At 38.3% G+C, this 136,824-nt stretch overlaps 5 protein-coding genes across 8 annotated transcripts; 3 read left to right on the top strand and 2 right to left on the bottom strand.

The window, feature by feature from the left end:
• Nucleotides 1–25,433: 25,433 nt before the first annotated feature.
• On the top strand, nucleotides 25,434–27,748 carry LOC307155634 (histone H2A.Z). The gene is made up of 5 exons (XM_079866417.1): nucleotides 25,434–25,576; nucleotides 25,872–25,949; nucleotides 26,119–26,232; nucleotides 26,314–26,443; nucleotides 26,539–27,748. Exons 1-5 carry the CDS (start codon nucleotides 25,574–25,576, stop codon nucleotides 26,598–26,600), a joined length of 387 nt encoding a protein of 128 aa, XP_079722543.1. The 5' UTR covers nucleotides 25,434–25,573; the 3' UTR covers nucleotides 26,601–27,748.
• A 373-nt stretch (nucleotides 27,749–28,121) lies between these two features.
• On the top strand, nucleotides 28,122–32,515 carry LOC307155631 (G protein pathway suppressor 2-like). 2 transcript variants are annotated; one of them, XM_079866412.1, is made up of 11 exons: nucleotides 28,122–28,283; nucleotides 28,396–28,513; nucleotides 28,701–28,810; nucleotides 28,957–29,069; nucleotides 29,430–29,509; nucleotides 29,660–29,739; nucleotides 30,024–30,198; nucleotides 31,147–31,227; nucleotides 31,492–31,568; nucleotides 31,697–31,792; nucleotides 32,326–32,515. In XM_079866412.1, the coding sequence occupies exons 2-11, from the start codon at nucleotides 28,420–28,422 to the stop codon at nucleotides 32,422–32,424; spliced, it is 1,005 nt and encodes a 334-aa protein (XP_079722538.1). In that variant the 5' UTR covers nucleotides 28,122–28,283; nucleotides 28,396–28,419; the 3' UTR covers nucleotides 32,425–32,515. The 2 variants fall into 2 exon arrangements, with proteins under 2 accessions (XP_079722538.1, XP_079722537.1); XM_079866411.1 differs by having other exon boundaries at nucleotides 28,124–28,283; nucleotides 29,430–29,524.
• Nucleotides 32,516–33,675: 1,160 nt separating this feature from the next.
• Nucleotides 33,676–45,227, bottom strand: LOC307155633 (eukaryotic translation initiation factor 5A-1). 3 transcript variants are annotated; one of them, XM_079866416.1, is made up of 7 exons: nucleotides 44,942–45,223; nucleotides 41,832–42,047; nucleotides 40,376–40,550; nucleotides 39,897–40,001; nucleotides 37,054–37,185; nucleotides 36,880–36,952; nucleotides 33,676–33,821 (listed from the first exon to the last, which is right to left on the bottom strand). In XM_079866416.1, exons 3-6 carry the CDS (start codon nucleotides 40,541–40,543, stop codon nucleotides 36,890–36,892), a joined length of 468 nt encoding a protein of 155 aa, XP_079722542.1. In that variant the 5' UTR covers nucleotides 40,544–40,550; nucleotides 41,832–42,047; nucleotides 44,942–45,223; the 3' UTR covers nucleotides 33,676–33,821; nucleotides 36,880–36,889. The 3 variants fall into 3 exon arrangements, with proteins under 3 accessions (XP_079722542.1, XP_079722540.1, XP_079722541.1); XM_079866414.1 differs by lacking the exon at nucleotides 44,942–45,223 and adding an exon at nucleotides 43,955–44,341; XM_079866415.1 differs by lacking the exon at nucleotides 41,832–42,047 and having other exon boundaries at nucleotides 43,955–45,227.
• A 2,211-nt stretch (nucleotides 45,228–47,438) lies between these two features.
• On the top strand, nucleotides 47,439–62,626 carry LOC307155632 (Y-box-binding protein 2-A-like). Its single transcript, XM_079866413.1, has 10 exons — nucleotides 47,439–47,594; nucleotides 48,501–48,564; nucleotides 48,889–48,922; nucleotides 49,255–49,344; nucleotides 49,437–49,688; nucleotides 49,933–50,015; nucleotides 53,840–54,020; nucleotides 54,296–54,388; nucleotides 54,506–54,581; nucleotides 62,383–62,626. Exons 1-9 carry the CDS (start codon nucleotides 47,543–47,545, stop codon nucleotides 54,539–54,541), a joined length of 885 nt encoding a protein of 294 aa, XP_079722539.1. The 5' UTR covers nucleotides 47,439–47,542; the 3' UTR covers nucleotides 54,542–54,581; nucleotides 62,383–62,626.
• A 226-nt stretch (nucleotides 62,627–62,852) lies between these two features.
• LOC307155630 (solute carrier family 2, facilitated glucose transporter member 4-like) lies at nucleotides 62,853–109,319 on the bottom strand. Its single transcript, XM_079866410.1, has 11 exons — nucleotides 109,044–109,319; nucleotides 100,239–100,334; nucleotides 96,839–96,999; nucleotides 94,798–94,922; nucleotides 67,095–67,210; nucleotides 66,770–66,932; nucleotides 65,939–66,126; nucleotides 65,432–65,536; nucleotides 65,154–65,255; nucleotides 64,554–64,757; nucleotides 62,853–64,455 (listed from the first exon to the last, which is right to left on the bottom strand). The coding sequence occupies exons 1-11, from the start codon at nucleotides 109,074–109,076 to the stop codon at nucleotides 64,219–64,221; spliced, it is 1,530 nt and encodes a 509-aa protein (XP_079722536.1). The 5' UTR covers nucleotides 109,077–109,319; the 3' UTR covers nucleotides 62,853–64,218.
• Between the last annotated feature and the right edge of the window lie 27,505 nt (nucleotides 109,320–136,824).

The raw sequence follows: 136,824 nt of genomic DNA on the forward strand, positions 1-136,824 counted from the left end.
CATTTCCTAAAAATGCATTCAGATACATTTGTACATGTCTACAGTTCTCTGGGGTTGCATGTATAAGGGTTGCATGTATAATTGTTATTTTGACTTTTAGCTACTTGTAGTTCAATATGTAGTGTATCGGATGAGAGGACGTCACCTGGCGACGTCTTTTACACGTGCATATAGTCCATCATGACCCTCTATGAAATCCTTGTGAAATATGCAAAAGCTGTGCTTAATCCTTGCATGGTTAATACTGCAATAATTAATTTAATTGCCCAAGTAGTTTTTAAGAGGTTGTGAAGACGTCCACTGATGTCCTTTACACGTCTAGTCAAGGCTGTGAATAGGCTACACGTCCAATGACGTCTTTTACACGTCTAGTCAAGCAAGACAGAAAAAAAAAAAACCAGGAATTATCTTTATGAAATACACGATTTGTATACAAAGTAAATATATTTACTTTATCTTGTTTAAAAAAATTATAATCACAGAGTGCCCAGTGTGGTTAAGTGATTGCAAAGCCACTGCATTTTAGTCATTATTTCAACCTGTTGAACCTGATGTATTCGTTGTTATTTTTTTTATGGAATGTATGCATATACATGTAAAACAGAAATATATTCGGTCACCATATATGTCTGAGTTGGATGTAATCATGGATGTAATTGCCAAAACTGTGCTGCCAAGATGTAACAAAAGATCTCGCGACATTACAAAATCCCGCGATAGGTTAGATTATCTTGCGAGATGTTAACGCGTTCTCCCCATAGACTCGGGAACATTGAAGTTTGAACAACCACGAGGAGAGGAGGAATTGAGGCGCGTGTTGTACTTGTATCCATCCATATTATTAGAAATCTACTGTTGGGTACGTACATTTTGTATTATTAGATTAACGTGCTAGAGTTTTACTTGTTTGACATTAATGAACCGAAAGAAATGATGCCCACATTGTCAACTGAAATTGGCTAACTGAGTTTGGCTAAAATTAGCTAGTAGGCTAAAAGTTACTTTGAACGTATACAACGGTATACCATAGTATAAAGAATGTTTAATGATACAGTCAAAGTTATTACTGTAACTTATTAATGTAGCCTTGTGAGAGTTTCTTTCAGAAAGTAAATTATCTGAAATAGAATGAAATGTTTAGCTGGATTTGAACATGTATGTTTTCAGTAACTGCTTTAAAAATATTTTGTAATTTTAGAATTGCTAAACATGTCTATTCAGGGGACATCACAGCCCACCTGTCTTTATCAGAAATGTCCTGTTCACTTTCTCACAGTTACACACCTATTTAAGGCTCTTTCTCAAGGGCACCACAGTGGTATTTAAGAGGCAGGGGACAAATGCTGTTCCCCTCAACTGATCTAACACCAATTTAAAGCAGAACATCTTTTATACAATAAAATCAAATTTAATGCATGTTGATTACCTTTTTCTAATGTTTCATTCATTATTCATTCATCTTGTTCCATGGTTTTTTAAATTTAGCTGTAGACCATAAAAATATTTTGAAAATAAGTGCATGTCATTTACCTCAAATTTTTAATTTTATTTATTTTAAAAATAAATATATTCTCTTCCCTTAGATGCTGTGAAGAGGTGGAGCCCAAATGCTACAGACTCTGAAATTGATGCAGCAATGGCAGAACACCTGAAACATGCTCCAGGAAGAGGGGGTGGTGGATACAAAAAATGAGCCAAACAATGTGTTTAAGGGATAGTTCACCCAAAAATGAAAATTGTCATCATTTACTCAACCTCATGTTTCAAACCTGTATACCTTTCTATGTTATGCTAAACACAAAGATGTTTGGAAGAATGTTTGTAACCAAGCAGATGTCGCTTCCCATTAACTACCATAATCATTTTTTCTCCAATAATGGTAGTCAATGGATGCTCTATTTGCTTGGTTACAAACATTCTTCAAAATATCTTCTTTTGTGTTCAGCAGAAGAAAGAAACTCATACAGTTTTGGAATTTGGTGAGTAAATTACATAATTTTCATTTTTGGGTGAACTATCCCTTTATATAATAATTCAGTATTTTGCAATTGGTATTTTAGTTTGGTTAACAAATCGAGAGCTTAGAATTATAAGGTTCTATCTCCGTTTATTGTAGTTTATTGAGCATCAAAGTTTTTAAACTCGGTTTATGTTTTGTGAGATGGAACCTTTTTATTTTATTAATAACTACTAACAAAATATTTTTTTACAAAAATAACACCACACAGGCATTAATAAACACCTAATGAATCAGATTGTCAAAAACTCAATTTCAACCAAAAGTGGAGATAGAACCTTATAATTCTAAGCTCACGAAATGTTAAACATTGAAAAAAATAAAGAGAAATTTTGGCTGTTCAAGATCAATAAAATGTTAATCAGAACATGCTTCTTTTTTGCTTATGTCCACAAATAATGTGTTATTGTTTTTGATGTACACTTGATTAAAACGTTTTATTGACGTCCAGGTCTGACTGGACCTATTTTGGACCTTTTTAGAACCTTTGTCAAGATGTGTAAACCTCAAGACTTGATTGCCTTTCACTATGTTACACAATAGGTGTGTGATTATTTTATATGCAGGCTTATATATACACTTAAATTATGCAGCAACACATTTAAACACATATGACGACGCATTTAGACGTCCAGGGACGCGCAGAAGAGACGTGGAATTCACGGCCAGAAAAGACGTGGAATTCACGGCCAGACGACGTCAAAGATGTCGGTTCAACTTCCATTTTGGAACTATTTTTCAACCATGACGGGACGTCTCTGTCGGACGTCTTTTCAACGGTCATTAAACGTCCAAATGTTTGCTGGGATATTTATACCGACTTCATCAGGCTCAGAAAATTCTTCACAACCCAGCAAACATTTGGACGTTTAATGACCGTTGAAAAGACGTCCGTCCGAGACGTCCCGTCATGGTTGAAAAATAGTTCCAAAATGGAAGTTGAACCGACGTCTTTTCTGGCCGTGAATTCCACGTCTTTTCTGGCCGTGAATTCCACGTCTCTTCTGCGCGTCCCTGGACGTCTAAATGCGTCGTCATATGTGTTTAAATGTGTTGCTGCATAATTTAAGTGTATAAGCCTGCATATAAAATAATCACACACCTATTGTGTAACATCGTGAAAGACAATCAAGTCTTGAGGTTTAGCCTTCACATCTTGACAAAGGTTCTAAAAAGGTCCAAAATTGGTCCAGTCAGACCTGAACGTCAATAAAACGTTTTAATCACGTGTACATCAAAAACAATAACACATTATTTGTGGACATAAGCAAAAAAGAAGCATGTTCTGATTAAGCACAACATTTTATTGATCTTGAACAGCCAAAATTTCTCTTTATTTTTTTCAATGTTTAACATTTCGTGAGCTTAGAATTATAAGGTTCTATCTCCACTTTTGGTCGAAATTGAGTTTTTGACAATCTGATTCATTAGGTGTTTATTAATGCCTGTGTGGTGTTATTTTTGTAAAAAAAATATTTTGTTAGTAGTTATTAATAAAATAAAAGGTTCCATCTCACAAAACATAAACCGAGTTTAAAAACTTTGATCCTCAATAAACTACAATAAACAGAGATAGAACCTTATAATTCTAAGCTCTCGATTTGTTAACCAAACTAAATACCAATAGCAAAATACTGAATTATTATATAAAGATAGTTCACCCAAAAATGAAAATTATGTAATTTACTCACCAAATTCCAAACCTGTATGAGTTTCTTTCTTCTGCTGAACACAAAAAAAGATATTTTGAAGAATGTTTGTAACCAAGCAAATAGAGCATCCACTGACTACCATTATTGGAGAAAAAATGATTATTAATGGGAAGCGACATCTGCTTGGTTACAAACATTCTTCTAAATATCTTTGTGTTTAGCATAGAAAGGTATACAGGTTTGAAACATGAGGTTGAGTAAATGATGACAATTTTCATTTTTGGGTGAACTATCCCTTAAACACATTGTTTGGCTCTTTTTTTGTATCCACCACCCCCAGCTCTTCCTGGAGCGTGTTTCAGGTGTTCTGCCATTGCTGCATCAATTTCAGTGTCTGTAGCATGTGGGCTCCACCTCTTCACAGCATCTAAGGGAAGAGAATATATTTCTTTTTAAATTAAATGAACATAAAAAATTTGAGGTAAATGACATGCACTTATTTTCAAAATATTTGTATGGTCTTCAGCTAAATTCAAAACAGCATTTGTCCCCTGCCTCTTCAATACCACTGTGGTGTCCTTGAGAAAGACCCTTAACTAGGTGTGTAACAGTGAGAAAGTGAACAGGACATTTCTGATAAAGACAGGTGGGCTGTGATGTCCCCTGAATAGACATGTTTAGCAATTCTAAAATTACAAAATATTTTTAAAGCAGTTACTGAAAACATACATGTTCAAATCCAGCTAATTTCATTCTACTTCAGATAATTTACTTTCTGAAAGAAACTCTCAAAAGGCTACATTAATAATTTACAGTAATTGTGGGATAATCTATGTAGTGGAAGTGTACTACATAACATAATGTTACATGGTTTAGATCCTGAGTACTGTTTATGCCCAGGAGGGGGCATTGTGGGGGAGTTGAATAAATGTGGATCTAGGAAGTAGTCATGAAAAGTGTGTGTGCTTTTTACTCACGCAATAAACTAGAGAATACGACATGGTGTCAGAAGTGGGATACTCTATTAAGTTTGCGGAAGAAGTTTCGTTTCGGAGGAGAGTGAAGTTTTATAAGTTGGAAGTCGCAAAGTCATGGAACAAGCGGCAGGAGGACAACGCGCTCTAGGTGATGCAGCTGCCGGGGGGAGAGAGCCGCCCGCGCCGAGCCCGTGTGCTACGTTCAGCATCCAGCCACCTGAGCCATTTAACTTCTCCAAACCTACCGAATGGGAAAAATGGATCCGACGGTTTGAATGTTTCCGTCAAGCCAGTAATCTCCATACTTCCACGCAAGCCAATCAAATAAATACACTCATGTACTGTATGGGTGATGAAGCGGACGACATCTTGAAGGGGCTGAATTTGACGAATGAAAACAGTGAGCGTTATGACGCAGTGAAAGAGGGCTTTCACGCGTTTTTTGTTGTGAAGAAAAACGTAATTTATGAAAGAGCACGTTTCAACATGAGAAAACAAGGAGAAAACGAACCAGTCGACTCCTTTGTGACTGCACTGTATTCCTTGGCTGAGCACTGCAAATATGGGACACTGCACGACGAATTAATCAGAGACAGGTTAGTCGTTGGTTTAAATGATATACGTCTGTCAGAGCGAATGCAGTTAGATAAAGATCTAACGCTGGAAAAGGCCATTGATATGGCGAGACAGACTGAGGCAGTGAAGCAGCAGCAGAGTAACTTGCGTGGTGAATGCATTAATGCCAAAACTGACTCTGTTGATAGAGTCATAAGTAAAAGCAAGCCATTTCAAAGCAGGCAGAGAGTCAAAAATGCTCATGGAGCAAAAGACAAATTTAAACAGTCACAGTCAAGATGTCACAAGTGTGGAAAAAGCCCATTTCATCCGAAAGCGCACTGCCCTGCAAATACGGTACTCTGTCATGCCTGTGGGAAGAGGGGACATTACCAAAAGGTGTGTGCTTCATCCAGAAAGGTGAATGAGATTCAAGAACAAGACCCTGACATATTTTTAGGCACTGTGGTTGCCGAGGGTGACCCCTGGTTGATCGATATTAAAATAAAAGACTGTGAAGTACAGTTCAAAATCGACACAGGCGCTGATGTCACTGTTATGCCAGACCATGTGTTCCACAAAATATTTAAAGAAGGCAACAAACCAGCACTCCAGAGAGTGACCAAGCCTTTACTTGGACCTGGATGTTCACCACTTAGCGTGATTGGAGTTTCAAGCATGCTGCTTCTGAAAGGAGACAAGCACATATTGGAGGATGTGTATGTTGTTAAGAGTCTTCATTCACCACTGCTGGGGAGACCCGCCATCACCAAACTGGGTCTTGTCACACGTGTCGATGGCGTAAGCATTCACACACTACAGGAACGATATCCAAAGCTGTGCAGTGGGCTAGGACTGTTGCAGAGGCCTTACACCATTGAACTGAGCCCAGGAGCAGTGCCATTTTCCCTCAAAACTCCACGACGCATCGCTCTTCCACTCATGCCAAAAGTAAAAAATGAACTACAACGCATGGAGCGGATGGGGGTCATAAGCAGGGTGGAAGAACCCACAGAGTGGTGTGCAGGCATTGTCGTGGTGCCTAAAAAGTCAGGTGATCCACGCATTTGTGTTGACTTAACAAAGCTCAACGAATCAGTGTGAAGGGAGAAATTCATACTTCCTTCAGTTGAACAGACTCTTGGGTTGTTAGCGGGAGCTTGTGTTTTTAGCAAGTTAGATGCAAACATGGGATTTTGGCAAATACCTCTAGCAAAGCAGTCTGCCAAACTGACGACCTTCATCACACCGTTTGGGCGGTATTTCTTCAATCGTTTGCCCTTCGGTATCGCATCGGCACCTGAGCACTTCCAAAATCGTATGGTAACTGAAGTCACTGAGGGCCTGGACGGTGTGGTCTGTCACATGGACGATGTGCTGGTGTGGGGGCGTTCTCAAGAGGAGCATGATGTGCGCCTTCACGCAGTGCTCCAAAAGATGGAAAATGCTGGCGTCACCCTTAACTTAGACAAATGTGCCTTGTCGCAGCGTGTAGTCAAGTTTCTTGGCCACATTATCTCAGACAGAGGAGTGCAACCAGACCCAGCCAAGACCGCAGCGGTCCAGGAGATGCCGGAGCCAACAAATGTCAGTGAGCTAAGGAGTTTTCTTGGAATGGTCAACCAGCTGGGAAAATTCATTCCCCATCTGGCGGACAAAGATAAATCACTCAGAGATCTCCTGTCCAAGAAAAATTGTTGGTTCTGGGGGGAAGAACAGGTTAAAGCTTTTAAGAACTTGAAAGAAGACTTGTCATCTGCTCCAGTGCTGGCCTTGTACGATGCAAACAAGCAACTCAAAGTATCTGCAGACGCCTCATCGTATGGACTGGGAGCAGTCCTGCTGCAAAAAGAAGGTGTCGATTGGAGACCTGTTGCCTACGCGTCACGGTCTCTTACTCCTATCGAGCAAAGATACGCGCAAGTAGAAAAGGAGGCCCTTGGGCTGACCTGGGCATGTGAGAGATTTCGTGACTTTTTGATTGGTCAACATTTTGATATGGAAACCGATCATAAACCACTGTTGAGTCTCCTTGGTGGCCAGGATTTGGATGCCCTACCTCCCCGCATCCAGCGCTTCCGTATGAGACTGATGCGCTATTCATACAAGATTTCTCATGTTCCTGGAAAGAGCTTATGGACTGCTGACACTCTGTCACGTGCTCCGCTACCTGCTCATAAAGAAATCGTGGATGACGAGTTTATGGAGAGCACTAACATTTACGTGGACAGCATTGTGGAGCATCTCCCAGCAAGTCAATCTTTCCTGGACAACCTGAGAGAGCACCTCAAATCAGACAGTGTTTGCTCAAATGTCAGGACGGATGGCCTGAGTCAGGTTGTTGTACAGGGACTGAGAAGCTTTACTGGTCGGAGCGAGCTTACCTATCTGTTCATGACGGTCTTCTTCTGAAAGGTACAAGACTCGTCATTCCCTCTGCATTGCGGAATGATGTCCTCGACAGGCTCCACGAAGGGCATCAAGGCGTAGTTAAATGCAGAGCACGTGCACGGCAAAGTGTGTGGTGGCTGGGACTTAGCCAGCAGTTGAATGAGCTGGTTCTGAAATGCCATGCTTGCATTAAAGAGCGCACTAATCACACTGAACCGTTGATCCCATCGGATCTTCCTGAGAGGCCCTGGCAAAAGCTAGGGACAGATCTGTTTGTCCTGAAAGGGAAAACTTATCTTTTAGTTGTGGATTACTATTCACGTTATGTTGAGTTGGCAAATCTTTCACTCACCAGTTCTGCAGATGTCGCTACGCACTTAAAGTCTATCTTTGCACGCCACGGCATCCCGGAGACATTAGTGAGTGATAACGGGCCACAGTTCTCATCCAGCACTTTCTCAGAGTTCGCAGGTGCTTATGGATTCAGACATGTCACCAGTAGCCCGAAGCATCCACGCAGCAACGGAGAAGCTGAGCGGGCTGTACAGACCGTAAAAAACCTCCTCAAAAAAAGAGCAAGACCCCTACCTTGCCTTACTGTCATATAGGTCAACTCCACTTCACAATGGGTACAGCCCAGCCCAGTTGCTCATGGGACGCCGTCTTCATACTACGGTGCCAACCCTCCCAAGATTGCTGGACCCTTTGTTACCTGATGGCACCGCCATAAGTGTTCGAGAGAGAGAGAAAAGAAGTACAGATATGAGATATTTCAATAAACGGCATAGAGTGCAAGACCTAAATAAGCTCTCACCTGGCGATAAGGTGTGGGTCACAGATCAAAAGGTGATTGGAACTGTGGTGGAGAAACATCCAACACCCCGTTCTTACCAAGTGGATGTGCCTCATGGAACTGTTCGTAGGAACCGTCATTTCCTCTCTCCTATGGATGTAAAGGAGGGTGGGCGTGACACCCATGCTGGTTCCCAGTTGTCCGAGAACAGTACAGAGACACAAAATGCACTGGCACCCCAAACATATTCTGTCAGTCCAACAGGAGCAGTAACCAGAACCAGATCTGGGAGGCCAGTCGTAAAACCTAAAAGACTGGATTTATAGTCACTCCATTGTAGCCTCAGGGGACTGTTCTTACAGTAGTCAAGCAGTTTACTACTCCCCCTCAATGGGTAAAAAAAACAAAAAACAAAAAAAACAAAAGGAGAGATGTTGCTGATGTATGTTGAGAAAAAAATATACATGTGTATCTGTTGATAATGTGTTTTCATAACTTTTCGTAGCCTGGAATGAACAGTTTTCAGGTAATGTTTATCTGTACAAAAGATATTGTTATTGCTCTTCGTTGAGTTGTTCCCTAAGCGATGTCTACTAAGGAAAATATGTCATTGTTTTTTTCTTTATTATTGCTTCTGTTAAAAGGGGAGATGTGGGATAATCTATGTAGTGGAAGTGTACTACATAACATAATGTTACATGGTTTAGATCCTGAGTACTGTTTATGCCCAAGAGGGGGCATTGTGGGGGAGTTGAATAAATGTGGATCTAGGAAGTAGTCATGAAAAGTGTGTGTGCTTTTTACTCACGCAATAAACTAGAGAATACGACAGTAATAACTTTGACTGTATCATTAAACATACTTTATACTATGGTATATACCGTTGTATAAGTTCAAATTAACTTTTAGCCTACTAGCTAATTTTAGCCAAACTCAGTTAGCCAATTTCAGTTGACAATGTGGGCATCATTTCTTTCGGTTCATTCATGTCAAACAAGTAAAACTCTAGCACGTGACTCTAATAATACAAAATGTACGTAGTACGTACCCAACAGTAGATTTCTAATAATATGGGCCTCAATTCCTCCTCTCTCCGTGGTTGTTCAAACTTCAGTGTTCCGGAGTGAGTCTATGGGGAAAACGCGTTAACATCTCGTGAGATAATCTAACCTATCGCGGGATTTGGTAATGTCGGGAGATCTTTTGTTACATCTTGGCAGCACAGTTTTGGCAATTACATCCAACTCAGACATAAATGGTGACCAGATATATTTCTGTTTTACATGTATATGCATACATTCCATAAAAAAAAAACATAAAAAAAAAAACACAACGTATCAGGTAGGCTACAGGTTGAAATAATGACTAGAATGCAGAGGCTTTGCATTCACTTAACCACACTAGGAACTGTGTGATTATAATTTATTTAAACAAGATAAAGTAAATATATTTACTTTGTATACAATTCGTGTATTTCATAAAGATAATTCCTGTTTTTTTTTCTGTCTTGCTTGACTAGACGTGTAAAAGACATCAGTGGACGTCTATTCACAGCCTTGACGTGTAGCCTAAAGGACGTCAGTGGACGTCTTCACAACCTCTTAAAAACTACTTGGGCAATTAAATTAATTTTTGCAGTATTAACCATGCAAGGATTAAGCACAGCTTTTGCATATTTCACAAGGATTCCATGATGGAGGGTCATGATGGACTATAAATGCACGTGTAAAAGACGTCGCCAGGTGACGTCCTCTCACCCGATACACTATATTGAACTACACGTAGCTAAAAGTCAAAATAACAATTATACATGCAACCCCAGAGAACTGTAGACATGTACAAATGTATCTGAATGCATTTTTAGGAAATGTTCTGTGTTACATATTTTTACCGATTTATGCCGTCATACCGCGACTATTTTTGGCCAGGGACACGACGTTGCCGTCGGACCAATGTTTGCTGGGAAAGAACACAAAGAATGGCCTTCTCAGCTGCCATAGTTGCAACTCTTGCGTCATCAGAACAGTGTGTTCAACGCATCACCGTTTCTGTTTTAAAAACGTTGTGCAACGTTTGTCGGGGCTGAACGCAGCCCGTCTGGTCTGACTCAGTTCATCATTGATAGGGAGAGAACAGTTCAAACTTACTGCACTCTAAAATTGGCTGGGTTAAAAACAACCCAATTGGCAACCCAGTGCTGGGTAAATATTGGACAGAACACATGCTGGGTTAAATTAACCCAGTGACATTTTAACCCTGCAGGCTGGGTTGTCTAGAAACCCAAGATGTAGTAATTTTTTTACCATTAATGGATTTGCTATTCTGGGTTATTTTTGCTGGGTTATTTTTATTTTTCTTATAATTTCACCTGTGCTTTACTGTAAAACTTTGAATTAAGAAACAATGAAGAACATGTTTAGACTTAAAATAATTTTTAATGCTTGTCAACTGACATTCACAAATGTGTTAAAATTGGCAACAATGACAACAAACTGCACATTAAATTTAAATGCAAAAATCATTTAGTGCTGACATCAAAGTAGTTCAATATTGTCAGTTTTAATAAATAAATAAAGATTAGTTCTAAAACTATTACATGTTTAACGGTTTAAATACAGTGACATTGACAATTATATTTTAAATTCAGCAAATGCAAAATCATTTAAAAATACATCAAGTATTAAATAGTCAAATACAATTAAAGAAAGAAAGAAGATTAGTTCTGAACAATGACATTTATACGTTTAACTATTACATGTGTAACGGTCTAAATACGCAGTGAAATCAACAGACAATTCATTTTAAAGTCAGCAAATGCAAAATCATTTTTAAAATATGCAAAAATGTACACAAGTATAGTTAAATAAAGTCAAATACAGTTAAGAAAGAAAGAAAATTAGTTTTGAACAATGTCATTTATACCATTTAATTCTTAGGAAATTAAAGTGAAATTCACAGATGTGCAAAATTGTAGGCCTATTTTACAGTATGTACACAGTGAAATTTACTTTTTTTTTTACTCCGAAGAAGAAGACGGCTCTTAGACGCGGGTTATGTAGACTCTGCCCGGTTTAGAAACTCCACCATGTTCGTTCCGACCTATAAAAGAAAATAAACACAAAAATACAGATTGTTTAAATGGCAACGGTTTCATTATTCAGTTGAAGTCAGTTCAGTGTTGATTCAATTCAGTTCAATAACTGTGTGAAGTTTATCATGAAATGGAGTTTATCCTGATTTCAACAATCAATATTTTTATTTGGCGAAAAGCCATATAATAAGTGGTATGCTTTACATTATGTCTTGTTTGATCTTGTTTTTTTGTCTAGGATCAAAGTTGCTTAACAGGAATTGTTTTGAGGTAATGTACATCCAGTCAGTTTTCATCACAAAATAAACTCCTTCAGAGTTTATACGAGATCCCTCCACTTTGTGTTGATTACCCTGTTGAAGTTTATTCTGCAATATCAACTGGCTGGATGTACAAGTATCCCTTGCGTAATGAACAGGCAGTTCCAGTCAGGTTACAATGCAATTTAAATAGCAGTTATGCGGTTTTATACTCACTAGTTGAAGATCAATGAAAGCCTTTCTAGCTTCGTCAATAGATGGCCGATTTACCTTCTGACCAATACACTGTGGCAGGAAGAAGAAGGGGAAGGACCAAAAGAGAAACATCACCTCTATTCTCTGCAGAAAAGAGACATAACATCTCAGAAACAGGACCAGCTACAACAAATATACTAAAGTTTGTGCAATAAGCTACAGACATAAAAAATAAATATGCAATAATGATACTAATTACCTTGCCTTTTATGTTGTATTGAAGATTTAAAACAACAAACATCACCTTGTGGAATATTTTCCAAAGACTGATTCAATTTTTCTAAATTAATTGCAATCCTTAAAATTCTGTTACATAAAATAGGCTATCTCCCTTTGGAGTGACTGATTTTTGTAACCTTACAGATCTTTTTTATGCAAACAGCAACACAACACACTAACTAAAGTTGAGAAAATTAAAAAGAATAGCAGGGTGTATGTAGGTTTGAATAGTAGGTTCATTAAAAAACGAACATGTAGCTACTGATATTTATCCAAATGAATCGACATTGAATCAAGATCGGAATCGAACCACAAGCTTAGGTATAAATTGCTAAATTCAGAAGTTGGCAGCCTTGTGAGCTACCTATATTTAAGCACGGATCAAATTTATATGCGTTAAGTTCCGCGAGGTTGAGTTGATTATCATAGGCAGTCAATTATGTAAAAGCAGCAAAAGTGTATAATAAACATGAACTTAACCGTTAAACTTGTCGATAAGACTGGGTAACTGCCACTCGAAGAGAAGAGTTCATATCCATATGGTTTTCTAACTAGGAAAAAAAAAACAAAATTTTAAATTACATCACTTACCAAAAACGAATTTATGTAGCCTATGTAAAAAATACTTTTTGTACCACACCAAATCACCTCACTGGTCCAACCCACGCACTGATGCACGCACGCACTTTGAAAGTGTTCGCGGTGCTGATAAGTCGATTCATTTCCGGGAATCATTTTGTTTCAAACTTGCAAGTGTGAACCGGTTTATTTGAACCGGATGGTAGTTTCTTTTATACCTGCGGTCCCACGACATTTACGTAGGCTACTTTTTATGTCTTTTACATGTCGGTAAGGACAATTGCAGGCGTTTTACCTAAGGGCAGCGAGTCATATTTAGGGCCCGAGCACCGATGGTGAGAGGACCCTATTGTTTTTGCTCTGTTTATGCTCCGTTTATTATTATTATTCTTCTCCAAAGTGAATCGCTTTTTAGAGGGCCTAAACATGCTCGAAAACTCATTAAACTTTGCACACGCTTCAGAAGTGGTGAAAATTTACGTGTGATATGGTTTTCAGAATTGGGTGGGGCAAATTCGGTAAATTATTGCCCCCACATTTTGCCCCGGCTCTACGTTTCACGCACAGGTATGAAGTTTGGTACATACATGTAATGACCCAATACCTACAAAAAAGTCTCTTGGAGCATAGCCCTAAACACAACAGGAAGTCAGCTATTTTGAACTTCCTCCTGGATTTTGGGCATTTTTCAAAATTTCCTGATGTTGTACTTTAACGAACTCCTCCTACAGATTTGATCTGATCCTCTTCAAATTTGGTGAGTGTAATCTGAAGGCCTTTGCGACGTTAAATTGCGAAGATCTAGAGTTTTCGTCGAAGGATGTGCCCTCGGGGGCCTGACAAATGTTCACCCAATTTCGGCCTTTTGGTGATATATGCATGATCAGATAAGTTCAATATTAATGTTGCTTGCAGTTCTGATGTTGCTAGGCAACCACAGACAGCCTGCAGTAACTCAGGCATACAATATCCAATCTTCCCCAAACTTCACATGTTTGATAAGAGTCCTGTCCTGAACACATGACCATGCTCATATTTGGTTATAGGAATAGCGCCACCTGCTGGTAGCAGGAAGTGTGGCAAATACAAAACGTGCTCGAAAAATCATGAAACTTTGCACACGCTTCAGAAGTGGTGAAAATTTACGTGTGATGTGGTTTTCAAAATTGGGTGGGGCAAAATGGCTTAATTATTGCCCCTACATTTTTCCCCGGCTCGACGTTTCACGTACAGGTATGAAATTTGGTACATACATGTAATGACCCAATACCTACAAAAAAGTCTCTTGGAGCGCAGCCCTAAACACAACAGGAAGTCAGCTATTTTGAACTTCCTCTCAGATTTTGTGCAGTTTTTGCCATTTGCTGATGTTGTACTTTAACGAACTCTTCCTACAGTTTTGATCTGATCCTCTTCAAATTTGGTGAGTGTAATCTTAAGGCCTTTACTAAAGGCGCCGGGTGGCAGTGGCAGGGGTGCGAGGGCCCTTTTCATCGCTGCTTGCAGCTTTAATTAGGGCCCGAGCACCGATGGTGAGAGGACCCTATTGTTTTTGCTCCGTTTATTAGGGCCCGAGCACCGATGGTGAGAGGACCCTATTGTTTTTGCTCCGTTTATTATTATTCTTCTTCTTCTTCTCCAAAGTGAATAGCTTTTTAGAGGGCCTAAACATGCTCGAAAACTCATGAAACTTTGCACACGCTTCAGAAGTGGTGAAAATTTACGTGTGATATGGTTTTCAGAATTGGGGGGGGCAAATTCGGTAAATTATTGCCCCCACATTTTGCCCCGGCTCCTGGTTTCACGTACAGGTATGAAATTTGGTACATACATGTAATGACCCAATACCTACAGAAAAGTCTCTTGGAGCATAGCCCTAAACACAACAGGAAGTGAGCTATTTTGAACTTCCTCCTAGATTTTGGGCATTTTTCGTAATTTCCTGATGTTGTACTTTAACGAACTCCTCCTACAGATTTGATCTGATCCTCTTCAAATTTGGTGAGTGTAATCTTAAGGCCTTTGTGACGTTAAATTGCGAAGATCTAGAGTTTTCGTCGAAGGGTGTGCCCTCGGCGGCCTGACAAACGTTCACCCAATTTCGGCCTTCTGGTGATATATGCATGATCAGATAAGTTCAATATTAATGTTGAATGCAGTTCCGATGTTGCTAGGCAACCACAGACAGCCTGCAGTAACTCAGCCATACAATTTCCAATCTGTCCCAAACTTCACATGTTTGATAAGAGTCCTGTCCTGAACACATGACCATGCTCATATTTGGTTATAGCAATAGCGCCACCTGCTGGTAGCAGGAAGTGTGGCAAATACAAAACTTGCTCGAAAAATCATGAAACTTTGCACACGCCTCAGAAGTGGTGAAAATTTACGTGTGATATGGTTTTCAGAATTGGGGGGGGGGGCAAATTCGGTAAATTATTGCCCCCACATTTTGCCCCGGCTCCTGGTTTCACGTACAGGTATGAAATTTGGTACATGCATGTATTGACCCAATACCTACAGAAAAGTCTCTTGGAGCATAGCCCTAAACACAACAGGAAGTGATCTATTTTGAACTTCCTCCTAGATTTTGGACATTTTTCGTAATTTCCTGATGTTGTACTTTAACGTACTCCTCCTACAGTTTTGATCTGATCCTCTTCAAATTTGGTGAGTGTAATCTTAAGGCATTTCCTAAAGGCGCCGGGTGGCGGTGGCAGGGGTGCGAGGGCCCTTTTCATCGCTGCTTGCAGCTTTAATTAGGGCCCGAGCACCGATGGTGAGAGGACCCTATTGTTTTTGCTCCGTTTATTATTATTATTATTATTCTTCTCCAAAGTGAATCGCTTTTTAGAGGGCCTAAACATGCTCGAAAACTCATGAAACTTTGCACACGCTTCAGAAGTGGTGAAAATTTACGTGTGATATGGTTTTCAAAATTGGGTGGGGCAAATTCGGAAAATTATTGCCCCCACATTTTGCCCCGGCTCCTGGTTTCACTTACAGGTATGAAATTTGGTACATACATGTAATGACCCAATACCTACAAAAAAGTCTCTTGGAGCATAGCCCTAAACACAACAGGAAGTGAGCTATTTTGAACTTCCTCCTAGATTTTGGGCATTTTTCGTAATTTCCTGATGTTGTACTTTAACGAACTCCTCCTACAGTTTTGATCTGATCCTCTTCAAATTTGGTGAGTGTAATCTGAAGGCCTTTGCGACGTTAAATTGCGAAGATCTTGAGTTTTCGTCGAAGAGTGTGCCCTCGGCGGCCTGACAAACGTTCACCCAATTTCGGCCTTTTGGTGATATATGCATGATCAGATAAGTTCAATAATAATATTGCTTGCAGTTCCGATGTTGCTAGGCAACCACAGACAGCCTGCAGTAACTCAGCCATACATGTTTCAATCTGCCCCAAACTTCACATGTTTGATAAGAGTCCTGTCCTGAACACATGACCATGCTCATTATGGTTATAGCAATAGCGCCACCTGCTGGTAGCAGGAAGTGTGGCAAATACAAAACGTGCTCGAAAAATCATGAAACTTTGCACATGCTTCAGATGTGGTGAAAATTTACGTGTGATGTGGTTTTCAAAATTGGGTGGGGCAAAATGGCTTACTTATTGCCCCTATATTTTGCCCCGTCTCCTGGTTTCACGTACAGGTATGAAATTTGGTACATACATGTAAAGACCCAATACCTACAAAAAAGTCTCTTGGCGCGTAGCCCTAAACACAACAGGAAGTCAGCTATTTTGAACTTCCTCTCAGATTTTGGGCAGTTTTTGCCATTTCCTGATGTTGTACTTTAACAAACTCCTCCTACAGTTTTGATCTGATCCTCTTCAAATTTGGTGAGTGTAATCTTAAGGCATTTCCTAAAGGCGCTGGGTGGCGGTGGCAGGGGTGCGAGGGCCCTTTCATCGCTGCTTGCAGCTTTAATTATTCTTCTTCTTCTTCTTCTCCAAAGTGAATCGCTTTTTAGAGGGCCTAAACATGCTCGAAAACTCATGAAACTTTGCACACGCTTCAGAAGTGGTGAAAATTTACGTGTGATATGGTTTTCAGAATTGGGGGGGGCAAATTCGGTAAATTATTGCCCCCACATTTTGCCCCGGCTCCTGGTTTCATGTACAGGTATGAAATTTGGTACATACATGTAATGACCCAATACCTACAGAAAAGTCTCTTGGAGCATAGCCCTAAACACAACAGGAAGTGAGCTATTTTGAACTTCCTCCTAGATTTTGGGCATTTTTCGGAATTTCCTGATGTTGTACTTTAACGAACTCCTCCTACAGATTTGATTTGATCCTCTTCAAATTTGGTGAGTGTAATCTTAAGGCCTTTGTGACGTTAAATTGCGAAGATCTAGAGTTTTCGTCGAAGGGTGTGCCCTCGGCGGCCTGACAAACGTTCACCCAATTTCGGCCTTCTGGTGATATACATGATCAGATAAGTTCAATATTAATGTTGAATGCAGTTCCGATGTTGCTAGGCAACCACAGACAGCCTGCAGTAGCTCAGCCATACAATTTCCAATCTGTCCCAAACTTCACATGTTTGATAAGAGTCCTGTCCTGAACACATGACCATGCTCATATTTGGTTATAGCAATAGCGCCATCTGCTGGTAGCAGGAAGTGTGGCAAATACAAAACATGCTCGAAAAATCATGAAACTTTGCACACGCCTCAGAAGTGGTGAAAATTTACGTGTGATATGGTTTTCAGAATTGGGGGGGGCAAATTCGGTAAATTATTGCCCCCACATTTTGCCCCGGCTCCTGGTTTCACGTACAGGTATGAAATTTGGTACATGCATGTATTGACCCAATACCTACAGAAAAGTCTCTTGGAGCATAGCCCTAAACACAACAGGAAGTGATCTATTTTGAACTTCCTCCAAGATTTTGGACATTTTTCGTAATTTCCTGATGTTGTACTTTAACGTACTCCTCCTACAGTTTTGATCTGATCCTCTTCAAATTTGGTGAGTGTAATCTTAAGGCATTTCCTAAAGGCGCCGGGTGGCGGTGGCAGGGGTGCGAGGGCCCTTTTCATCGCTGCTTGCAGCTTTAATTCTTCTTCTTCTTCTTCTTCTTCTTCTTCTCCAAAGTGAATCGCTTTTTAGAGGGCCTAAACATGCTCGAAAACTCATGAAACTTTGCACACGCTTCAGAAGTGGTGAAAATTTACGTGTGATATGGTTTTCAAAATTGGGTGGGGCAAATTCGGTAAATTATTGCCCCCACATTTTGCCCCGGCTCTACGTTTCACGCACAGGTATGAAATTTGGTACATACATGTAATGACCCAATACCTACAAAAAAGTCTCTTGGAGCATAGCCCTAAACACAACAGGAAGTGAGCTATTTTGAACTTCCTCCTAGATTTTGGGCATTTTTCGTAATTTCCTGATGTTGTACTTTAACGAACTCCTCCTACAGATTTGATCTGATCCTCTTCAAATTTGGTGAGTGTAATCTGAAGGCCTTTGCGACGTTAAATTGCGAAGATCTTGAGTTTTCGTCGAAGGGTGTGCCCTCGGCGGCCTGACAAACATTCACCCAATTTCGGCCTTTTGGTGATATATGCATGATCAGATAAGTTCAATATTAATGTTGCTTGCAGTTCCGATGTTGCTAGGCAACCACAGACAGCCTGCAGTAACTCAGGCATACAATTTCCAATCTGCCCCAAACTTCACATGTTTGATAAGAGTCCTGTCCTGAACACATGACCATGCTCATATTTGGTTATAGCAATAGCGCCACCTGCTGGTAGCAGGAGGTGTGGCAAATACAAAACGTGCTCGAAAAATCATGAAACTTTGCACACGCTTCAGAAGTGGTGAAAAATTACGTGTGATGTGGTTTTCAAAATTGGGTGGGGCAAAATGGCTTAATTATTGCCCCTACATTTTGCCCCGGCTCCTGGTTTCACGTACAGGTATGAAATTTGGTACATACATGTAATGACCCAATACCTACAAAAAAGTCTCTTGGAGCATAGCCCTAAACACAACAGGAAGTCAGCTATTTTGAACTTCCTCTCAGATTTTGGGCAGTTTTTGCCATTTCCTGATGTTGTACTTTAACGAACTCCTCCTACAGTTTTGATCTGATCCTCTTCAAATTTGGTGAGTGTAATCTTAAGGCCTTTACTAAAGACGCCGGGTGGCGGTGGCAGGGGTGCGAGGGCCCTTTTCATCGCTGCTTGCAGCTTTAATACTCAATTGTTTTGTTTTGAGTGACTCGACTCACTTTGTTCAATTCGCTTGTCAGTGACAGAAACGACTCTTTTCCTCTGTTTTCACAGATATTCACATATTTCATAGTTCCGTGTGATACAGAATCATTAACTGTATTAATCTGTCGTCTCACATTAAAATGACTATGCGAGTCAATATCTGATTCTGAGGTAATAACTGTTTGTCGTACAAGTTGCATCACCAATTTTAGTCTGACTATATAAGTTTAAGAATTATTGGTGCGAAAAAAGTTATAATTGTGCTAATTCAAACTAATTATTAATAAAAAATAAAATAAAACATTATATAAACTTACCTTAAAACAGTTGCACCCAGCTGCTTTGTCCCTTTGTCCTCTCAAAATGACAGCTTGGGAGCGAATTTAAACATCTCCAAGGCGGGAAGCTCGTGAAACAACCCAGCGTTGCGACCCAGCAGGTTTAACCCAAAAACTGGAAAATTAAAACTACCCAAAGGTGTTTAAAATGTGATAAAATAACCCAACAAAATTACCCAACAGACTTGACCAAGCATTCTGGGTTAAAAAACAACCCAGCATTTTTTAGAGTGTGGCTGTGGAAATCAGTGGGCGTGTCTCATTATACTATAAGCAAAACGCCGTAAAATAGCTCGTGCTCTGTGCAACCAAAACGGCGTTTTTTACGGTGTCATATGACGAGATGAACGGCGTAAAACGCGGCGCTTTCCATGCACACTAAAACGCCGTCAAATACGGCGTCATTGACGTATTTCGCGCGTCTTTTACGCCGTTTGTAATTACAACGGCGTATTTTACGGCGTCCAATATACGGTTTAAAACGCCGTATTTGACGGCTTTAAACGCGATTAATCTATTATGGCGGGTAGATAATGCCTTTTCTAAGTCTACCCTGAAGAAGGCGAAGGAGCAGTCTACCCTTCCGTCGCCGTCAGTCCGTGTCTATTTTTGAATGGGATTGATAGAGACGTCAGACGACAGACCGGCGGCGACGTCACGGCGGCGTCACAGTAGTAACGTATACCTTACGGCGACGTGGCGACGGCGTAAGTGAGAAATTTATAAAAAATCATAACGTCTGAACATGGCACGTCGCCTAATAAGACGCCTGATACACACGTCGTCCCTCAGTACGTCGCCTAATAAGACGCCTGATACACACGTCGTCCCTCGTACGTCACCTAATAAGACACCTGATACACACGTCGTCCTAATATTATAATGTTATTTTTCCCATGTTGATAACGAAAAGTGAATAGCATGAGTATTGGATTTGCAATAGGCTATATCGGAAGACATGATTTTTGTTTTGTTTTGCTGGAAGCTTTTCTTTAAAGTGAATTTTGTTTAATTGTATCTTAATTTTGGATTTAATAAAAAAGAAGCGAATATTCCATAAACAGGCTCTAACTTGTTGGTCTTTCTACAGCAGTGTTTCAATAGCCTAAATGGTATATCTTTTCTAGACAGAAAAGTTAACAACAAAGTAATAAAAAATATTTTATGTGCAAAATCTATCCCTGCCTCCAGATAGCCTACAAATGGTCCCCCTTGTATGAAAATATTAATTGGAATATGGAGTAACCCACATACATTTTTAATTACAAATAAAAGTAAAAGAAATATCATTTAAATTTATTTACCTTTATTAGCCTACCCCTGTAACAAGATTATCTCTAAATTCATACCGTAGATGAAAAATGCAGCTTTTGCTTTATGGAAACGGAAACGTTAGACCATTTATTCTATAATTGCTCACATAGCTCTTCTCTGTGGAATAATATAGCCTACGATGTTTCATTAATGGACAACTTGGCTCAAAAATAGCCTACATTTATCTAATTTTGATATCTTCTTTTACTTTTCTGACTCAAACTTCTCTGTACAATATAGTCAACTGAATAATTTTGCTTGGAAAATTCTTTATTCATAAATCGAAGTTAATGAAAAACTACGGTGACGCATTGCTGCCACATAGGCTACATATTATTTTTTCCACTCAATTATGTCGAGATCTTATGTCGTTTTAACGACATCTTTTTCTCGTAATAACGAGATCTTATGTCATTAAAACGACATATTTTCTTGGCCTTATAAGGACATGTGTAGTCATGTACAAAATATGCCTTTATCCACATAAAATTGATAGCCAATCATGTCTTTATCATACGTTCAAAAAGCTGAAGAAATAGCAGCCCCCAACGGACATTCATGTTAAAAGATCAAATTCTGTACACACCTTATTAATAGCAGATGAGCCCAGAATACGAACATTGTGTTTAATTGCATATGCTTATTTGCATATAAGCATTTTCCTCCCATAGAAAACCCTTATAATAAAGAAAAAGCTTAATGTGGCTTAATAGGCTACTTCAGTGATAAAGATCAAATGCTGTACACACCTTATTAATAAACCATACTATCCTACAGAAAAGCAGATGAGCCCAGAATATGAACGCAATGCATTTAATTATACGTTAAGCGTTTTCCGAGAAACCCTTTATTATAAAGAAAATAAAGGTGGCTCTTAACGTGCCTTTCTATGGGAGGATGGCATTGTGGTGCACAGCAAATCCTTTAAATGGTATTCAATGCAAAACAAAAATGAAAAATAAAAGTAGCCAATAAAATAAAAAAATTATTGTGGTATTAATTAGCCCACAAACAATATTTATTTTAAAGACTAAACGAATTTGTTTAAAGAAAAACACCAGCGTTGGGCGTTTATCTGTATAGGCGTTTCAGCCGTCCTTTTCAAACTGGCGCAATAAAATGCAACAGAATTTGATTTGTTAAACATGAAGAGGACTTATCAGTCTGGCATGGCCGCTCGCTCTAACGTTAAACTAGATAAATGTTCGCTATTATTAAGCGCATATCCGAGTGTTTGAGCGGAGTGTGGAGCGCGCACTGCATGACATGGACGCGCCGGTGCCATCACTCGCATTTTCCCATCAACAGTGGAAACAACTTAAAATACTCCATCATTTCTGGTCATACAGAAAAGAATAATACATCAGTCGCAACTACTTTTATTTGTGTAAACTCTCAACAACAAGAAAACGTTGTGCTTTTGTAAAATAAAAGAAAACGAACAGGGCGCGCTTTCATGATTCCTGTGAATTGGAGCGCGTCTCAAAAATGAACTGAAAAACAGTGTATAGACAAGCCTCACAGACATGAGAAATATAACTATATAAAGTTTATAAACAAAAAAATGTCCACCAACGAAAAAAAATCCAATCGAAGGCAAATACGGTATACCATCCCAGATAGCACACGACTATTTGATATGAAACTTACATCTGGAAGACGTATTTTAAAGAGTGTTTGCTCATCTGCAATACGTCTATAGGACGTTTCCTGTCAGATGTCAAATAGACGTTTAGAAGATGTCTTTAAGATGTAATGATTTAGAATGATTTAGAATGTATGTTAAACTGACATCTTCTAAACGTCTATTTGACATCTGACAGGAAACGTCCTATAGACGTATTCCAGATGAGCAAACACTCTTTAAAATACGTCTTCCAGATGTAAGTTTCACATCAAATAGTCGTGTGCTATCTGGGATCTGATTATGTGATCCTGTCCGTATGAAAGGCGCATCTCTAGAGGCTAAATTACAGCGGAGATGTAGATATGTTTGCAGGCAGCCTACACTGATTTAGAAAAGACTAGTTCATTAATAAACAATTAAAATGCTTCATTATTTTTTTCAGACACATTTATTATATCATTAGCCTACTTTTGCCGTGCTTTGCGGCAAGTTTTAAACATGCGCTTGAGCGCGGAATATATAGGCTATAGCCATATATACACACCCAGGATGGAATATAAACGTGCGATTAGTCCTAATTGCTTAAATGACTACTAGTCTAGAAAAATCCTTTAGTCTATGGCAACTGATATTTGACATTATTTAATTAATAATAATATCCAGCTCTTTACATTAAATTAGTTGAGTTAGCATAATTAGTTAATGAACAAATAAAATAATTAAATAAAGTTTAAATTAAGATACTACCGGTAACCATATATTTCTAGCATTGCTTATTCCACCACACAAAGGACTGTTTATAAGGTGACAATCATGTGAAGATTGTATATGGCTGTATCTTGAAGATTTTTGTATTGTATCTTATGTTATAAAGATGAAGATTGACATTTCGTTATTAAACAATATAAGAACACAATGTTGTAAAAAATAAACAACTTAGCTATGTTCTGTTAGATGTGTTTTGACTACTTTTTGTTTAATTATATCAGGTAATGAAGATAGCCTATTAACAAAAATAAATCTTAGGCCATATAGCCTATAATATATTATATATATATAAAAAAACTTATAGGCCTATATAAAATATAGGCTATTTTAAAAAAGGGCCTCATTGATTCATTTTGCCTGATTGGGGGCTGCTACTATTTGTTTAAGCTTTTTGAACGTAGAAGTGTGATAAAGGCGCGATAGGCTGTCAATTTTACGTGGATAAAGGCGCGATAGGCTGTCAATTTTATGTGGATAAAGGCATATTTTGTACACGACTACACATGTCCTTATAAAGGCAAAAGATAAGATCACGTTATTACGAGAAAAGATGACGTTAAAATGACACGAGATCTCGTTATTACGACGTAATTGAGGGGAAAAAATAATATGTATGTGGCAGCAGCTATGCGTCACCGTAGTACTGCTCTTGATGTAAAGTGTAACAAATATCGTCAGCCCTCTTGCGCCCTCTGTTGGCATTTGTACATAATATACATATGTTCATTGTTTATATATTTCTTCATGTAGGCTATTTTAATAGTGTTGTTAAATAAAATAAAATAATTAATTACTTTTAATAGCCTACTTTATTTGAACCAATTATATTGCCTCATTTGTAATATGTATTTCAGTCATACTAAAGGCTATTGTTCACTTCAGATCTATCTTTATGACCAAAAAATATATAAATAAAATAGTCAACACTGACAGCCCTAGTTTTGAACATTTGAACATGAACCTACATTGTTTTGAATTTTGTGACTAAAAGACTATTTCCCTGTCTTATATTTTTTCATTGTTGATTTCTTGAAAATAATAGGCTATTAAAATACTTTCTTGTCACCTTCTCCTGTAAACAATATCGTGAATAGTTTCATATTGTGTATTCGCCCATTATGGTCAACTGTGTAAATTAAAATTATTACCACCTTCAAAAGTAAAAACTCAGAATGACACATTCCAGAATATTATGTTTATAGATTACAATTAATGAATTTATCTGTTCAACTGTAAAGTTGTTGTTAATAATTGTGCAAAAAGTTGTGACTTTGATGGTGTATAATTTGCACAGTCCTCATATCCAGTAGAAAGTGAGTGAATTATTTTTTTTTTTTAAAAATACTATGTTCGTAAACCATTCAGAGATAACATTAATGACATACACAACTTTGCATACAATACAAAATTTGTATCAATGATATTTTCAATGTCATCAGAATACAAGAAAAGAATGATTGATTAGAAAGATAACAAAGGAAAGATAAGAAAAGCTAGGGGGAAAAATAGATATTATTTTATTGTGATGCGACGTTGGAGTCACACGTTGAAGTCACACGTTGGAGTCACGCGTCTGTGGTGCGACGTGCTGTGGTGCGACGTTGGAGTCACGCGTTGGTGTCACGCGTCTGTGGTGCGGCGTGCCCCTTCTGTCACGTAAAAGTACACGACTGTCGACTTCGGTAAGTTATCCGTGGCACTATCCACTCGTCATATTATCATATCGCGGTACTTTGATGGCATACGTCACAGTCACATGGCGTCGGCACTGTATCAAGTCGGACAAAATTTCTAACCGGCATGCACTGCTTTAAGTCAGTCGCCGATCGGTCTGCGCAGAGCTGCATGAAGTCGAACAAGCCTATTGGCTAATATACTGCCGTAAGTGACACGAATTGTCACGTGAACAAGCAAATCCACAAAGATAGAATTAAAAAAATAATACGTAGGCCTACGCTAATTAGATAGTTTTAAATTCGAAAGCATTTAGATAAGTCTAAAGTCAAAGTGTCATCTAAAATTTAGACAAAATTTTGTAAAAATAAGACATTTTAAAATATATATATATTTTTAAGACTTTTTATGGCCTTAAATTTAAAAAATCTAATTTAAGACCTTGTAAGACTTTTTAAGGATCCGCGGGGACCCTGTAACTAAGTGGCATCATCAGACAATTAACAGAAAAATAAAATAAAATGCCCCGCGTTGTTATGAGAACTACAGTGCCCGACAAAACAAAGGCTTAAATAACATTCCCCTTTTTGTATAAGAGAGTTGCAAAATCAGCAATGTAACTGGTCTATGCATGTGCCAAACAACAGAACACAAGAGCTGATTGGCTAGTTCACAAGCCTAATGTCCCGGATGTAGAAACGAGTTATATTTCACAGAGAAGAAGGCGCGTAACTTAGTTTGAATTGGGTGAGCAACTGTGTGTTTTCGCGGCTCAGCTGTAGTAACTGTCATTTACAAATTATAAAATGGTAAGTATTTTTTGTTTGTTTGTATTTATTTTGTGACAGTCTTCTTTTTGGAAAGATGCATAACAGGTTAAAAGTACATTTAGAGTTATCTTCCCAGTCATTTGAACAATTTTATGCGGCCAGTTAACGTTAGCTAGCTTAGCTCCTGTGCTAACTGGCGTGTAAACAAGAGCGCGTAACCGTGAACTATCGACTTGTTTAAATATGGCCGTGTACGTAATGCAAAAGGTGTAAACGCTTCAGTTGACTCCTATAACAAGACGAGTGAGTAACGTTATGGTGCTGTTGGTTTCAGGCTGGGGGTAAAGCAGGAAAGGACTCCGGGAAGGCGAAAGCGAAGGCTGTTTCGCGCTCACAAAGAGCTGGACTGCAGGTCAGACCCTTCGTAATGAACAAAGGCCTAAAGGAAAGTTGATAGCAAACCATATTGTTTATACGAATTAATTGCAAAGAACTATTGTTAGGGTGACGTATACTGTTTTCTTTTACGTAATTTCACATATGCTGAGCCATTTTTTTTTGTCACTTTTCGCCGTCTTCAGTTTCCAGTGGGTCGTATTCACAGACACCTGAAGTCCAGGACCACCAGTCACGGGCGCGTCGGAGCTACTGCTGCAGTGTACAGTGCTGCTATTCTAGAGTATTTGACTGCTGAGGTGACTACCATTTAAGGGAGACCACATTTGGTCTTAGACTTTCCAAACCTGTGATTTTAACATGCCTGTTTTCATATTAAGGTACTCGAGCTAGCAGGAAATGCTTCTAAAGATCTGAAAGTGAAGAGAATTACCCCACGCCACTTGCAGCTGGCTATCAGAGGCGATGAGGAGTTAGACTCCCTCATTAAGGCGACTATTGCTGGTGGTGGTAAGTACAAATTCAACCTTCGAGTTTTTAAATTTGTTTTTAAATTTGTGATCTAACCTTTTCCCCTCTTTTTAAATCCCTGCCTTGTAACTTAGGTGTTATACCCCACATTCATAAGTCTCTTATTGGGAAGAAGGGACAACAGAAGACCGTGTAAACAATGTTGTCTCAGGACATGAGTGTTCACAAAAATGTATTGGTTGCCCTGTAGATTAGAATTTTAAAACTTTATATTGTCCATCTTTGCATTTACTCTTTTCTTTTTTTATTTTTTTTAATTTTTTTTTTAAACATGGCTTCAGAGAAGCTTTTTATTTTTTGTCCCTTTTGATGTCTAGCTAGTCTTGTGTACTTTTTTTATTTTATTTTTTTAAACTTGTGAAGTTTCAGGTTTTTATTTCAATAAAGCTCAAAGTGCCAATATAAATTTCCAGCTGTTTGATTTAAAAAATCTGTGAAGTTCATTCACTATGTAAAATTTGTGTACCAATTCTTTTTCTTTTTTTTTTTTTTTTTATTGTTGGAGAAACCTTTCTAGAAATTCTTTCTATTGAGGGAGTCTCAGTGGACATTTGTAAAAAATTTAAAGCCATTTAAATCCATATATGCATCCCAGAAGTCACTGCAATCTTTATCCAGTTATGAAGTCACAATTTATATAGCGCTTTTTTTTTAAATTCTGATCTTTCAAAGCAGCTTTACAGAGATAACAGTGAATAATGCAAAAAAGTTTCCAGAAGAAAATAGCGTCACAGTCCAGCTTAAGTAGTGTTTAATTTTCGTTTTAACGTTATTTAGTTCATTTACTGTACTCGCCATGGTCATGTAGCAAACAACAAACTGTAGAGGGCAGCGTTATATACACACTCCTTTATTTTGATCTTGACCGCTATAAAGACCCCATCAATTTAACGTATACATTTTAAAATGATATCTGTTTTACGTTTGTATTAAATTGCAATAATTTTGAAGCAGTAATGTTAATTAACATAAAATATGTAATGCAAGAAAGGGGTTACTAAAACTCGTCCATGTTATTGGTAGGCTATGATTTATTTTAAAACAAATCACTTTGGTATAAATTTATTTAGGTCAAAACCATATATCAGGACCTGTCAATAGATAATCAGTAAAAACTTGACACGTGCTTGTGCTTTTCATTATCATATAGCTTATGCAAGAATGACATTTTCTTTTCTTTTTGTAATATATTTTTTTCCGTTCTTTGTTTACTCAGCATGTTTAGACTGAATTAATGTTTGCTTGTTTACAAAAATAAGTAAAAGAAAGAAAATAAATACGTCTAAAATAATGTTTTGTGATTTGTCACTGTTTATAATATTAACGGTATTTTGATGATCCATACAAAGTAAGATTTGCAGCAGCATTAATTTTAATTTGAAAGGCTTTTCCACGCGATGAGTGCAGCGTTCAAACACTGAACCGGAAAAGGAGCGCGTCATGTGGCATTTTAAACCGGAGCTGAATAGTAAAAAATATCTGCGAAAATACTCAAAAGATATGTGTTATAAGTTATTGTTTCAATATCTTAGAGAAACTAATTTAAGTGAGAGGATTTTTTTAAAAACAATGTATACAGTAGTAGATATTCTGGTCCACACGCCATACCATTTGGTGGCGGTAATGCACCAGTTCGTTTGCCAATCGCCAATAAACCCTAGAAGAAGAAGAAGAAAAAAATAAGATAGCTTTTTAACTCTGGGCTTAACACGAATCACAGCGCTCATAAATACTTTTTAGCGTATTTTTTTCTCTAGTGCTGAGAGATTTCGGAAGAACACAAAGGAAAACATTGCTGAAAACGTGTGGCAATACGAAGGTAAGTTTATAATTCAACGGAGAGACACGTTTGCTGTTTGTCATAGTTTTCAATGAAGCATGTTACATAATACAAAAATTAAACGTTTATATAGTAAGAAGTGTGTCTTCAGCTGGCTCCTCCACTGCCTGTCACGATGCCTGCTTTACTGGAGAGACCAAAGCTGTCCAATGCGATGGCCAGAGCCCTGCATAAGCATATCATGAAAGAGAGAGAGAGAAAAAGACAAGGTACGTTACATGTGTGTTTCCAGTTTAGAGCAAAAGAGTAAGTAAATAAAAGAAAACACCATGTGTAAATTGTTTTGAATAGCACAACAGAATATTGGTCCTTATTACACATACATGGTAACAGATTCAGTTCATTATTAATTATGTCTAAAAAGATGGTTTGTATATACATTTTTTCATACTGTAGAGGAGGAAGAAGTCGATAAGATGATGGAACAGAAAATGAAAGAAGAGGAGGAAAGGAAACGAACTAAAGAAATGGAGGAGCGAATGTCTTTGGAAGAGACTAAAGAACAGGTGTGTACAGCAACTCTAGCAAATTCGTTTCAAGCCCTTCTAACGAAAAAACCTGGAGGAGCACTGAAGTGTGATGTGATGTTCCCCATGCATTTTCTCATTCTCATTATTAAAACCTTAATAAACGTTTTTTTATCGTTTGTTAGGTTAAAAAAATGGGTGAGAAATTGCAGGTTTTGCAAGAGGAGAAACATCAGCTCTTCTTACAGCTTAAAAAAGTCCTTCATGAGGAAGAAAGGCGTCGCAGAAAGGAGCAAAGGTGAGTGAATTTTTTTTTTTAATATTGAAAAATGATTGACAGTTATTCAGCTGTTGTGTTCCTTGTTATCTCAATCATGCACTTGTAGCCTACTTTTTGATTTGACCCGACCCTCCCCTTTGTTCGGGGACTCATTATTCCGTTTCTTTGCATTACATTAAATGTCGGTGAAACCTGTTCAGTTTGTCTCAATTGTTGAATCTTTTTATGTTCCTAAAAATATTTTACTTGTTAAGACATTTGCTAGAAATAAAAGCAGTTGAAAGTGAATGTTTCTTTTTTTGCTGAGTTTATATTTTCTAGATATATTACAATGTAATTAATTATCAAGTGTATATGGATTTGTTAATTTATTTTCAGCGATATTACATCACTGCCTTCATCCAGTTATCAGTCCAGCTTACCTCTGCACTCAGGACAGCATCTACTCAGCATACAAGGTGGCGTATTGAAAGGTTGCAAAACCTTATTGACCTTGTATTATTTTGAAGAAAATATTAGTTGACATTAGAACAACAAAACACAGTTTTGTTCTCTTAAGTAGACCATACTGCTATCCTGTGCTTAAAATGCTATTTTGTGTGCTTAAGGAAATCCAGTGGGTCACAATAGAGTCGGTGGTTTGTTAGGGGAGCGCAGTAAACAGTTGTTTCAGACACCTCTGATGCCAGTAAGTAAATAAATCTGAAGAACATGTAACACTGTGTGGATTTTTTAAAAACCGTAATGTCAAAAAAGAGTGAAGTTATGTTTTATGCTTCACTTTCTGTCACAAAAAATATTGAGAATTGTGTTGTCATAGTCATTGAGGTGTTCAAGCTACTATTGCATTTTTCAGTAACAATAGCATCTTTTAAAATACTGAAACCTTTTTTTTTTTTTTTTTTTGCTGGAATTACCATTTTATAGGTCATATCTGGCACACATTTATCCATAAATTGTTGTCTTGTCTAGGGCCATCAATTCTCCAGTCAGCCAGGATTCCTCACTGGTTCCTCTGAGCATGGGCAGTTCTCAGGTAGCGCTGTGGTCCATGAGCCATTTGCAGTCTCCCAGGCCCAGCACCACACCTCTTATGGACATGCTGCTTCTGTGCCCATCAGCTTTGCAGGCACCACCCAGATCAGAGGTAACAATAAATCCTGATTGTTGAGTTTTTTTTTTACATTAGTCAATCACAGTCTTCAGATGATGCAGCGTTATTCTAACATTAGATTTCTTAATTGTCTTGGTTTTTCTTTATAGGAAATTTATTTTCATCTTCTCAGGTCAACCAGTTTAATCAGTTCAACTTGCAGAACTTTTTATAACATTTCTGAGAAATTGCACTGCCCTGAGACATTGAGACACACTTACCCCTTTTCCACCAAAAAAGAACTGGTTCGGAACTGGTGCTGGTTTAAAGTTGGTTCAACTTGCGAACCTTCTCAGAACCTGTTTGTTTTTCCACCGACTAGAGAGCCCAGCGAACGACGTCATTACGTCACTGTGTACGTTGCCATTTGTCTTAGCTTTCCCAACTTCAAGCATAACAATTACAATGTTGGACTACATTGTCTTTCTGCAAATGTTTCTCCTGGCTTTGCGATCCTATATTGGGGTCAGAAGAAGACGTTTAGAACACATTTGTGCTGCTCATCTGGATAACTATAGATGGAGGTTATGTTCGAGAAGAAGTTCGACAATAACCCCGTCCCCAGCCCCCGACATAAGCATGACGTGGTAAAAGAACGGTTCTAGTCCAGCAAAGAGTTGGTGCCGCTTTGGAACCAATTTTCCTGGCTGAGAACCGGTTCTTTGGCTGTCAAAACACAAAGAACTGGTTCGCGAGTAGGCACCGGCTCCGAACCGGCACCAGCACTGCCTTGGTAGAAAAGGGGTAACTGAAAAAAGCTCATCATAGAAACGTGTAGAACATGCTCGCCATTCAGGCGTGATTTATCAAAAGGTGAAATGCGTCGCTGAATTCCCCGGAGTATTCTTAGTTTTTGATATAGTTCATTTAGATATTATCTGTGCACTTACAGAGAATTGGATTTGGTGAGATGCCCTCCCTTCACATTTTCTGTGTATGTAGGCACACCTTTCCAGAGCATGCCATTCCTGTCCCACCAGCCTCAGGGTTATGCTGTCCACAGCCATTTCACTGCCCAGCCAGGTAAAGAAGCCACCTCACGTGGCTCTCTTTTTACATAACATTCATTGCTCTGATCTTAATGCGGCTCTTCCTTAAAAACATTTGTGCTTCACTTTACATTAGCCATTCTTCTCTCTTTCGGCTAGAGATACGCATGCAGATTAGATTGTGCTGTATTATCTCAACAAGATAAAGTTTCTTCATTAATGTGTCAACGGAAACATTACACCAAGGATAAACAAACCTTTTTGTTTTGGTCCATCATTCATCCATCGATCTTCACAGGATTCATCCCTAGTGCTAGTATCCCCCTTCAGAAACAGCTTGAACATGCTAATCAGCAGTCTGGCTTTACTGACTCTGTAAGTACTTCCTGAGACTCATTTGGAAAATATTTGGAAGTTATGAGCTTTATCTTTCATGAGAAAATATATTGTTTATACACATGTGCTTGTAATAAATTATTTTGTGTGTGTGTTGTCATTGTTAGGCTGCTCTTAGACCCATGCATTCACAGGCTTTACATGTGAGTGCAGCTGGTCTGATGTCCACTCCATCCATGGCTGTCCAGATCTCTACTGCAAAGGTGAGCTCACTAACCTGCATTGAACCCCTCTAAATGCCTGTCATTAGATAAAAAGGTCATCAACACGGATTCTTTATCGCAGGTGTTTAAGAATATTATTTTAAAATAACTGTCAGTTGTTTTGATTATCAATAATTTTTCAATCATTCACCACGTTTTTGAGCAACAGTGTACTAGATTTATACATATATGAGACAAAATAACAAACATGACTGTAAAAAACAAGGGGGGAAACAGCACAGTTGTAATTGAAATTGATGCAATGCAGTCAAAGATGTGAGTGCCTGTACATTGTTAGTTTGCTATTTTTAAACCATTGATTAACCATTTATTTGTTTTACCATTTAATCACTACCCTGTTACTTGAACCTTAAATCCACACCTCTTCTTTCCTCAATATTAAAAGATGTTCTTGGTTAATTTAAAATATTGGTATATTTGGTGAGGATAAACATTTTTCTTTTTATTAATGACTCTTTGCAGCTGTTTTATGCAAAATAGATTGACTTTTTATTTAATTTATGATGTTTCAGGCTCCATTCCAGAGTTCATCTCAGCCAGCATCACGTCTCGCCTTCGTCCCTCACGCTCAGGCTGGACAGAGATTCTTCCACCATGGAAAACCACATTAACTACTAAAAGTATGACCATGACAAGGTGCCAGGATACAGAAAACTCTTTTGAAACCCAGTCAATTTGAATTTTCTTTTTTAACATTGTAATAAATGTCCCATGCAGCAAATATAGTTAGATTATAAACAGTATTGATATTAAACAATAAGCAATGGTTTTACACACTATGAATCTATGAAAAGATTCGTCATGGTTTGTTGATTTTGGCTATTATGATGTTAAAAGAGCAAGGTGGTACTTTACGTCAGAGGATTGACGTCCAGAAAAAGATTGAAAATAAAGAGCCAAAGGTTGAATAAGCTGCGCTTTCCCTGCAAGACCCTTGTGAACTTTTTTTTCCTGAAATTTAGCAAGAATTGTCTATGTATTTTAACTTTATAGTAAGTTTGAAGTGTTAGTATGCAGTTTAATGGCTGTTGGATCAGTAAGAAATGTCCTGCATTACATGAATACTTTCTCAAATACAGAACAGTAACTGGGAGTTGTTTTGTTATTTAATGTCTTTTTCTTGGAGTTTGCCAGCAGCAGCCATGCCATTGTGATCAATATATTACAAAGGAGCCAAAACACATCACAAATGGAAATAGACATGATTTATATGTGCTCTTTTTAATATTGGCTGGGTTGTCTTGCTAGAATATACATTTGTTTATTTCTAGTTTATTTTTGAAACAGTTTTGCAAAACAAAAACTTTACTCATACCATAGTCAAGTGTAATGTACATGAGTCAAATCGGGGAAGTCTTCCTGCATCCATCCATTCACCAGCCTGTGCGATATTGTCACTCCCTGCTTAAGGGTCTTTTGCTTTAAACTACCAGAAGATAAAAGGGAAGTTAAGCAGAACACTTGGTCCTGTGATACAAAACTGCATCCTATTACACATATCATTGCCTTTGTATCTGTCCTTAACAGGAGATTATGCACTTGAATGTTTTTCACTTCCCCTCTGCCCTCTTAATTGCTCATAAATAAAATGAACCACATAACAGACCTCTTGTAGCTATTTGCTACTTAAATTTAAGATAACAAAAGAACATATTAGGGCCAGTTATCTTTTTTATAAAAAGTGTCAAAATCAACAAGGACACACTCATTCTACTGAAGACAGTTATGAGGTGCCCTTTTCAAAAAATAAATAAATAAATAATTAAATTGTGAATGTCCCACACCAGCCATACATCACAATGGTGCTTTAGTCCACTGTCCATGAATTCCATTTCTCTTGTTTCACAATAATTTAATTTGGAACATTTTGAATATTAAATTTATTTCCTAGTTTTTAGGGCTATAAAGTACAGAGAGGGAGAAATAAAGAAAGAATGAAAAAGGAGGGAAGATAGCATTGCTGAGGTCTAATTCTCTCCTATCCGGGTCCGGTGCATCTTGGCAACCCCTGAAAGAAAGGAAGAGAATAGTACAAGCAAGAGTGAGGATAGAGAGTGATAAAAGTAAAATAAACAATGAAGTAGAAAAACATATGGGGATGGGATGAGATGGGGATGATGGGGATGATGGGGATGATGGGGATGATGGGGGGGGGGGGGGGGGGACTCCATATCCACAAAAGTATGTAGAAGACGAAACTGTTCAAAACAAGGGTTCAAGTTAAATGTAGATGGAGTGTCTACAAAAGTAAATGTGCGCTCCATTACAAAACAGAGTCTGAAATACTTGCTTGGATATCTGTCAGTTCATTTTGAAGCTCAAAGTCAAAGAGCACAATAAGACAGTACACAATCACTTTATCACTCCAATAACTTATGAACAACAGATATGGGTGATATTAACACATAATGGTTGTTTTTGATTCTTCTTAAAAAGCTATTTTACAATACAGCATGTTTGGTTACACATCACATAAAGTATTAGCTGGTAGTGTAAAATACAAAATGAAATTCCAAAAACATGAAATTCGATTTACAATCTCAGTCATTGCTTTCACATAGCAGACACAGATCAAATAATAATAATAATAATAATAATTAATAATTCGTTACATTTATATAGCGCTTTTTCTGAGACCTCAAAGCGCTTTACATAGATGGGGGAATCTCCTCAACCACCACCAATGTGCAGCATCCACTTGGATGATGCGACGGCAGCCATATTGTGCCAGAACGCCCACCACACACCAGCTTACTGGTGGAGAGGAGACAGTGATGAAGCCAATCAGTATATGGGGATGATTAGGAGGCCATGATGGACAGGGGCCAAGGGGCAAATTTGGCCAGGATGCCGGGGTTACACCCCTACTCTTTTTCGAAGGACATCCTGGGATTTTTAATGACCACAGAGAGTCAGGACCTCGGTTTAACGTCTCATCCGAAGGACGGTGCTCTTTTGGCAGTATAGTGTCCCCGTCACTACACTGGGGCATTAGGACCCACACAGACAACAGGGTGAGCACCCCCTGCTGGCCTCACTAACACCTCTTCCAGCAGCAACCTGGTTTTTCTCAGGAGGTCTCCCATCCAGGTACTAACCAGGCTCAGCCCTGCTTAGCTTCAGTGGGCAACCAGTCTTGGGCTACAGGGTGATATGGCTGCTGGCTTTCAGATCAAGACACATCGAACACTTGCAGTAGTACTACATCTCGGTGTTAATCAAAAGTGCATTTGCCAGTATGCAAACAGCAAAGTATTGTATGTAAAGAAAGCTTTTTCTGTCAAACTTTTTTAAATGCATTATTGAACTTCCTGGGTCAATTTCTGGACACAGATCACATATAATTTTGGACATGGATAACATTTTTTTTATAAAATCAGTCCATTTCTAAAACCACTACAAAATAATTATCCTGGATTCAGTGTCTGGTAGAGATATGAAACAAGAACTTAATGTACATTAGGAAAGTCATCAGATTGATTCAGACATCAATCATTTGGAGACATTCAGTCTTGATTAAAGGGATAGTTCGCCCATTTAAGACATGAAGTTGTATGCAATCCTTACCAGCACTATAGTGCATACACACTGACCCACTCTGTTGTCACCTCCCTGGTCAGAGTTTTGGCCGCTGGAAGTTTTTCAAGAAAGTAGTCTCGGTTAGTTTCCGGGGCCTCAAAACTGTGCGTTTTTACGTGAAAAAATTATATGCGTTTCAAAGCTTGATTAATTTACATCACAAAAAACACTCCAGACAAAATTCATACCTCAGTTTTAATCGGCACTATTTTCTTTCCATTTCTATCAACAGTAGCAGTTCCGATCAGCTGTTCCATAGTGTTTACACAATCGAATGACAACGACGTAAAAAGTAGAAAATTAACAATGGTGCGAACTTGTAAATTCCCAGGTTGTGACCACAAGAATGTGCCAGGATCACCGTTCAGATTCCATCGTTTTCCTGTTTCGGATATAGCTATGAGACAGCTTTGGCTGGTTGCCATCGGCTACTCTGCGGGAGCTAAAATATCCAGAATCAAGGATTTTCGTGTGTGCAGTGCTCACTTCAGCGAAGACGATTACATCCCCAACGGGTAAGCTCTATTTATATTAGACCTCTTTTCACGTGATTTCCACTGGAGTCTAAACATCAGCTTGTTTACCGTACAGTTTAGACATGGGATCATAAAGTTAGTAAATAGAGCTTACCTGTGGTACTGGTACAGCAAAACTCTTTAAAATCTGTTTTTTTCTTTTTCCTCCTTAGTTGGGGATGTAATCGTCTTCGCTGAAGTGAACACTGCACACACGAATATCCTTGATTCTGGATATTTTAGCTCCCGCAGAGTAGCCGATGGCAACCAGCCAAAGCTGTCTCATAGCTATATCCGAAACAGGAAAACGATAGAATCTGAACGGTGATCCCGGCACATTCTTGTGGTCACAACCTGGGAATTTACAAGTTCGCACCATTGTTAATTTTCTACTTTTTACGTTGTTGTCATTCGATTGTGTAAACACTATGGAACAGCTGATCGGAACGTGCGTACTGTTGACGTTGACAGCAGCGCGGATTGATAGAAATGGAAAGAAAATAGTGGCGATTAAAACTGAGGTATGAATTTTGTCTGGAGTGTTTTTTGTGATGTAAATTAATCAAGCTTTGAAACGCATATTATTTTTTCACGTAAAAACGCACAGTTTTGAGGCCCCGGAAACTAACCGTGACTACTTTCTTGAAAAACTTCCAGCGGCCAGAACTCTGACCAGGGAGGTGACAACAGAGTGGGTCAGTGTGTATGCACTATATAGTGTTGGTAAGGATTGCATACAACTTCATGTCTTAAATGGGCAAACTATCCCTTTAAATTCCTTTTACAGACTCTTTTTTCTTCCTCACCGTTTGCTTATTCATACGTGTAAAGGTTTGATGGTTTGTTTTATAGTTTCCAGTTAAGGTAAACATTTAAATAAGTGCTTTGCTGCAGACACACTGGTGAGGCACAGTCACTCCAGGCCTAGTTATCTGGTGAGCATGTGCACACGGCAGCAAGAGCTCCATATACCTGCTGTGTTTTATTTAGCCATGGCTTTGATGGCTACTGCAGCCTCCTCATTCATAGCAGACAGAACAGTGATCTAGAAAGAAACATGAAGAGGTTTCACTGTAAACTATTAACATTAGTTTACAGTGACATTTACAGTGACATTTGAAGGGTGACTGCTTTAACAACACTTACCAGGATTTCCTCACCAGCATCGAACTTGCTTTCTATTTCTTTGCCAAGGTCTCCCTCTGGCATTTTCAGGTCTTCTCTGACCTCACCGCTGTCCTGGAGCAGAGACAGGTAGCCATCCTGAATGCCAATAAGCTGAAAAGAAGAAAAACAGACATTTGTGAAACACTATTATTTACTTCTACAGTACAACTGTGTCTAAGGGTGTTTTCACACCTGTTTTTTTTTTTTTTCGATTGAATCGAACTCAAGTTCGTTTCCCCCCTTGGTGCGGATCTTTGAGGCAGGTGTGAATACAGCAATTGCACTCGGGTGCGGACCAAACAACCATACCAAGACCCAGCTGAAGAGGTGACCTCGGTCCTGTTCCAAATGAACTCTGGTACGGCGCACATAAGACCATGATCTCTCCGCCGGAACAGTCTTGCAGCACATCTTTGTCTTCGTAAAATCTTAATTACAACATCATATAGCTAACTGTGGCAAGCAGGACGAGGCCGAGGGCCGTGACAGAACGTGATTTCACGGAGGAGCTACGAGAGAGGACCAGGCCTGGGGCCTGTACCATGATGGTAGTTGAACAAACTCAGGGTTACAGGATTAGTTTTGAGTTGACAAAACCAAACCAATCCAACCAGGCTTTGTTGGTACCATAATGTTGATCATCAACTTTCTCTGTCAACTCAGGCTTTGATCCTGAGTTTAGGAGTTTAGGTGTGACATCAGTAATGAACAGCCAATCACATGCTGAGAAAGAGTGAAACTGCGATGCATTTCTCGCCTTCTAACAAATTTACACAGCAAGAAGAAAATAGCTGTCTATGAAAGAGGACAACTAAAAAAAAAAGTCTTGCTATATCAGTGCAAGTAAAAGTTGTGAAGTTAGTTTATACAGTTGATAAAGTTATAGAGAGAATTTAACATTTAAGCTCACATGTAGTCATTTTATAGCTTTATCTATTGATTCTAAAGTGTATTTATATTACCTTTATAAATGTATTAATTTAAACTGTGCATAATAATAATTGATAAACTAAAATTGCACAAGTGTGATCGATTATATAATAATTACATGATATCTAAATCATACAAAATTATTATTCTAAATAAGAATTGTTAAAAGCCAGACGATTTTGTCTTTAAAAATCATTTGCTATGAGTGACCTATAATTTGAAGTAGAAACAGGTGGAGTGACTTTATCGCATCAGACATGTGTCACTTTGCTCACAGCTGATTGGTCCAAGTTCGGTTTGCAACCTCTTACCTGGAACATAACCTGTCCCGGACCAGGAGTCTCATTTATAAAACTGTGCGCAGGATTCTTACTAAAAGTGTACGTGCGCCCGAAAGCCAAAAATGGCGTACGCCAAAAAATATTCAGATTTATAAAACCGTACGTACGGCAGAACCTGTGCAGAATTCACTTTATAAATCCCAGTCAGCAGAAGATTGTGCGCACATGCATCTCCTCCCCGAAATAACCATATATGGAGCTGGCAACGCCTCGTTTTACTATGCAGATCTTCATCTGCATATCATTTAAATATGATTTTTCAGCCACATGATAATTAAATCAAATAGTGTAAAATACATTTCAGAGAAAGTTTTTCTCAATCTTTTCCACTGGCCAAATAGTATTTTTAATTGATTTATATTTTTAATGGAAACAGATAGGCCTTGTTCTGCATTATTTGCACGAAAATAATTTCTCAGAAAATCTGCTATTATCATGATAAGCAATTATCTCTGTATTTAAAACATTAAAACACAGCATGCCACAGGAAAAGTGTTCAAAATCATTGCATCCACAATCAATATTTCTATTTATTGAATATACAATTTTTTGTAACTTCCCAGTAATGATTTCATGTAGTTTAAGTGTTTAACTCCATTAATGAGAATGGCATATTTAATCTAAATGTTAATATCAGAAGTAAAACATAGTTGAAATCATTATTTTATTTATTTAAACTGTTATTGTGAACATGCACTGTATTTATGATTAGGACTCATAATGAAGATTTACGGTTTTACTTCATCTGCCGTTAGATAAGCTATATATGCGCCAGTTTCACAAAACAGCCCAACGTTTGCGTGCATGTGTGCAAATTTTGCCGTCAAGTTTGTTTTTATAAATCACAATTTATGCGTCGGAAGTGGCATACGCCTCTTTCAGGGCCTGTTTTGTGCGTACGCAACGGTTATAAATGAGGCCCCTGGTTAGCCGTGGAGCGTAAGATACTATGGCGATGAACACTGCTAAAAGCCAAACCACTTTCATGGTGCCTAAAACCTAGGGTTGGCGCAAACTAAACTGAAACATACCTGGCAAGCCACCTAAACCGGCTTCATGGTACAGGCCCCTGGACTTTTATGTTACTTATGTTTTGTTTATGTGTGTGCGGCAGTCATCCGGCAGGGGCAAGCTGTTTTTACTTTCGTTTTGTGTTTGTTTTATTATTAAATTGTTTAAATGTTCGCCGGTTCCTGCCTCCTTCTTCCCATAACAACATACTTTGTTACAAAGATATTGCATCATATGATGCTCATAAGTTTCTTCACATTGCATTACTAGCTGATAACACCAAATGAATAAAAATTGCACTACGAAAGATCTCCATGATTAGCCTGTTTTTGCACTTCCTGCTTTTCCCTGCTTGAGAATTTCTGTCCAATGAATGGATGATCTTAGCACACGTGTGGTTTTGTTACACAATTTGATTCACTTGCAAACAGGGCAGTGTGAAAGCGAACCACAACAAACATTGTATTTGGTCCGGACCAAAGCAAGTGAACTAGTGGACTTTCCTGGTGTGAATACACCCTAATATTGCTAGTCACATACCTGGTAGTCCATTCTTTTGATGTTAGGGACATCCATATTGTGGGTTGAGGGACAGATATCCTCATACTTTTTGCCAGAGAAGATGTCAATGCCCACCATGTGAACCTTTGAACAAAATAAAGTTAAGGGTGGGGGTTACTTCACCACTATTCAAAGTCATCTAACTACATTTCATACCCACACATTATGTGAATGAATGGCCTCCCGTTCACCTGCACCTTATTCATAAAGACTCGTATAAACGGACTTCTGGAACTCCATTGTGCAAAACAAACAATCGTCCGCACACAATCTATGTAGCTGGGCAGTTAACACTATGACTGCTAAATTATTATTATTAGTATTATTTTGTGATATACCCTTCAAATAAAATCAATGTTATTGCATTTGAAGTAAGTAAAAGAAAGTGATGTGCATTAGTCTCACTAAGTTATGAACTATCTACAATTTTTATGCTTTGTCACATAACCACCACTCACCTTGGCGTGTCCATGTTTACCGGTCTTAGATGTGGACATCTCCACAATTTTGCATGGTCGACCCTTTAAAACCACAAAACCATTTTTGCGCAGGGCAGAGCACTGCATGGGGTAGGTAGCAGAGGCACCTGCATCGCCTGTTGTGAAGTCCAGGTCAGCATCCGCCATGTCTTTTCTAAAGATTAATGAGCCAGAATTACATTAGTTAATATTAGTCAGCATAAGTCAACTTAAAGAAAGATGGTTTGATACAAAAGGAAAGACCTATCTTGCTATTCTTGAATTAAACCCCAAACAGACCAATATAAAAAATCTTTCATCAAAATGACCTTGTTCATCCCCTGAAACAAATTTCCTTTTTTTTCCGCTGACATCACTTGGGGCCATAATAGCCAAATAGCTATTTAGAAAAGGTTGGGTATTGTTTAAATTTTAAAGTTTCCAATTCTTATCAATTCCTAATTTCGATTTCAATACGGTAAAAAGTATTGAAGTATTGTAGCTGAATACCATGAACAAAAATCAATAGGCTAAAGAACAATTAAACAATAAACTTTTGCCTATGGTTTAAAAATACCGTAGCAAAAAAAAGAAAAAAAAAGCCTAACTAATATAAATTTCACACATTATTAAAGATAAATAAACACTCAGTAATTAAAAAAGAACAAATAAGCAAATTAGCAATTGCACAAATAAATACAACTGAAAAAGATATGATTGAAAAAATGTTTTAAGATTTTTCAGGTACAGAAACCAAATGTAAATTAAACTTTCTCTTTGTCTTTTGTTGTTTGATTAAAGGAGAACTCCGGTCAATTTTAACATTGAGCTCATTTTTTTGTCAATTTGGAGTGCTGTCAATACAGAGAACAACGACAAAAATCGGTGTTGCCTACACCGTGTTATCCTCTTTTTAAAATTTGCACCCTGTTGACTTCAATGGGGCAATATTTAAACCTGCTTTTAGCCTCTTAACATCCTTGATGTGTCATTACAAGTGCACAGGTCATGTGAGTGATTCCTTCAGAGTGAACACGAGTGAATCTGACTGCAGTAGATGTGAAAGAAATGGATTTACATCCTGTATTTACATCCTGTTTTCGGTTGAAGTCCAAAGTAGTCGATTGTCGAGTTCACGCGCATAGGTTTAGTTACCTATGATCACGCGCGTGAACTCGACAATCGACTACTTTGGACTTCAACCGAAAACAGGATGTAAATACAGGTATTTGCGCTGGCTTAAATAGCATCATTTTTATCCATTTCTTTCACATCTACTGCAGTCAGATTCACTCGTGTTCACAAATCTACTTATGACATTATTTTTGAAAGCATCGTCACTTTACAGCATTTTTACACAAGTGCCTAAAACTTTTCACAGTACTCTAGCTTTGGAGTTAGGTTTCTTTAAGGATTAGTTCACTTCAGAAATACAATTTATGGATCATTTACTCACCCCCGTCATCCAAGATGTTTACGTCTTTCTTTCTTCAGTCAGAAAGAAATGAAGATTTTTGAGGAAAACATTCCAGGATTTTTCTCCATATAGTGGACTTCAACGGGAACCAGTGGGTTGAAGGTCCAAATTGCAGTGTCAATGCAGCTTCAAAGTGCTCTACACGATCCCAGCCGAGGAATAAGGGTCTTATCCAGCGAAACGATCTGTCATTTTCTAAAAAAAAAAAAAAAAAAGTATATACTTTAACCACAAATTCTCATCTTGCACTAGCTCTGCGATGCGCCACGCATTATGTAATCACGTTGGAAAGGTAGGCGTAAGTACCCATCCAGTGTTTACAAAGCGAATGTGCAAAGACATTGTCAAGTGCACTTTACAAAAAAAAAAAAAAAAGGAAAACCAACGATGTTGCACGATTTTAAGTTTTTTGCCCTACCCTATCTTTTTGAACTGGAACACACGTGACCGTAATCACGCATTGAGCTCATGCAAGATTTTTTTTTTTTTTTAAATGACCGACCCTTATTTCTTATTTCTTGGCTGGGATCCTGTAGAGCCCTTTGAAGCTGCACTGAAACTGCAATTTGGACCTTCGACTTTGTGGTTACCGCTGAAGTCCAACTATATGGAGGAAAATCCTGGAATGTTTTCCTCAAAACCTTAATTTCTTTTCAACTAAAGAAAGAAAGACATTAATATCTTGGAAGACAGGGGGTGAGTAAATTATCTGGAAATTTTAATTCTGAACTAATTCTTTCAAGCGTCTTAAAGACGTTGCCACAGTTCTTCTGGATTTAGTCTGTCTCAGTTTTTCCTGTTTCTTCATGTAATCCCAGATGGACTTGATGATGGTGAGATCAGATCATACTGGCTGTTGTCAGACTCCTTGTGCATAGAAAAAATCTCACTGGACAATTTATGGCAAAAGGAATGTTTGGAAATGTAAGCCATTTACAATATGCCACATTATCTTTATTTTTTAATAATCAATTATCTTTAAACAAACGAAAATCTCAATTAAATTAATTAATTGTAGTCCCATGGATCACTGGGTTTGCAGAAGCAAGCTATACGGGAACAAGAACATGGCACCTGTTAACTGAACTAATGACATACCCAACTATTGTATATGTAATTATATATAAATAATACCCATCAACACTGACACTTTGTCATTAACAGCTACAAAACACAACATTTGAGTAACTTGGGCGGGGCCAAACGTCAGGTCATGCTACAAGATATGCAGCCCATATCGCACGACTGGACATATCGATACATAAATCCATTTCACTACACAAACAAAATGCTAATACATCCTATTTTCATTTTCAAACAGCTAACATAATATGAATAGCAGCTAATCGATGCGCTTCATAAGTCTAGTCAGTTGCACAAGTAGCGGACGTCCACGCAACTCGCGCGCTATCGCATACTTGCATTGTAACATATTTTGCTGAGAATAAGAGCCGTATGTGTTTGAACAATGAAAGTTGGGCCGCTTTCATAAGGACACGCGTGTCCTCCAGCCGCAGTGAGCTGGCTGCTATCTGAGGCCTGCTGGATCCGCCACTGCGCACTGATCAGGACCGGGGGCCCGCGCCGGGCAGCCGCGCTCATCACGGCCGAGCAGGTGCACGCATGTCACCGTTATACTGCACATGACAGCTCGTGAACCAGATCCACAGAACTTTAATGCGAAACGAAACCCTGTGCGGCTAACAGGAGGTTTCCTATGATGTAAGGTTGAGCTAATCTACGATGCGAGGCGCTGTGGACTCATGCTTCTTTGAGTTATGATTAAGTTTTTAACCATCTTTGTCTTCGTGACGCGGTATTTCTGCGTCAAATTCAGTTTAGTTTGTGCATCCAACGCCCAAGGAAAATATGTTGTTGTCATTCTAAATTACTCGCTCAAAAGAATGAGTGCACATGTCCTGCGAACACTTAGCAATTTACAAGAGATGCTGTATCTTAAGCTAATTGTTTGCTTTGTTTAGGAGACTGTTGAACTGTTGACAGATGAAGGGTCATCTCGATGAAGGGTTATCTCGAGGGAGGAGGTTGTTGCCACGCGGGATCACGCCCGTTGTTTGAATTGATTAAGCATCTATACTTACCTGGTTTACAAACCTTGTCCACGCTTTCGGGCCAACCCAAACTAGATATCCCTTTTCGTGTCTCCTCTTTCGTTTCTGTCTGCCTGATTTGTTGCTATCAGCTGCGCGAAGCCTCTTTGTTTACTCACGCAATTCACCTATCTTGATGCTGCTGTCATTACAAGCGTTTCGTATTCCCCTCTCTCAGTTTGAGCAAAACGTTTAGTTGGCTGACCCAATGCGTGAATCCTAAACCCCCTCCGCCTCCGATCCCGATCCCGATCCCGATCCCGATCTGAAGGGGGAGGGGGGGAGAATCTGAAGGTTTGGCTTATGCGAGTCTACAGGGCAGAGCTGACAGAGCTCTGACAAAAAACCCTTACTTTCACTACAACAACTATAAGTTCCACCCGTCCCTAGCAAATGCACTAACCTTAAAGGAATGGTTTGGAGTAAAATCAACCTAGGGTCCTTTGCACCTTGACCTCAAGCCAAAGCCTTTTTCCCTTGATCGAACATTATTAAAGTTAGAGCTTATTTAGAGATATCAGCTGAATGGTTTAGTGCAGGCGCTAATGAAACCTATGATGTCGTAAATTACCCCACTAATAATGCCTGGAATGGTACCAAACTTCTACAGTAGTACAAATAGGTTCTGTACTCATAAAACGAGGCATTGGAAAGTTGATGGCTGATGCTACCTACAACCCGGTCGTCGAGGTCACTTCAGTGATTTGGGAAATTCCAAATTGGGAGATTTGGTGTGTTGATTTTACTCCGAACCATCCTTTTAATGAGGCTATAATCTCCACCCTTTTGGTCTGAGACAGTTGGCCTAATGCAGCTGTCTTGAAACTGCCGTGAGGTGTGGTTCTCTGGGTTCAGCAGTTGAATACTATTGGAAAGATCTCAGATTTGCAGTCAGATTGTGTAGTACCAGTAGGGCTTAATTGTGTCATACTGTCCAGCAAGACCTTGGTTTACATATCACAATAAAGTATGACCAACCTCTCAGAGCAGTCAAATATTCCTGCCTCTACATCAGTGGTTCCCAAAGTGGGTGCCGTGACAACTGGCTAGGGGTGCCGCAGAATCTCAGCTTTATTTTCCAATTTAAACAGCCTAAAATAACTATCGTACCATATAATAACCTTTTACAGCCAAGGTTATAATCGTTAACGAAAACGAACGAAAAAACGAAAACTAGGTGGGACAAAACGCTATTTAAAACACGCAGCGTATTCGTTCAGCTGCATTTCCTTTCCCTGCTCTCTCTGTCACTCATGCGTCTCTCACATGCGCACATGCGCACACACAAGCACACACACACACACACACACACACACACACACACACATACACAGCCCCTCCCCTCCGTGCACACCGCGTCTCCATGAGAACCGTTTATACTGTCTATGATGAGAACGAGTGTTCGTTCGACGTTGAAAGCAAGTTCACGAAAGGTTGGTCTCTCTATCTCGTGAACACCTTTACACAATCACACATTAAAAAGTGGTATAAAAATATTTTAAATTCTGAATATAATTTTGTCAGTGTGTTATTGTCGACCCGAGAAGCGATTGCGCCTTCTTTAGAAAGTTAACTAGTCGCAAGTTTGAGGAAAAATGCACTTTTTGGTTGTGGTTGTCGATGTCAAAACACTATATAAGCTGTGATTCACATATTAAATAATGTTATGCCATTATGTCTTTTTGAATCTTGCGGCTTGCCCCTGACAAATAACCCAAATTACAAAAAAAGACTAAAACTAACACTAAAACTAATAAAAACTAAACGAAAACTAAGCATTTTCAAAAAATAAAAACTAAACTAAACTAGCAAACCCACTTTAAAAAGTAATTAAAACTAAACTGAATTTGAAAACAAAAAGTCAAAACGAAATAAAAATAAAAACTAATGAAAAATGCAAAACTATAATAGGCTAACCCTGTTTACAGCATATTTTAAAATCATATCAAAACACCAACATATGCAAAAATATTTGGAGTTGTTTATTATTATTTAAAGAGTTAAGTATCTTTAAATCTGTTTTATTCCAATGATTCTCACATACAGTAGCCTTATTGGTTAAAATCAGTCTGTTGACGTGTGTCCAGTTATTAATGGACTGATGATTCATCTGAAGGGGTTGTTTCGCCTCATATTATGTCTGTTGTAATGCATTCATAATAAATTCATGCTGCTGTTTATGCTTCATTGGTTGTTTGCTCATCTGGAAATAATTGTATATATGTATGTACATATGTTCGTTTAGTTTAATTGGGTTAGGGTGCCGTGGAAAAAAAAAACACTACAAAGGGGTGCCATGCTTTCAAAAAGTTTGGGAACCACTGCTCTACATAATGTCATTAATCGCCTTAATCTGATTCTGATTGTACTTATTTTTGTACTGGTGAAAGGTGAGATCAGAATGTCTATTACCAGAATGATAAGGCAACACTGGTGAGGGTGCAGAGTCAGTCAGTAGAGACTCTAGTAACTCTAAATATAAAAAATAAAGATCTACACAATTATTTTATTTTCACATCTTTTGTTTTCTATATAGTTCAAATGTCGTATGTCTGTGTGTGACTTTAGTCTGGATTTCTCTCGTTCATAATGCAAACACATGTGTAAGGATATACACTCTTTATTCTTAATTTTTCATATCTTTTAACATGGTTGCAACCAGGGTTTTACAGTTTTTTTTTTTTTTTTTTTTTAAACCCTATTTTTCAGAAACCAGTGAATAAAACTAGTGAATAAAATTAAAATTAGTGAATAAAATAATGATTGTCCAATAAAATTATAAGGTGTCGGAAGAATATGACCAAATGCATGGCACCCACAAAGTCTTGGCAAGTCTTTTAGATAAAAATAGTCAAGTGAAACTTGATTCTTGTGACCGATGTGTAGAAGGGCTTGTGCAAGTCATAATGGGGGGGGGGGGGGGGGGGGGGGGGGGGGGGGAAGTGAGGCCATAACCAGGCACAACGATATTAAACTATGATATCCCATCAAATCACTATAGGCTTTTTGAGATTTGTCTGATTTTCTATCAACAGCTATCTTCTAGAGAAACTGGTGTTTCATGTCACCATTACAAAATATTAATGTTTTGATAGACAGACAGACAGATAGATATATAAATATGAATATATGCTGTGCAAGAACATAGGCCTACGTTTAGAAGTGTTGTGCTTCCTCTTACAAGGTGAGACAGAAGAGGAGGCATTATCATAGGGCATTATAGCCTACAGACTGACTGAAGCTGGATTATGACATTATGATTTATGACACAATCATATAGAAAACATTAGCATCTTGTTATCAATACTTAAAAAATCGTAATGTAGAGTGAAGAACAAGTTGGTTTTCGCGCGATACCTATTTTTTTACAGTCTATGCGCGAGACACACGCGCTCGCGCTGACTCCCAATTAATCACGCGAGAATGAAGATAGAACTCGCGGATTGGTCGCTTGAAGACCAATTAAATCCAGGCTGAGTCCTTCCTGACAGAGAATCGGGATAAAAAGTTTGAGGTGGCCGCTCAAGTAACTCAAAGTTTGGTGAGTTGGAGGGAGGGGGTTAAATCCAGAGAGAGAAGATGAGCGACACAGAGGCGTCTGAGCAACCTCAGCCCGAGAGAAAAGTCATCGGTAGGGGTTCCGTGGTTTTAGCGACAATAATACGTTTATTTAATACACATTACAAATCGTAATAATGAACACGTCATGTTTATGGAATGAGACGCGACTGACAGGCTTTAGAATTCAGAAAAAAATAGCTTTTCGTATTGATCGCTGTTTATTCTGAGTTTGTGTTTTGCTTGAACTTTCGACAGTAGGCTATCGTTTTTCAGAAAATGGTTTTATTTTTGAGGCGTACTGAAATAGTTTATTTCACACTTGCGAATTTGCATGAATACTATAGATAAAAAATTCGGTATACTTCTTACCACATGGTTACCTTCCTCTTTGGAACTTTATTTTACCATTTATTCCCGAGTTAGCCTACTCTTCACTGGGCGGTCTGATCGTCTCTTTGGGATTTAATATTCTGTTTCTGTAACTACACAAAGAGAAACTGAAATAGCATGTCTTGTATGATCTAAAGTTGGTCATATTTGAAGCAGGTTCAGCGTTTGGCTGTTTACACCGTGAAAGTGCGTTGATGACCCACATTTCTGAGCGCTGTTACCATGTGCTTTATGTGGGAGGGATTTATCTGCAGGTGTGTTGCATGTCTTTAGGTAAAAGCTTTACATTTTTAGCCATAATTTACCATGTTTACCCTTGGGCCACCTTGATCTAGTGAGAACTCATTATTGGGCCAAAAACACGTATTTTCGTCTCCTTTATGTCTGATCAGTGTTTGAACAACGAATTAAGTGGTTGAAAGGTTTCAAAGTTTATAGTTAATAATTAACACACGTTGCCCACAGTGTTCCAATGAGTCTGTTTACCGGGCTTTGCTTGAGCATACGGAATTCTGTCAGAACACATCAACCACTCAAAATAACTTTTTATTAGATGGTGATGCATTATTTCTATGATATGTTGCAGCAACAGGTGTGCAAGGAACTGTGAAATGGTTCAATGTGCGCAATGGATATGGCTTTATCAATAGGTAGGTTCATAATGCTGAAAGGACTCCTCACCAGTCAGACTAACTGTATGCACAAATACACCATCTGATGGGTCAAATACTGTGGGGTCCAAACGTCTGAGACCACTAGTGCAGGTATTTGAAATTTATTTTAAATTCTAAAACGTTATTTCCAGGTTTAAATAATGAAAGCCCAGTTCAAGGTGATCTCAGACTTCTGGACCCCCTCTATAATTAAATAGCAAGCATTTTAATTATCAGGTTTTTTCCCTCTGTTTTTTTTCTTCACAATATCAAATATGTTGTCTGTTAAAAATGTAATTGAATTCCCTTTTCGTTCCACAGAAATGATACTAAAGAAGATGTATTTGTTCATCAGGTAATGTTTACTTTATAAATACATTGCAATCTTTAATTTAATCCATTTTAAATATTTTTTTTTTAGTGGAGTAATGCCACTAGTCTGTCTTCTGAACAGATGTATGGCTAAGATGTTAAATGCAAACATGACATTCTTGCCTAGTAAGTTTAACTGACATTTACAAAAAAGAAAACCTACCAAGATGTATCGCCTATTCAGAAATCCTGGATTTCAAGTGCTCCTAAGATATCAACATTAATTTTGAAATGGTTTGACTTGATGACTTCACCTACCCATAACTGATTGAAAATAAATGTTATGCTAAGGATGTGCCTTTTCCCTTTGAGCAGACTGCAATAAAAAAGAATAACCCAAGAAAGTTCCTTAGAAGCGTGGGGGATGGTGAGGTTGTGGAGTTTGACGTTGTTGAAGCAGCTAAAGTAAGTGGTTCTGGATCAATCAAAATATTGTTATAGGAATAAAGTGAGTTTTACTGCTCAATTTTCACTCTAAAACTGAGAATTTGCTTTAGGGCTCAGAGGCAGCGAATGTGACCGGTCCAGGGGGTATACCTGTCAAAGGCAGCCGATACGCCCCCAATAAACGCAGATTTCGTAGGCGCTTTTACCCTCGTAATGCACGTCCTACTGAAGGAGAGGAGAAAGCTGGGGATGCTCCAACTGATCCCACAACTGAGGGAGAGGGCAGCGAAGAGAAAGGAGCCCCTCGGCCACGTCCTCGGCGCCAGCGTCCACGCAGGAGACCTGTTCCACCACAAGGCGAGGTGAAGTCATTTGGAATCTTTTTATCTGAAGGTCTGCCCTACCTTAGATTAATTGTATTTTTGAAACATTGATATTGAATTTTATAGGCCCTGGTGATATTTCATAGAGTAAATGAGCTAGATTCTGTTCAATGTTAAGTTTCAATATTCAACATGGTATTAAGCCTTTAAACTTTAGCTCATTTTGTTTTATTACTGCACACAACTGGTCAGTGAGTTTTGCCGTTTTCTGTCTCCGCTCTAGGGAGAAGCAGGCGAGAAGAACGAGGAAGTAGATGGTGCCCAGCAGAGGCCACCACCTCGCAGGTTCAGACCTCGATTTCGAAGGTTCATATCACCACTTATACTGACCAGGGGCCATATGTATAAAGCTGCTTAGAGTAAAATTTTAGTCTTAATAGAGTAAAATTACGTAATTCTTGGAATATTGAAACGAAGTCTGATTCATAAAGGCTCATGTGTTAAGACTTGGTCTCATCTCCTAAATTATTTAAGAGTGCTGGAGAGGTATCCTAACCTTGGAGTAACAAGATTGCAGCCAAGAGGAAGAGACTGCACACTTTCCAACAAATATATAATGTATTAGAGTTATATGATGACAGGGAGTTGATAAAACAACACAGGGTTGATCGTAAACGTATGCTTTTTGTAACTTGACTTTAAGAAATGTAATAACTTCTCCCACTCTACAACACTCTACAAGTCAATGCTCTGGCTGTCAATGCTCATGTTTCATTAGATTAGCACAAACAAAATGATTAACTCCAAGCACATCTACTCAATAAGCATACAAAATCTTTACACATTTTAATAATATTTGGATAAAGTGTGAAGATGTAAATTTCCCTAGGCTGGAAACTTCCACTTTTGGCCTCTACTGTATGGCAGTTCATTGACTTTCCAACTGATCTTCAAACCATGCAGCAAAAGCAAGCCACTTTTGAGGATTGCAAGCTTCCCTGGAGTTATTGGACCTGCTGATGGAACTCATGTTCACATCATTGCTCCAACTGTAAATTAGACCTGTATCAATAGAAAAGGATTCCACAGCATTAATACTAATTCGTGATCATTTTGCACCATGCAAAGCAATTTTATTTTTTATAAATTTGAATATTAAAGTTCCAGTGTCTTAATTAAAGCTGCAGTCGGCAAGTCTGACAGATTGGGTCGACTTAGCCAAAATTTTGAATGTTTACAACTCTCATGCCCCTCCTCCCATCGAGGTCGTGCTCGTCAGTGCGTGTGCACCAGATTTTCTGTGAATGCGTCCGTCTCTTCAGCATCGATCAACACCATGGACTCGAAGGTAGGCTGCCCTGGCTAATCTATCCATAGATAGTATAACCGAGGAATTGGAAGCTTGTTAGTACATTTTCTCTCCACCATCATGCTTCGTACAATCTTCAGGCGAACTTCAGGCATGTCGTGTGCATGTGATATTGTAACGTGCGCGAGGGAGGGGGGATCTGTGGCGTGTGCACGACCTTTGATTGACAGTCAGATCTCACACTCCCCCTGCGCTGATTGGACCCGATGATCCGGGAGCGGTGGATTTTTGCAAAACATAACACGCTCCAGGTGGAGTTAGAAGCTCGGGTTTTTTCTAAAACCACCTTATTTATGCCCTGTGGTTTTCACAAATGAGAGCAGGTTCACCCTGAGCACGTGACAGACAGGAAAGGGTCTGGAGAAGCCGTGGAGAATGTTATGCTGCCTGTAACATCGTTCAGCATGACCTGTTTGGTGGTGGGTCAGTGATGGTCTGGGGAGGCATATCCATGGAGGGACGCACAGACCTCTGCAGGCTAGACAATGGCACCCTGACTGCCATTAGGTATCGGGATGAAATCCTTGGATCCATTGTCAGACCCTATGCTGGTGCAGTGGGTCCTGGGTTCCTCCTGGTGCACAACAATGCCCGGCCTCATGTGGCGAGAGCATGCAGGCAGTTCCTGGAGGATGAAGGAATGATACCATTGAAGGGCCACCACGCTCACCTGACCTACATCCAATAGAACACCTCTGGGACATTGTGTTTCGGTCCATCTGACATCACCTGGTTGCACCTCAGACTGTCCAGGAGCTCAGTGATGCGCTGGTCCAGATCTGGGAGGAAATACCCCAGGACACCATCCATCGTCTCATTAGGAGCATGCCCCAACGTTGTTAGGCATGCATACAAGCACGTGGGGGCCATACAAACTACTGAGTACCATTTTGAGTTGCTGCAATGAAATTTCAGCAAAATTGACAAGCCTGCTGCATAATTTTTTCACTTAGATTTCCGGGGTGTTTTTGAATTCAGTCCTCTGTAGGTTGATCATTTTCATTTCCATCAAACGATGTGGCATCCTTTCGTTCATAACACATTACCCAGTCCATAATACTATAGATATCCAGCATGATATTTTTCCCCATTGAGATCTGATGTGTTTTCAAAGTGTTCCTTTAATTTTTTTGAGCAGTGTACAAAACAAAACTCATTTTTTTGAGCAAAACAAATAACACGCTCCAGGTGGAGTTAGAAACTCAGTTTTTTTCTAAAACCACCTTATTTATGTTCTGTCGGATTATAGTGTCGATTTCACTGAATATGATCAAAACACTCCAGCGCAGCCTCCATTCTTCGCGAAAGATGGATAAGAAAGCGCACCGGAAACAAAAACCTTGAAAAAATTGTAAACGACCCAACCAAATCACAGAGATGCCGATTCGCACGGGACTAATATTATCACAGGACCTCGGTGTTTGCTGGAATATGGTAGGTCATTTGCGGGGGAATTTTTACTGTACAAATTACAGATGTGGCCGATTCGCACGGGATTAAGATCACAGACAACCTCCGCAATTATTACAAATTACTAGAGGTCACCAGGTAATACTTATCCCGTGCGAATAGGGCATTAGACTTTCCTGAAAGTTGCTATTAGCTTCTTTATAAAAGTTTCTTACTTTTAGACAAGTCCTACTTTTTACTAAGAATTTTGACATTTAAAGCTGCAGTCGGCAAGTCTGACAGATTGGGTCGACTTAGCCAAAATTTTGAATGTTTACAACTCTCATGCCCCTCCCCCACTACCAGCGAGCACCCTCCCATCGAGGTCGTGCTCGTCAGTGCGTGTGCACCAGATTTTCTGTGAACGCGTCCGTCTCTTCAGCATCGATCAACACCATGGACTCGAAGGTAGGCTGCCCTGGCTAATCTATCCATAGATAGTATAACCGAGGAAGCTTGTTAGTAGATTTTCTCTCCGCCATCACGCTTCGTACAATCTTCAGGCGAACTTCAGGCGTGTCGTGTGCATGTGATATTGTAACGTGCGTGAGGGAGGGGGGATCTGTGGCCTGTGCACGACCTTTGATTGACAGTCAGATATCACACCCCCCTGCGCTGATTGGACCCGATGATCCGGGAGCGGTGGATTTTTGCAAAACAAATAACACGCTCTAGGTGGAGTTAGAAACTCAGGTTTTTTTCTAAAACCACCTTATTTATGTTGTTCTGTCGGATTATAGTGTCGATTTCACTGAATATATTCCAAAATGTTGCCGACGGCAGCTTTAAGTCAAAGCTTAAGACTAGATTCTTAGGAGCATTTCTGAGAAGTTTTATACATACGGGTCCTGATTTGGAAAATCAGGAAATTATGGGCTGGAAAATGTTTTGAGTAATAAGTAGTCTTGAATACAATTTAATTTATAATGCCTGTTTGACCAGCTGACCAGATCACTTGATCACTTGACCAGATCACCATTTCTACATGTGTTTGAATGTGTTCTGGTAAATCCTTGCTTTTTGGTAACTGAATTAAATCAACACTGAACTGACTCCAGCTGAATAATGACATTGTCTTTTGTAGAGCTGCTTATAGCTGAATTGAACTAATTTCATTATTGATGAACTTTACCCACTGAACTGGCTTGCAGCAGAATTTCTCATATTTGATGAAGTTTGCATCATTGAATGTTATTTTCCTGTTTGTTACTGTGAAGTACTATGTAAATAATATGCAAATTAATAGTCAAGTCACCTTTATTTATATGATTCCTTCAGAGGTCTTCAATTTCATTGCCTTAAATATGCAAGAGAGCATGTGCTTGTTTATTGTATTTTATGCAAGTGCAAAAGTCTCTTCTGTGATGCCCAGGCCATTTCAACCCCGGCCACCCCCTGGAGAGGCTCAACAGGTGGTAGCCCCTGCAGAAGAGCAAGAGTCACCCCCTAAAGAGGACCAGACCAATGGGGAGCAGACAGAAGAGCAGTCCCGGAAACCCCGCAGACAGTTCAGTCGGCGCAGACAGAGGAAATCTGAATCCGGTACCTCTAAAGTAAGTGGTTTCCAGAAAAACGCACGACTGAAGTGATGTAGTTCAACTTGACAATATTATCTGTGTCCTCGCTGCCTGATTTTAGTTATATTAACGTTAGCTGCCACAATTCTGGAACGGGGCTATTTTCTCTGGACTCTGCTGGACATGCAAATAAGATGTATATTAGTCAAATATATTTTGACTTTTAAAACAATGCATCTTAGCCTAATATAGCTCTGTCCCACAACTGTGTTCAGCTAGGTTGTATAAATATCTGGCTTGTCATTGTTTAGGATGGAGACGAACCTGAAAAACCTGAGTCCCCAGCTCGGGCCTCCAAGCCTGCTAATGTGAAATCCTCTTCTGAAACGTCCCCTAAAAATGAGGTGAGTTGTATATGCATGTCTTTTATTTATTTATTTATTTATTTATTTATTTATTTATTTATTTAGCCAATGACTTAAATGTGCACTAACAACTCATTTTTTTGTTTTCCTGTGTAGGCGCCTGTCCCTACAGCTTCCAAGCCCTCAGAATGATTTCTGTGACCTGGAAGAAGTCATGTGACCCTGGCAAGAGGTGGGACTTCCAGAGCTAAACTGATTTTAAAGGCGGTAAAGTGTTTCGGCCATCAAACCTCAACTGCTGTTAAAATGCATAAAATGTTGTCAGCTTGCAAAATTAAGCAGCAGCCACTTTATATTCTAAAATGCTTAGTTAAAAAGTTGAGAAAATAATTGGTTTTAATTTGCATTTGCAAAGACAATCCGTGTATAATTCGTTCATTCCTTTTTTGATTGAACTAAAAATCAAGCTGAAATATTTTTACGTTCAGGTGTAGACAGCTTGAATATTCGACTTCTATATGTGGGCAGGAATGAAATGCACCTTTCCGCTGTTTGGTTAACCAAAGATCAAACCGTGTCGTCATCAGTTTTCCTCAGTTACGTGCAACAGAATAATATTCATCCACTGCTTCAGTTGGATGAATTCTTAAAATATTTATTGCAACTACATTTCATCTTTCTCATCAAACAACCAGACTAACGAATGTCACAACACAAATTCAACAATAAATTCACTAGGGGTGTAACGGTTCACAAAATTCACGGTTCGGGTCGATACGATACACTGGTGTCACGGTTCGGTACGTTTTCGAAACAGCAAAAAGAAAGTAGCCTAATGCCAGAGAAATTTCCTTGATTTTAATATTTTTCATTAAAACTAACATCATAAAGTATGATAATTTTTTACTTTGAGCAATGATGGAGCTATACTTGACTCTTCTTAGGAGCATATAAAACAAAAACAGCTCCTTATAAAAAAAAAAAATGAAATGTAATATTGTAGTAGTAATAAACAAAGGTTTATATTATTTCAGATTAACATTTGAGGGCAGCAATTTTATTCATAATGTCGAAATAAAACCGACGTTACACGAAAGCACAATGTTTCTTCCTGGTTTCCACGTCAGCGCTGTTTAATCCGTTAATAACGGAGAAATGTGAATGCTTCTAACCAGGGGCGGTTCTAAGGTCAGTGGATATTCGGGGCTTTAGCCCAAACTAAAATTTGGTATTTTTATATAAAGGAATTCATTAATTATTTATAAAAGCGATTTATGGGAATAAAGACAAATAAAGGCTTATTATTGTATTCCGGGTTTTTCCTGGCTCAAAATGAGGCGGAGGTGGTAAAATCCTAATAATGTATTTTAATAATAAGGTAATTAAATGTTATTTTTCATATATCATCATATAGCCTAATGTGTTTTCGACATTATTTTTGTGGGTGGAGCCTGGTACCTCTAGGGGGCATGCCCCCCCCGGAAGAAATTTTGGTACATTTTAAAGATAAATTCATTAATCTGGTGCACTTTGAGTCACCCGAATCCGCTGTTAAAAATAAATAATCCACCCGCAAACCGCCCATATTCTTTGATTTGGATATCTGCATCTGCTCATCACATTACAATTATTCAAATTCTCAGTGTTAAGCATGATAATAGTAACATCACACTGAAGTAGGCTGATTTAAAATGAACATCTATTTAAAATAAAAGTTCTTCTTTTGGCAAAATTACATTTCCTTAATAGCCTAAACGGAGGCTTTACTCCCTTCAAACTTAAATTGTCAATGTTTCATTACATCACTGTTTGAAAACACTCAGAATAATTTTTTGTACCTTTTATAAGGTTTTATTTTATTAAATGTTTGCTCCATCTTTCATTTCAAATTCTTAAATTTGATCAATATATTCAATTCAAATAATAAGACATTAGGCTGTTACCAATCAAATTAAATAATTTACATTGAAAAATTAGAACTGTATTAAATTAGATTATTTTAAATATTTTTGAATGTACAAATAAGGAATGTTGAAAAGAATGATAGCCTACTTTATGAAACTAAACCGCCAGTAGGAGGCGGCAGGCGACCGTCTTAATGAGCGAGTCATTGAGTCATTCATTCAAACGATTCGTTCAAACGGCTGATTTATTCAGAATGAGTTTATAAATGGGTAATTGAATCTTAGACTCAACAGATTCGTTCAAAACGCTGAATCATTCATTAATGAAACACGGCTGAGTGTTGCTGTGAGATGCGCGGTGGTTCTGCTGTGATCTTTGTTTGGAACTATTTTCGCTGCTGAAACAGAACAAAAACGTTTTCAATTAATTTTTTCATTTATTTCATTCAGGAAAACAGCTCTCTGGTCATGCGTAGCCTAGGCTATATATTGTTTCTTAACTATAATATGTTATAAATAACTGCACGAGCCTCAACAGCGCAACTTTGTTACCGTCTCTCATAATTCTCTATGCAGGAAAAAAACATTAGTTAAATAATTGTAACTATTTGCAAATCAGATTTTATTTTTAATTAGGTATGCATTCTCTCTAAATGAATCAAGGAAATAATAGCATATTGTAAATTCAAAAAGGCTAAATTTAATAAATAAATTTGACTAATTTGCATCCCCGGATACTGTCGGTAGTTGAACATTTTTATTGTAGAACAGTCAAATATTAAATGTTTATCTACTTACATTTTACCAGGCATTCGTTCACTTCTTTAATCATTTTGACATTGATGAGCTAGACCGCTGAACTTTTAGTCATCCTAACAAACAGATCGGTGCGTAATGGAGTGCATCAGAGCAGCATCAAGAATATAAAATACATTGCAGTGAATCTCTTATTTGCATCTTAAGTTTATTGCCAATAATAATGACAGGTTTGCGAAAGTGTAGAACTCTGAGCTCGCGCAAAATACATCTTCAGCACAGCGACTCATTTAAATGCCTCTGATTGGCCGATGCGTTCAACAGACATGTCTGTGATTGGCTACAATGCTCAATGCTACAAACGCACGTCGTAAAGTACCTTTAATGCAAAGGGAAAAATAAATAAAACTGTAATATGCACTTTTCGTGATTAGGTAATCGCGGCTGTTGTAGGCTAATCTTATTTACATTTGTTTTTCTGATTAATTGTTTTGCTCTATGAGAAAGACAAGGTAACAAATTATTCGGGGCTTTACTAAAAACATTTGGGGCTTAAGCCCCCTTAGCCCAGCCCTAGCGCCGCCCCTGCTTCTCACTATATCTCGCAGCGATGTCATTACTTAAGTGGTGAATTCACATGCGTTCTGTACTGGATCTCTTAGCGCTGTGTAGTAACAGTGTCGCTTGATCAAGATCGGCTCGCGCTGCATTGGTCCAAACTGATGACGCACAAAATAAGGAGTAGCGCAGTGTCGTTCCTCTTTCATTGCAACTTTATGGCGTTCCGATTGGCTCTTTAATATGACTTTGCTACATGCAAACGTCTCAATGAACGTCTGACTCAACGTCTTATTTTTTTTTTCTTTCTGCTATTTATTCCATTCATTTTAAGACGCAGACGTGACGCAGTCGTCACGCAGACGTCACGTAAATCACGCGTGGCAGTGAAGTGTCGAGTCAGACGTCACGCGTCATTCACGTGTGGCAGTGAAGTTATTAATTATTTTTTTCTCTAACACGTATTTAACACTCTACTCAACACGGCTCAGTGCAGTGTGCCAGCGGTTGCGATCGCAACATGCACTCGTCTCAATGAACGTGACACTTGCGTCTGTCTTATAACGTGACGTCTACGTCTGTGATTTATATATAGGATTTTATGTGTGTGTGTGTGTTGTTTAACCCACATTTTGAGGGCCAAATGCCCCCACAAAGATAGAAATATGAAGAAACAAAATTGATATAGGCTATTGCATTTTTATAGCTTATTGTTGGGGTTGTTATTGTGTTTTTAATTTTTTTTATAGTTTTAAAAGGCCTAGGCTACAGCACTTTGGTAAACTAAAACAGACAACTCGATCGCGCAACCACTGTTTCTGTAGATCATTTAAATAGAAGAATAGAATTGAAAAATAGGCTACTATTTTTTTATATATAAGTCACCTGTGGTGAAAAAAAAAAAAACGACTGTAAACTTTTTTTTTAAATAGTTTGTAAACTAGAGATCATGAAAGCGCGCCTGATTGTTTTATTTTATTTTACGAAATCAAAACGTTTTCTTGTTATTGTGAGTTTACTCAAATAAAAGTAGTTGCGAATTATGTATTTATTATTTTCTATATGACCATAAATTATGAGCATTTTAAGTTGTTTCCACTGTTGATAGGAAAATACAAGTGTTCGCTCCCGCGCCTCCGTGCCACCACGCAGTGCGCGCTCCACTCCGCACAAACCGTTGGAAATGCGTCAAAATCTTGTTTATTTGTGATAATCAAATAAAACCCTGTATTATTATTGTCTAACCTGTATTATGACTGGCATATGACGAATTGCTTTGTTCCTTTTTTCGATAAAAGCGTCTTCTAAATATTGTTTGTTCTTTATTTTTTATTAGGGCCCAAGCCCTGAGATCTTTTGTCATTGTTATAAATAACAACGAAATAACATCAGATAATCTTACAATATAAGTGCAATAAAAAGTCCATAAAGTGCAATCCGTTATATTACCAGTCGACAGGGAAATAACAATGTATAAACAATATACTATGGATTGTGAGATGTAGTAAGTACAGCAATGCATTCCCAACTATTAAAGTTGTGTAGAGAGAGAATTGTGGTGTATGTGGTGGGGTGGGTATAAATTGGAGGAATATTTTTTTTCGGCCCGTCCTCACTAGAACAGCAAGCGGTAGGCCTACGTTCTTAATTATTGTATATTGTGTTATTGTGTATTAAGTGGAATACTTCAAATTGTCTTAGCGTGCATGCTTAAAGTGATCCTCAATTGTAGCGGGTCCAGGAAAAATGAGGCCCTTTAAAAAAGTTATATATATCTTCATTACCTAGAGATAAAATTAGGGTACACAAAATACAAAAAGTAGTCAAAACGCATAGCAGAACATAACTTTTTTTTTTTTTTTTTTTTTTTTTTTACAATATTATGTGCTTATTATTTTTAATTAACGAAATGTCAATCTTCATCTTTATAACAGAAGATACAATACAACAATCTTCAAGATACAGTATAATCTTCACGGTATAAAGGATTGTCACCTTTAAAACAATCCTTTTCGTGTAGGAACAAGCAATGCAGAAATACATGGTTAGCATATTAATTGAATCTCTTTTTTTTCCGTTCATTTACTAATTAGGCTATATATGTAAACTCAACTAATGTAATGTAAATAACTGGATAATTACTATCCAATAAATAATAAGTAAAACATGTCAAATAAATGTATTGATTAGAGTTGCCATAGACTAAAGATTTTTGTAGTCAACTAGTAGTAATTTAACCAATTAGTCGACTAATCGCACGTTTATATTAATTAAATACTGGGTGCATGCATGGTAGGCTATAGCTCAAGCGCACGCATAAATCTTGCTGCAAAGCACCAGCAAAAGTAGGCTAATTATAATAAATGTGTCTAAACAATTAAAATGCCTCTTTATTTTTTCAAAGTGGTTTTTTTTTTTTTTTTTAAATCCGTGTCTGCAAACATATCGCCATCTCCGCTGCGGATGCGCCTTAGAGAGAAATTAACCTTTATGGATTACATAATCAGACACTTTCGATTTGAACTTGTTCATTTAAAAGTAGCCATTTCAAGCTTTATGTATATTCCTCAAGTCTGACTGTGAGGCAGTAGGGCCTTCACACTGTTTCAGTTCATTTTTGAGAGGCGCTCCAGTTCACGGAGATCATGCGGCTGATTGTTTTCTTTTATTTTACAAAAGCACAATGTTTTCTTGTTATTGTGAGTTTACAGCTATTACAGGCTATTTTAAGTTGTTCCCACTGTTGATAGGAAAGTGTTCGTGCCCGCGCCTCCGTGGCATGCAACAAGCGCGCTCCACACTTCGCACAAATTTGGATATGCGTCAAAATCTTGTGTTTATATTTGATAATCTTATATTATGACTGACATTTGACGAATTGCTTTGTTCCCATTTAGGATAAAAGCGTCTTCTAAATATGTAGCCTAGACTAGCCTGATATTAATAATGAATTATTATTATTTGCGTTTATACCTAACTATAAATGAGTTCAGTAGGCTAATGTTTATCATGAAATAATTTATGAATGTTTTATTTTTATATAACCTAACCTTTTACAGTTTTGGAAATGTTTAAGAAATTCAAATAATAGCCTAAATAGAGACACCGTTTTATGACTCTTTATAGGCCTACTGTCCAAGCAGGACATGAACTGATCAATTATCTCTTTTAGTTACAGCGCATGAATGAATATCAGGATATGTTGACAAGAAACAATGGCAAACAAATATTTTAACATGAACATTTGTGTAAATTCATATTTACTATTTGGAATAAAAGCTATACATAAGCAAGGTAAAATCACTTAATTGCTAATAAAATACAACTGAAGATCAGTGGGAAAAAATAATAAAGAATGAGTGTGTGGAATGTGCTGGAAACCGCCCTTGCAGCAGACTATGGCAGACGCAGACGTCACGTTCGGCACACGAACGAGTGATGTGGCAGACGCAGACGAGACGTTCGGCAGACGCAGACGTCACGTCCGGCACACGAACGAGTGATGTGGCAGACGCAGACGTCACGTTCGGCAGACGCAGACGTCACGTTCATTGAGACGAGTGCATGTTGCAAAGTCATATTAAAGAGCCGATCGGAACGCTATACAACTTGTCATTTGATGTTGGGCAATGTTGTGGTCGCGCCAGCGTCTCTTACATTATGAGCGCACTTCCCGCACGCGCCTACATTTGAAATAACGTAATTTTGGTCGGCAGGAAAAATGGTCCAAAGAACTGTTCGGTTTGTAATGCGTACCGAACCGAAACGGTTCAATACGAATACGTGTATCGTTACACCCCTAAAATTCACCTATGTGTTTAGTCAATTGTGTGTGGCAAAAATGTGTGTGGATTGCAACGCCAAGATTTTCACTTGATTACGTTTTCGGTTTGTTTCTCACCAAACACTACCTTGCATCGGAATATTTTGACACGTTTGCGTCTGTAAAACTTAATGAAAGTCACTGTTCTCTGCCATTTCAAATGGGCAAGCATAAGCAGGACATTTTTATTTCTTCAAGAAGGTAATTAGCCTTTGGAACAGAATCAAGGTGAGTATTGTCCTAGTTCAGTTTATTTACCCTCCTAACTTAATTGAACTAAGTAGATAAATGCACCTACATTGTAGTGAAGTGCAAACCAGTATTGATTTAAATATAAATATGCAGCAGTCATAGCTTTTTGTTTTAGCTGAGATTTATATTAATATTGGTTATCAATTGATGTCACACACAACTTGCATTTTATTTTCTCTGCCATCTAAGCTTCAAAGGCATTTCCACTACCAAAGTCACAGAACTGTTGTGCATTCACAACACTACTCTGTGCTGTCCAGTGCATTGTGCAGCTTAACTACACGGTTTTTGAGAGTTGATCAGTTAAATAAAACGGGTGGTGTGCCAAAGAAGTAGGCTAATTGTTAATGTATGGAGGCAGATGCAAGGTATGTTCTTATTTCTGAAATAAACGCCTATAATAGCCTATTTCTCTGGCATGCGTAGTTGGCCATGAACCAGTCTATACAGTGACAGAAGAAAGCCCTGTCTAGGCGAAGTACGGTTTGTGTAAAGCCATTCGTTTGTCTAGTTGTTTGAGAAAGGGATGAAATGTTGCAATAAACACTTAAGTTTAGCTGATAGACGCTTTAGTACACTAAAATTAAACTAATGTGAATTTGTCCGTTTTGCACTGTTTTATATGCAAGTTCAGCATATGTCTGAATGTTAACTATAACTGTTGTCATCTCCCACTGTCCTTTGTTGCCCTTGTTTTTCTTTCATGCCTCACATTTTGTTGTTCTTGTGTTACTGCATAGGTTCCAAGATGGGTTAGTTTGGGTGGTTGAACCTCACCTGTCTCATCAAACATCTTGCCCCTCGCTTCTATGTCATTGTCCCTCCCCCAAAATGATCCACTGCTTGTGGTCTTGGACCCTTCATCTGTCAGGGAGAGAGAAAGAGAGGGATGGATGGAAAGGAAGGGGCTGGTGGGGAAGGGAGGGTTGGGTTGATGCATACTTGGCCATTTAAAAGTAAATAGCAAAAAAAATAAAATAAAAATCCCTGCTCTAAAAGCCCATTATATTTACAATATTTCCCCTTAATAGTTTTGTTCTGTACTATGGGCGATGAGCAGTAGAAAAAATGTGACCAGTTCGGCTACTTTAAGTTCATCAAAGAGGAAATGCCATCCAGTGTGATGAGCACAGCACAGACTCTTCTCTTACTTGTAACTTGATAAAAGGGGAAAACATGCATCCAATCAAATCCCTTTTTTCTTTTCTTTTGTTATGTACTTTACTTTGGTGGGGATTTTGTGCAATGCCAGTAAAGTAAATAAATTATTTGCTGACTCTCCTCCTGACTCTTCTTTTTTTGTTGTTGTTGTTGTTGTTGTTGACCAGGTCATACTTGACAGACAAGTTTAATTTATCCATGTTCTGTTGTGCCAAACCTTGTTGAAAAGCTGATCACACTTCCTGTGCTTGTAAATGTACAGTTGGTTTGTCAGAACAAAAACATGTTTTATTCCATCATATAAATAAGTTAAAGTTACACTTCAGAATGTGGCATATAGTGACGATATAAGTCAAAATATAAGGAATATAGGTCAGCTTTTTTTTTCACTCATCAGACGGCACACATCTTACATTTAATTTCTCAGTGAAACTCTATATATATATATAGTGAATAAGAAATGTTCTCTATATATTAAGCACAAACAATTTCCTATGAAGTTATACATGTCTGAAATTACAAAATGTGCATGTTTTGATGTTTGGTTCTGTCATTAAAATATTGAAGGTTTGAAATAACTAGTTTCTCTAATGTGTGTTGAGGATAGTGTATTATATAAGCATTAAATATCTACCGGTAAAATTTTTGCTTTGTGCAAAAACTTTGAAAGCATTTGACAGTTTGTTACTAATCAGTATTAGAGCGTTTCATGGACCCTTTTCACAGACTGTAATGATGCTTTTCCGCAGTTATCAACATCGCAAATATAGTAAAGTTTTTTTATTTTACTGAATACACATAATGCTATACTTTGTTATATTATCTTGGTTGGCAGTAAATGACACAAATTAATCAACGCTGAGGGAGTGGCAGCTAATTTGACATCTTATTCTCTTCTGACTACTGTAATCAATCTCTGTATATTTTTCACTCTTTTGGAAAGTTATTAAAACGCTATCATAGATGTTTTTGCCTTTGCTATTAAAGCAGATAGAAATACAAAATTATATTTGCTGTTGTCTCCCATTCACCGTTTACCCAACTATGAAGACTTACGCTTCACAAAACCCTGGAAATGTGAAAAGGGTCCATTATCCTAAGATAACGCTAAAATGAAAACAACAGTCTATGATCTACTAGTTGTATGCAAAACCATAGCTGGCTTTGTGGTGTATGGAAACCTTTGTGCAGTTAAAGTGCAGAGTTCCAAATCTCAAGTCTTGCTCCTTTTCAAACAACATTGCACTTTCTCCCAAAGTCCAACATTCTTCTTTATAATACTTAATTTCCAAAGACCACATAGTCTCTTCTGAGTAGTAATGTCTTCATGGTATGCATTTTCCTCTTCAAGCCACAAAGAATGGTAAATTGTGGTGATTCTGGCCCCCATCCACAATTTCTCTCGTTCTCAGGCTTCAGTTCTCTGTCCCATCAGATCCTAGGTAGTCTAGCTCTGTACTGTGTTTCCCTTGATCCATGTCCAGGTCCATATCCAGGTCCATATCCATCATGTTTTGTGGATGACCATGGAAGGTGGCTGAGATCTGGTCAAAAGTCTTGCCTCGTGTCTCAGGAACTCGTAAGAATGTGAAGACCAGAAAGAAAAGGAGAAGCACAGCGAAGATCAGGAAAACGTATGGACCACATAGGTTCTGTGGTAAGGAGAGATTGAGTTTGATAGATTTTAAGACACATTTGATATATCGGAAAATTGAAATCCAGAATAAAACAACGTTTCCTCTGCACTTACAGCAACATACGGGAAGCCCATGCCAATGATGAAGTTGGCAGTCCAGTTGGAGCAGCCAGCTACTGCCATGGCTGCTGGTCTGGGACCTTGTGAGAAGAGTTCAGCCACAAAGAACCAAGGGATAGGACCTGGCCCTACCTCAAAGAAGGCCACAAAACCAAAAATGGCCATCATGCTAATGTAGCTCATTGATGGCACAGTCTCCTGTTAATAAACAAAGAAAAAATTGTTAATGATACATCATCTTTTCTAAAGCAGAGTTGTTTTTTTACAGTTATATCTTCTTCATTGTCTATATACTACAAAACAAAAGTTCACTCTGTCATTTTCCACATTTTAAAGATTCAAGTTGGACCAGACATTAAAAAGTGATGATAATTTTGACAGCATTCACTGACAAGGAAAAATGCTAAACAAATGTATTTGAGCATTTTACAACCAGCCTTCTGACTTTGTCAAGTGATTTTCTCTAAATTAAGAGTACTTTTTCCAGTAACTATTTATATGCAAATAGTTAAAAGGGAAATACAAAATAAAAAAACAACAACATATTTGCCATATATTTTGCCATCCTATTCCTGATTAGTATTTTGGGCTGACCAGTAATGTGAGGGCAATTGTCATGATGATGGCACAGATGCACATTCCAGCAAGTCCAAGCATGTGGAGTGTCCGGCGACCCATCCGCTCGACCAGGAAGACCTGTAGATTGAACAAGTGAGCAATAGACAGTGAGCGATGTCAGTAATCGGCATCACATAATAATTTGTAGTTTGGCTTGGTTCATGCTAATAATGTTGTTCATATTGTTTGAATTTTTTTTATTTATTTTTTATTTAATATTATATATTAATTATTATTTTTTTTTTATAACATACCGAGACTATAGTGAAAGCACAATTGACAACTCCAGCACCTATGGTGGCGTAAACCGGACTCTCCACCCCAGCCTTCTTGAAGATGTCAGTAGAATAATAGAAGATCTGAGCAGTGAAATGCAAGAGCAAGTGTGAGAATTGGTTCAAAAACATGTCGCACACAAATTCAGTTTGTTTCAATTTACTGTTCTAAAAAAAAACATCTTTACTGCCATAAATTAAAATGTATTAAAAGTCTTCTTTTCCCTTAGTGGTGATAAATGATTACATTTAAACATTAATCGTTTAGCCCAACTCTTTCTTTTTTTGCGCCACCATATTACGAAGGGTCAGTTACATTTACATTAAGTAATTTTAGAAAACTAATTCAGGTAATGGAGCAAAGGTACTCAAACCCTGTAGAAGAGCTGCATGCAACTTTTTTAAAAACTTTAAACTAATCTCAGTTCATCTTTCTTTTTTTAGATCACGGAGCAAATTTTTTTTTTTGACAACTGTAGCACTCACAGCATTAACTCCTGACAGCTGCTGAGAGAGCTGCAGCATGATAGAGATGATAATGGGCTGCCGGTACAGAGGAGAGCGAAAGAGCTCAGGAATGGACACTTTCCTCTCCATTTCCATCCTCCTCTTTTCCTCCTTCATCTCAGCCAAGTCATCACTGACCTCCAGACGGCCAGTCAGACGCCGCAAAGCTGAAGAAGAGAGGAAATAAGCTGAAGTGCTCAATGAATTTAGTTTACCATTTAAAAATTCTTAAATTATATTAAACGTAGGACTACATACTAATAGAAATATTTGTGATATGACATATAGGTTAAACAAATGTTCAGACAAATGTTCCAAGAAGATGCTCTTTGGTTGGGTTTCAAACATATTTTTTAGGAAAAAAAATCTAAGTCCAAAATAGTTAAAAAGCCTTTATTTACATCATGGCTCACACTAGAAACAATAAAAAGGACTAAAACACTGCATACTGATGCATTTTGGCCATTCAGCCTTCCTCGGAGTGTGTCAGGGGCACCAGGGTGCAATTTTTTTATGTTTCTAGTGTGAGCCATGATGTACATAATGGCTTTTAACTGTTTTGGACTGGAATAACTGCCTTGGATTTTTTTCTAAAATATAAATGTTCAGACATCTCAAATGCTTTGTATGGCACTGCTCCTGTGCACCTTCTCAGCATGAAGTGTTTGGTATTCATATTTATTCATTGGGGCACATTTATGCAGGAAAACCCATATGGTATGAAAGTTGATTAACATTTTATGTAAAATATGCAGTGGTTTATGGGGACAATAATGCACCAAACTGTAGAAATGACCCATGACTCCTCACCGCTCTTTGCATGGTGCTCTCGGCAGCGGATGATATAGAGGAAGCGCGGGCTCTCTGGACAGAAAGGCAACAGCGTCATCTGCAGGACTGTAGGTAGAACTGTAACACCCAGCAAAACCGGCCACAGCTGCTCATTGCCCAACAGAGACTCCAGCCCTAAGATCTGAAGAGAAGATCATGACATTGATAATGAGAAATGAGTGAAAAATAAAAATATTGAAAATGAAATAATAAAGGACTGGAGACCAGTCTCAGTAGTTATGAGCTCAAAAGAATTTTGAAAATTAATATAAAGGGGAAAAAACAGAACTTAAGTTTACTGTACCTGGGCGATAAGAATGCCTGTGACGATGGCCAGCTGGTGCAGGGTGCCCAGAGCTCCTCTTAGACTGGTAGGGGCAATCTCACCCACATACATTGGCACCAATCCCGATGCCAACCCTTATGAAGAAAAAGAAAAACGAGTTCTCTGAATATAAACAGTAAAATTGTAATAAATTCCTGTGACGACAAAAGAAATTCAGCAGCTATTACTACTAGTTTTCAGTAGGGGTGAGCGGGGCACAACGTAACGCAGGGCTAGTTGTAACACACTTGTTTTAAAATACTTCCACACAAGCATGACGAAAAGTGTTTTTACTAGTTGCTATATCAACACTATATAGAGAAAAAATTGCACCAAAATTCAGAAATATTTGGAAGATATCACTGAACATTTATTTAACCATAGCAAAAGTAAATTTCTTACTTATGTTAATTTTTCATCTCTATTTTTGTGTTTATTTAAAATTAGACAAATCTGATATTATTTTAATCTCCAATATGTTATTTAACAGTTGAGATAGTTATTTAATGCTTCGTTCAGTAGCAGAAGACACTAGCAGGGTTTAAATCCCAGTTGCGCAGGTGGGGCACGTTGTAACACACTGTTACAGTGTGCCCCTATTAGAACTATGAAATATTCTATTCTATATGAATTCTATTGAGAAAACATGAGAAAAAGGTGAATAAAGACTGAGAGTCAATGTTCAGAAATTATTAATTAGTATTATGTTTTGAACTATGTTGTATAGCTGTGTTTTCCGGTGTGTTCGTTGTCAAACTCAAATTTTTTTTATTTTTAATTATTAAAAAATGACATTATTTTATATGAAAAAGTTAATAATTGTATTTTATTGAGAAAATATTTTAGTTTGTCTTGTATTTTTTTTTTATTTTTTTTTATTAGATAACATTTTAAGCAGTCATATGGTCATGTTACAATGTGCCCCACCTATGGGGCATGTTGTCACAAGTCACTTCCCTTCTTTTGGGGTATATCAAGAAAAAAGTATACACTGGATTAATAAAACAAAATCACATAATTGTACTAGACATGTGGGAAATTAATGTGGGAAAAAATTAATACTCTGAACCCTAAGTAGATTTACACAAACTGAAAAAAGTCAAAAAGTCTCTCCCCTATTACATGTACCTTTTAATATGCATGTGCACGCCTTCATCGTTTTCACAGATTCACGTTTTTGAAGTTTACACGGAAATCGTAATGTTTTTTTAAAAAAACAAACAAAAAAAACTTGCACCTTAGAACCTATTTCAAAGTTTGCGTTCTCGAACCACCAAGCACCGTTGTTGTGCATGTGAGCGTCTGGAGCGCGTTGGAGGTTTTCTGTTTAAGCGTCACCTAAGTTAATAACTAATGCTCTTTGCAACGGAAGTGAATCAATCAAAAACTTACTTTAGCTAGACAATAACTTTATTCTAGAACTGCTGTAAAGCCAAATCAATCTCTATTATTTTCATTTCCTATTATCACTGTAAAGCTGCTTTGAAACAATCTTGTTAAAAGTGCTATACAAATGAAGGTGACTTGACTTGACTTGACTTTTAGCAGTGGTGAGTGACTGACACCATGTGATGGGACTCGTCTGGTGTCAGCTGCACCCTGATACTGCTGCCATACATTTCCATCCCAGTGCAATGAACCCATTCTATTGAAGTGATGCACAACACAGCAAGAAAACCAAGCCAGCACAGACCTTTCCCTGTAACAATCTACAGTATCTCCATGAATCCCCTGCTATTGCAAATCTCCTATATTTTTTATATTTATTTATAAATGCCAAATTCTGCAAAGCCATTCCACGTTTTAATGACTGGATTCCGCCATTCCGTCCGCGTTTCCCTGAAATTTTTTCTATTTGAAATTATTTATTTATAAATGGCAAGATTATAAATAAAATAGGTAACACTGGAGATTTTTTTTTTTATTGCAATAACAATAGGGGAATACAGAGATATGCAAAACACTTGAGTCTATACAAATTCACAACTCTGCATCTTGCATCAGAAAATCAATCATAATAACTAATACATCAATTATCCTTTTCAACAATTGGGATGTCTTATAAGACATCCCAATTGTTGAAAGCTGTTATAACAGCTTTACGATTGTTCTGTATTGTCAGAGTCAGAGAATCGTAAAAAACCTTTAACTCAGTGGAAAATAGTCTACCATTTGGTACAATTGGTGTTCAACAAATAAATGATGTTCAACAAATAAAAAACAGCTATAATACAGATGAGCAAATGCTAAAGCTTGGGTTGCTGAATATTCGATCGCTTACTTCAAAAGCACTCGTTGTTAATGATATGATTTCAGGTAATAACCTAGATGTGCTGTGTTTGACAGAAACCTGGCTAAAACCAAACGATTACATTACTTTAAATGAGTCCACCCCGCAAGATTACTGTTATAAACATGAGCCTCGTCTGAAACGCAAAGGGGGTGGTGTTGCTGTAATTTATAGTAATAGTTTCAAAAACACTAAGAAATCAAGTTTTAAATATAATTCTTTTGAAGCATTGGTGCTTAATGTAAAAATATATAGTGTAAACGATAAATCACGTTTGAGATTTGTGCTGGCTACTGTATACAGGCCACCAGGGCACCATACAGACTTTATCAAAGAATTTGCGGACTTTCTATCAGAATTAATATTGACTGCAGATAAAGTACTAATTGTTGGTGATTTTAATATACACATCGATAATGAAAAAGATGCATTGGGATTGGCATTTAAAGACATTGTAAATTCAATTGGAGTTAGACAACACGTGTCAGGACCTACTCATCGTCGTAATCATACTCTAGATCTAATATTATCACATGGAATAGATGTTGATGCCGTTGAAATTCTGCAGCAGAGCGATGACATCTCAGATCATTATCTAGTCTCGTGTAATTTGCATTTAGCCAAGGCTGCAAAGTCGACTCCGTGTTTCAAATATGTGAGACCTATCACTTCTGCTACTAAAGATTGCTTGTTAAGGTTGCTTACTAAAGATCTTCCTGATCAGTTCCATCATCTCAGCATCCCAGATAGCTTAGAAGAACTAGATATTACAACAGAAACGTTTAACTCTCTCTTTTCCAGCACTTTAGACACAGTTGCTCCGTTGCGTTTAAAGAAGATTAAAGAAAATAGTCCAACGCCGTGGTACAACGAGCACACTCGGGCCCTTAAGAGAGCAGCCAGAAAAATGGAGCGCAACTGGAAGAAAACAAAACTAGAGGTATTTCGCATTTCATGGAAGGAGAGCTCAATTACTTACAGAGAGGCTTTAAAAGCTGCTAGATCTGCTTATTTTTCAACCCTATTAGAAGAAAATAAACATAATCCTAGGTATTTATTTGAAACGGTGGCTAAACTAACGAAAAATAAAGCTTCAAGCCCAGAAGTTTCCAAGCAACACAGCAGTAATGATTTTATGAACTTCTTCACTTATAAGATTGATAATATCAGGGACAAAATTATAACTATGCAACCGTCTACTACAGTATCGCATCAGGCAGTGCATTGTAGTCTCCCTGAGGAAAAATTTGATTCATTCGTTGCTATAGGAGAGGAAGAATTTACTAAACTCATTAAATCATCTAAATCGACAACATGTATGTTAGACCCTATACCAACTAAGCTACTGAAAGAGATACTTCCAGAGGTCCTAGATCCTCTTCTTAATATCATTAATTCATCTTTGTCTCTAGGATACGTACAAAAAAACTTTAAGCTGGCTATGATTAAACCGCTTGTTAAAAAAACGCAACTTGATCCTACAGAATTAGTCAATTACAGGCCAATCTCGAATCTACCTTTTCTGTCAAAGATATTAGAAAAGGCAGTATCCTCACAACTGTGTTCCTTTCTTGAAAGAAATGATATCTGCGAGGATTTCCAGTCCGGATTTAGACCGTACCATAGTACCGAGACAGCTCTCGTTAGAGTCACAAATGATTTGCTCTTATCATCCGATCGTGGTTGTATCTCGCTATTAGTGTTACTTGATCTTAGTGCTGCATTTGACACCATTGACCACAACGTTCTTTTAAATAGATTAGAACATTATGTTGGCATTACGGGAAATGCACTAGCATGGTTTAAATCATACTTATCTGACCGTTATCAGTTTGTAGCAGTAAATGATGAGATGTCTCATTGATCACAAGTTCAGTATGGCGTACCACAAGGCTCAGTACTAGGACCGCTGCTGTTCACTCTGTACATGCTACCATTAGGAGATATCATTAGGAAACATGGAATTAGCTTTCACTGTTATGCCGACGATACTCAGGTCTATATTTCTTCAAAACCTAACGAAATTTATCAATTCACAAAATTAACGGAATGCATAGCGGATATAAGAAATTGGATGACTCGTAATTTCCTACTTCTAAATTCTGAAAAAAACAGAGTTTCTAATTATTGGACAAAAAACTTCCTCACGTAATAACCTTGAATACTGTCTAACACTCGATGGCTGCTCTGTTAAGTCTTCGTCGTCGGTTAGGAACCTGGGTGTGCTCTTTGATACCAATCTTTCATTTGAAAGTCACGTGTCTAGTATCTGTAAAACTGCATTTTTCCATCTTAAAAATATATCTAAATTACGCCATATGCTCTCATTGACAAATGCGGAACAATTAGTTCATGCGTTCATGACCTCAAGGCTAGATTATTGTAATGCTCTACTGGGTGGTTGCCCTGCACGCTTAATAAACAAACTACAGCTGGTTCAAAACGCAGCAGCTCGAGTTCTTACCAGAACCAGGAAGTATGACCATATTAGCCCAGTTCTGTCAAAACTGCATTGGCTCCCTATTAAACATCGCATAAATTTTAAAATATTGCTGATTACTTACAAAGCACTAAATGGTTTAGCTCCGCAGTACTTGAGCGAGCTCTTAACGCATTATAGTCCGTCACGTCTATTGCAATCTCAAAATTCCGGCCAGTTACTAATACCTAGAATATCAAAATCGACTGCTGGCGGTAGATCCTTTTCCTACTTAGCACCAAAACTCTGGAACAGTCTTCCTACCATTGTCCGGGAAGCAGACACACTCTGTCTGTTCAAAGCAAGATTAAAGACACATCTCTTTGACCTAGCATTCACATAATACATTATAGACTTCTATAATTTAATGTTAGGCTGCATAGATTAGGTCAGCCGGAACCGGGAACACTTCCCATAAATCCTGATGTACTCGTTACATCATGAGAAGAATGGCATCTACGCTAATTTTAGTGTCTGTGTTTATCCCGAGGTTTTCCTGCAGCCTGCCGGATCCAGGCCGTATCCAGATCTGACGAAGGACCTTCGCCTGGACCGATGACAACGCAGTGCTGAAGTGCCAACTAGTCTCTCCCTATGGAGGATCCCTCTACCACTATACAGATAAGGCGTTGTCGGGAAAACTCGTTTCGCGTTCCTACCCCAAAGCAACAAAATAAAATAAAATTCTTTATCAAAATTTATAAGGAAAGACAAGTACTTTGTTTAGGCTTGGCTTGTAGGGAATTCCAAACCTGCGTATTTTCAAACGCACATAACTATAGAACCCATTCTAAATGCGCATGTGAACGCCATCAGCGTTTCTCACAGGTTTGCGTTTAAAGTCTGTGTAGAGGGAATGGTGTCGTCTTAGCGGCCCCTGGTTTAATAACAAATGATCGTTGCGACGGAAGCAAATCAATCAAAACTAGCTTTAGATGGAAAATAACTTAACTCTGCTGTAAAGCCAGAACAATCTCTGTTACCTTAAATTATACGCTTATCTCTGTAAAGCTGCTTTGAAACAATCTACATTGTTAAAAGCGCTATATAAATGAAGATGACTTGACTTGACTTGACAATTAACATATATTTTGCTTTGTGTCTGTAACAAAAATTAAACCTTTCAAACCACTCACTCCAAAATAAAGTCTTGTTTTTGAATAATATATATTGATTATTCCAAATAACACAGGGAGGGGGAGTAAAATTGTGTTTGTAAGACTAACTTCCACGCATCCAAAGCTTGTTTGTGAAAATTAGACAACTTAATTTGGAGTTTAGTGCATTTAAAATCACAAGTAAGTAAAAAATTAAGACCACCACATTTATTATAGACTAGCTTGGGGATAAAGAACCATGGAACATTCTTCTCACAAAGACAGTGCTTGATCCAGTTAATTTTAAACATATTATTAATAGTTTCAAAATCTAAAGCATTTAATCCTCCTTCTGATACACTTCTAATTATGGTTTTCCTTTTAACATACTCTGTCTTGCCTCTCCAGATAAATTTAAATATATTTTGTCAGTTGCTGTACACATTTTATAATCTACATAAAGAGCTAATGCAGGATATATAAGTCTGGAGATCCCTCAGCCTTGGAAATCAAAACACGACCTTGAATAGATCAATTTCTTTGGAGCCAGCAGTTAAAAATATTCCTTGTTTTTCTTTGTGAAAAAAATTCTGTAATTCTCCCTGAGGCTGATTTGCTAATTACGATACCCAAGTATCTGACTACCTGTTTCACCTGTATTCCAGATATACCAGAATCATTCAGATGGTGAACAGCCATAATCTCACTCTTAGACTGGTTCACTGATAGACCAGAGGCATCAGAGAACAGTTCAAGTGCCTCTAGAATAACAGGGACCTGATCTTTGTTATTCAGAAATAAATAAGTATCATCGGTGAGTTGACTAATATTAAAGTAAAATCACCTATCTCAATACCTTTAATTTGAGAGCAATGAGCAGTGTAAAGATGTAAAGTTTCAGAAACTAATACAAATAAAAACGGGGAAATAGGGCATCCCTGTCTAATGCCTCTTTGGATAACGAAACGAGAGGATGTACCGCCCGGTAAAGAAACACTACTTGAGATTGTCAGGGTGTGGTGTCGGTTGAAGAAGACAAAGAGGCCAATGGCTTCAATACATACAGTTTACTAATCACTCAGATAGGCACATACAGGCAGAAGGTTTACAAGACTCTGACTCTGACTCTGACTCACCATAGACAAGAACGGACAAGGACTAACTGAACTGAGGGAACTAAATACAGACACTGATGAACACTAATTACAGAAACAGGTGGAACAGATAATTAACTAGACACAGGTGAATTAACTGAACTGAAAATTATGGAAAGACAAGTCCAATGAAAAACAAACAGAACACAACAGTGACAGAGATATTGTTATAAAATGTGTGGATCATATTAGTAAAAGTTGGGACAAAACCAAATTGACGTAGAACTTGATATATGAAATTGTGCTCCACGGTATCAAAAGCCTTATAAAAATCTAAAAACAAAATAAGAGCTTCCTCATTTATCAGATATGAATAATCTAGAAGATCTAACACCAGTCTGATGTTATTTGAAATATATCTTCCTTTCATAAATCCAGACTGGGTGACAGAAATGATTTCCTCCAAACATGGTTTTAACCTATTTGCATACAGCGACACTAATAATTTGTAATCTGAGTTAAGTAGCGTAATTGGGCGCCAGTTATCTAAGTGCAACACGTCTTTATTAGGTTTTGGAATTAGTGTAATCCCTGTTTCATAGATTCTGTAAGTTCTCCATTTGTTGCACACTCATTAAACACATTCAAAATAAATTCTCTAACATCTTCCCAAAAAACTCTGTAAAACTCAAAAGGCAAACCATCAGGTCCTGGGCTTTTGTTAAAAGGAGTTTTTTTAAATGATATTATCTAATTCATTTAATGACATCTCCTCTTCACACAGGTTTTTGTTATTTATACTTACACATTGAATGAAGAGATGTATCTTACTAAAAAATAAAGCACTGGAATTAGGGTTAAAGGATGATGTATATAGTTTTTGATAAAAGTCTGAAACAAATTTTGAAATTCTTTTTTTATCTGATACAACAGTGTCATCAATATACAAAGAGGAAGTTCGCCTCGTTTTTTTTCCAAATTGAAAAAATATGCTGAGTTTTTTCCCCGGCTTCTAGCCATTTGGCTCTGGACCTAACAAATGCCCCTTTGGCCTTTTCCATATAAAAAGTGTCTAATTTCTCTCTTAACAAGTATGAACTTTCTTTCTCTGCACAGTGGAGATTTTGCCCTCATTAAATAGTTAAATAATTATCTTTGCCTTTATTCAGTTGTAGACGGGACAGAAAGCAAAGTTCAAAGGATGAGGAGGGATTCAAACTTGTGCCGCTTGAAGCAAAACTGGACTAGGCCTACATATCGGTGCGCTACCCAAATTAGACTATCAGCTCTGACAGAATTAAATAATTCTAAATTATTAAAGAGATGAAATAAAGAAATTTAATTCTGTTTACATAGCATCCAAGACTCTTTAATTAAATTCCACTGTGTACAACTATGAAACACATTCAGCAAAGAGTTACTGATAAATCAAGACTGTGGGCCTCATTTATAAAATGTTGCATAGAAACCGTCCTACCTTTGATATTACGGTCATTTCTCAAATGTGCGATTCAGAGAACGAATGGCCAAAAAAACGCACGTACGCCTCTCTTTTAGATGTAAAATCTGTAAATCGCAAATGTTCTTGAAATTGTGCAGAGCTGAATGGTTTCAGATTTCCACTTTTTAAACGCCACCTAGTTAATATCATTAACATATAAAAGAGCACCAGTCAAAAAACATCCAAATCCTTAACTTAAGAATGGTGAGCGGCAAGAATTGCTTAGATTTCCAAATATACCTGTAGTACTTCAACTCTCTGCTTAGGGGGTCAGAGGTCACTCTTCCGCCAGAACTACACTGTAAAAACTAAAGGAGCCTCAAATATCCTGTCGGATACTCAAGGAACTTCAAAATGTAATTTAGGTGCCTCAAAGCTCTTTCTCCTATAGTAGGGTTACTGGAGGAGCATTGACAATATTTGAGGTTCTTGCTGGAACTTATGGGATCCTTTAAGCACTTTGTATTTAGTTCAGAGGTTCTGGAGTCACCTTTTTATTACTATGAGACCTGGAAGTGCTTTGGGGGAATATAGAGGAACTTGAATGTGATAAAAGGGTTATTGGAAGATCTTTTAACATTTAAGTGGTTCCTGGAGGATCTCTTATGTTAAAGCCAGCATCTGGAGGAACTAAGTGGTTCAGTGAGGCCAGAATGATATTATTATTATCCTATTATTACTTAAGTTTGATTCAGTATATATACCCAGGTGAAAAATACGTAGGCTACTAAAAAATGTACTTGAGTGTGTTTTTAGTAGGCCTTCAATACAAATATAACCTACTTTAATGCATTTTAATACATTTAACAGTAGCCTACGTCTTTTTCACCTGGGTAGCTTACATTTATTTAGTATAGGCCTATTTTATTGATTAATTTAAACCAATAACAAACAACACTAAATAATAATAATATAAAAAAAATCATGAATTATTATTGAATAAATAATAGTAATAAAATAATATTTTTTACTTCTTCATAAATTATTATTTGAAGAAGAAGAACCAGGAGGATAAAGGTTTTATTCAGTCACGAAACTGCTGCTATTCCTCTGCTGTCGTCACTTCAGTGATGCTCGCGCTGCTCGCGCGCAACAAAGCTCAGCTGATCGACGTCATCGAATTTGAAAGTAACGGCTCTCCTCATCAAAGCCTGCGCATCTTCCGCCGTTTGTTCGGCTCTCCGTTACAAGGTTTGTAAACTCGACAAAGAAATATAAATACTCACTATATATTCGAACACACATATATATAAACTAAATGTATTATACATTACTACGTTTTTACAGTGTTTACCACTCGTTTATTGTACAGTAGGCCTATCTGGTATGAAGGTTTTAGCAGCGATGTTTTTTCTACGTTGATCTAATGACCAAATGGAAATTATTGACTTATTGTCTTGGATTGATTTAAAGTTAGTCATTCAATTCAACATATTCTGTACAACTGTGTCTTCAAATTGCTGATATAACCTACAGCCTAACTAATTTAGCTGATTCCTGCTGTCGTCATTGGTGTTTGTTATGAATAACAAAAGCAGGTTAATATAGTTTGGTCTGTTTTTGTTTAGCCTAACTTTACTTACTATACTACAGGTGCCCTCATTCTCTCAAATACCATTTTGAATCCATTTAGTCGTCAATAAATATTGTGTAGTGAATAATCAGCTTTGTTATTTTGTTTCCCCAGAACAACCAGTACAATGTTTCAGTGGCAACATTGAATTACAGTAAGTACCTGCACCACATGCAAGTACTTTATTACTATGAACTTTCTCTGTGTGCAATTGTATTGTTTGACTGTGTACTTGTGTTTTTTAATCAGTTATTCTCTGAAAATCTTCTTCCCTCATGCTCTCAAATCTCATTCATGTTACATTCATGTAATATCACAGGTTTGGAGCCAATAATGCTATGCATTTTTTATAGGCTATACCTTAATCATATGCATTTGAATATAAGACATTTGAACCCTGAATTATAACTTCAAGTTTGGTCTTTTTCGACAAAAAAAGGAAAAAGCTATTAAATGGCTTAATAAGACTTACCGGTACAACACAAACCATAACACATGAGTTGTGAATTCATTGATTATTTTTAGGATCTTTTCTGGGACATTTTTGGAGCTTAACCATTTTTACATAAATTGTTGCATTGAATTGAACTAGACAAGTGTGCATAAGAATGGTTTCATGAATGATTTACACAATTTTTTTCTGCTTGTGTTTCATGCAGTGAAAGCGAATGGTGACAGGGGTTGCATTATGCCTGAGATCTGCTTTTGGGTTCCACAGACAGAAAGTCAAACAGGTTTGGAACGTCACAAGGCTGAGGAAATTATTTAAATTTCACAACTATCACTTTAATAAGCTTACTAACAGTAAATTTTGTACCTTGCAGTGATCTCGGTAAGCTTAAATACAAGTTTGAACAAGAATAAAAATCCTCCTGTAGACCTGAAAATCATTGAAGTGCCTGGACCATCCACCAGAAAAGAGGAAAAACACACGGAAAATGAAGCTGATGCACCTTTTCACTTTTCTAACTCGTTAAGTACCTCACATGTCCCTTGTGAAGATTGTATTATTGTTTGCATTTTATGTTGCAGTGAGTAAAGGTGCGTCACATTTGTGAATTTTGTGAAATTACACAGGCAAAAAGGTCCATTGACCATTGTCAGCAGTGTAGCGTTGTAATGTATGAAGCACCACACAAAATTGCTGATCGTGTGGATTCTTATTAAAATGACTGAATTCACCAGTGAACATTCACTGAACAACAGATAATTTTACTGCACCTTAACTCTGTTCAAATGGAAAATGTTTTCTGCTTGTTGTGACATAAGGAATACTGTTTCCGGGTCGAAGCCTCTACTTCTACTTCCTCTATCTTGTTTCTAGATATTGAGAATACTCAACAACCATTTATGGGAACTGTTGATTCAAGTCACACATTTAAGCTTTTCAAAAGCCATAGTGTACATTACAGTCTCCAGTCTCACGGCATCCCAGACTTCAACATTTTATGATTCAAAATAGCTGAATAACTAAACCATCTGAGATTTCGGAATAGAGATCAAGGTTAGGATCATAATTTTCAGGAATATTACAGAACAATGAGTGCATATTAGCACTGTTTGTTGTTTGTTTTTGGCATCTGAGAGAGCTTTTGGACTTGGAAACAGTGGCGTCAGACTTAAACGAACTGAAACACGTTTTAAAATTAAGTGAAGATGGACATTTTTAATTAGTCAATTTAAATTTTTAACATTGATTTATTACATGGAACATGTGTTTTCTATGCATTTTGTTGAGATGTCTTTTCTTGTGTAGCCTATTGTATACACATGGTTGATTATTCATGTTACTTCTGTATTATACATTTTTTTTGTGTGTGTGTGTGTGTATTCATTGATATTAATCTATTACTAGCTTTTTTCCCCAAGTGCATTGAAGTGTATGTATTAATATGGATCTAAAATATGTAATAAACAATTCTTATTTTGAATTTGGTTCAGTTTGTTTATTATAATTTAAGTTTATGGTAACCGTAGTAACAACATGAAATTAATTTAATACAAAAAAAAAAAAAAAAACAATTTGAAATTTGGTTCCTGGAGGCACCCACAGTGGTTCCACACAGTGCTTCATATAAGAGTTCCTCAGGAAACCTGTGTGGTTCCTCAGAGAACCACCCCTTTTTAAAGGGTGCCTAGAGGATCTACAGACGGTTCCGCCGGTGTGGCAAAGTGAAGAACCCCAAAAGGTTCCTCCAGGCACCTTTAATTTTTACAGTGTAGGCTCGCGTACGGCCGTTACCAGAGACCAGTGATCATAGTTTATAAAGTTATAAATGTGGATATTTTTCTTACAAAAAAAAAACGCATTACTTTGCTTCAGAAAGCCTTTTTGAAAAGAAAGCCTAAAATCAGCGGTTAAAGGGGGCGGTGGACCGCGGCCCATTAGGGGGCCTTAGTGATCCTCCAGGGGGGCCACGAGATTACTTTAAATGTATTTAAATATAATAGAACTCAATTAATACGTTAAATAAAAACAAAAAACAAATCACCACCTCTCATGTACGTATTCTGTGATTGTTTTTGAGCAGCCCAAGCTGCTTCTCATCGCGATTCCCAACCGCTTCATGAACTACATTTCTCAGTTGGATAAAGAAAACCAGTGTCGCTAATAAAGTTTTGATGGATGACGATTGAAATGAAGGTAAAGACGATTACTGTGACATACTGGAGTTGAACATTGGGAATGCTCGCGCATTAACGCCCGTTATTAACGCAGAAAAAAAAAAAAAACCCGTGTATGTGCACTTATTGCTATAACATTGTATTTCTGCATTAGCACAGTTCAATATATTCACGTAGTTGTCAAAATGAATGTTGCTCGCCGAAGAAGCGTGTTTTAGAGAAGTTTGTGAGGATCCGTGGGCACCTGCCGCTTCAAACATAGGCACTATTGCTTGTTCTGACAGAGGAACTGTCCACTGATGAAATCGACCCGCTTTTAGATTGGTCGAGTTTCCACACATTCAGAATGTTTTTATTTTCCATTTGTATTTTGGTGTGTTTAATAATTCTGAATGGATTAGTCAGTCCATTGGCATCCCCTTGTGGTCTTGTTTGTTATGGAAGGTTGACTTGTGCGTATTTGTTTAATTACTGTATGACTGAGCAGAGTAAGTACTTTTGTAAAGAATGTGTGCAGTGATATTTTTGCAAAGTATGTTTGCAGTATTGACTCAAAGAGAAGGGGGCCTTGGAGTAAAAAAAGGTTAAGAACCACTGCTCTGGAGTTGTATGGAGTACTTTTATGATGGATGGATGCTCTTTTTTGGGCATCAATATCTAAAGGGTAACATTCACTCCCATTTTAAAGTTTGGAAGAGCCAGGATATTTTTTAATATAACTCAGATTGTGTTTGGCTGAAAGAAGAAAGTCATATTCACCTAGGATGGCTCGAGGGTGAGTCAATTTTTAATTCTTTAGGTGAACTAACCAATTCCAGCTAAAAATTCCAATTCCAGATATCTATTCTGCAATTATGACTTCTTGTAACTGGATTTAAGATACCTACAATGTTATTTTGACTAGTCATAAAATATATTCGAGATATCTACAATGCCATTTTGACTAGTTATATTCTCCAATTGACTTCCATTGGAAAATATTTTCTGATATCTACAAATTTTTGTTTTGAGTTTTTACTAGAAGAAATTTTAATTAAAGATATCTAAATTGATTTTGTACAAGGCATAATTCTAATTAAAGATATCTCAAATTACAAGTTCACTAATGAAAATTAAATTAGAGATATCTTTTATTGAATTACCACTAGTAATAATTTTAATTCGAGATATCTCTAACTGGTGTTTGACTTGTCATAATTCAAATTTAATATATATTTAATTCATCATCTTTAAATATATCCAAAATACTGTCAATTGAAATTGAAAATTGAAAGTAATGTATTACTAGTCAAATCTCAATTAAAGATATCTGCAATTTAATTATGGATATCACAATTAGTTTTTTTTTAACAAGGATGACCTTTCTTTGGAGATATGTGCATTTAGCTTTGTGACTGGGAAGAATTTTAATATCTAGAATTAACATTCTTACTGGTCAAAATTACTTTATGGATATCTGAAACGTGATACAATTAAAATGGGGAGGAGCTTAGTAAATTCAGTTTCACTGCACACAAAAACAGATCCGACTAGGTACAATGCAGATATCATAAAATATAATTTTGACTAGTCGAAATTGAATTAGAGATATCTCTAATTACCTGTGTGCAGGGTCAAAAACGAACTTTTTGCCACACCTGCACTGTAAAAAATATTTTCATGATTTGTTATCACAACTTTTAATCTTTTGTCAAATCAACTTAGATAATTAATGTGGTTCAGATAACATATATTTTGAAGTTCTATTTATTAAACCATAATCTTTTGTCAAATCAACTTAGATAATGTTGTTCAGATAACATATATTTTGAGTTTCTATTTATTAAACCAATCTCTTTGTTGCATTAACTCAATTTTTTAATTTCAATGAACTCAAAAATTTAAGGCAACCAGGTAACTTACATTTTTAAGTTAAACCTTTAACTTAAAAATGTAAGTTACCTGGTTGCCTTAAAATTTTGAGTTCATTGAGTATGTTATCTGAACCACATTAATTATCTAAGTTGTTTTGACAAAAGATTAAAAGTTAAGATAACAAATCATGAAAATATTTTTTTACAGTGTGCCAATGGCTGGTGACTTAAGAAAATTTTCCGGCCATAAATATTTTTTACCAGCTATGATACTTTTTTTATTGCAAAAACAGGCTGTTATGACAAAATTCATGATTTTCAGGTGCAGAAATGTAATAAAGTAATCAAATGTAAAATGACTGCATAGTCTTAATTGTATTAATTAATCATAGATTAATCCTTATTAAAGTTACAAAATAATATAGAATTCATTGACAATTGGAAAAGTTTTTGGGGCAAACCTGATCTGTTGAAAAGTATTCATCCCTCCTGGGATGGTGCTGCTCTTTTCTCTATTTGGCTCATAGTCTTAGAGATAAAAAAAGACAAATTGGGCACCAGGTCAGGAAGCAGACAGACTGGCTTAACCGACTGTCTGCTATAGTGGCCTCACGTCACCAAGGTCACATAAATCCCATCACACAGAGCCTCTTTCAACTAGATATCATCATATAGAGACTGTGTCTGTTCCCCCGAATTTGGAAACCCGAAAAACGTCCAAACCCATCTAAGGTTAAAAATTTAATTGATGTTCAACAAATAAAAAACAGCTATAATACAGATGAGCAAATGATAAAGCTTGGGTTGCTGAATATTCGATCCCTTACTCCAAAAGCACTCATTGTTAATGATATGATTTCAGATAATAACCTAGATATGCTGTGTTTGACAGAAACCTGGCTAAAACCAAACGATTACATTACTTTAAATGAGTCCACTCCGCAAGATTACTGTTATAAACATGAGCCTCGTCTGAAACGCAAAGGGGGAGGTCTTGCTGTAATTTATAGTAATATTTTCAAAACCACTAAGAAATCAAGTTTTAAATATACTTCTTTTGAAGTGTTGGTGCTTAATGTAAAAATATGTAGTGTAAACGATAAATCACGTTTGAGATTTGTGCTGGCTACTGTATACAGGCCACCAGGGCACCATGAAGATTTTATCAAAGAATCTGCGAACTTTTTATCAGAATTAATATTGACTGCAGATAAAGTGCTAATTGTTGGTGATTTTAATATACACATCATTAATGAAAAATATGCATTGGGTATGGCATTTAAAGACATTGTAAACTCAATTGGAGTTAGACAACACGTGTCAGGACCTACTCATTCTCGTAATCATACTCTAGATCTAATATTATCACATGGAATAAATGTTGATGCCGTTGAAATTCTGCAGCAGAGCGATGACATCTCAGATCATTATCTAGTCTCGTGTAAATTACATTTAGCCAAGGCTACAAAGCCGACTCCGTGTTATAAATATGTTAGACCTATCACTTCTGCCACTAAAGATTGCTTTATCAATAATCTTCCTAATCAGTTTCATCATCTCAGCATCCCGGATAGCTTAGAAGAACTAGATATTGCGACAGAAACTTTTAACTCTCTCTTTTCCAGCACTTTAGACACAGTTGCTCCGTTGCGCTTAAAGAAGATTAAAGAACATAGTCCAATGCCGTGGTACAACGAGCACACTAGGGCCCTTAAGAGAGCAGCCAGAAAAATGGAGCGCAACTGGAAGAAAACAAAACTAGAGGTATTTCGGATTTCATGGAAGGAGAGCTCGATTACGTACAGAGAGGCTTTAAAAGCTGCTAGATCTGCTTATTTTTCAACCCTATTAGAAGAAAATAAACATAATCCTAGGTATTTATTTGAAACGGTGGCTAAACAAAGAAAAAGAAAGCTTCAAGTAAAGAAGTTTCCAAGCAACACAGCAGTAATGACTTTATGAACTTCACTTATAAGATTGATAATATCAGGGACAAAATTATAACTATGCAACCATCTACTACAGTATCGCATCAGGCAGTGCATTTTAGTCTCCCTGAGGAAAAATTTGATTCATTTATTACTATAGGAGAGGAAGAATTTTGCAAACTCGTTAATTCATCTAAATCGACAACATGTATGTTAGACCCTATACCGACTAAGCTACTGAAAGAGATGCTCCCAGAGGTCATAGATCCTCTTCTTAATATCATTAATTCGTCTTTGTCTCTAGGATACGTACCAAAAACCTTTAAGCTGGCTATGATTAAACCGCTTGTTAAAAAAACGCAACTTGATCCTACAGAATTAGTAAATTACAGGCCGATCTCGAATCTACATTTCTGTCAAAGATATTAGAAAAAGCAGTATCCTCACAACTGTGTTGCTTTCTTGAAAGAAATGATATCTGTGAGGATTTTCAGTCCAGATTTAGACCGTACCATAGTACCGAGACAGCTCTCGTTAGAGTCACAAATGATTTGCTCTTATCATCCGATCGTGGTTGTATCTCTCTATTAGTGTTACTTGATCTTAGTGCTGCATTTGACACCATTGACCACAACATTCTTTTAAATAGACTAGAAAACTATGTTGGCATTAGTGGAATTGCACTAGCATGGTTTAAATCATACTTATCTGACCGTTATCAGTTTGTAGCAGTAAATGAAGAGATGTCTCATCGATCACAAGTTCAGTATGGCGTACCACAAGGCTCAGTACTAGGACCAGTTCACTCTGTACATGCTACCATTAGGAGATATCATTAGGAAACATGGAATTAGCTTTCACTGTTATGCCTATGATACTCAGCTGTATATTTCTTCAAAACCTAACAAAACTTACCAATTCACAAAATTAACTGAATGCATAGCTGATATAAAAAAATTGGATGATTAGTAATTTCCTACTTCTAAATTCTGAAAAAACAGAGATTCTAATTATTGGACAAAAAACTTCCTCACGTAATAACCTAGAATACTGTCTAACACTTGATGGCTGCTCTGTTAAGTCTTCGTCGTCGGTTAGGAACCTGGGTGTGCTCTTTGATACCAATCTTTCATTTGAAAGTCACGTGTCTAGTATCTGTAAAACTGCATTTTTCCATCTTAAAAATATATCTAAATTACGCCATATGCTGGCTTTATAGCTCCGCAGTACTTGAGCGAGCTCTTAACGCATTATAGTCCTTCACGTCTATTGCAATCTCAAAATTCCGGCCAGTTGATAATACCTAGAATATCAAAGTCGACTGCTGGCGGTAGATCCTTTTCCTATTTAGCACCAAAACTTTGGAACAGTCTTCCTACCATTGTCCGGGAAGCAGACACACTCTGTCAGTTCAAAGCTAGATTAAAAAACACTCCGAGCTCGGAATTTCTGCCCGAACCCAGAGTTAGTGATGTGACATTTGAAGCGAGGCGTCGGAGCTTGTGTCGAGAAAAAGTGGGCGTGCCAGATGAAGCCGCGATTCGAGGCTTGTGTTGTTACCGCGAAAATCACGTGACTAATTACAAACGAGGCCTCGGTTTGTGTGGATACGTCATCGGTTCGGTCTGAGTGTCGCTTTTGGAAAAAGGGGGTTCGAAACTCGCGCCACCTTGTGGGTGTTGTCAGCAGTAGTAGAAGCAGTTGTAGTAGTGTCAGAGAGTTAGATAACTATCATTGTCATTGTCGTTATTGTGTCATATACTGTATGTGTTAGGGCTGTATATTATTACATTATCAGGTTAGAATAGTTATAGCATATTGTTATCATTAATTATAGTAGCTATATTATAGTCTTGTTATATTAATTAGATAAGATTATTTGGATTGCTTTGGATTTTTGGATCTGGACTGGATTGCCCTTTTGGATTTGTTTGCTTTTTGTGACCTCTTCCTTTTTCCTGGTAATGGAGCCAGCAAGAAAGAGGAGATCCTCCCCTGTCTGGGCTCAACAGAAGCATCAGTATCCTCATTTATACCAGCTGGCACTGGCATTTATGTTCCCCTGCATCTTCTGTTCCTTGTGAAAGGATCTTTTCCAAGGCTGGAGAGATTTGGTCCGACAAAAGGAATCGTCTAAACCCCAACACACTTGAAATAATTCTGTTTCTCAATAAAAATATATTGTAATCCTTCCTTCACCCACCCCAAACTGCAGTACTGTGTTGCAGTTTGCACCTCTATATCCCCAGTCCAATAAGCACAACACTGCACCAAAACTAGTAACAGTTCACAGCACAAAAACCCCCAGAAACAATTTTTACTATTCTGTTGCAGTTTACTTTATTCCACTCCCTCCACCATAAGCACTGCACTCAACACAGTGTCACTTTTGCTGTTCAAACTATTTATGAATAATTAATTAACTGTGTTTGACAGTTGTCTCTGCACAAGTAAATTCAGACAGAGAAAGATAGCCTACATATTTTATATTATACACAGGTAATGGACAAATGTCTGCTCAGGTCTTTTTATTATTGCAAATGAAAGGTTACAGGCATTAACAGTGAGTACAAAATAAAGAAATAAAGAAATAAAACAGACCAGGGGAGGGGGGGACACACACTGGTTCAGAATGAATGAATTTGTCTGCTATTTCTTTGCACAGTAGCTAGGTGTCACTAGTGAGCAATGCTGAATGAAGCTTCGAGTAATGAACCTTTGGCTGAAGCAATGGGCTGCGAGGTCTCAGTGGTTCAGGAAGCCTCATTTTGCCATCACTACCCAGAGTACTCGTACCCCTGTTGTACCCCCGTTGGTAAGAGTAGATTGAACTAGAAGTGAGGAGATGGAACTAAAAGTGAGGAGATGGGGTGGAGGTGGGATGCTGAATAAACCAACAGAGGTGGGTTCTGCTGTTATTTATATTGTCCTGAGTTGATTACTGATTGATCTCCACTTGTGCTAATTGGGTTAATTATCTGCACCTGCTCCTCCTGAACCTTGTTAATAAAACATAATTTCACGAGTTCACATCTACATATAATTATTATGGTTAGGGATGTCCCGATCAGGTTTTTTTGCCCTCGAGTCCGAGTCCGAGTCATTTGATTTTGAGTATCTGCCGATACCGAGTCCCGATCCGATACTTAATACATAAAAAAAGAATAAAGAAGAGCGAAAAAACAGATCCAGGATGTTCCTTATTTTTTATTTAATTCACCTTATTTTAACATTCAACAACTCTGTTAACAAACAGCACTTCTGTGAGGTAGCTTGAACAATCAAGTAATACATAAATTCTTCACTTTTGGACTTTAGTGCAACAGTAAATATAAAAAAAGTCTAATATATAAACAAATAGCACCTCAACTTAAAATACCCGGCAGGCATGTAAACAAATAAAAAATAAAAGTGCTACAGTGTTTGCAAAGCCAGTAATGTGCTTTTAGGGACTGCACTCCTAACTCTTACGCCGGTTTCACACTGCACTGTTAGCAGAGCGTGCAGTGCGTATTTTTTTTCGCCGCCCATGTTACCAGATTAAACCAGGCTTTAGAGCATTCACACCGCGCGCAGAGGCGGCGCGGCAGTGCGTAGTAGAGCAGAGCAGCAGTGCCGCGATCGTTTCGGCGCCGAGTCTATTTTTGCTGCGCCGCTTTTGCTGAATTAAAGTGACAATACATTGATCATGGCCAAAATACACCGCAGTTTTAGCCAAAAAGATATCTATTGTGTTTTAAACAGTCAATCAAATGACCAACAGCAATTTAAAAAGAAAACAAATGTCCAAAAACAAACTTGTTGCCATAACAATAAAATCAAAGATGAAACAAAAGTTATATAAATGAAATTATGAATAAAATAAGTTTCTTGACAAGTCTTTTCTCTTAAATGTATTTGAAAACGAAAAAAAGCAATGCCAACTTATCCATTATGGAGTACTCTGTCTGTAGCCTACACAACCCGCGGTTCAGCCGCGCGTGACAAACGCTGCTAGTGTGAAAGCAAAACGCACGTGTCCTGCTCCTGCTCACCATACGCACTGCTCCTGCGCTGCTTACTAACGCGTGCAATGTGAAACCGGCGTAACTCTGTGCCACCGCATAAATATTGATGTGTTAAAAAATAATGAGAATATCCGAGTCCTGATCGGGAGGTAACGTCCGATTCCGATCGAGTCTGAAAACACGTGATCGGGCCCGATTTCCGATCATGTGATCGGATCGGGACATCCCTAATTATGGTAAAGGTTATGCGTATTTGGCGTGCTGTCCGGGTGGAGGGCTCCGAGCTCGGAATTTCTGCCCGAACCTAGAGTACTCCCCCAAAAAAGCAAAAAGAGCAAAGGACAGCCGCCAGACTAAAAAGCCCCCCCAAAAACGCAGAAATCTGGCGGGCTGGCGATTTGAGAATAAGCCTGGTTGCTTGAGGGCCTGCTGGCTCACGAGTGGGGAGCAGACGTTATTTGGAACAACCAGTCGGGGGAGGCTCGCGTTGTTTCTTGACGGGAGCAGCTCACGGCGTTGGACGGGTGAGCCATACCTGCCGATGAATGAGGAACAGCATAATTTATGCCGCCTGACCAGGAGGGCCTGTGTTGCCTCTGGCGGGAGCAGCTCACTGCGCTAGGCGGACGGGCCAACTGGCTGACAAATGAGCAGCAAGATTTGGGAATGGGGGGGAGAGAGCAGTGAGATCAAAAGACGGCCGACCGAGAGGGCCCATATAGCTTCCGACAGGAGCAGCTCACGGCTTCGGGCTGGTGGGTCCTATCAGTCGACGGCGGAGTGACACATTTTGGAAGCCCAGCCGGGAGACTTCTTGCTGTGTCCGCTGGGAAATCGGTACCTGCTGGATGGGAGAGAGGAAACATATGAATGCTACATCCGCTGGGAGGCCAATGCTCGCTGGATGGAGAAAGAGAAAACAGATGCATGCTACGTCCGCTGGGAGACCAATGCTCGCTGGACAGAGAAGGAGGAAACAGATACAAGCAACGTCCGCTGGGAGACCAAGTCTCGCTAGACAGAGGAGGAGGAAACAGATACATGCAACATCCGCTGGGAGACCAGTGCTCGCTGGACGGAATAGAGTAGAGATAAGTACATAGTATGTCCGCTGTGAGACCAATGCTCGCTGGACATAAAGAGGAAACGGAAAAGGGGAAAATGAGTGCTTGCCCGGGAGATTTTCTCACACTGCATCCGCTGTGAGACCAAATGCTCGCTGGATGAAAGAGAAAACGTAAGTGCTCTACCGGGAAAGTTCTCACTCCGTCCGCTGTGAGACCAATGCTCGCTGGACGGAAAGAGGAAACAGGAAAATGAGTGCTTGCCCGGGAGATTTTCTCACACTGCATCCGCTGTGAGACCAAATGCTCGCTGAATGAAAGAGAAAACGTAAGTGCTCTACTGGGAAAGTTCTCACTCCGTCCGCTGTGAGACCAATGCTCGCTGGACAGAAAGAGGAAACAGGAAAATGAGTGCTTGCCCAGGAGATTTTCTCACACTGCATCCGCTGTGAGACCAAATGCTCGCTGGATGAAAGAGAAAAAGTAAGTGCTCTACTGGGAAAGTTCTCACTCCGTCCGCTGTGAGACCAATGCTCGCTGGACAGAAAGAGGAGACAGGAAAGAGGAGAAAGAGGAGATTGAGTGCTCTTTAATTATGAATAGAGAAGTACTACAGAAGGGACATCACTGCTGCGGCAGTAGAAAAAATTAGCTGGAGAAACAGAGCTCCTGTGGGAGCAGAAGAGACATCACTGCTGTGGCAGTGGAGAATTTAGCCAGAGTAAAAGAGTTCCTGCGGGTGCAGAGGAGACATCACTGCTGTGACAGTGGAGAAATTAGCCAGAGTAAAAGAGCTCCAGTGGGAGCGGAGGAGACATCACTGCTGTGGCAGTGGAGAAAATAGCCAGAGAAACAGAGCTCCAGTGGGAGCGGAGGAGACATCACTGCTGTGGCAGTGGAGAAAATAGCCAGAGAAACAGAGCTCCAGTGGGAGCAGAAGAGACATCACTGCTGTGGCAGTGGAGAAAATAGCCAGAGAAACAGGGCTCCAGTGGAAGCGGAGGAGACATCACTGCTGTGGCAGTGGAAAAAATAGCCAGAGAAACAGAGCTCCAGTGGGAGCGGAGGAGACATCACTGCTGTGGCAGTGGAGAAAATAGCCAGAGAAACAGAGCTCCAGTGGGAGCGGAGGAGACATCATTGCTGCGACATTGGAGAAAAATTAGCCAGAGAAATTGAGCTTCTCTGGGAACAGAGGAGACATCACTGCTGCGGCAGTGGATAAACTTACCTGGAGAAACTGAGCTCCTGCGGTGTGTGGCTGAACAAAGGGAGAAGGAGAGTGGGGCTTGGCGGGCCGATGCTCGACTTGTGCGTTAATCAAGACGCAAGTAAAAGGAGGTGAGAGATGAAATCCTTGCAGGATTATGCACGTAGTTGAAGTCTGAAGTTTAAGTGGCCGAGCAAAGATAGCAGTTCGCGTTTAGAACAATTTGACTGTCTGGGGAGTTCATTTAGTGAAGTTCAAAATAGACGGCTTATGGTAAAAGACAAAGCTATGCATAAATTTGGGCACCTTGTTATTTATGGTGAGGTCTGACAGTGGAGGAAACTGGGCGCGGCCCAAGCTCGCTGAAGGCCTACCGCTGTGGTTTGATGCTGGAAGCGAGCTGGATTTGGTGCGGTGAGATGGTGGTGTTTGTCGAGCAAGGTGAATCCGGAGCTTTGCGGGCTTTACTTTGCCTATTGGCCGCTTTGGGGGCCAGCGTGGACTAGGGCTGTCGCGCAAAATTGTAAAACCGCGCTACTGAGAAGCGAACCGCAGAGGAATGCAAGTAACCGTAGCAACCACGATTTTTGCATGTTTTCTTTTCTCATAAGGCAATACCCTTCTTGTTTTGAACTTTGCTTGTGTATTGAATGTTAAATAAGTTAAAGGGGGGGTGAATTGCTGTTTCATGCATACTGAGTTTTTTACACTGTTAAAGAGTTGGATTCCCATGCTAAACATGGACAAAGTTTCAAAAGTTAAGTTGTACGTTTTAAGGAGTATTTTTGTTCCAAAAATACTCCTTCCGGTTTGTCACAAGTTTCGGAAAGTTTTTTTCGAGTATGGCTCTGTCTTACGTAAGATAGAGCGGAATTTCCTTATATGGGTCCTAAGGGCACTTCTCCGCGGCCGCGCGCGCACTCGCAGACCAGAGAGAGAAGAGAGCGAAAGCAGTACGTTACCTCAAAGCGCTATGCTCGGCTTTTAGGGAAGTCAATGTCACCAAAGAAGTGGGTTTTTGGTTGGCAGGGCAAGACAACCCTGCACAGATTCCCAAAGAACCCAGCGTTAAGGGAATAGTGGATGGAGTTTGTTTTTTCGAAGCATCAACGGAGGTTGTGCACGACTCTTTGTTCCCTGCATTTCGACGATGATTGTTTTATAAACAAAGCCCAGATCGACTTATTTGCAGATCGTCTAATGCTTAAGGATCGAGCAGTCACGGTGAGTAAACTACTTCAAATGTCTCTCTGTGTTGTTGTTAGATCAGTTAGCACAGCTATAGCACACCGCCCACACGGCCCGCCCCCAGCCGCTCGGTTTTTTCCGGAAAGACTCGGTACAGCCAATCTTTCACCTCTAAATATAATAAAACTAAAGACGTTTTGGAGATATGAAGGATGCAATACTACTCTATAGGTACTCAAGATTAACAGGAGATTGAGTGAAAATGAGCATTTCACCCCCCCCTTTAATAATGATAACAAGACTGTTTTTATCATGGTGATTTGTACTGAGGCTTCGTTGATTTGCTCTTAAGACTTAACAGACAGTGAATGAGAGAGATCGACTGAGCGCGTGCGATTACCTGCGTCTGTCTTTGAGGTCAAGTCAAGTCATATGCGTGAAAAGCTTTCCCTGTCCAAGGAAAGCGAAATATTTGTCGTGTCATCCTCTTAACGTTTAAGGGGATTTACCATTAATGGCATCAGCGACAGCACTGGTCGGCATTCCACAGCGCGAGGAAGCCACGGGAATCAAAAAGCAGCGAGTCACGCATTGAAACAATGCCATTTAAGTGTCAGCTTCAGCGTTACCCATGCGACGCATTGCTGGTCAGCTCAGCCTTGAAAAGTGGAGCTTAACAACTTGTTTCATTGCTATCTTTAAAATAATCAACGTTGTTGAACGTGTTCGTTGAATGAACGATTTAATGATTCACTCAAAGACAGTCCATTGCTGTAACAATGTAATGCGCGCTGATTGACAGCCTTCAATGCGCAGAGACGCTGTTTAGTTTCGGTTACATTGGTAACTGAAAATGTAGGCTACTCGTTTTTGCATGCTGACCACATGGTAAAACCTATTAATAGCGACAAATAAATATAAATATATCTAAATAAATAAATGGCGATAATACCGCGCTATTGAGCCACTCAAAATTACCGCAAGGGAAATTCCTTCACCGCACAGCCCTAGCGTGGACCTCGGAGAGAGGTTGGCTGATTGCAATGATACGCTTAATCCTTCGCGGAAACTGAACATCCGAATTTATCAGCGCTTGCCTCAATCCTATGACTGTCCACTTCCTAAGGTGGAATTGTTGGGACGGCCGAACGATTGGAAGACGCCGGGGAGGAATTTTGAAGTCTCGCTGGTGGAGGCGAGGGCTGGCCTCGGCGTCTAGGCGAGTGTGTGGCTGTTCGAGCAGGCCGGCGGCCTCGCGAAGAAGCCTGGGGCTCAGTTATGATGTCGGGCGGAGAAGGTGGTCCTAGGATCGGCAGATTGCGGCTGATGATCCGGGGAGAAGTTAGACTCGTCGTCAGATGGGAAGAGCTGGTGTTGCGACATGATAGCATAAAGTGTGAACAAATATGCTGAATAAACTGTCAAGGAACAGAGGTGGGTTCTGCTGTTATTTATATTGTCCTGAGTTGATTACTGATTGATCTCCACTTGTGCTAATTGGGTTAATTATCTGCACCTGCTCCTCCCGAACCTTGTTAATAAAACATCATTTAGGCTGCATTAGATTAGGTCAGACGGAACCGGGAACACTTCCCATAAATCCTGATGTACTCGTTACATCATAAGAAGAATGGCATCTACGCTAATTTTAGTGTCTTTGTTTATCCCGAGGTTTTCCCGCAGCCTGCCGTATCCAGATCTGACGAAGGACCTTCGCCTGGACCCGATGACAACGCAGTGCTGAAGTGCCAACTAGTCTCTCCCTATGGAGGATCCCTTTACCACTCCAGATAAAGCGTTTTCGGGAAATTCGTTTTGCGTACCTACCCCGAAGTGATAAAATAAAATAAAATTCTGTATCAAAATTTATAAGGAAAGCCCAGTACTTTGTTTAGGCTTGGTTTGTAGGGAATTACAAACATGCGCACATATATTCAAACGCACATAACTATAGAACCAATTCTTAATGCGCATGTGAACGCCATCAGCGTTTATCACAGGTTCGCGTTTAAAGTCTGTGTAGAGAGAACGGTGTCATCTTAGCGGCCCCTAATTTAATAACAAATGATCGTTGTGACGGAAGCGAATCAATCAAAACTAACTTTAGCTGGAAAATAACTTTATTAAAGAACCGCTATAAAGCCAAAACAATCTCTGTTACCTTAAATTATACGTTTATCTCTGTAAAGGTGCTTTGAAACAATCTACATTGTTAAAAGTGCTATATAAATGAAGATGACTTGACTTGACTTGACTTGACAAAAGTTATTCAGTCAAGATCAGTGAGTGATTTTTCTTTGTCTTTTGTTTAACATTTTGATTAGCATTAAAGGGATATTTCACTGCTGGAAAGATGAATGCATATTTAAATTGGGTCATTTATGTAGTAGAAATGTGATATTATTTTAGAAGTCGGTGCCTTCTAGACTGAGAAAAGACAGAAAATGTATTTTTGGCTCATGTGGATGAGAGACAACAACTCCCAGAATGCACTTGCTTCGCTGCCCTACGAGGCCACTCCCAAGCCATGCCTACCGGTTACAGAGGGCAGTATTGGAAGAAATGATACAACTAGGCTACTGGTTGACTCGAAACTGAAAAGACGCCGTTTTATCGTGAGTCTCCGTGACGAGTTAGTTGATAAATACATTTTTTTAAATACTAGCATTTTTTCCATCAAAATGGTGCTAAATTGCTTTGTACCGGGATGTACAGCCAAAACCAGGAAAGGACAAGCAGTAAGTTTGGGCGAGTTGAAAACATGCGGAACTAGCTCCTACTTCTGGCTGTAGTCTCTAGCCTCTGGCCAAAAAAGCTTCCGTTGACGCTAAATGACGATTTTTGCGTCATCTGAGGTTTTTTTCCAGACACACAATTCAGAAATCTCTCATCTCAGGGGGACATGAGGGAGGGAAGCACGGTCATTTGAAAATACTTTCGGGCTTCTACTGATACAAAGCTTAATGCTAATCGGTGAAGTATCCCTTCAAGGACACAGACGGCAGCAAGTATAGATTAAGCTGCTGTCACTTTAAGAGCTAATGCATGGATCCAATATACTGTCATGCATTTTCTTTTTTAACTGTTTATGTTTACGAGGATACTACTTGCCAATCATGCATTTTCAAGTGCAAGAAGACTTGAAAGAGAGTTCAACTCAGTGTTCGCACGCTCTATAAGATGCGGATTTCTGGGAGCGTGCTTCGGATGTTTGTACACAGAAGACTTTCCACACAGTGAGTAACAAATTGAGTTCCCTTTCAAAGCTTTATTTACCGTAATTACGACATGGCATGAAAGCAGCATTAGACTAGTCAAAACGTCTTTAGAGATATCTTGAATTGGATTTCTTACTAGTACAATTATTGTTATTTATTGATAATGTTATGTATTAAGGGATTGACTTAACCCATCCAGTGTTATTAACCAGTGTTATTGTCTCCCTCATGAGTTTAATAATACACTGTGCTCATTATGGGGTGAGTTCATTGTAATTTATTGTTTACTGAATTACACAAAAATTGTCAAATTAATAATTTCAGCTGCAAGACTATTTAAAATGCAAAAATAACTAATTTCCACTGAATAAACTTAATGAGTACCTCGATGTGCAGTCTGTACATATCTGTTCACATCTCAAAACATTTATTTTGGGGTTTCATGACCCTTTAAGATTAAACATTTAGCCTACTGTAATGAAAATAAACTGCTTTAATGTACTTTTAGTTCATATACCTTAGATAGCAATGTATAAGAAAAAGAGTAAAACTTACCACAATATGTCCCAATGGTAAAGCGTCCTAAAATCATCATTTCAAATGACCGACTGATCTTGGACATCCCCATCAGGCCTCCACCAATAAATGCAAGGACGTTATTGATAAGCATTGCTTTCCTCCTAGCATAATAAACAAGGAACATCAAATAATATTTTTATGTAATACAACTGAGACATTTAGATTTTGACATTTCTAAGTTATTTTCTAAAACAGAACAGAAATCCCATTATTTTTCTCCACATATTGATTCACATTTTTATCACACTCCTTCTGCTGACATTATATTCTCTATTACATTGTGTAGGCTAGAACAGGTGTGCCACATGCACCACAGCCAAAATCAATGACACAGGAAAATACCGTGGCCTTTTCTGACCATGAAACCTAAAGGGCAGGTCACCATTACCTAGACAGCTGTTGTAACATGTAACTTGAGATCTGAATGTCCGTATTACAACTGTGCCCTTCAACAAGGTTGCTTTTTAGTAAGAGTACTTTAAATCACTTTGGATGAAAAAAAAAAAAACAACAACCTCAAACAAGAATTCAAATAAACTTGGACCAGTCCTTTCTTAAACTCCCCCTGTGGTGAAAATCAAGTTTTTAATGTTGTTTATATGTTTATGTGGTGTTTTTAATGTGCTTTAAGACAAACCATGTGCAAATTCATCAGTCAACACCATTGCTGAGTATTGTCAATGTGCCGGCGGACTGTAGCATATCATTAACAGCGAACTAGCAGGGGAAGTTATCCCGGTATATTTTTCTGTTGATATGAAAAATCGGGTAGATTTAGCAATATAGCAGGTGTATGATGTATATTAGGATGTTATGAACTATTATACCTTTCTCCACTTATGTTTCTGATGATTGTTAGAAAGCAGCTGCTAACTCTGAGAACGGGAACATGGTTTGTGTAACAGTAGCAAAACATTATTAACTGTTTGATAACATAGTCAAGCAAAAGGACATTGTCAAGCAACATTGTGCAGCGTTTACATCAGCAAGTTGACAGAGTAAATCTCTGAGCTGGCGTGAATTAGTTAATTAGCATAATTAGCACATTCATGGATCCACGTATACTAAATGAAGCAAGGGTGTAGAGTTGTATTCAAGTTATTTTAAGGCATTATTATTTATTTTTTTTTTTTTCACAGGAAAAAAACATTTAAATATGTCATTTTGGTGATCAAATATGTGTTTTAAGGGATACAATTATTGACTACAGGGGGACTTTAAACTATTCCAACTGATGATATGCTTTGCATTGGCTCAGGTTTCTGGTTTCTTTCTTTTCCGCTGTGTTTACAATGGTGACAACAGCATTCTAATAACATAACTCACACCCATACATTTCCAGGACTCACAACCGCATGTTCTGGAAAGCCCTGTGTGAACGGAACCGGACAGGACAACTAGTTTTCATATAGTGCGAGAGAGCCACTCTTTGCTGAATGTGGGTTCGGTAATTTAATAAGGTGTGGATATAATCGGTGTGTCATCTGAATGTTTTAGATGCAGTCACTGTCTTCCACAAGAGCCGTCTCTGTGAGTTTTGTGGTCCGCGCTTGACTCATGAACTTGCGCCTCAACTTTTGTTTGAAATGTGATAAGAATTTCGTTTTATTTACTTATTACTTATTACAGTTGATAGATCCCGTTACACGTTCATATAGACAGTATATGAGACGCTATTGTAAGCTGCTATTTGAACAGGATATTTCAACACTCAAATTCTCAAATCATTCTCAAAACTGTCCTTGGTAAAAATACTACTTCTACTACTACAATTTATTTGAATTTATTCAGACATTAGCACAAATTGAAAAATGTATGCACTGACTTATGGGCTAGTGACATTTTTAAATGGGGGTTAGGGGGGCCTACTGTAATGCTGCAGTCCACAATATTTAAGTAATGAGTGTGTTTTTGTAGATTTTACACTGTAGTCCAAACATTATTTGTTATATTGAGTTATATTCAGTGTATATATATATATATAGATATAGATAATAAGGATATAGAGCTGAATTACCTGCCAAAAAACTCTGAAATGATTCCCACAGAGAAGGAGGACACCATGCCCCCAATGGAGAAGATGGCCACAGAGAGTGACCACAGAGATGTCAGTGTTTGTGGAGGGATTGGTTCTGAGTACCTTTCCGTCCATGTTGAGTTATAGTCCTGCTCAATGATCTAAGGTCAGAGGGATGCAGAAAAGAGAAGACAAGAGGAGAATGACATGATGAGACATTAGATACAATTAGTATATTTGCTCTTCTTCAAGAGTGAAAATAGTCCCATTTAATATAAAAATGTTGATGTTAAAGCATTATATGTTTTGTATGTGCATCACTTTTCACCCTGATGACATAAATATCGTTCTTATTATATAGAGTTGTGGTCAGAATTAATGGCAGCCATGGTACATATAAATAAAAATCAAAAACGACGGCTTCTGTTAGAAATCTTATAATGGGCCATGTTTGGATCTTCCATCAGGACACCGATCCAAAACAAACATCAAAATCAACACAAAAATGTGTTACGGAGAACGAAATGAAGCTTCTGCCATGACCGTCCCAGTTCCCTGACCTGATGAGTGGAGTAAACTGAAGAGAAGAAGCACCAACATGGAGCTGGGAATCTGAAGGATCTGGACAGATTCTGTATGGAGGAATGGTCTCTGATCTCTTGTCAGGTGTTCTCCAAACTCACCAGGATTATAGGAGAAAACTCAGAGCTGTTATCTTGGCAAAAGGAGATTGCAAAAAGTATTTAATAAAAGGGTGCCAATAATTGTGGCCAACGTGTTTTGGAGAAAAACATTTCATAATGTGATTTCCAAAATTAAATTACCAAATTAAAGGTCACTATATAGTAATAGATCTTTTAGCAATGATTATTTATTATAATTATTTGATTTTTATATTATTTATATAATCTTTATACTCTTAACCCTAGTGAAAAAAACAATGCCAAAATAAGTACATTTATTTCAAGTATACTACAAATCCAATTAAATTATTGAATGACATATCGCTTGAGAATTACTGAAATAAATATTAAAATTAAACTTTATATGGAGTACTTCTTTATTGCACAATGCACATTATTTCTTAATATTATGCCTAATGTAACGGTCACCAGCTGGAGTGCCCTTGAGAGCCACCAGAGGGCACTCCACATAAGACTATTATCACTCACAAACTACATTTCCCATAACTCACTGCCCGGACTCATCATCACTTATCACTGATCACATTCACCTGTACCTCATTCACTGATTGCATTCACCTGTGTCTCATCATCCGGTTAGTCTCAGTCTATTTATACCATGTTCATTCATTCACTCACCGTGAAGTCTTGTTTAAGTGTAACACTGCATTTCTGAGCATTCTCCTGGTTTTCTTGTCTCTTGGTTTTGGATATCTTGCCCTGTTTCCTGGATTACTCTCTTGCCTCTGGTCCCTGGATTACTCTCTTGCCTCTGGTCCCTGCCTGTTTTGTTTGTTTGTTTGTTTCTTTGTTTCTTTGTTTTGACTGCCTGCCTGTGTATGACCCTTGCCTGTACATTTTAGTTCATATACGCCTCTGGATTGCCCCATACAATAAAGCTGCGTTTGGATCTCAACCCTCGTCTCGGAGCAGTTCGTAACACCTAAAATGAGTTTTAATATCACAATTAGTAAGGATAGTATGATCTCTGTGTGATATCAGTCTGTAAATGCAAGATATTTATCTAAAATATTGAAAGTATTCCAGTAAACCATTGAAAGTATTCTTGCAATGGTTGTAAAAAAATGTATTTGTAATATACTTAGCATAAAATAAATGTATTTCAAATACATTTTGGTATATTTATTTTTCACTAGAGAATCCATTACACATTAGATATTTTAGTTTAACAATTAATATAACACTTTTAGTTTTAATGTACAGATAACATGTAACATAAAAGGCTTTAGAATCAATAGATAAAGCTTTAAAAATCACAACATGTGAGCTTGCATGTTCAAGTCTCTGTATATTATCATCAACTATATAGACTTCACAACTTTCACTTGCACTGATATAGCAAGATATTTTCTTCTTGCTGTGCAAATGCATTCGTGTACTTCATATTCTTCAATCTTTGATAGAAGAGAGAATTTAAATCATGCTGACTCTCATGTTTCAAGGTATGTGACTGGCTGTTAGCTATGATGTCACATTTACATTTGCACACATTTCATGGTTATTTATGAACTCAGGGTAAAAGCCTTGAGAGAGAAAGTTGATTATCAACATTATGGTACCAACAAAGCCTGATTGGATTGGTTTGGTTTGGTTTGGTTTGGTTTTGTCAACTCAAAACCAACCCTGTAACCCTGAGTTTGTTCAACTACCTTCATGGAACAGGCCCTATAATGTTAGGTATGACACCGAAGCTTCGAGGAATGTATTGAGCACACAGCACAATCTCCAGGGATGTCCCTTATCGAGGCGTGTATTGGTTTCACAGAGTCACGTGATCAATGACAAACAAAGCCTCACTTTCTCAATCACAAGCGAAACTATTTGAATTTAAATTAAATTATATACTGGCATTTATTGCCACACTTTAATGGATTAATTTATCAGAGGCAGAAATTCAACACACACACACACACACACACTGGTGGACTTCCCATAGACATAATGGTTTTTATACTGTACAAACTGTATATTTTATCCCTCTAACCCTACCCCTAAATCTACCATCACAGAAAACTTTCAGCATTTTCAGATTTTCAAAACACTTAATTTAGTATGATTTATATACTGTTTTCCTCATGGGGATCATATGGTCCCCATAACGTAGGGAATACTAGGTATGCATGCACACGCACGCACACTGTGATGTTTTCAACCTGTGTTCCCCAGTCTTATTCCATGTTTTGCAGTCCTTTGTTATGTTTAATGTTGATTAGGCTCCCCAGGTGTTTCTTATTAGCCACGCCCCCTTATGATATTATTAAGCTTGTCTGTCTATTTAAGCCCTGTGTTTAGTTCAGTCTTTGTCAGTTCTTATCGTTAGTCTGAGTCTGAATTTAAATTTAATAAAAGACTGCTGCACTTGGATCCTGCTTTCTCCTCTGCTTCAACCAAAATGTAACACACACACAAAAGTCTAAGTGCTTTATGAGGCTTCATTTCCCTATCCCTAACAGCCCCAGTCATGTAGTTCCTTTATGGTCTTGATTATTTATAGGTGTATCTTGTTAGTCATTAGTTTTTGCATATGTATATATAATATAGCTAAGATATATCTGTGGACTGTGCTTAGTCACTCTTTATGAATGTAATTCTTTGGACATCATTATTATCCTGCTGTTTAAATTGAAGTTTTAACAATACGATGATATGTCTAAAATATGTATGACTAACTGATTTTCATATGGATGCAATATTACCTTCTGTGGAGCATTGATGACTCCAATGTTATAGCCAAACTGAAAGGAACCCAGTACAGCAGTGAACACTGACAGTGCGAGGGTTCCAGTTATTCTCTGCAAGAAACCAAAACACACAATGTTTATAATCACAGTATCATAAGTCTGTTGAAGCAGGAATATTTTCATGTAATCTCAGCAGCACATTGGTGTTCAAATCAAAATAAAGCAAAGTTACAAACATCAAAGGAATGTATTACAGCATTACTGTCATCTTCACTCTAAATTTGTTTTCTATATTGTTAAATATTGCAATTCTCTATTTATATATTGGGATAAAATCTAAATTCATATTTAAAAAAGATTAGAAGATAACTACGCAAGAGATATACATTTATATCTTATTGCCTGGATGGCTATCAAGGACATAGTATGAATGCCTCAACCTGCACATAACAAAACCATTACGTCATAGAATGTCTTCACAGCAGTATGTTCAACATTGGAGAGGTGGAAAGCCAGATATCTATCTGATTACACAAATGCCTTCATATGTAATAAAGGATTACTGCTTTAAAATTAAGCCCTATACTGATTTGATCTGTTCTGTCTGTCACGTGTTTTAGGTAAAATGGTTCAGTCTGTTCCCATGTCTTTGTGGTTCATCTGGCATTAGCAGAGTGGGCCACACACCTGTCTTTTCACTGACTGACAGAAGTCTGGCTGACTCCTCTCTTGTTTTTATCTGCTGACATAAGTGTACAGGAGTGTACAACACATTTCTCAAAACAAATGCTGTATTCATTGTGTAACACTTACTGGCATTAATATGCATTATTAGTGGTGTAGGATTACAAATTTAAGAATATGTTTTAGATCTGCTGATCCTACTTCCTTACATAACATCACATAAAAAACTAAGGTGAACTATACTGTATTGGGCATTCAAGGCGAACATGATGGCATCAATATAGTTTCCTTTGAAGGAGTTTTGTTAGTCTTTGATCTTCCTACTGAGAATTGAACTGTGTGAATGTTTACAGTCTTAGTTCTCGTGACCATGTGTTGTTTATACAATTTGGGGGTACCATTATCTCAGTTGGGGGTAATTGCCTCTATTGTCTTTAGATGATTAGATTTAGTGGTCATCTCTAAGGCAGTGTGTAAGGTCAAGACTTAAGGACTGTCAGCACCTCTAAAGACTGCCCACTGAATGCCTATAAGATACCATGTAAAGTTCCCTTAGTCAGATTGTTGGACGAACTGCAGCAACGCTCAATAAAGAATAACTTCTGTTTGAACGCGATCCCAACATCTCCTGGTCTTGCTTCGATGAAGGAATAAAGTTTCCAACAGTGGCCAATCACTGAATGTGCGTAGGCACCTATTGTCTCTGTTAATATTTTTCTTCTTATTCTTCTTTTCTTTAGTCTATGGTAGCCCATAGAACCTCTTGCAAGAATGTTATGAAATTTGGCACACAGATCGAGGACAGTCTGAACTTTAAGCACAGCAAATTTGGAGTCATTTACCTATAGTTCCACCAACTGTCCAAATTTGTTACCATGTTTATGCTAACTTTTGAACCATAAGGCCTAAACACACAAAAAAAATGTTTTATATGATTCCTTTGCTCAAGACGATTCAACCTAGCGAAGTTGGCTCAGATCATCTGCAGACCGTGCTGGCAAAAAGTTATCAGCAGCTTTTTGATAAACCAAACTGTTCTAGAATAACACACAAACAAATTCAACAAAGAGCACATCAAAATGCAATGCTTTAGCATGAGGCAAATCTTGGTACGTGTCATTGCAAGCATGACCTGAGGCAACCTGCAGCGTTTCAGCACACCGCCACATACTGGTCCGGAGATATGATTTTCATCATTCACTATTTTTGCTTATAGCTTCTGAGCGTTTTGCCCCAAAATCACAAAATATTGGATACTCTTTAGGTCTCATTAGGTCTGGTATGACATACCAAGTCAAATTGTACCCAATCTTTCCCATATCAGCCATGTTGGGCATTGGCCATTTTGAATTTTGACGTAAAATACTGTATTTTATAAAGGCATTATCATTTCGAAACTCTGTTTGTGTCATTGGAGACATTTCCTGAAGGTTCTCAAAAAGTTGAGACAGTTCAAATTTATAATTTTTTTTTTTTTTTTTTTTTTAAACTGCTATAGCTTTTTTATTTTTTTATTTTTATTTTATGAAACTGGTCTTAATAGACTCCTTAAATCATGCCAAGAACAATGATTGCAATTAAGCCATAATCAGTCAAAACTGCTGTCTGTTATTTTAAATTTCTTTGAAAACCTAGTTTTTAAAACTCATTCAGAGGTGTAAAGTCCAGGGTTCAGAAAGTAAAAGTCCTGCCACATGTTTATTCCACCCATGAACTCAGCCAGCTGTTTTCACTAATTTGTTCTGTCTCCTGGCTGAAAAACTGTGCTAATTAGCAAATCCAGGTGATTGGAACAAAATACTGAGGAGGACTTTTACTTTCTAAACCTGGACTCCTCTGAACTCATCCTAGACCGTTTCACCAAAATCGGCTCAAGTTATTGTGAGACCATTCAGGCAAAAAGTTATCAAAAGCTTTTTGGTTGACCAAACCATTCTCAAATGATGCATCAATGAATTTAATAGCTTGATGCCAAGCTAATTCTGAGTCTGTACACTGCAAAAAATGCTTTTCTTACTTAGCATTTTAGTAACACTTTATTTTACCGTGCCCTTGATACAGAGTAATTACTTAATTAATTACTTAGTAATAGACTTTGTAATAACATGTAACAAAATGTACTTAACATGTAACTAAGTTATGGAACAGCCTGTACTTACAGATTGTAATTACGCACATGTAATAGGCAGCTACTGTTACACATGTGTAACAAGCCGAGTCTGTTACATACGTGTTACGGACTTGGTACACTGTAATTATGTAAGAAAGTACTTAGTATAACACAATGTAACAACAAGTACTTAAATATGTTAGGCTATAAGGTCTGCAGTTACACATGGTAAATGTGTATGTTCTGTAGCATTACTTGTATGTAACATAAAATAAAGTGTATCAAGATTGTACTTAAGTGCACTTCCTGTGTATCTACATATGTTATCCATCTGAATTAACCCACTAGTTCATAGCTTAAATACATGCATTAGCTTCCTAATTACATTGCAATTACAAAATATTACACAGGAATAATCTACGTAAAAAAAAGTGTATCAAGAATGTACTTAAGTGTACTTTGTGTATACATACCTTATCCATCTCTGCCTTAGTTTGATTTTACTCACTAGTTCACAGCTTAAATGCATGCAGTAGTTTCCTAATTACATTGTAATTACATAATATTACACAGGGATGAGCTACGTAAAATAAAGTGTATCAAGAATGTACTTAAGTGTACTTTGTGTAAACATACCTTATCCATCTCTGCCTTAGTTTGATTTAACTCACTAGTTCACAGCTTAAATGCATGCAGTAGTTTCCTAATTACATTGTAATTACATAATATTACACAGGTATAAGCTACGTAAAATAAAGTGTATCAAGAATGTACTTAAGTGTACTTCATGTGTATCTATAAACCTTATCCAACTCGGCTTGTTACACATGTGTAACAGTAGCTGCCTATTACATGTGTGTAATTACAATCTGTAAGTACAGGCTGTTGCATAACTTAGTTACATGTTAAGTACATTTTGTTACATGTTATTACAACGTCTATTACTAAGTACCTAATTAAGTAATTACTCTGTATCAAGGGCACCATAAAATAAAGTGTTACCTTAGATGACTTATGGGGTAAGAAAAATAATCTTAATTCAAACAGAAACAAGATTTTTTTTCTTACCCCATGGACAGATAATTTTGCTTGTTTTAAGCAAAAACTCACTTAACCCTCAGAGAGTCCTCGGTCACTTCTGACCGAAAAATTTTCTGTTTTGAATTTTTAAAAATCACAGCTTCATCGGAAGGTTATGATACTTGGTGACTTTTATGGCATTAGGTATGTGAATACAAAAAAAAATTGAGGTCATGATCCGAGCATGCTAAGTGGTCGTAAAAAAAATAGTCACACTCAGTGTCTTCGGTCAAAAATGACCGACCCATAGGAAATGAATGGGAAATTTACAAAAACACAAAAATTCTCTGAATTTTTGTCTGTACAATCTACAAATCGGCCACGATTCTAAAAAAAAGTACACCGCAGTAAAGGGGTGACACTCTACAACATCAAGAATGCAAAAAATTCACACCCACCCACACACACACACATACAAACACACTTTTATACACATACACACCAATAAATTCAGATTACAAAAAATCTGTTTTGAATTTTTAAAATTAGGTATGTGAACACAAAAAAAAATTGAGTTCATGATCCGAGCATGCTAAGTGGTCGTAAAAAAAATAGTCACACTCGTGGTCTTTGGTCAAAAATGACCCCCATAGGAAATGAATGGGAAATTGACAAAAACACAAAAATTCTCTACAAATCGGCCATGATGCAGAAAAAAAGTGCTCAGCAATGAAGGGGTGAAACTCTAAAACATCAAGAGTGAAAAACATAACATAATTAATAATTATAATTAATATATATATATATAATTAATATAATAATTATTAAAATTATTAAAATAATAATTAATAAAATGTTATAAACCTTGGCAAAAAGTATTATTTGAGAATTTCTAAAAAAATACATTCAATCCACATCTTAAAAGTAAGTAATTTGGTCCAAAAACAACTAGAATTCACAAGCATCTCCATTTAGAGCTATACAGGCATCTAGTGGTAAACCCATGCAATAACATGATTTATTTCATTTTATGTTTAATAAATTGATTTATTTATTTTTATTTTATTTTTTTTCTGAAAGCCTAGTCTCTATTTTAACCGAAAATACTGTATAAAAAAATAAATTTAAAATTGAAAAAAAAAATTAATCATTATTTTCAATGGCAAAAAATGGACTATAAATAATGCATAAATATTAATAAGTTCAATCAAATTGTCTCAAAATACTAAATTAAAAAGAATAAATATTATAGAACAAAACTAAATTGCATTGGTTTTTACTGGGATGGAGGAAGTTTCATTTTTAGGTGTCCGGTCACTTCTGACCGGGAAGGCACTGAGTGTGACTGCTAAACGAAGACTCTCTGAGGTTTAATTTTGATTTATTTATTTAATATATATTATTTCCCCAGAAAACAAGACATAATATCTTATGGCATTTTACTAGGCCTACTTTAGCAAATGCATCTTGATTTAATAATTTTTTTGGGATATTTGGACTGGAAACAAGACAAAAATACTAAGTAAGAAAAGCATTTTTTGCAGTGTAACTCTGCAAAGCTTCAAGTGCCCAAAAGAAAGAATCGACTCTGAACTGCCAATACGAGTCGTTTTTTTATTCGAATCCTACTGCTTTACAGTTCTATGTCACTAGAAGATACATTTGCATAATGCCCGTATATGTTGTATGTTGATGGACATACACTTGTTAATGCTGATGGTGAGGAATGACAGCTGCAACATCTCATAATGTACCTCAAACTGAGTAGTGTCCTGCTCAAGTTGCCCTTGTGATGGAGGTTCAGGTTGAATAACTAGTTCTTCCAATGTTTCATCATCAGACTCACGCTCGGATTGATATGGTAAAATCGATGTCATCGTTACTGTCTTTACAGTTTACAATCGCTGAGATTTAAGAAGCCTCCGGACAGACCATTATGGTAATGGATGTGTAGCTTCCGACAGACGCTGTACACGGTAGACCAATCACAACAGACTGGGCCATCTGGCCAATCAGTGCAGAGCAGGCTTTCGGAAAGGAGGGATTTAGAGAGACTGATTCATCCAACGAGTCGTTTTAGAATCATTGAAAAATGTGGTGATGTGCAATGTATATTATGAGAAAATTAAACTTTTGACTCATAATGCATGTAAATCTGTTGTAGAAGACCTCCAAAACAAAATTAGGAGCCTTTAAAATAGCATAATAGGGGGCACTTTAAGAATATTGACTCCAAAAATTTTATGTCATTGTCACCTCTCACTGACCACAAAACATGAATTTGGTAACAGCACCAGCTATTGGTCAAAAGTGATAAGCAATCAAATCATATTACTATTGATTGCATTTATGATCTGTCTGCCGTTTTGACTAAATTAATCAAAATAAAAACGTCTAGGTTACTGATGTAACCCCAGTTCCCTGAAGGAGTAACAAGTGGTAACAAAGCGAGCCAATGAACACTGGCCAGTGATATTTGCAATCCGAGTCACACCTACAAGGACATTCGGGTATAAATAGGACCGGCATTACTCACTTCATTCATGTTTTGCTGAGGACTCGATTCAGGGGTGTTTCAGGGCTGTTGCAGGGGGGACGTAACGTCTCCGTACCCTCCTTCGGAGAACAGGGGGTTACATCAGTAACCTAGACGATCCCATTCAGTCAGTCACGTTCGATGTTACGTCGGACTGACGTCATGGGGTCCCTATGGAAAGCGCCATAGGCACTGAACTGTGTTACAATTGTTGGAGATGCAGATGCTGGCAAGCTGCCACGTGCCCTATTGGCAACTGCTCTCACAAATGTCGTAACCTACCCAGCACCCCAAGTAAGCCCAAGGGAAGTCCTCCTTTGGGGGATGAAAGGGACAGGGTCTTACTCTAGGGACAGCCAAAGCTGCTGTTCCAACCCCAGGGAAGAGTGCTTCGGAACTCAATTCCCAACAATTCTCAGCCATGACCATAACGCCGGGGAAGCATGCCCAGTCCCAAAGAAGGGGAATGCTACAGGGACCATACTCTGTCTGAAGGAAGGTAACGAGTGGAGGTTTCACATATGGACTGACCTGTGGGGCAGTACTTCATATGGAAGATCTCTGAAGTAGGTCCTACCTATCTAGGGACAGGGCAGAGCAGAGGGGAAAACCGTTTCATGGACAATCCACATATGGGATTACCGAACAGGGAATCACGTCATTTGGGCATCTAGCCCAGTACTGGGCCTGGCGTAAGACACCTCCGCTGCGTCTGACTGCCGAAAGATGCTGTAGGAACTCGATTCAGGGTTTGCCGAGTGGGCAACTCACCTAAAGCGCAAGTAGGAGCTCATGATGTGCTGCAATGGCAACACCTTCAAGGTGTAGGGGGACAGCCTCTGCATCCAAACCAAGGAAGGAAAGCACAGAGCTGAACAAACTCAACTTTAAAGCATAAGCACGCCTCGTAGAGGGGGTTTGAGCTGAAGTGATAGTGTCAACTACTACTGGCGGTAGGCCACTTAAGTCCCTCCACGTCTCGTTCATAGACCACACATGGAGAGAGGGGCTGTCGTGAGGAGCATCAACTCTGGGAACCAGGTCTAGTTAGGCCAGTACGGATAACTAACAAGACCTGCTCCTCATCCACCCTGACCATGCACAGTGTCTGTCCGAGAAGGCTCACTGGGGTCAACACATATTTGCGTAGGCCCCGGGGCCAGCTGTGTGCCAGTGCCTCCGTGCCTAAGGTTTCCATCATTCAGGGAATAGAACAACTGTCAGTGGGCGAACTCCTGGGAGGCAAACAGGTCTACCTGTGCATCCCCGAATTGGCTCCAAATCAGCTGTACCGCCTGGAGTCTCCATTCTACCGAGAACGTGAGCTGTCAGGTGAATGGAATGAGCGATCGTTGTTTCACAACCGCTCGGCTCTAAAGCAAAATATGAATGAAGTGAGTAATGCAGGTCCTATTTATACCCGTATGTCCGAGTAGGTCTGACTTGGCATGCAAATCTTATTGGGTTGTTTTGTTACCACTTGGAGGTGATTGGGCTCCCAGGCGAGACCCCATGACGTCAGTCCAATGGGACTGACTGTATGGGAACTTTAATTACTCATTGTTGCATTCTGATAACTCATCATTTCATATACAAATGTAAATAAATTATATATTCAATATAAATTAAATTAAAAACATTTGTTGCTCAAATATTAATTTTCATGGTATGACACAATTATGTCAAAAATGTTTAAATGAAACTATATAATATAATATTAACATTTTTGCACTAACTTGTTTTGTGTGTTTGCTCCCTGGCATGACCAATCTGTGTTGAGGTTTGGCTATGGTGTGTTTTATAATGATACACGGAAACAATGTCAAGAGAGGCAAGGTATGTCTGAACACTTGGACAGAAGCATTTTTTCAGTTTAGGAGAATACTTCTTTAACAAAATATTAAAATGAGTTCCTCAGATATGCTGGCATAATAGGTTGGCAATAGTGGCATTAATCACAATGCTGATACAGTGTTGTGATTACTGTCAGCATATCACAAAGCATGGCACCAACAAGCACTAAGATACAGAAATATTCAAGTATTAAAGTGTTAGTTACACTTTATCATTTAAGGTCCACTTTGAGACAGAAATGCTTTAACTGAGTATTTCTGAGTCATTTTAAAACAAAGATTTGACCTTGAAACATGTGACCATTTACACACTACATATAGCTGCAATGTTGACTTTATTGCTATCTCACACTCTCACTGGATTGCAATATCCAGTGACAATCTTACCAAAACCAACGGAAGGCTTCACGTCAGAGTGTGAGTGTAATATTAAATCATTACATGGGCACATTCTCATAATGTATTATTTTAGGTATTTAAATCAAATCAAATAAAAATAAAATATAAAATTGTTTAAAATGTTTATATTTTAAAGATCCAAATTAAACTATCATCATCATCACCACACTGTATGGTAGCTCACATTATCTTACATGCATAATCGTAATTGTCATTACCTCCCCTCCCAACTGTTGAAACCCAGCCGGCATGACTCTGAGTGTGCGAGACTCAAAGTTTTGGTCCTGTCTCACAGTACTTTCCAAGCAGTATTATTCCAAAGCACTGATCTGTAAATTTAATTTGTCCTTTAAAACACACACACACACAGACAAGAACTATACAAAAAAGTCCAGAATTTGGATCAAGGCTTGTGTGTTTCTCCAGTGTCTATAATTTCCTCTGTGAGGTTTGAAGAAGAGGGCACAGAATACATGCTCACACACTCTCCACCCGCATGTTTTTAGAAGTTTGGGCCAGAGGGGAGGGGTTTAGATCTATGTGAAGAGTAGCTACACTGACTAGGCTGTTTCCATTAGCTTCAGTCCTACAAGGTTGGTTTGTCACTGTACAAATTGTCTTGACCTTATGTGTCATTGAAAAAAAGAGCAAGGCGTAGGCTACATTAGCATGTCCCACATGAAGTTTGAGAGAGAGAGATCCCTACACAAGATCACTACATTTTGTGCAGAACTGAGACTAATTACTGTAAAGTTTAATCATGCATAAACTGTAGGACATTTCATGTATCCTTGCTTATGGGTAATTAAAGTATTAATTGAGCATTTGGTTTGAGAATTTCAAAGATTCACTTCTTTAGTTTAGTTTCCACCACATGATTATATGGGTCAAGAGAGTCCAGATGCCCACCTTGATGGTTTAAAACCCAACAATATTGGCCAAGAATGGTTAACTGGAATGGTTAGTCTCTATTGTTCAGCTTTTCTTAGCTCATAGATCCCTTACTATTTTGGAACACATGCCTAAGGGGTCACAAACTGTGCCTATAAGCTCCTCCCCACCAACTCATTCCCATGCCACATGAAAAGAATCCTCCCCAGGCAACAGGTGCTCCTAAGTTGTGGACTATACCACTTATATCTTGAGATGTGCATGGTTTTTTTTATTTATTTAAGCATAGATTTGTGAGGCTGGGGGTTAGAGTCTGACACTGAATGAGTAAGCGACGCAATGGAAAAACGTCTGATGTCATCCACTCAATTTAAGAACCCTTATTACCACCCACCACAAACCCCCCGTGGTAGTTTAACATTCCTCACGCCTGCACTTTCTCTTTCTCTCTCTCTCTCTCTCTCTCTCTCTCTCTCTCTCTCTCTCTCTCTCTCTCTCTCTCTCTCTCTCTCTCTCTCTCTCTCTCTCTCTCTCTCTCTTTCGTCTTGCTCCCATCGAACACCCTCTCTCCTTGATCCTCTGATATTCCTGCCGAAGAAAGAGCAGATGAATCTGATACCTGTCAGCTGAAGGCTCCAGCCAGAGTCATGTGTGCCTTTCTCACTGAACCCAGAGAAACCAGATCCCTTAAAGACAGACACAGACAGGGTCTGCTAATGCAGATCTAGTGCAAAAAGTAGACCACATATGACATTTAAATTATGTTTTTGATTGGATGTTTCCACATATTTTCCATGCACAGTGGTACTCATTATTAAATGTATCTCATTAAATGAGTATTAGTTTCTGTGCATGTGTGCAGTATAATAAATAGAGTTGCTGCACATTTATAAAAATAAAAAAAAAACCTCTAATTTAAGTCTTTTTAAGACCTTAAGAAATTAATACTGTACAAAGAACAAACTTACCCATTCTCAAAATATATTGTATTATATGTAGGCTATTTGTATTAGGGGGACACCAAGGAGTGTTGTAACATGGGACCAGTTGTAACCCTGTCAGTTTGACAAGTCAGAAAAGAGCTGTGGTGATGTCATTAATATCAATCACTGGCTTCCGGGGACGGACATAAGCGAGTCTAGTTCCAGCAGAAGAGTGACCTCTGACCCAAAGTATGACGTAGGATGTAATAGTAGCATAAGCTTAGGTGAGAGTAGACACCTCTCATGGTTTAAACAAATAGGGCTGGGCAACAAACACAAGCTCCTCTTCTCTTATATCGAAATCCTCCAACATTTTTCTTTAAAATTATCATTTTAGAATTCTAATTCGTGACTGGGGTTTTGTTTTGCTTAGTTAGAGTTATCCTCTGCGCTTCCACGTTCGTCAATATGTCATGCATCGGGTCAGAATTCACCCTTCCGCTGGAACTTGACTCACGTATGGCCACTACTGGAATCCAGTGATTATTGTTTATAAATATGGATGTATGGACAAAAACCTATAAACCCTCTGGAGCCGTATGTATTACTTTTATGATGGATGGATGTGCTTTTTTTGGCTTCAAAATCTAGCATACCATTCACTCCCATTATAAAGCTTGGAAGAGCCAGGATATTTTTTAATATGACTCAGATTATGTTTGGCTGAAAGCAGAAAGTCAAATACACCTAGGATGGCTTGTGGGTGAGTAAATAATGGGATAACACTGATTGTTACCTGTCATAAAACACAAGCAGACACAAGCAGACACAGCGCGTAGTTCCTACTGCCGCTTAGCTCGCCAGTATAGCTCAATATCCCAACTAAACTAGCTTGCCAGTGTGGAGGTTTTTTGGATTGCGCGAAAATGACTCTAATCACCAGTCTGCAGGACTTGCCGATCAACAATGAGCGCAAAGGCAATACCACCAACCGTGTTAACCCACCTCCACCTCCGTTATCTTGCAGATTTGGCCACTGTACAAAGTCGCAATTAATTTGCTAGTCCTGAAACAGGAAATGTTACATTAACCTGTAACTCCTTTCTGTGTTTTATTATATTTACATCCCTCTGGGCTTTTAGTCCAAAAGTGTGCTCTGTGATGGATTTTTAATAGATAAAATAGTAAACTGTATATTAAACTAACCATGATTCTAACATCTACCCTTATTTCTCTTTTTAGGCCTAACAAAACTAACACTTTGAAACACAATGTATTAAAACGTTCTGTTCTTTGTTTTTGAATGTTGCCATACCCCTTTTTGTGAAAACTTGTGACTTTGGTTGTGTGAGTATAAAAATAACAAATATGGGAAATGAAACTAGACAGATGTCTAAATTTGAATTAGCAGGTATTAGCACCCAGCCGATGTCGACTGTAGATGCACTAGAGTATAGGGTTAGGCTCGGCTGACGTCGACTGTAGACGCGCTAGAGTATAAATATTATAGGACGTAGTTAAGTTTAGGGAAAAATCTAACACAGCTCATTCGGAAAAAAACTTTTGGATTATCGTATATTTACTTCAAATCTCTTTAGAGAGCAGTATGTATCATATCGTACAAGGTTTAAAATAATTTAAATAGGCATATCATTAGTAGAAAATGTGAATGTAGTATTTTATTTGATATTAGCCCACTTTTTATTTTATTTTTCATTTTACTGCATTTTATTTCAGAAAAGTGGCTGGGTGTATACTGTAAATAAATGAAAAATGGTAGCATCCTTAAACAAATAAGAGATTGTACAGATGACCTTTCATTCTTTCTTTCTTTCTTTTTTTTTGGGGGGGGGGGGATAAGTGAAAATATACAAAATTTATTTTTAACAGATGTACAAATAAAAAGATTAGGAATCATATTTGTTTCATGTGCTTTGTATTAGGATTAAATTGTCTTAGATTACTGCGTGTTCTTGTGATCATTGAAAAGAGCAGATATATCGATACTAGAAACCATAATCAGCAATGCAGCTATTGGCTGGCGGCAATACAGCAACTTAATGACATTATTGCTGCGTCCCAATTCAGAGGCTGCATCCTTCGAAGGCTGCATTCAAAGGCCGATTGCGTCACTGCTGAGTGACAAAGACTGTCCTAATTTGAAGGCTCCTTCAAAAATGTGGTCTCCAAATGCGTCCTTCGTTTACCGTGAAATGAAGGATACATAAGAAGTATTCTTATCCTTATCTTCCCCAGAATTCATTGCGCACTAGTGATAACAGGTAGCCTGACGTCGTCATACTCAGATTCTAGTCAGAATATGAGTCTGATACTGCTCCATTGGGCTGTGATTAAGGGGCGTGTTTCAACCGAACCAGGAAAGAAAATGCCTCTGCACTCAGTTGGATAGACCTACAACCAATCAAAGCAACGGAGTAAGTGATGTTTGTTCTTTATTCATCTTTCCGATCGACAAATGCCTTGATTTGCGGTTCTCTGTTCCTCTTTTAAAATTAATGCGCTGCCGATATCTTCTATAACAAACGCGATGGTGGAATCTACACAACTCAGTTCCCCAGCGGCAGTCATCTATGTTGTAAACAAATTCAACCCAAGCGCTGTTTGGTGACATGGATGATTATGTTACTGTTGATCATCTGTCCATCATCATATAAAGCCCGCCCTGATAATTTGATTGGTCCAAACAGCTCTGGTTCGAGCATAGTTGCTCCACAACGGATCAAGTCCAGACCGAATTTCCCGACCTCAAATGTTGTGGGCGGGGCTAAGTTCGGCTGGCATCCAGGCTAGATAACAGGATTTTTTGAGAGAAATTGACGAATTACTCTTTTAAACGAAAGTATTGGGTTTCAACTCAAATATCTAATGATACAAATGTAAAAATAAAAAATGTTCAAACGGTTCAAATTAATTACATTTTTTTATTTTTAACCGATGCCTGGAGCAGGTAAGTCTTCCAAGGGAGATTTTCCAGAAGTTAGACCGCATAAAATTTATTGTTTGGACCACCTTGTAGAAATTTATCATGTCGAGGACCAGTCATTTGTTTCTAGTGCGGACAAGAGGGCCACACAAGGCCAGCCTGCCCACAAAATGCAACTAAACTAACTAATGTATGTTCCCAGAGGTGGGGCAGCAAAGGTAAACAAGCCAAACGTACTGCTACAGATCAAGACGGTGACCGTAAATGGTAAAGAACTGAAGGCCCTAGTTGATACTGGGAGTGACCAGACCCTGGTGAACAGGAAATTTGTGGCTCCATCTTTAATCAGGTTCTATAATGAATTACCCATCTGCTGCATACATGGGGAGGAAAGAATGGTGCCCACTGCAGACCTATACATTGGGGTTGAAGGTCAAACCTACCTGTTAGAGGTAGGGGTAGCAGAAAATCTTCCTTATCCTATAGTTCTTGGTCATGATTTACCAGTACTCCTAGATCTGGTCAAGCCTTTGCAGCAGTGCAATATAGTGATAACAAGGGACATGGCAAAGCAGCCGGAAGAACTGATACAGACTCTTTCGACACTGCCCTTTTATGATGCAGATTTAGCGATGGGCACCCCAAACTCAAAAAAATCCAGATGTCAAAAGAAAAAAGCAAAGCTTGAGTATAATGCCTCCCAATTGCCCGTAGAGAGCATATGCAATCTAACCCCACATGTCCAGCTGCCTACCAACATAATTCAATTACAGCAAAAAAAATGCTAGTCTTTGTATGTGTATGCCAACAGAAAGCAAATCAGGAAACTGCAGGTGAGGGACCCACTAATGACAGGGGTGAGCGTTTTGTATTTGAACAGGGCATACTCTACCGCCAGATCGGATTGGTGAAACAGCTGGTGGTTCCGCAGGATGCTCGTGAGGTTGTCCTTCACCTGAGCCAATCAATTCCTTGGGCTGGCCACCTAGGGAAAAAGAAAACCACTGCACGGACCAAAAGACACTTTTTCTGGTCCGGCCTGGAAGCAGATGTTGCCCAGTACAGTAAAAGCTGCCCTGATTGTCAAAAAGTATCCATCAAGCGTCCATTAAGAGTGCCCCTCCAGCCCCTTCCTGTAATCAGTACACCGTTCGAAAGGCTGAGCATGGATATCGTTGGCCCTGTGGAAAAGAGCTGTACAGGTAACCGGTTTCTACTGGTGATCACCGATTATGCTACAAGGTACCCAGAGGTATTTCCTTTAAAGTCAGTCAAAGCCAAATATGTTGCAACTTGTCTAGTCCAGTTCTTTTCCAGAGTCGGGTTGCCAGCCGAAATTCTCACTGACCAAGGGACCAATTTTATGTTCAGTCTCCTGAAGCAGGTCTACCAGTCGCTGGGTATCAAGAGTTTGCGCATAACACCCTATCATCCTCAAACTGATGGGCTCACATAACGATTCAGACATTGATGTAGTGTAAATTTATTGGTGAGACTGGCCGGGACTGGGACCACTGGCTCCCATATCTTCTTTTTGCTAGAGAAGTACCCCAGGCTTCTACCGGGTTTTCTCCGTTTGAACTGTTATATGGCCATGAAGTTCGGGGACCTCTGACATTACTTCCCTCTGGGGTCTGAGGTGTTTTCTTGGTCCTGGAGGTGTTCTGACATGCTCTGACATTTGTGCTTATTTCTGTTACTGGTGACATTTTCATGGCTAAAGTCTGATTACACTGTATTTAGCACAATCTCTGCAACAATATGTCAGCAGCATGCATGTAAAAGTTTGTCGTTTTGAGATAATGACGTTTATGTTTGTGAAAAAAAAAATTGTCACTGAAATAAAGTCATGAAACCCATACTGATTATTTCTTCACAAGATTTTTGAAAAATGTATCACGTAGCCTAGAATATTTGCTTCAAAACTATGTGAAAATCATCCTGCATACTCATTCAGATAAAACAATATACTGATATAAAATTTGTAAGACATGTTTTGTGTAAGAAAGCTTTATACGAGTTTCACACCTGAGAAAGACAAAGACCCTATCCTACACTGAGAAAAACAATAAGTAGAATTTACTCAATTTTTATTTGGCAAGTTTTTGCACGAATATTTTTCAAGTAAATTTCATATTTATGGAAATTAAGTAAATCTACTTAACTAAGCCGAGTAAAATTCACAAAGTGAATAAGTACATATAACTTGGCCTGTTAAATTATATTGAGTAATTTTTACTTACAAATCTGATATAATTAATATAATTAAGTAAAACCACTTGATATTTTAAATACATTTTACTTGTTTTATGCAGTGCTGGTAATTATTTTAAATTAAATTAAATGTTACTCTTATAATGTGACAAAATAATACAAAATAATACAAAATAATAATTTATTAAGAAATAAGCATCTACAGAAACCTATAATGACAATAATAACAATTCAGTGTGTTCGGTCTCTCTCTTTGTCCCTCTCAACCGGTTTACAACAACAGAGGCACAAAGGACTGAATGCAATTGAGAAATATCCTGAAATTAAGAAACGAGAGAGAGAAAAAAACAATAATCAGTAAACAGCAAATACTTTTAAATTAAAAGTTAATTAATTTGCATTCACATTATTCATTTCATTTATACCAAATCATTAAAAACATTAAAAACATCCTGCATGACCTTACTCTCATAGTCATTTACACACATTTACTAACATGTGACACACAGCATGCAGATATCATGGCTACGAATTAGGAATTTGGGAGTACAAATTTTTCATTCGTTTTGATTTAAGTAAGGCAACGAATTATTGTCATTTACAATGTGGTCACGATTTAGTAAAAGCAGGGACCATTTAATAGATAGTATGCACGATTCTGCAAATGAATGAGGGAATGAATTATATTGTGCACGATGAGGAAACGAGAACCTTCTCACTTAGGCCTATTGTTAATTCGTGGCCAATATTTGTCATCTATAAAGAAAATTGCACACAAAATAACAAACATTAAACAAAAAGATCATGATTTAAGTAACATATTCATGGTTTTTAGGCGTAATTACTGATAAATTGTGTAAAACGTAAAGTTTAAAACTGAGAAAAAAATATGGCTAATGTCTTACAAAGCTAACTCGTCATTAACCCTCTTGGGTCGGAAAACGCGCCAGCGCGTTTTGCTAGATTTTTTTTCACATAGCAGCAAAATAGACTTAAAATACTCCATCATTTTTGGTCATAAAGATTACAGACTTAAGAAATATGAAAAAATAAACTGTTAAACGTCTACTTTTTCCACTTTTAATCGAAATAAAACATTGTGCTTTTGTAAAAGAAAGAAAATAAACAGGGTGCTTTCTGCCTCTGCCTCTCCGTCTCCGTGAACTTTTTTTCTGGAGCACGTCTCTAAACTTAAGAACACTAAACTTTTCAAATGTATAGAATTAAGTGATGACAAGACAATCATTGAATTAATAAAAAAATCTGTAATATAATGCAGTTTTTTACTGTTGCTTACCTGTCGAGAGCCGTTGGAGTGGAGATTGGAAATCCCTCAATCATCGCGTGTTTTCTTCTTTCGGCGCATGCACAGATTCCTTTCTTCAAGGACAAAATTTTACTTGATTTTTTTAAATTTGCTTCAAGTACTTAATTAATGCATGTAAATATGCCAGAGAGTCAGAAATCAGTGGCATCTGGTCCCTGTAAAAAAAAAAAAAAAAAAAAAAAACCCACGAAACGAAACAACTGTGAACATGCTGATATCAAGATAAACTAAACGATTTTGGGAATACATTTTAGATTTTTCTGGTTAAAATTGAGATTTAAAATTTACAATATATATATATATATATATATATATATATATATAAATAATGAACACCAGGTTTGTTGTGCCTTTTAGGCATATACGTGTAGGGCTGCATAAAATAATAATAACAATAGCCTATAGCAGGCGGCCTATAAATCGTTAAAAAACAACACTTCGGTAACACTACACTAGAGAAAAATGTTACTTCATATGTTACTTCAAATGTTGCCATTCATTATGAAATGAGATTGGAATAAAAACATGAAGCCTAATGTTTGGCGTGTTTTGCTTTTCAAACACACAGCGCGAGTGACTCAAACTCACAGCGTGTGCAGAGAGCATTTAATGAAGCAATCGAGCGGCTCCAAATATGAAACATTATTGTTACCACATTATACATATCTACGTTTGAGCAAATATCCACAAACACAGTATTTAACAGTAAACACGGGTCTAAACATTATAATATTCACCATATTAGAGAAAACACTCATACTAGCCTACTTTTATATCATGCTGTGTTTTATTATTGAACATAAAAACATCCTTGTGTTGTACATGTATATAAATTTAGCATTAGGCTTCATGTTTTTCCTCCAATCTCATTTCATAATGTACATTTTAGTCTGGCACCAGTTTGACAAGTTGCTACAATGTAAAGTTTATATAACAATAACATGTTTACTATTATGAGTGGACATGTCTTACCTTAAAAATCTTTCTCATCTTCAAATCGCGTTCTTCTAATTCTTCTGAGGTAAATCTAAGGTAAACAGGACAGCACAGCACAAACACAACATGTCTTCCAAACTCTATGAAAAGCAGAGGAGTAGGCTACTGAAGTCTCTGATTCTTTGTTTTTGAGGTAATGGGCGTTTACAGGTCTGTGTTCCTTCACGTAGACGATTTGCATGTCAATTGGTCGTGCGCGCGTGGGTGTGGTCACATTAGAGCTGAGCACGGACTGAAGAAGCTACATGTCGTTGCTTTCATACGGATTACTTAAACAGAGAATATTTGTTTTTGATATAATTTACATCATTTAAAATTAGAGACTTCAAGCTTTTTAAAGACATATGTCTCAAGTCTGTGACAAACATGCGCTGAGTTACAGGTCATTTTCTGTCACGTTTCAGAATGAACTTCACAGAGAGAGACGGCAGAATGCCCATCATGTTTATTTTCTTTATTTTACGAAAAACACAACATTTTGTTTTTATTATGAGTGTGTACACAAATAAAAGAAGACATTTAACAGTTTTGAATGATGTATAACACTTATATGTAAGATAAAATCAACAGAGTATTTTGAGTCTCTTTTGCACTGATAAGAAAAAAAGTGAGCTGGTATCGCCGGCACAACCGCCGACCCCAAGGGGTTAAAGAAGTCTGGGAAGGAGACCACGGTAAGAGTGAGCCTATTAACATTGTGTCTTATGCCTTGCAAATGAGGGACCGTCTGGAGAAAATGAGGACTTTGGCTCAAACCCACCTGATGGAGGCCCAGAAGCACCAAAAAAGCATGGAACGTCCAATCGGCACAGGAAAGAGGCTTTGTGGTTGGAGAAAAAGTGCTTGTGATGCTGCCGAGTCAGGAGAGTAAGCTGCTAGCCAAGTGGCAGGGCCCCTTCGAGATCAAGAACCAGCTAGGCCCCACCACATATGAAGTGGTCACTCCAGGGCAAGATCGTGCTAGCCAAGTACTTCATGTAAACTTTTTGAAGAAGTGGGTATCCCGACCTGAACAGAGAGCACAAGTTATGATGATTCGTCATCTGGAGGAGGAGGAATGGGAAGACCAGTACTTGCCTCAACCAGTAGCTAGAAATATCCATCTGGAGTATCTGCCTGAAGATCAGCAATCCCAGGTGAGAGCTCTATTTATCCCTGAAATCTTCTCGGAATATCCTGGTTTAACATCTTTGATACAACATGATGTGATATTAAAACCTGATGCAGCTGTTAGACGTTTGAGTTACAGAATACCTGAGAGACTCCAAGAGGACTTGAAGGAGGAAGTGAACTTGATGCTGAGATTAGGAATTATTGAACCCTCTAAAAGCGAGTGGTGTCATCCGGTGGTCCTAGTACCGAAAAAGGACGGGAGTATCTGATTTTGTATTGGATTGTATTTGTATCCTACTCCCTGTATAGATGCCTTAATTGATCGACTGGGCAAAGCCAAAGCCTGTTTTCACCATTGAGGACTGCAACAAATTTTTAAAATACTTCAAAACAAGTGTAAAAGCATCTGATGAGAGCACCACTGTTGTAGCTACTCCAAATTGCTCCTGGGCTAGCTTTTCTGCTGTCTCATTAGATGATGTCATGGTCTTACTTAAAAAGATGAAGCCATCCTCATGCCCATTGGATATATTACCAACTTCCTTGTTTTTTAAAGTGATTGATCTTGTTGCTCCTCTTGTCGTCAAAATTATTAACATTTCACTTTCCACTGGGACCGTCCCAAACTTTTATAAACAGTCAGTGATAAGCCCCATTTTAAAAAAGCCCAATTTGGATCCAGCGGAGCATTGTAACTATAGGCCACTATCAAAACTGCCTTTTCTTTCAAAAGTCTTGGAGAAGGTAGTAGCTGAGCAGCTGACAGATTTTCTAAGTAACAATGAACTCTTGGATAAGTATCAGTCTGGTTTTAGAAAGATGCACTCTACTGAGACTGCTCTCCTCAAAGTGTCTAATGAAGTACAGATGGCTGCTGACTCTGGAAGATACTCAGTATTGGTTTTATTGGATTTATCATCAGCTTTCGATACAGTGGACCACAAAATACTGTTGCATAGATTGGAAAAAGAGTTTGGTGTGGTTGGGCCTGTTTTAAAATGGTTTCCCTCCTACTTGAGTAACTTTTTCTGCTTATGTAAATGGTATGCTGTCTGAAGCCACTCCATTGTTGAATGGTGTTCCCCAGGGCTCTGTCCTAGGTCCACTTTTGTTTTTACTGTACATTACCCCTCTTGGAAAAATTTTGAACCATTTTAACAATGTGTCATACCATTTTTATGTTGATGACATTCAGTTGTATTGCTCGTTCAATGATTCTGAGTTACACAAACTAACAGATTTATTGGATTGTATTTTTTCTTTGTTAAATTGTGGCTTGCTAGTAACTGTCTCAAACTAAATTCGAAAAAGACTGAAACCCTGATTGTAGCCCCAGACAATAAAATTCCATCCATCCTTCAACATCTTGGTTCTCTGAGCTCCTCTGTCCAGTCGAGCATCAGAAATCTAGGTGTCTGGTTTGACCAATCAATGTCTTTGGACTGCCATTCTAGACTTCTGGTCAGAAATTGTTTTTATCATCTAAGAAATATTGCAAAATTGAGGGCAATTTTAACGGACTCTGATCTTTAGATGGTTATCCATGCTTTTATTTCTTCACGTTTAGATTACTGTAACTCTCTTTTTACTTTTTTTAACAAATCTGCTCTAAATCGTATTCAAATGGTTCAAAATGCTGCGGCAAGGCTTTTAACAGGATCTGGTAGAAGGACACACATCACACCCATTTTGTCCTCCCTACACTGGCTACCTATTAAATTTCGCATTGATTTTAAAATATTAGTTTTAACTTTTAGAGCTTTAAATAGTCAGGCCCCACAATACATCGCTGACTTGTTATGCACATACTCCCCAGGCCGTGCCCTTCGATCCTCAGGCCAGAGTCTTTTAATGGTCCCAAAGACTCGTTATAAAACCCGGGGAGACCTGTCTTTTCAGGCGGTAGCCCCCAGACTGCCCTGCCCTTGTTTCTCCATGTGGCTGACTCTGTCGATTCTTTTAAAAGGCAACTGAAGACACTGTTATTTAAACAAGCTTTTAGTTGACTGGGTTTTATTTTATTTTGGGCTTTTTAAATGTCTTAATTTTTATTGATTGTATATTATGGCGGCAAATCAATGCCAATAATCACCGAGCACACAACTAGTGCTGGCGCGCGCGGTAAATGACTTCCGCGAGAGCATAACAGATCTACACACGAGGAAACGGGAACTCGTGAGCTCATTCAAACCCCCCGCACGCGCATGACATCTCCTCTGCACGCAATACAAGCCCTCGCGCGCGCATGATCATTCCCCACGCCCTCGCGCTTGATCTTCTCTCACACCTGCCGCTTTTGCTCGCTCTAACTCATTTATTTTTGTCAGTAGAGGGGCGGGACTTACTGTTTTAATAACATCAAATGTCATTGGTTACTTCCCCTTTTCCGGAAGTCAGTTGTGATTGGACGCCAGATATAAGATGACCCTTAATTCACTTGACCGACATGGCTTCCTCAACGGAGCAGATGCATGTGAGTTTTTTATTGTTTATTAATGTATCATTTAATTTAATGCATTGTTAAAATAGATTCTTACTAGATATACACTAGTCTTAGAGGTACTAGTGATTGCATTCTTGTGTTGTTAAGAGATATTTACAGACTGTGATGGCGCATTTCCATGGTTATTCGCATTGTAAATCTACCAAAAATGTTTTTACATTTTATATTTATAACACTATGATTTGTTATTTGCATTAAAATATTTAAAAGAAATTGGAGCAAAATGGGAATGCAAAGTCATATTTGCTATAGTTCACCACTACATTACCACTACTCCCATTCACCATTATAGCCCAACTAAAATTATATTGGTTCTGAGAACCTCAGAAATGTGAAAAGTGTCCAATAAATAGTTGTAAATATACTAAGGGCTTTGGATGAAAGATAAATTACGTGTTTATATCAATAAGCAAGAGTTGTTGTGTAAGCTTTTTGTTATCATCCTGTGTATTACTATTATGCCAATTTTAAATATAAAAGGAGTTCTGGCTTCTAAAGGTAAGATACAGTACACAGCATGAATGAATACACCCCTCTGAAACCCAAGAAATTCAGAAATTTCTCTTTACATCTAGTGCATCTTTAGTTTTTTTTAAAGATATGTTATGTTTAGATGGGGTGTAATCATTTATGCTGTGTACTGTATTGCCTACTTAATTTTTCTCTTATTAGGTTATTATAGCTTACAAAAAGTTAGATGATTACGATCACTATATCATATTGTAATATCTAATGTTGCTGGGTTTAAGCACATTTTGTTCCTCTGTATTCTGCAGCAAATTCTGAAAAGGCATCTTTTGGAGGAGCTTCTCTCTAAATTTGAGAGAGCACTTTTGAGATCTCCACTTGACCTGGATTACATGGAGTTTGTGTGCCGTCAGCAGCTGTACCTCCTGCAAGCACTCTCAAGACATGCAGAAATACCCTACGAAATCATTCAGGCTCTGCAGGCAGTGTTTGAACTAGTTAGTCAACCATCATATTTCACAGTTCCACATGCAGTGGTGGATTCAACTGTTGGTCTGAGAGGACGTCCAAGGTTTGCAATTGAAAGAGAAGAGTTAGCAGAGATGCTGCAGACAAACCTTCCTGTGCATTACATTGCAAAAATGATGGGCGTTTCCACTAGAACCATCTTTAGAAGGATGAACGATTTTGGCCTTTCGATCTCAGGGTTGTATAGCAGCATCACTGATGAGGAGTTGGATAACCTTGTGAGAGCCATTAAGGATGATATGCCTGTTGCTGGTTACAGAATGGTCAGAGGGAGGTTGCTGTCTTTAGGAATGCGTGTGCAATGGCAGAGAATAGCTGCCTCAATGCACCGCGTTGATTCAATTGGAATCCTTTCTAGATTGGCCAGCTTGGGATGTGTTATATATTGTGTGTGTATAATTTGTAATTAATTTTTGTTGCACAAAAGAAAATATGAACTTTCTTTTTTAAAATCTTGTAAATAGATACAACATCGTAATATTTGGTGGTGTGGATGGGTATTCCAGGAAGGTATGTTTACAGTCTGTGTTGATATATAAAAAAAACACGGTTTCACCATGTTTGTATTTGATAGTTTTACTAGTCATCTGGTATCAAGATCATTCCATTCACTATGATTTCTATGAAAAAATATTCCTGTTTATTGAAAATTGGCATGTGTAATACATTAATTTCCAATGTATGTTATATTTTCTCCTACCTATATTTACTTAGTTGCAATTTGTATTTGCAGGTCATGTTCTTGAATGCAGCAAATAACAACAGGGCATCGACAGCATACCACTTCTTCTCAGAAGCTGTCCAAAAATTTGGCTTACCATCTAGGTGAGTATAGTAAAGAAAAAGCATTTGAATTTTATGTCTGGAAATGTATTGTAATATTGAAAATTAAATAAATCAGGGTCAGGGGAGACCAAGGAGTGGAGAATGTTCAGATAGCCAGGTTCATGTTCTCTTCAAGAGGCACTGACCGAGGAAGTTTTATATCTGGGAAAAGTGTCCATAATCAAAGGTAAATTACAATTTCAATTTCTAAAAATTTCTAAAATGGGTTAGTTTAATTAGGGCCCAAGCCCTGAAAGGGCGAAGGCCCTATTGTTTTCGTAAGGATTATTAGGGCCCAAGCCCTGAAAGGGCGAAGGCCCTATTGTTTTCGTAAGGATTATTAGGGCCCAAGCCCTGAAAGGGCGAAGGCCCTATTGTTTTCCTAAGGATTATTATTATTAGGGCCCAAGCCCTGAAAGGGCGAAGGCCCTATTGTTTTCGGTAGGATTATTAGGGCCCAAGCCCTGAAAGGGCGAAGGCCCTATTGTTTTACGGTAGGATTATTAGGGCCCAAGCCCTGAAAGGGCGAAGGCCCTATTGTTTTCGGTAGGATTATTTATTAGGGCCCAAGCCCTGAAAGGGCGAAGGCCCTATTGTTTTCGGTAGGATTATTAGGGCCCAAGCCCTGAAAGGGCGAAGGCCCTATTGTTTCCGGTAGGATTATTTATTATTATTAGGGCCCAAGCCCTGAAAGGGCGAAGGCCCTATTGTTTTCGGTAGGATTATTGTTTATTAGGGCCCAAGCCCTGAAAGGGCGAAGGCCCTATTGTTTTCGGTAGGATTATTATTATTATTATTATTATTAGGGCCCAAGCCCTGAAAGGGCGAAGGCCCTATTGTTTTCGGTAGGATTATTAGGGCCCAAGCCCTGAAAGGGCGAAGGCCCTATTGTTTCCGGTAGGATTATTAGGGCCCAAGCCCTGAAAGGGCGAAGGCCCTATTGTTTCCGTAAGGATTATTAGGGCCCAAGCCCTGAAAGGGCGAAGGCCCTATTGTTTCCGTAAGGATTATTTTTTTTCTTTTTCTTTTTCTTTTTCTTTTTCTTCATTATTTTTTTTTTTGCCTTTTTGCCACTTTTGGGGCCCTTAACATGCTCAAAAACTCTTGAAATTTTGCACACAGGTCAGAACCCGCGGCCATCAGGGCCGGGCTGAAGCTGGTACCGGGGCGTGGCAGGGGGGCTCGACAGCGCCCCCTGGAATGGGGTCCGAAAACTTGGTCCATAAATCAAACACGCTTGCATGTAATAATATGAAACTCAGTACACATATAGATCTCATCGGGCCGAACAACTTTCGTGCTCTAAGTTTTACAAAAGCCCAACAGGAAGTCGGTTATTATACGTTGTTTGGAAAACGCATACAATGGAATGTGAAATACTCCTCCTAGGGATTTCATCCGATCGCCACCAAACTCGGTGAGAATAAAGTCAAGACATTGAGGATGAATTCTTGCGAACGGATTTTTGATATCTCGAACGGTTTGGCCGTGGCGAGGAAACGAATTTATGGCGAATAATGGGACACAGGAAGTGTGTTATAACTTCTGCATACATTAACTGATCTTGATGAAACTTCAGCAGTGTGTTTGTTGTAAGAGGCCGATCACATGGATGTGACTATTGTGAGTCAAAGTTATAGCGCCACCAACTGGCAGCAGGAAGTGTGTCACTTTCAAAATGCTTTGAAGTCACCCTCTTAATTTTACCCGATTTGCTTCAAACTTTATGTGTATAATGTAAACACACGGCAGATGTAGACCTGTGAAAGGATTATTGATATCTTAGATACTGTTGCCGTGGCAACGCATCAAATTTTAATATTCTTTTCGGATGCGTTTGAGACTCTTAACATGCTTGAAATTGGATGAAACTCGACAGACACATAACACTTATTAGCCAGTAGACATGTGAAAAGTTTCAGAAACGGGCGTGGCAGGGGGGCTCAACAGCGCCCTCTTGAACAGGGTCTGAAAACTTGGTCCATATATCAAACAGGCTTGCATGAATTAATATGAAACTCGGTACACATATAGATTTCATGGGGCCGAACAACTTTCCCTCTGTCAAGTTTCACGCCAGCCCAACAGGAAGTCGGCTATTATGGGTTGTTTGGAAAACGCTTGCTGTGGAATGTGATGTACTCCTCCTAGAGAATTCATTCAATCACCTCCAAACTCAGTCAGCATGAAGTAAAGACATTGAGGATGCTAAATTGCGTACGGATTTTTGATATCTCGAACGGTTTGGCCGTGGCGAGGAAACAAATTTATGGCGAGAAAAGAGAGAGACGAAGTGTTATAACTTCTGCATACATTAACTGATCTTGATGAAACTTTAGCAGTGTGTTCGTGGTAAGAGACCGATCAGATGGATGTAACTATTGTGAGTCAAATTTATAGTGCCACCAACTGGCAGCAGGAAGTGTGTCACTTTCAACATGCTTTTGACAAAAGTGGGGGGGTTAGTTTTAACTACAGTTACAAAAATCAGTATTTATATTGGTCTCACCGAGCCGGACAACTTTCTAATTTACAGTCATTAGCTTGGACCAACAGAAAGTCAGATATTTTGGTTTGAATGTGGATTTATTTGCAAATTCAGCCTCTGCATTTTTACCCACTCCTGCTAAGTGGTTTATTTTATTCACACCAAACTTTTTCAACATGATGAAAATACATTAAAGATGCTAAATTGTGAACGGATATTGAATATCTCAAACGGTTTTGCTATGGCGAGGGATTAAAGTAATGTACAAAAAGGAAACAGTAAAAGCCTCATATCTTCAAAAATGTAATTATACACCATTTATTTCGATATAAAAGTATACAAATATCACAACTAAACCCATTTTATTCTTTTTTTTTAAATTTAAGAATTATTTATAAGTTTAAAAATAGTAATTGTACTATTTAGTCCCATAAAATCAAGTCATACATAGGGCTATACTGCCCTCTTGTGTTCAAAATCAGGTAGGCCTATTGTATCTATATAAAAATATACTAGGTATATGACGGTGAGAATATTTGACCACCGGTTAATCAACGTGTGACACCGCCTGGGGGCTTTTGAATTGCCAACTTAAAAGCGAAAGTAAAATATGTTCATCTGCACTGACATTGATAGTGGTTGAGCGAGCGTTTCAAATGAATTCCTATGGAAGTAGGAATTAACTGAAAAACGTTTACTCTGTTCTGCTCGTTCCTCGCCGTGGACGCACACCGTTATGAATGCCCGTGCAGTCGTGAGCATTTTAGTTTCATTTTAAAATTAGCGCCTTTCAGGGGGTAGATTGCTTGAAATTATTTTACAAAAGCACAATGTTATTGCGACTGTACACAAATATAAGTTAACACTTTGCAGTTTGAATGTCGTCCTGTATAATGACGGACTGTTTTTATGTGTCCACTGTTCAATCGCGCCCACGCCACACACACACACACACACACACACACACACACACACACACACACACACACACGGTTTACTATCTTTGTGGGGACTCTCCATAGACTTAATGGTTTTTATACTGTACAAACTGTATATTCTATCTCCTTACACTAACCCTACCCCTAAACCTACCCATCACAGAAAACTTTCTGCATTTTTACATTTCCAAAAAAACTCATTCTGTATGATTTATAAGCTTGTTTACCCATGGGGACCTCTATTTAGGTCCCCACTGTGACACGAGTCCCCATGAGTCTGTGTGCATTCTGGTTGAAGTCCCCACCGGGATAGAAAAACATGAACACACACACACACATTCCAGCATTGCAATCTTGACATCGCAGCCTGTTCATTGTAGACTTAATAAAATATAATAATAAAATAGTCAACCTAACATATAAAAATTACACTGCTCTTAATAGTCAGTAGTACAATTCGTACATTCACAGTAAGCACCGCTCCACTGTGATGTTTCCAAGTACATTTTTGCGCGTGTGAAGAGGATGCTTTTTTCCGTCGATATTGGAACACGAGTGAAGTACAAAGCCTATAATAAAGAATAGTTTAGCATCCAAATACATGGCAAATGTTGAAACATTTTGATTCTAATGAGAGGGTTACGTGAGCCCAACACTGCTTACTTTCGTTTTTTTTTAACATTAAATTTAAAGGATTTGTTGTGGAATATTTTGAGTGCATCATAAAATCAGAATAAGGTAAGTCAAGTAATATTTGCTGTCTTTTATATATTTATATATGTATATGTGTATATATGTATATGTGTGTGTGTGTATATATATATATATATATATATATATACACATATACATATATATATATATATATATATATATATATATATATATATAAATATAGCTGCGAGCAGCGATGAAGGGCCAAAGCCGGCGGTACCGCCACCCCGGTGCCTTTAGGTAACTAAAGGCCCCGGGGCTGCGGTGCCACCGGCTTGGGCCCGTAATCGCTGCTCGCAGCTATATTTAGGGCCCAAGCCCTGAAAGGGCGAAGGCCCTATTGTTTCCGGTAGGATTATTTATAATTAGGGCCCAAGCCCTGAAAGGGCGAAGGCCCTATTGTTTTCGTTAGGATTATTAGGGCCCAAGCCCTGAAAGGGCGAAGGCCCTATTGTTTTCGGTAGGATTATTTATTATTATTATTAGGGCCCGAGCACCGATGGTGTGAGGACCCTCTTGGAATTGCTCTGTTTATTATTATTATTAGGGCCCGAGCACCGATGGTGTGAGGACCCTCTTGGAATTGCTCTGTTTATTATTATTATTATTATTCTTCTCCGCATTGAATTGCATTTTTGAGGGCCTAAACATGCGCGAAAACTCACGAAACTTTGCACACGCGTCAGAACTGGCGAAAATTTACATCTGATATAGGTTTCAGAATTGGACGGGGCAAAATGGCTCGATAGCGCCACCTATAAAAGTTCAACGGAGTGCGCCTCCTGCAACGTTCCACGTACGTGCACGAAATTCGGTACATACGTGTAATGACCTAATACCTACAAAAAAGTCTCTTGGAGCATAGCCCTAAACACAACAGGAAGTCAGCCATTTTGAACTTCCTCTCAGATTTTTGTGCAGTTTTTGCCATTTTCAGGCCTCGTACTTTAACGAACTCCTCCTACAGTTTTAATCTGATCATCTTCAAATTTGGTGAGTGTAATCTTAAGGCCTTTGCGACGTTAAATTGCGAAGATCTTGAGTTTTCGTCGAAGGGCGGGTCCTCGGCGGCCTTACAAATTTCGATGTTTCGCCATGAAACAGGAAGTTGCTGTAACTCAGGCATGGAATGTCCAATCTCCCCCAAACTTCACACGTTTGATAAGAGTTCTGTCCTGAACACATGGCCATGCTCATATTCAGTTATAGTCATAGCGCCACCTGCTGGCAACAGGAAGTGACATGTTTAACACTGTTATGGACTCCTAATAACATATAAAAAAGTGCCAGCAAGTGCGAAACATGCTAACAACATACTAGAAGCATGCTAAAACATGCTAGCAAACTCTTAGCTAAGTGCTAAAGCATGCTATTATTGCAATTAAATAGGAATTTGCTGTAACTCAGGCATGGAATGTCCAATCTGCCCCAAACTTCACACTTTTGATAAGCGTTCTGTCCTGAACACATCTACATGATAATATTCAGTTATAGTAATAGCGCCACCTACTGGCAACAGGAAGTGTCATGTTTAACACGTTGATGCCATTCTAGCAACATGTTAAAAATGCCATTGAGGTCTAAACATGCTAGAAACATGTTAAAACATGCTAGCAATACTTAGCTAAGTGCTAAAGCATGCTAATTCAATGAAACAGGATGTTGTTGTTACTCAAGAAGGCAATGTCCAATATGCGCCAAACTTCACACTTTTAATAAACGTTCTGTCCTGAACACATGACCATGCTCATATTCAGTTACAGTCATAGTGCCACCTGCTGGCAACAGGAAGTGACATGTTAAACACTGTTGTGGACATATAAAAACATATAAAAAAAGTGCCAGCAAGTGCTAAACATGCTAACAACATACTAGAAACATGCTAAAACATGCTAGCAAACACTTAGCTAAGTGCTAAAGCATGCTATTGCTGCAATTAAATAGGAATTTGCTGTAACACAGGCATGGAATGTCCAATCTGCCCCAAACTTCACACGTTTGATAAGAGTCATGGCCTGAACACATCTACATGAGAATATTCAGTTATAGTAATAGCGCCACCTGCTGTCAACAGGAAGTGACATGTTTAACACTGTTGTGGTCTCCTAATAACATATATAAAAGAGCCAGCAAGTGCTAAACAGGTTAGCAACATACTAGAAACATGCTAGCAAACACTTAGCTAAGTGATAAAGCATGCTATTACTGCAATTAAATAGGAATTTGCTGTAACTCAGGCATGGAACGTCCAATCTGCCCCAAACTTCACATGTTTGATAAGAATCATGGCCTGAACGCATGCCTATGCTCAAATTCAGTTATAGTAATAGCGCCACCTACTGGCAACAGGAAGTGACATGTTTAACACGTTGATGCCGTTCTAGCAACATGTTAAAAATGCCATTGAGTTCTAAACATGCTAGAAACATATTAAAACATGCTAGCAATACTTAGCTAAGTGCTAAAGCATGCTAATTCAATGAAACAGGACTTTGTTGTTACTCAAGAAGGCAATGTACAATCTACCCCAAACGTCACACGTTTGATAAGAGTTATCTCTTGAACACATGTCCATGCTCATATTTAGTTATAGTCATAGCGCCACCTGCTGGCAACAGGAAGTGACGTTTAACACTGTTCTTGACTCCTAATAACATATAAAAAAATGCCAGTAGGTGCTAAACATCCTACCAACATACTAGAGACATGCTAAAACATAATAGCAAACACTTAGCTAAGTGCTAAAGAATGATATTACTGCAATTAAATATGAATTTGCTGTAACTCAGGCATGGAATGTCCAATCTGCCCCAAACTTCACACTTTTGATAAGCGTTCTGTCCTGAACACATGACCATGCTTATATTCAGTTACAGTCATAGCGCCACCTGCTGGCAACAGGAAGTGACATGTTTAACACTGTTGTGGACTCCTAATAACATATAAAAAAGTGCCAGCAAGTGTTAAACATGCTAACAACATACTAGAAACATGCTAAAACATGCTAGCAAACTCTTAGCCAAGTGCTAAAGCATGCTATTATTGCAATTAAATAGGAATTTGCTGTAACTCAGGCATGGAATGTCCAATCTGCCCCAAACTTCACACTTTTGATAAGAGTCATGGCCTGAACACATCTACATGAGAATGTTCAGTTATAGTAATAGCGCCACCAACTGGCAACAGGAAGTGACATGTTTAACACGTTGATGCCGTTCTAGCAACATGTTAAAACATGCTAACAATGCTTAGCTAAGTTCTAAAGAATGCTAATTCAATGAAACATGACTTTGTTGTTACTCAAGAAGGCAATGTCCAATTTGCACCAAACTTCACATGTTTGATAAGAGTTCTGTCCTGAACACACATCCATGCTCATATTCAGTTATAGTCATAACGCCACCTACTGGCAACAGAAACTGACATGGTTAACACAGTAATGCAGTACTAACCACATAATTATTGTGTACTAAGCATGCTAGAAACAGACTGAACATGCTAGCAACACTTAGCTGAGTCATGAAGCATGCTATTATCACCATTATACAAAACATTTTGTAACTGACTTTGACATACTCTTACTATATATACCTCCTTAAATGTACATTTCCCAACCATGCTCTGCCTTCCTAAAGCCACCGAGTGTTGATGGCACGGGTGCGAGGGCCCTTTCATCGCTGCTTGCAGCTTTAATTATTATTATTATTATTCTTCTCCGCATTTAATTGCATTTTTGAGGGCCTAAACATGCTCGAAAACTCACAAAACTTTGCACACGCGTCAGAACTGGCGAAAATTTACATCTGATATAGGTTTCAGAATTGGATGGGGCAAAATGGCTCGATAGCGCCACCTATAAAAGTTCAACGGAGTGCGCCTCCCGCAACGTTCCACGTACGTGCACGAAATTCGGTACATACATGTAATGACCTATTACCTACAAAAAAGTCTCTTGGAGCATAGCCCTAAACACAACAGGAAGTCAGCCATTTTGAACTTCCTCCCAGATTTTTGTGCAGTTTTTGCCATTTTCAGGCCTCGTACTTTAACGAACTCCTCCTACAGTTTTAATCTGATCATCTTCAAATTTGGTGAGTGTAATCTTAAGGCCTTTGCGACGTTAAATTGCGAAGATCTTGAGTTTTCGTCGAAGGGCGGGTCCTCGGCGGCCTGACAAATTTTGATGTTTCGCCATGAAACAGGAAGTTGCTGTAACTCAGGCATGGAATGTCCAATCTGCCCCAAACTTCACACATTTGATAAGAGTTCTGTCCTGAACACATGACCATGCTCATATTCAGTTATAGTCATAGCGCCACCTGCTGGCAACAGGAAGTGACATGTTTAACACTGTTATGGACTCCTAATAACATATAAAAAAGTGCCAGCAAGTGCTAAACATGCTAACAACATACTAGAAGCATGCTAAAACATGCTAGCAAACTCTTAGCTAAGTGCTAAAGCATGCTATTATTGCAATTAAATAGGAATTTGCTGTAACTCAGGCATGGAATGTCCAATCTGCCCCAAACTTCACACTTTTGATAAGCGTTCTGTCCTGAACATATCTACATGAGAATATTCAGTTATAGTAATAGCGCCACCTACTGGTAACAGGAAGTGTCATGTTTAACACGTTGATGCCATTCTAGCAACATGTTAAAAATGCCATTGACTTCTAAACATGCTAGAAACATGTTAAAACATGCTAGCAATACTTAGCTAAGTGCTAAAGCATGCTAATTCAATGAAACAGGATGTTGTTGTTACTCAAGAAGGCAATGTCCAATCTGCGCCAAACTTCACACTTTTAATAAACGTTCTGTCCTGAACACATGACCATGCTCATATTCAGTTACAGTCATAGTGCCACCTGCTGGCAACAGGAAGTGACATGTTAAACACTGTTGTGGACATATAAAAACATATAAAAAAAGTGCCAGCAAGTGCTAAACATGCTAACAACATACTAGAAACATGCTAAAACATGCTAGCAAACACTTAGCTAAGTGCTAAAGCATGCTATTGCTGCAATTAAATAGGAATTTGCTGTAACACAGGCATGGAATGTCCAATCTGCCCCAAACTTCACACGTTTGATAAGAGTCATGGCCTGAACACATCTACATGAGAATATTCAGTTATAGTAATAGCGCCACCTGCTATCAACAGGAAGTGACATGTTTAACACTGTTGTGGTCTCCTAATAACATATATAAAAGAGCCAGCAAGTGCTAAACAGGTTAGCAACATACTAGAAACATGCTAGCAAACACTTAGCTAAGTGCTAAAGCATGCTATTACTGCAATTAAATAGGAATTTGCTGTAACTCAGGCATGGAATGTCCAATCTGCCCCAAACTTCACATGTTTGATAAGAATCATGGCCTGAACACGTCTATGCTCAAATTCAGTTATAGTAATAGCGCCACCTACTGGCAACAGGAAGTGACATGTTTAACACGTTGATGCCGTTCTAGCAACATGTTAAAAATGCCATTGAGTTCTAAACATGCTAGAAACATATTAAAACATGCTAGCAATACTTAGCTAAGTGCTAAAGCATGCTAATTCAATGAAACAGGACTTTGTTGTTACTCAAGAAGGCAATGTACAATCTACCCCAAACGTCACACGTTTGATAAGAGTTATCTCTTGAACACATGTCCATGCTCATATTTAGTTATAGTCATAGCGCCACCTGCTGGCAACAGGAAGTGACGTTTAACACTGTTCTTGACTCCTAATAACATATAAAAAAATGCCTACTGGCAACAGAAACTGACATGGTTAACACAGTAATGCAGTACTAACCACATAATTATTGTGTACTAAGCATGCTAGAAACAGACTAAACATGCTAGCAACACTTAGCTGAGTCATGAAGCATGCTATTATTACCATTATACAAAACATTTTGTAACTGACTTTGACATACTCTTACTATATATACCTCCTTAAATGTACATTTCCCAACCATGCTCTGTCTTCCTAAAGCCACCGAGTGTTGATGGCACGGGTGCGAGGGCCCTTTCATCGCTGCTTGCAGCTTTAATTAGGGCCCGAGCACCGATGGTGTGAGGACCCTCTTGGAATTGCTCTGTTTATTAGGGCCCAAGCCCTGAAAGGGCGAAGGCCCTATTGTTTTCGGTAGGATTATTTATTATTATTATTATTATTATTATTTTTCTGTCAACCTTTCGGGCACTTTTGAGACCCTTAACGTGCTCGAAAACTCTTGAAACTTTGCACACGGGTCAGAACCCGCGGCCATCAGGGCCGGGCTGAAGCTGGTACCCGGGCGTGGCAGGGGGGCTCGACAGCGCCCCCTTGAACGGGGTCCGAAAACTTGGTCCATAAATCAGACACGCTTGCATGTAATAATATGAAACTCGGTACACATATAGATCTCATCGGGCCGAACAACTTTCGTACTTTTACTTTTTACGCCAGCCCAACAGGAAGTCGGCTATTATGGGTTGTTTTGAAATGCATGCTGTGGAATTTAATGTACTCCTCCTAGAGAATTCATCCAATCGCCTCCAATCTCGGTCAGCATGAAGTCAAGACATTGAGGATGCTAAATTGCGGACGGATTTTTGATATCTCGAACGGTTTGGCCGTGGCAAGGAAACGAATTTATGGCGAATAAGGGACACAGGAAGTGTGTTATAACTTCAGCATACATTATCTGATCTTGATGAAACTTCAGCAGTGTGTTCGTTGTAAGAGGCCGAACACAAGGATGTGACTATTGTGAGTCAAAGTTATAGCGCCACCAACTGGCAGCAGGAAGTGTGTCACTTTCAAAATGCTTTGAAATCACTCTCTTATTTTTACCCGATTTGCTTCAAACTTTATGTGTATAATGTAGACACACGGCAGATGTAGACCTGTGAAAGGATTATTGATATCTTAGATACTGTTGCCATGGCAACGCATCAAACTTTAATATTCTTTTTTGATGCTTTTGAGACTCTTAACATACTTGAAATTGCATGAAACTCGACAGACACATCACACTTATTATCCAGTAGACATGGGCAAAGTTTCAGAAACGGGCGTGGTGAGGGGCTCAGTAGCGCCACCTTTAGTCAAAAATGGGGGCTTAGTTTTACCTAGAATCACAAAACTTGGTATGTATATTGTTCTTATCGAGCCGGACAACTTTCTAATTTACACTTATTAGCTCAAAGCAACAGAAAGTTAGATATTTTGGTTTGAATGTGATTTTTTGGAGAATTTTCTCTCTCTCTCTGTCTCTGAGTGTGTGAGGGGTGGGGGTGATTTGTCAGTTGAGTGAGATTTACTTTTTCATTTGTTTTTCAAGGTTTCTGGGGCTTTTGGGTCCCTAAACGTGCTCGAAAACTCTTGAAACTTTGCACACAGGTCAGAACCCGCGGCCATCAGGGCGGGGCTGAATCTGGTAGCCGGGCGTGGCAGGGGGGCTCAACAGCGCCCCCTTGAACGGGGTTCTAAAACTTGGTCCATATATCAAACACGCTTGCATGAATTAATTTGAAACTCGGTACACATATAGATCTCATCGGGCCGAACTACTTTCGTGCTCTAAGTTTTACGCCAGCCCAACAGGAAGTCGGCTATTTAGGGTTGTTTGGAAACGCTTGCTGTGGAATTTAATGTACTCCTCCTAGGAAATACATCGATTCGCCTCCAAACTCGGTCAGCGTGAAGTCAAGACATTGAGGATGCTAAATTGCGGACGGATTTTTGATATCTCGAACGGTTTGGCTGTGGCGAGGAAACAAATTAATGGCGAGAAAAGAGAAACACGAAGTGTTATAACTAATGCATACATTAACTGATCTTGATGAAACTTCAGCAGTTTGTTCATGGTAAGAGGCCTATCAGATGGATGTAACTATTGTGTGTCAAAGTTAAAGCGCCACCAACTGGCAGCAGGAAATGTGTCACTTTCAAAATGCTTTTGACAAAAGTGGGGGGGGTCGTTTTACCTACAGTAGCACAACTCAGTACGTATGTTGATCTCATCGACCCGGACAACTTTCTAATTTAAAGTCATTAGCTCCGACCATCAGGAAGTCAGATATTTTGGTTTGAATGTGGATTTTTTGCAAAATCAGCCTCCAAAAGGCACTAAAAGCCTCAAATCTTCTGAAAAATGTAATTTTATACCATTTATTTCTATATAAAAGTATACAAATATCACAACTAAACCCATTTTATTCTGTTTTTAAAAAGAATTTTATTCTAATTTTATTCTAAATTTTAAAACAGTAAAGTAAAAAAAAAATTCAAGTCATACATAGGGCTATACTGCCCTCTAGTGTCCAAAAGGACATCAAAATAATATATAAAACTTTTTACCAGCTAGGCCAATAATGTATTTAAATATACATTTATTAGGTATGTGTCTGAGGATATTTTCCCACCGGTTAATCGACGTGTGTGACACGAGCGGGTGCTTTTAAATCGCTAATATAAAAGTGAAAGAAAAATACGGACGTCCGCACGGACATTTATAATGGTGCACACACAAATCACACACACGTTGGAAAGAATTATGCTTTTAAACAACACTAAACCGCCATTAGATGTCGCCAAGTGACCGTCTTAATGAGCGAGTCATTGATTCATTCGTTCAAACGATTCGTAATCCATAAACATATACAGATCCATAAACATGGATCCATAAACATCCAATCCATAAACATAAACAGATGTTTATGGATTGATCATTCAATCTTTGAGTCAACCAATTCGTTCAAAATGCTGAATCATTCAGTTATGAGAAAACACGTTCCTGTGAGATCATGCGTTCTTCTGTGATCTTTGTTTAACTATTTTCGCTGCTGAAACAGAACAAAAACAGTCAATATTGTATCTAAAATGTAAATGACTTCATTTTAACTGTTAATATCCTGTTGTATGAAATCAATGTCACAGTTTCAATTGTGATTGTATTCAGGAAAAGTTAGGTACGGAGAGCGAGCGATTTCAACGAAATCAGAACTAAACCCATTTTATTCTTTTATTATTATTATTATTCAATTTAAGAATTATGTTTGAGTTTAAAAAAAGCCAGAATGTTTTAGTCCAAAAAATAAATAAATCATGCCATGGATTGCTTGAAATTTAATTTTTT

This window comes from Squalius cephalus, assembly GCF_949319135.1.
Source record: "Squalius cephalus genome assembly, chromosome: 3".
Lineage (NCBI taxonomy): Eukaryota > Metazoa > Chordata > Actinopteri > Cypriniformes > Leuciscidae > Squalius > Squalius cephalus.

What these genes read in the sequence shown, in the direction of transcription:
- LOC307155630 (XM_079866410.1), bottom strand. Translation starts at nt 109,076, where the DNA reads ATGCCGGCTGGGTTTCAACAGTTGGGAGGGGAG. An exon ending in TCATCAATGCTCCACAGAAG is followed by an intron (nt 97,000 to 100,238) that starts GTAATATTGCAT and finishes CTCTGACCTTAG; the next exon opens with ATCATTGAGCAGGACTATAA. An exon ending in TGGGCTTCCCGTATGTTGCT is followed by an intron (nt 64,456 to 64,553) that starts GTAAGTGCAGAG and finishes TCCTTACCACAG; the next exon opens with AACCTATGTGGTCCATACGT.
- LOC307155632 (XM_079866413.1), top strand. Translation starts at nt 47,543, where the DNA reads ATGAGCGACACAGAGGCGTCTGAGCAACCTCAGCCCGAGAGAAAAGTC. An exon ending in GCCCGAGAGAAAAGTCATCG is followed by an intron (nt 47,595 to 48,500) that starts GTAGGGGTTCCG and finishes GATATGTTGCAG; the next exon opens with CAACAGGTGTGCAAGGAACT. An exon ending in AAACGTCCCCTAAAAATGAG is followed by an intron (nt 54,389 to 54,505) that starts GTGAGTTGTATA and finishes TTTCCTGTGTAG; the next exon opens with GCGCCTGTCCCTACAGCTTC.
- LOC307155631 (XM_079866411.1), top strand. Translation starts at nt 28,420, where the DNA reads ATGCCTGCTTTACTGGAGAGACCAAAGCTGTCCAATGCGATGGCCAGA. An exon ending in CCATTTCACTGCCCAGCCAG is followed by an intron (nt 31,228 to 31,491) that starts GTAAAGAAGCCA and finishes CGATCTTCACAG; the next exon opens with GATTCATCCCTAGTGCTAGT. An exon ending in TCCAGATCTCTACTGCAAAG is followed by an intron (nt 31,793 to 32,325) that starts GTGAGCTCACTA and finishes ATGATGTTTCAG; the next exon opens with GCTCCATTCCAGAGTTCATC.
- LOC307155634 (XM_079866417.1), top strand. An exon ending in CACAAAGAGCTGGACTGCAG is followed by an intron (nt 25,950 to 26,118) that starts GTCAGACCCTTC and finishes CGCCGTCTTCAG; the next exon opens with TTTCCAGTGGGTCGTATTCA. An exon ending in TAGAGTATTTGACTGCTGAG is followed by an intron (nt 26,233 to 26,313) that starts GTGACTACCATT and finishes TTTCATATTAAG; the next exon opens with GTACTCGAGCTAGCAGGAAA.
- LOC307155633 (XM_079866415.1), bottom strand. Translation starts at nt 40,543, where the DNA reads ATGGCGGATGCTGACCTGGACTTCACAACAGGCGATGCAGGTGCCTCT. An exon ending in TCAAAAGAATGGACTACCAG is followed by an intron (nt 37,186 to 39,896) that starts GTATGTGACTAG and finishes TCTTCTTTTCAG; the next exon opens with CTTATTGGCATTCAGGATGG. An exon ending in ATGCTGGTGAGGAAATCCTG is followed by an intron (nt 36,953 to 37,053) that starts GTAAGTGTTGTT and finishes GTTTCTTTCTAG; the next exon opens with ATCACTGTTCTGTCTGCTAT.